Source organism: Diceros bicornis, chromosome 36, assembly GCF_020826845.1.
Source record: "Diceros bicornis minor isolate mBicDic1 chromosome 36, mDicBic1.mat.cur, whole genome shotgun sequence".
In the NCBI taxonomy this organism is placed as follows: domain Eukaryota; kingdom Metazoa; phylum Chordata; class Mammalia; order Perissodactyla; family Rhinocerotidae; genus Diceros; species Diceros bicornis.
In genome coordinates this window covers 4,993,712-5,137,890 of record NC_080775.1, presented here as the reverse complement: position 1 = coordinate 5,137,890, position 144,179 = coordinate 4,993,712, and the positions used below count along the sequence as shown (strand labels likewise).

Here is a 144,179-nt window from a genome sequence, read left to right as displayed (position 1 = left end):
TTCTTTCAAAGGACTTTTTAAATTTACATGTTACTGGCTCATATATTCTGATATCTTTTACTCTTGGCAACTTACAGATGGAATGTCGCCCTTATCTCAACCAGAGAAAACTGCTGGAGCTTTGCAAGTCCAAGGACATTGTTGTAGTTGCCTACAGTGCCCTTAGGTCCCATAGAGACCCAAATTGGTAATGAGAATATCAGAGTGAATCTATGTCGGTAACTCTATTGGTGAAGAAACTCTTTTCTTAAATTAAGTTTTACTATTATATTATGGAAAGTTTCAATCATAAAAAGTGGACACAATAGCGTATCTATCAATACATGAAAGGATAAAGAAGATGTGGTATATATACACAGTAGAATATTACTCAGCCCCGAAAAAGATGAAATCTTGCTGTTTGTGACCTTATGGATGGACTTGGGGGTATTATGCTAAGCGATATAAGTCAGATGGAGAAAGTCAAATACCATACGATTTCACTCATTAATGAAAGATTCAAACAGTAACAACAGAAAACAAACACATAAATACAGAGATTAGTTTTATGGTTACTAGAGGGGAAAGGGTGAGGGGAAACAAGAAAGGGATGACAGGGCACATATGTATCGTGACAGACAATAATTAGTCTTCTTGTTTGGGGAACATGATATGGTCAACACAGAAAATGAAGTATGTGGATGGACATCTGAAATTTAGAAAATATTATAAACCAAAATTACCTCAACAAAGAAAAATAAATATGTGCCAGCCCAGTGGCATAGCAGTTAAGTGTGCTTGCTCCACTTGGTGGCCCACGGTTTGCAGGTTCAAATCCTAGCTGTGGACCTACACACGACACATCAAGCAATGCTGTGGTGGCATCCCACATACAGAAAAGAAGAAGATCGGCAACGGATGTTAGCTCAGGGCTAATTTTCCTCACCAAAATAAATAAATAAATAATAAGAGAAAATATTTTTAAGAATAGTGTAGTGAATTCCCAGGCTTCAACCATTCCTAGGCTTCAACCATAACAAACATTCTTTCATTTTTGTTCCTTCTACACATCCACCTGCTCCAAAACCCACTTCAAATATTATTTTTAGTGTTTCAATGGTGAAATTTACACTACTACTCATGCATAAATCTTAGCTTGCCAATTTTGACAAAGTGGTGTACTATATAACCTGCGCCCACCATGATACAGAACATTTATATCTCTTGAAAAAGTGTTTTTGTGTTCCTTTCTAGTCAATTCTTCCTCACCCCAACACAACCATCTTTCTGATTTCTCTTTTCAAATTAGATTAGCATGGTATGTTCTAGTACTTCATATATCAAAGAAGTCATAGAGTATATAGTATTTTGTGTCTGGCACCTATGGCTCAGCGTAACGTCTGTGAGATTTATCCACGTGTTGCAAATATCTAGTTCAATCCATTTTACTGGTGAGTACTATTCCATTGCATGGACATAAATATCACAAATTGTCTCTTCATTCACCTGTTGTTGGAAATATTATTTGTGTCTGGTTTGGTGCTGTTACAAATGAATCTCTACACATATTCGTGCAAGTCCTCTTTAATCATACCATATTTTACCTACTTCCATCTATTATCAGAGGAATTTCTGGATAAGGACACTCTAGATTTTCATTTCCTACACTTTTCAAATATGTGTTTTTTGATTTTTGTTTTCATGGTGGAAAGGGATAGTCCATACCACTTAGAGGAGCCAATCAAATTCCAATGCCAAGAAACACAATCAAAACCCAAGTCAGGTTGCCTTTTGCTTCCAGCTGCAGTGGGTGGTGTGTGGGTGGTCCTGACCATGACCTTCAATAAGAAGAGAATCAAATAGAACTTCCAGGTACAGGCTGGATTGTCTCTCTAGAGTGAGGAATGGTGCTGTATTGAGGTCCATCTTTTTTACCATTCTGCACCCATCCATGTTCATTCAATCCTGTGCATCTCTTCTCTTGTGTGCTAAGGGGACAGCTTGAAGGGGTGCGGAGAGAGACCACTGGCCTCAGAGTCCTAAGCTTTATGGCTTTGAGGCATAGTTTTGCCACTTTCACCATTGTATGACGCTGAGCACATTTCCTCTTTCTTTTTTCATCAATTGTAGGAGTATTTCCATGCACTAAAGAACTTTTAAAACCTTGGGTTCTCTTCTTCCACTTCACTACCTGATTAACTCCTATTTTTATGTCAATATCAAACCAAATAACATTAGCTGCTTTGTTAAACTATTGGGAGAACCCAGCACAGCTGTTGACCAACATAACTCTAGGAATAGCACTGTTAGTTCATTTTTTCCTATTAAATTAAATTTGTTTGTTTATATATCACTATGCTTTCTAGATGGTTAAACCCTAAATGTAGTGACTTTTTCTGGGTTTTATTTTAGTACCTTTTACCTAGCAGAGCTCCTGGGAGGTAGGAAGCTAAATATAAGTTTATAGGTGGACCAAATTAACACGCAGAGGATTAAATTTTTTCCCCTAAATTCATCCTCATACATCTTCTGCTCCCTTAGATTAATCAGTGGTCTTCAACATATTTTGGTGTGAACCTCGTGAGAATTGTGAAAACTACACAGACTCTATCTTGTTTTAAGATGACATCTAAAAATTTCATCATGAGTTTGATATTTGCAAAAGATGACATTGGAGCATATTATTTATAATTAAATTCTCTAACACTATGGATCTGTAGATTTAGTTGATTCAATTTATGAAAATATGGAGTAGACAAATCTAAATCTTATTGTTAAACCAATCAGCAAAATAAAAAAAAAATATTTTTCAATACAACTCAATATTTTAATATTTATTTTCCTGACAACCAAATCACTTCTGGAGTATATTTTTAAGTTGAATAACAGATGGATAGGTAGATGCCAGATAGATAGATAGACAGATAGATAGACAGACAGATATATAGACAGATAGAAAGATAAGGCCTGAGTTTTCCATGAAGATGTCCCTAGGATGAAATGATGAGCTTCCTGCTTTCAAATTTCTCACCAAATTTCCTTCTGCCTTGCTTTGAATGAGCTATCCATTATGGGTTAAGTATCATCAAATTAAAACAAATATGGATGTAAATAAAAGATGCTGTATTCAAAAGGAAGAACTTTCTGAATATTAGATGTGTAGTGTCTCAAAGATCAATAAGAAAGACTTTCTTTTATAAGGAAGAGTAAACACCCTTAGAAAGAGAATGGCATTTGGAGGATGGTAGAAGCAGGTGGTGTGGTCCAACAGTTGATCAAGGAAATCATTTATTGGAGGGCAATCGAGTCTTGGACAGGACCACACAGGAGATTTCTCTTCCTTCTAACGCTTGCTTAAGTTCAAAGCAGTCAAATTATAGGGGCTGGTGGGGAAGGACAAACCTTATGAAAACTTGGTCAATACAGTAGGTGTTTTTTCCAGATTTCCCAACTGTCCCTTTGTTTGGAAAAAGGAGATTTTTTTTTCTTTTCCGTCACAAGAAATTCACTTAGAAATATTTGAGATTGATGAGTTGTGATTTTTTCTTTTGTGAAGTGGAGAGAAAAGAAGAGGAAGTGAGGAAGGAGAGGTGGAAAACCCAGGCAGAAGAGTTCTCAAGCCAGTACACCTGGAAACTGATGACAGGGAATTATTTCGTGGATGCTCTCCTTGCCTCCATTCAGCTGGAAATGCCTCAAGTTCCCAGGTAGAAGCCAGTTTACATAAAGGGGAGTTTAATGTGATTCTCTCCTTCATTACAAGTTTTTGAGTTTGAATTAACTCCTGAATACTTGAAGGCATTGATGGTCTTAACTGAAATTTCCGTTATGAAAAATTACTATTGTAATTGTCCAGTAGATTATTTTTCACGAGTTGTTTTCTGTAGCATTTAGTTTAGCAGGGGAACTAAGTTTCCAAAATCAGGAACCCAGGCCTAATTGGCCATGTAGTGGTAAAATAGAAGCTTCCTGTAGACCTCAGGCCAGTGGTTAGTCCTGAGCTCAGTCTCTGACCCAACAGAAACATAAGCGGTACTCAGGATAGAACATTAGCAAAATGGGCAGAGTTTGCATCATGGGGAATTCCCTACTATTATGCTCCTAGTGCCTGTGTCTGTTGAGCATCCACACGGGGATGACTCACCCATTTGACATGGAAGACATAGTGCCTATGATACACTAACTTCTAGGGGCTTATAAAATGTTTCATTTTTAATTATTTTTAAACTCAGGAGAAATATGATTATATTAAAATGACTATGTAATAAGAGATCCATCCTGGATTCTATGTATTTATGTCCTAACACAACAGGTAGTGTAACATTAATATTTTTATGGAGGATTGGACCCAGAAAGACAAATGTGTATAGGTGCTGTTAAAGTCATACCATGGCCTTGCTTCAACTTCTTCACCTAAGTATCCAGTGGCATTTCTCCTTAATGGGCATATCTGTTCCAAAACACAATATATTTATTTTAAATTTATCTTTTTATTCAATTTTTATCCCTAATAATTTCCATTTACTCAACCATGTGTTCTCACCAAACTGAATTGTAAATGGATCATGAAATTAATTGACTCTTATTTTAGTGACTGATGTGTCCCCAGTGGCACACACCAAGATGAGATCCTCTGGACTGCTCTGATTCTTGAGTCAAGGCTTACTCCAGGGTGGCCTTTGTGCATCAGGAGACTATGCCCTGGGGGCATCCACCTCCTCTGACTTTGACTTGTTCACAAAAATAGCATTCCAGTTGTTCAGTTCCTGCAGGAATATGTCATGATGAAGAGAAAGAAGACTCATCAAACTGACAAGTTTGAAAGAGAGTTTAGAGATGATGAGAATAAAATTTTAGTCATACAATATAGATTTACCTCCAAAAGAATGATCTCAAAATTCTCCTTCTTGTTTGTAAAGCTATATAATTTTTCAGAGAAAGTAACTTTTCTATTCCAAAAGGCTTTTAAGTGTAAATATATGATCTCCTTCATTATGCTGTGAATGTCTAGTCTCAATCATCTCTGTGGTCCTATGTCAACAGCACAGCTCTTGGCTCATAGAATTGCCCAGAATGTACTCTTGAATGAAATTGAATTGAAAAAGATGAATTTAATTGGAAAAGAAGAACATGGAAAAAAAGAGAAACAATAGCAATACTAATTATTGAATAACAAGAATTCTCATAAATTATAAATTCAGAAAACTGTACTCACATTTTGTTTGTTTGGATATGTAGATGTACGTGTTGTCTCCTGAATAAGTTAGAAGTTCCTTAATGGAGGGCCTCGTGATTGTTGAGGTTGCTCGGTATATATTTGTTTAATAAGTGCGTGTACAAAAGCAGCAAAATCCTTACCATGATCGCTCTTTATGACTAGGGACAAAAGTTACACCTGGGGCTGAAATGACCACATTTTAATGTCATTCTTACTTATAAATAAATATAAATTCTAATCTAAATCATTGTCACCTTGGCATTTATATTTCATGGGAATGTTGGGGAATTGGGCATGCAGGTGGTGTTTCACATGGACAGGGAGCCTGCATGTATGTATGTCTGAGTAGGAGGAATGTAGTAGTAGGTTTAGTTTTCAGCCCATCCTGACTGCACCCTCAGAAAAACTGTCTATTTATCAGTTTGAAGATACAGTTAATGCATTAATATCCCTCCTTCTCTTTTAGTGCTGTTGATCACCCTTATTATCCATATTCTGAAGAATATTAACCCTGAGCTATCCACCATTAGCTCTTCTAACGGTGTAGAATTTCCTGCTTCTAATGGTGTAGACAGGATTTCTATACTTGTTGGAGGTGACTCAAAGCAGCATTTCTAGTTTCAGGCTGCTGGCCTTTCTTTTTTTCATTTCTTTTTTGTTTTATTTTATGAAATAATAAATACTTCATAATAAGGATGTTTGTTTTTCCTGATTAATAAAGTAATACATACAAATTACAGAGATCTTGAAAAATAAAAGGGAAACGATAGAGAAAAAAATAACTTACAATTGGCTCATTTAAAAAATCTTGAGAGGAGTGACTTCAGAATCATGGAAGAGTGAGTTGGTCCCTTTGTGTCTCCCCTTAAGTTACAAATAAACAGACATTCAATAATCAACAGAGGATTCCCTACACAGCACAAAAGGATGCCTGAGAGACCCACATAGCCATGCATCTGAAGGTGGGTGAACAGGATCCTTAGACAGCAATGGAAATAGGTGGATGCACACATTTCCCTCCCTGGTTGTAGTGATCCAGGTTGCAGATCATCACACAGTGGTCAGTGCTACTGTAAGAGGAGGTGGGGCAGCCTGACCAGTGCACAAACTCTTTCAGAGTTGTAACCTGGTCCACAACTGCATCCACCTTGCATGGCAGCACTCCCTGTCAGAATGCTCCACAAAGTGGTGGCAGCCCATCCCATGAGATGGAGCCCCTCCGTCCCAGTGAAGTAGCTCAACCAAACTGCTCACTGGTGCAGTGCTGACTTGTATACAAAAGGAAGCACCACTTCTGCCTAGCACGGCAGCTCAGCTGGTCCCCTGCCCCCATGAGAGTGAACCACTCAGCAGCTGTAGCAAGCCCATGAAAACAGAGAGGAAACCTAACATCACAACTTCCAGCAGATGGGGTGGGATCATTAAAAAATGATCCTGTTCCCTCCACTGGTAGCAGGTGGAATCTGCAACCTGATATTACCACAAATGCACCAGCAAAGGATCAATTCTTCAAATATCATGAAGATCTATAGTAACTCTTCAGAGCAGAAGGAGAATGACAAGTCTATAGACACAAATCCTGAAGTCACAGAAGTTTAAAATCTTAATGACGGAGAATTAAAAATAGTTGTTTCAAGGAAACTCAGTGAGTTACAAGAAAACTCAGAAAGACAGATCAGTGAGCTCAGGAAGAAAATAAACAAACAGAAGGAATACTTCACAAAAAAGTTTGAAGACCTTAAAAAAGTATACAGAAATTCTGGATATGAAGAACACAATTAATGAGATAATAAATAATCTAGAAACCATAAAATATAGAGCTTCCTTTCGGAGCACAGAATAAGTGACTTAGAAGATAGAAATCTAGAAGTGAAGGAGACGGAGGAAGAGAGAAATCTAAGATATTTTAAGAAATGAAGAAATACCTTGAGAAATATCCAACTCAATTAGGAAAAGAAACATTAACATTAATGGTATTCCACAGGAAGAAGAGAGAGATAAAAGAGCATAGAGCTTGTTCGAAGGAAAAAATAGCTGATAACTCTGCAAATGTGATAATGGAATTGGATTTACAAGTACATGAAGCCAATAGAACTCCTAATTACATCAATGCCAAAACACCTTCTCCAAGGCATACAATATTAAAATCAATAAAAGACAAAGACAAAGAAAAAATATTAAGAGTGGCAAGGCTAAATAAAATAACCTACAAAGGAAATCCTATGAGGCTCTCAGCAGATTTTTCAAAAGAAACTTTACAGGCTAGGATAGACTGAAATGATATATACAAAATATTGAAAGACAAAAATCTTTCAGCCAAGAATACTCTATCCAGCAAAAATATCCTTCAAATAGGATGGAAGAATAGTAATTTTCCCAGATAAACAAAAGCTAAGGGAGTTCATGGCCATGAGACCTCCACTACAAGAAATACTCAAGAAGGCCCTCAGGCCTGAAAAAAAGAAGAGAAAGGGAATACAAGGCTTGGAGCAAGGAGAAAAATAGATAGACAAACTCAGAAAAATAATAGATCTTTACCGGAATAGGTTACCAACCAATTAAATACAAAAATCAAAGATCAAAGGAAGGAATTCACCAAAAATAAATATAACTTCATCACTGTAAACACACAGCAACAACACAAGATAGATTAAGGTATAACAAGAACAATGTAGAAGGGAAAGAGGACAGTGATTGAATTGACTTAGTATAAGGAAATAAGGGGCGATCAGATAATGGACTATCTCATACACCAGATTTTTGATACAAACCTCAAGGTAACCACTAACCAAATAATTAAAACAAAACCAGGTATGATAAACAAAGAGAAAACTAGAAGACTCATAAGACAGAACAACCAAACTGATTTGGCAGTCCTAAACAAATGGGACAATAAACAAAGGAAATGCAAAAGAACCAGAAAATAAGTGACAAAACAGCAACATTAAGCGCTCATATATCAATAATTACCCTAAATGTAAATGGATTGAACTCTCCAATCAAAACATAGAGAGTGGCAGGACGGATTAAAAAGCAATACCCAACAATATGCTGCCTCCAGGAAACACATCTCAGCTATAAAAACAAGCACAGTCTCAGAGTGAAAGGATGGAAGACAATACTCCAAGCTAACGGCAAACAAAAGAAAGCAGGTGTTGCCATACTCATATCAGACAAAGTAGACTTCAAGTGAAACAGGTCAAGAGAGACAAAGCAGGGAAATATATAATGATAAAAGGGACACTCCAACAAGAAGACATATCACTTATAAATATATCTGCACCAATGTACATAAAGGGGCACCAATGTAGGAGCAGCAATGTACATAAAGCAACTATTAACAAACCTAAAAGGAGATATTAACAACAACAAAATAATAGTAGGGGATCTTAATACCCCACTTACATCAATGGATAGATCATCCAGACAAAAAGTCAATAAAGAAATAGTGGACTTAAATGAAAAACTGGACGATATGGACCTAGTAGACATATACAGAGCACTCCATCCAAAACAAGCTGACTAGACATTCTTCTCATGTGCGCATGGAACATTCTCAAGGATAGACAATATGTTGGGAAACAAAGCAAGCCTCATTAAATTTAGGAAGATTGAAATCATAACAAGCATCTTTTCAGACCATAATGCTATGAAACTGGAAATCAACCATGAAAAAAAGAACTGGGAAAGTGACAAAAATGTGGAGATTAAAGAACATGCTACTGAACAACCAAGGGATCATTGATGAAATTAAAGGAGAAATCAAAAACTATCTGGAAACAAATGAAAAGGAAAATATGCCATACCAAATCATAAGATGCAGCAAAGGCAGGCCTGAGAGGGAATCTCATAGCGATACAAGCCCACCTTAACAAACAAGAAAAAGCTCAAATAAGCAAACTTAAATTACACCTAACAGAACTAGAAAAAGAAGAACAAACAAAGCCCAAAGTCAGCAGAATGAGAAAAATAATAAAAGTCAGAGCAGAAATAAATGAAATTGAGACCAAAAACAGTGGAGAGGATTAATGAAACAAAGAGTTGATTCTTTGACAAGATAAACAAAATTGACAAACCCTTAGCGAGACTTACAAAGAAAAAAAGAGAAAAGGCTCAAGTAAATAAAATTAGAAATGAAAGAGGAGAAATTACAACAGATACCATGCAAATACAGAGGATTCTAAGAGAATACTACGAGAAATTATATGCCAACAAATTGGACAAACTAGAGGAAATGGATAAACTTTTAGACTCATACAACCTCCCAAAACTGAACCAAGAAGAAATGCAGAATCTGAATAGACCAATCACAAGTAGAGAGATTGAAATAGTAATCAAAAACCTCCAAAAAATAAAAGTCCAGGACCAGATGGCTTCTCTGGTGAATTTTACAAAATATTCAAAGAAGATTTAACACTCATCTTTCTCAAATAATTCCAAAAAGTAGAGGAAGATGGAACTCTTCCTGAATCATTCTATGAGGCCAACATCACCATGATACCAAAGCCAGACAAAGACAATACAAAGAAGGAAAATTACAGGCTAATATAGCTGATGAAAATAGATTCAAAAGTCCTCAAGAAAATACTGGCAAACTGAATACAAAAATACATTAAAAAGATCATACACCATGATCAAGTGGGATATATACCAGGGACGCAGGGATGGTTCAACATCCACAAATCAATCAACGTGATAAACTACATCAACAAAACAAAGAATAAAAACCACCTGGTCATCTCAATAGACACAGAGAAAGCATTTGACAAGATACAATGTCCATTTATGATAAAAACTCTCAACAAAATCGGTATAGAAGGACAGTACCTCAACATAATAAAGGCTATTTATGACAAACCCATAGCCAACATCATACTCAACGGAGAAAGACTGAAAGTCATTCCTCTGAAAACAGGAATGAGGCAGGGCTGCCCACTCTCATCACTCTTATTCAACATAATACTGGAGGTTTTGGCCAGAGCAATTAGGCAAGAAAAATGAATAAAAGGAATCCAAATAGGCAACAAGGAATTTAAACTCTCACTATTTGCAGATGACTTGATTTTATATATAGAAAACCCTAAAGAATCAATTGGAAAACTATTAGAAATAATCAATAACTCCAGAAAAGTCGCAGGGTACAAAATGAATCTACAAAAATCAGTTACATATCTGTATTCTAATAACGAACTAACAGAAAGAGAGCTTAAATATAATACTATTTACAATTGCATCAAAAAGAATAAAATATCTAGGAATAAATCTTATCAAGGAAGTGAAAAACCTATACAATGAAAACTACAAGACATTACTGAAAGAAATCAATGATGACATAAAGAAGTGGAAAGACATCCCATGCACATGGATTAGAAGAATAAACATAGTTAAAATGTCTGTACTACCTAAAACAATCTACAGATTTAATGAAATCCCAATCAGAATCCCAATGACATTCTTCACGGAAACACAAAAAAGAATACTAAAATTCATATGGGGCAACAAAAGACCCCAAATAGCTAAAGCAATCCTAAGAAAAAAGAACAAAACTGGAGGCATCATAATCCCTGACTTCAAAACATACTACAAAGTAATAGTAATCAAAACAACATGGTACTGGTACAAAAACAGATGCACAGATCAATGGAACAGAATTGAAAGCCCAGAAATAAAATCACACATATACGCACAGCTAATTTTCGACAAAGGTGCTAAGAACATACAATGGAGAAAGGAAAGTGTCTTCAATAAATGGTGTTGGGAAAACTGGGCAGCCACAGGCAAAAGAATGAAAGTGGACCATCTGCTATCACCATTCACAAAAATTAACTCAAAATGGATCAAAAACCTGAGGGTGAGACCTGAAACTATAAAACTCATAGAAGAAAATATAGACCACACACTATTTGACATTGGTCATAATGTAATCTTTTCGAATCACATGCCTACACAGACTAGTGAAACTAAAGAAAAAATAAGTGGGACTTTATCAGATTGAAGAGCTTCTACAAGACAAACGAAACCAGAATCAAGATGAACAGACAACAAACCAGCTGGGAGAGAATATTTGCAAAACATATATGCGACAAGGAGCTGATCTTCATAATATATAAAGAACTTACACAACTGAACAACAAAAAAAAACAAACAACCCGGTCAAAAATGGGCAGAGGAAATGAACAGACACTTCTCCAAAGAAGATATACAGATGGTCAACAGGCACATGAAAAGATGTTCAACATCACTAATCACATCAGGGAAATATAGCCTTTAGAATGGCTATAATCACCAAGATAAAAAACAACAAACGTTGGAGAGGATGTGGAGAAAGAAGAACCCTCATACACAGCTGGTGGGAATGCAAACTGGTGCAGCCTCTATGGAAAACGGTATGGAGATTCCTTAAAAAATTAAAAATAAAGATGCCCTATGATCCAGCTATCCCACTCTTGGGAATCTATCCAACAAACCTGAAATCAACAATCCAAAGAGGCTTATGCACCCCTATGTTCATTGCAGCATAATTCACTGTAGTCAAGAAGTGGAAGCAACCCAAGTGTCTCTCAACTGATGATTGGATAAAGAATATGCAGTATATATATATATACCATGGAATACTACTCAGCTATAAAAAAAAGATAAAATCGTCCCATTTGCAGCAACACGGATGGACCTGGAGGGTATCACGTTAAGTGAAGTAAGCCAGAAAGAGAAAGACAAATACTGTATGATCTCACTAATACATGGAATATAAACCAACACATGGACAGAGAAAACTATATTGTGCTTACCAGGGGCAATGGGGGTGTGGGGTGGGCACAACAGGTGAAGGGAGACATATATATGGTGATGGACAAAGAAAAATGTACATCTCAAAATTTCACAGTGTCATAATCTATAAAACATCAATAAAAAATTTAAAAAAAGAAAAGAAAAGACAGTTTTTGAAGTTTTTGAAAGACAAAAACTTTCAGCCAAGAATACGCTATCCAACAAACTATTGTTCAGGTGGACAGAGAAATAAAATCTTTTCAGATAAACAAAAGCTGATAGATTTCATCACTTCTAGATCCGCCTTAGAAGACATGACGAAGGAAGCTCTCCTACCTGAAAAAAAGGCAAAGGTTTACAAAGGTTTGAGCAAGGAGATAAATTGACAGACAAAATTGGAAGATTCTAGCTCTCTATCAGAACAGGTTAATAAACAATTATAATGTAAAAGGTAAAGGAAAAGAAAGCATTAAATTACTATAAACATTTCAATTTAGTCACAAAGCACAAAAAAGAATAGCTTGTGACAACAATAATTCAAAAGGGGAAGGGAAAAGGGATGAAAATCTGCTTAGGCTAATGGAGGTAAGAAGCTATCAGAAAATGGACTCTCCCATCTATGAGATCTTTTATACAAACCTCATGGTCCCCACTAAACAAAAAATCAGAGCAGAGCTTTAAATCATAAATAATGAGAAAACTATCACAGAAAACCACCAAACAGAAATGACATTCAGAAAAACAAGGGAAAATCAACAATAAAAATATAGAACACCCACATAACAACAGATAAAATGACAATATTAAACCTTCATATATCAATAATCACTCTAAATGTAAATTGACTGAATTCTCCAATCAAAAGACTCAGATTGCCTGGATGGATTAAAAAAAGAAAAATACCAAACAATATGCTGCCTCCAGGAAATGCATCTCAGCTCTAAAGACAAACATAGGCTCAGAGTGAAGGGATGGAAGAGGATACTCCAAGCAAATGTCAAGCAAAATAAAGGAGATGTTGCCACACTTACATCACACAAAGCAGACTTTAAGATACAAAGACAATGAGAAACAAAGTGTGGCAGTATATAATGATAAAAGAGGCATTCAGTAAAGATGACATAACACTTATGAATATATATACACCTAAAACAGGAACAATAAAGTATATAAAGTAACTACTAATAGACCTAAAGGGAGAAATTGACAGCAACACAATAATAGTAGGGAACCTCAACAGCCCACTTACATCAATGGATAGGTAATCAAGACAGAAAGTCAACAAAGAAACAGTGGTTTAAATGAAATACTAGACCAGATGGGCTTGTTTCTATCCAAAAACAGTAGAATACACTGTTCTAAATTCTTCTCAAATGCACGTGGAACATTCTCAAAGATAGGCCATATGTGAGAAACAAGGTAAGCTTCAATAAATTTAAGGAGATTGAAATCATATCAAGCATCATTTCTAACCACAATGTAATGAAACTGGAAATCAACTACAAGAAAAAAGCTAGAAAATTGACAAATATATGAAGAATAAAAAAACATGCTACTGGACACCCGCTGGATCAATGCAGAAATCAAAGGAGAAATCAAAAAATGCCTGGAGACAAAAGAGAATACAACATCTCAATTCTTATGGGATGCAGCAAAAGTGGTACTAAGAGGGAAATTTATACTAATCCAGGCCTACCTCAACAAACAAGAAAAAACTCAAATAAGTAATCTGAAAGTACACTTAACACAACTGGAAAAAGAAGAAGAAACAAAGGCCAAAGTCAGCGGGAGGTGAGAAATGGAAAAATTAGAGCAGCAATAAAGGAAGTAGAGACTAAAATAATAATAGAAAGGATCAACGAAACTAGCAGCTGGTTCTTTGAGAAGATAAAGAATTGACAAAGCCTTCCCCAGACTCACTATGGAAAAAAGAGAGAAGGCTCCAAAAATATAAGTAAAAATGCAAGAGGAGAATTTACAATAGATACAAGGATTATAAGAGAATACTATGATAAAATATATGCCAACAAATTGGATAATCTAGAAGTGGATAAATTCTTAGACTCATACAACCTCACAAAAGTGAATCAAGAAGAAATATAGAATCTGAATAGAGCAGTTTCAAGTAAAGAGATTGAAACAGTGATCAAAAACCTCCCAAAAAAGGAAAGTCCAGGACAAGTTAGCTTCTCTGGAGAATCCTACCAAACAATCAAAGAATATTTAACACATATAATTCTCAAAATATTCCAAAAAATTAAAGAAAGTGGTATACCCCCAAATACATTCTATGAGGCCAACATTATCCTGATACCATGTCAGACAAAGACAACACATAGGAGGAAAATTGCAGGCCAATATTACTTAGGAACATTGATACAAAAATCTTTAGCAAAAAATTGGCAACTTGAATACAGTGATACATTAAAGGATCATACATCATGACCAAGCGATATTTACACCAAGAACAGAGAGATGGTTCAACAGTCACAATAAATCAATGTGATAAACCACAATAAAAAATGAGGAATGAAAATCACGTGATCATCTCAGTAGATGCAGAGAACACATTTGACAAGACCCAGCATCCATTTATGATAAAAACTCTCAAAAAATGCCATATAAGGTAAGTTCCTCAACATAATAAAGATCATATATGGTGGTGAACATGATGTAATCTATGCAGAAATAGAAGTATAATGATGTACACCTGAAATTTTTACAATGTTATAAACCAATATTACTGCAATAAACAAAAATTAAAAAAAAAGATCACATATGACAAACCTAAAGCAATATCATACTTATTGGTGAAAAATTGAAAGCCATCCCTCTGAGACAGGGAACAAGATAAGGATGCCAACTCTTACCACTCCTATTCAACATAATACTGGAAGTCTTGGCCAGAACAATCAGGTAAGAAAGAGAAATAAATGGTATCCAAATTGGAGAGGAAGAAGTAAACATTTTACTATGTGCAGAAGACATGGTTCTATATCTAGAAAACCCTAAGGGATCCACTGGAAAACGATTAGAAATCATCAACAACTACAGCACAGTTGAAGAGTATAAAGTCAACCTAGAAAAATGAGTTGCATTTCTATACACTAATAACAAACTAACAAAAAAGAGAAGTCAAGAATACAATCACATTTAAAATCACAACAAAAAGAATAAAATATCTAGGAATAAATTTAACCAAGGTGGTGAAAGACCTATACAGTGAAAACTATAAGACATTATTGAAGGAAATTGAAGACATAAAGAAGTGGAAATATATTCCATTCTCAAGGATTGGAAGAACAAAGGTAGTTAAAATGTCCATATTAGCTAAAACAATCTACAGATTCAATTCAATCCCAATGAGAATCCCAGTGACATTCTTCACAGAAATAGAACAAAGAATCCTAAAATTTATATGAAACAACAAAAAACCCAGAATAGCCAAAGTAATCCAGAGGGGGGGGGGGGGAAAGCTAGAGGCATCAAAATCCCTGACTTCAAAATATACTACAAACTCATAGTAATCAAAACAGCATGGCACTGGCACAAAAACAGACACACAAATCAATGGAACAGAATTGAAAACCCAGGAATAAAATAATAAAATGAGACATCTAAGGAGAGCCAATCTTTGACAGAGGAGCCAAGAACATACAATGGAGAAAGAAAAGTCTCTTCAAAAAATGCTGTTGGTAAAAACTGGACAGCTGCATTCAAAAGAATGAAAGTAGACCATTATCTTACACCATACACAAAAATTAACTCAAAATGGATTAAATATTTGAATGTAAGACCTGAATCCATAAAACTTCTAGAAGAAAATATAGGCAGTACACTCTTTAACATTGGTCTTACCAGCATCATTTCAAATACCATGTCTACTCAGGCAAGGGAAACAAAAGAAAAAAAATTAAAAATGGGGCTACATCAAATGGAAAATTTTCTGCAAGGCAAAGGAAACCATGAACAAAAAGAAAGACAACCCACAATGAGAGAAAATATTTTCATTCTTATATACAACAAGGGGTTAATTTCCAAAACATATAAAGAACTCGTACAACTCAACAACAACAACAAAAAAAACAAAATCAAAAAATGGGCAGAGCATATGAACAGATATTTTTCCAAAGTAGATATACAGATGGCCAATAGGCACGTGAATAGATGTTCAAAATCAGTAATTATTAGGGAAATGCAAATCAAAACTACAATGAGATATCACCTTACACCTGTCAGAATGGCTATATTTGCCAAAAAAAAAATAACAAATGTTAGAGAAGATGTGGAGAAAGGGAACCCTCATTCACTGCTGGTGGGAATGTAAACTGGTGCAGCCTCTATGGAAAATGGTATGGAGATTCCTCAAAAAATTAAAAATAGACATACTATACGATCTAGCTATCCCACTACTGGGTTTTTATCCTAAGAACATGAAATCAACGATACAGAGAGATTTATGCATCCCTATATTCGTTGCAGCATCATTCACAACAGCGAAGATGCAGGAGCAACCCAAGTGCCCATCAACTGATGAATGGATAAAGAAGGCGTGGTGTATATGTACTACTCAGTGATAAAAAAGGCAAGTTGTCCCATTAGGAACAACGTGGATGGACCTTGAGGGTATTATGTTAAGCAAAATAAGCCAGAGAATGACAAACACCTTATTTCTTCACTCATATGTGGAAGATAAATAAACACATGGACAGTGAGAACAGATTAGTGGTTACCAGAGGGAAAGGGAATGGGGGGTAGGGAGAAGAGTGTAAAGAGGTACATATATATGGTGACAGATAAAAATTAGAGTATTTTTGGTGAGCATGATGCAGTCTATACAGAAACTCATATACAATAATGTAGCCCTGAAATTATCCAATGTTATAAATCAGTACGACATCAACGAAATCATTTATAAAATTCTTGACCTTTTGTTGCATTTTCCTTCATGATTTTCCTATACAAATGTGGGGAAATGTGTTTATTTACAAAACTGAAATGACCTTCAATATACAGATTGCATACGTTTTTCTACCTACCATAAGTATTTTCCCAAGCCATCAAATATTACTAAAAAGTTATTGTATTATATTTTGCTTATTGTAAAGCAGTACATCTTACTAATTGATTTAATTTCTAAATAATTTCCCTATGCTTTGGCATTTTGAAAAGTTCCTGTATATTTTAAAGCAGATTCATTCAGCAAAAGCTTTATTAAACATCCTTCATATGCCAGAGATTGTTTTACAATAAATAAAATAGATGAGAAATAAAATAAGAAGTTTCTTGAGTTTAGAGTCCAGTGGAGGAAGAAGAGTCAAGGAAATAAGGAGTACTCAGCTGTTAGAAAAGGGTAAGTATCAGTTGGGAGATAATTCCACACAGTCTCACATTTCTCTTTATTTTTTATTTTTACTTTTGAAAATGTTATTATTTTTGAAAAATTATTTTATTGAGGATATAATGGTTCTGATATTGTGTAATTTCAGGTGTATATCATTATTTGTTAGTTGCTGTATAGTTATTTATTAGTTTCTGTATAGACTGCATTGTGCTTACCACCAATAGTCTAATGAAAATATTTGAAAATCATGTATTCAATAAAGGGATGATTTCCAAAATATATAAAGAACTTATACAACTCAACAACAAAAAACAAAAGCAAACAACTGGATCAAAAACAGATAGAGGATATGAACAGACATCTTTCAAAAGAAGATAAAGAGATGGCCAAAAGGCACATGGAAAGATGTTCAACATCACTAATTAGTAGGGAAATGCAAATCAAACCTACAATGAGATATAAGGTGTTATACCTGTCCGGGCGGAGTCAAGATGGCAGCGTAGGCAGACTCTGAACTCACCTCCTCCCGTGAACACAGCCAATTTACAACTACTCGTGGAAAAATTACCCCTGAGACAGAACTGAAAACTGGATAAGAGGAACTCCTGCAACAACGGACAATCCTAACTGGGGTAGAAGAGGCAGAGACTCCCTTCCGGAGAGGAAAAACGCCGCCTTCACAAACCGCCAGCTTCACGGCCGCCAGGAGCAGCTCACAGGTACGCACCCTCCCTGGAGGCGCGGGGTCCTGAGCAGGGGAGCGCCCCCACTGTGGGCATTTTGTGGACACAGCACAATCGACACCAGCGGCATAATATCTGACTTTGCCTGCTACTAAAACATTGGGGAGCACCCCCAGAATAACCGGTTCACAAAGAAACTAAAACTGGCTCTTAAAGGGCCCACGCACAAACTCACCTGTTCCAGAAAGCATCCTAAAATCACCAGAAAGAAAGGTGCACAGTGCTTTGGTGACAACAGACTCACCTAATAGGCCCTGAGTGCATCTCGGCGAGGGGTGAGACCTCTCCAGGGACTGTGACATTGGTGGCAGCCATTGATGTGGCCTGGTGTGAGCGTGCTGACACAGACGCCAGCCATTGGAGTTCTCCCTGAGGCCAGCTAGCCCAGGGTCTGCTCCACTCGCTAAAGCACCGATTTAATCCAGCTCAGCCAGGGCAGGCAGCCCACCCTAGAGACTGGCCCCACCCAACAACAAGCCCTCAGGCAACGTGTGGGCCTGCATAGATTGGTGACTGGATTCTCTGCAGCCTGGCAAGTGAGCCGAGTTGAGCAGGGCAGGGTGTGCACAAGGAGCGGGTGGAGAGTGTGGGGCGGTGGCAGAGTGTGTGGGGCTCCCGCCGTGGAGAGACTGGGTCCGCTTGGGGAGGTTGGGGCACACACACGGGGCAGGACTGTGTTGACTGTGTGTGTGGACCTGTGGGCAACAGGGCTTGTCAGCTGCAGAAGACTTGTGCTTCTCAAAGACCCACATAGGAGGTTTGCCCCCACCTTCCAAAGCCTGAAACAATTGGGTGTTCCTGTGCCTGAGGCCAGCCCCACCCAGCTGCAATGCTCAGAGAGCTGACAAGAGACATAATAGGCTAGAGGCTTGCAGCAATTGTAAGGCCCTGAGCCAAACAATCTGCCACACTGGGGGCCTACTAAGTTAAAAGAAATACTGCAACACAAATGTGGTATTAGAACTTACAGCCAACTGTGCTGGGGTGACCCACACCTGATAAAGAGACTGAAGGGCCCACAACAACTACAAGCAGCTGAGCATTACAACAGCTGGCCAGGAGCATAACTCAGCCTCCCTGGGCGCCTATAGGGAGAGCTAACAGGCCACAATAGAAGGACACACGTAGCCCACATAGGGGCCACCCCTGGAACATTGAGAACTGAGGGAAGCACACTGGAAGCCTCCTAAGGCATCACTTACATCAGGTCACCTATCCAAGAGCAGGAGACGTAGCTGACCTATCTAATACGTAGACACAAGCACAGGGAAAGAGGCAAAATGAGGAGGCAAAAGAATACATTCCAAGTAAGGGAACAGGACAAAACCCCAGAAAAGGAACTAAGTGAAACAGAAATGAGCAACCTACCCGACAGAGAGTTCAAACTAAGAGTGTTAAGGATGCTCACTGATCTGGGGCAAAGAATAGATGAACTCAGTGAGAATGTCAACAAAGAAATGGAAGACATAAAAAAGAACCAATCAGAAATGAAGAATACAATACTGGAAATGAAAAATTCATTAGAGGGACTCAAAAGCAGAGTAGAGGATACAGAAGAATGGATCTGTGAGCTGGATGAAAGACTAGAAGAAATTACCCAAGGTGAACAGGTAAAAGAGAAAAGAATTAAAAAGAGTGAGGACAGTCTAAGGGACCTCTGGGACAACATCAAGCGCACTAACATCCGTGTTATAGGTGTCCCGGAAGGAGAAGAGCGAGACAAGGGGCAGAGAATCTATTTCAAGAAATAATAGATGAAAACTTCCCTAACCTAAGGAAGGAAACAGACATCCAGGTACAGGAAGCACAGAGAGTCCCAAACAAGATAAACCCAAGGAGGCCCACACCAAGACACATCATAATCAAAATGTCCAGAATTAAAGATAAAGACAGAATCCTAAAAGCCGCAAGAGAATGTCAAGTTACATACAAAGGAAACCCCATAAGTCTATCAGCTGACTTCTCAGCAGAAACCTTACAGGCTAGAAGAGAATGGCACGATCTATTTAAAGTGCTAAAAGGAAAAACCTTACAGCCAAGAATACTCTACCCAGCAAGGTTATCATTCAAAATGGAAGGAGAGATCAAAATTTTTCCAGATAAGCAAAAATTAAAGGAATTTGTCACCAAGAAACCAGTGCTATAAGAAATGTTAAAGGGACTGATTTAAGGGGAAAAAAGAAGACCACAAATAGGAAAAATTATCTATTTCCATGATTAGAACATAATGGATACAAATGCACAAAAAAGAGGTTAGATATGATATCAAAAACATAAAAGGAGGAAGGAGGGAGGGGAGTTAAAGTTTAGAGCTTTCAGACAGGGGTCAAACTAAAGTGACCATCAATTCTGTATAGAAGAAGTAAGGAACAGAGAAGGACTACTAAAACACTGAGAAATAAAAAAGGTTAAAAAATGGCAGTAAGTACATACTTATCAATAGCTACTTTAAACGTCACTGGACTAAATGCTCCAATTAAAAGGCATAGGGTGGCTGACTGGATAAAAAAACAAGACCCATATATATGCTGCATACAAGAGACACACTTCAGACCTAAAGACACTCACAAACTGAAAGTGAAGGGATGGAAAAAGATACTCCACGCAAATGGCAATGAAAAGAAAGCTGGGGTAGCAGTACTCATATCAGACAAAATAGACTTTAAAACAAAAACTGTAAAAAGAGACAAAGAAGGGCATTACATAATGATCAAAGGAACAATCCAACAAGAGGATGTAACACTTGTAAATATCTACGCACCCAATGTAGGTGCACCCAAATATATAAAGCAATTATTAACAAACATAAAAACAGAAATAGACAGTAAAACAATAATAGTAGGGGACTTTAACACTCCACTTACACCAACGGATAGATCATCCAAACAGAAGATCAATAAGGAAACATTGGCCTTAAACGACACACTAGAACAGATGGACCTAGTAGATATATACAGAGCATTCTATCCAAAAACCGAAGAATACACGTTCTTTTCAAATGCACATGGAACATTCCCCAGGATTGATCACATATTAGGCCACAAAACAAGTCTCCATAAATTTAAGAAGATTGAAATAATACCAAGCATCTTTTCTGACCACGACGATATGAAACTAGAAATCAACTATAGGAAGAAAATCAGAAAAGCCACAAATACATGGAGATTAAACAAAATGCTACTGAACAACGACTGGGTTAATGAAGAAATCAAAGAAGAAATCAAAAAATACCTGGAGACAAGTGAAAATGAAAATACGACATGCCAGAATTTATGGGATACAGCAAAAGCGATTCTAAGAGGGAAGTTTATAGCAATACAGGCCTATCTCAACAAACAAGAAAAATCTCAAATAAACAATCTAACAATGCACCTAAAGGAACTGGAAAAAGAAGAACAAACAAAGCCCAAAATCAGTAGAAGAAGGGAAATAATGAAAATCAGAGCAGAAATAAATGAAATAGAGACCAAAAAAACAATAGAAAAAATTAATAAAACCAAGAGCTGGTTCTTTGAAAAGATCAACAAAATTGACAAACCTTTAGCTAGACTCACCAAGAAAAAAAGAGAGAAGGCACAAATAAGTAAAATCAGAAGTGAAAGAGGAGAGGTTACAACAGACACCTCAGAAATACAAAAGATTATAAGAGAATACTATGAAAAGCTATATGCCAACCAATTCGACAATCTGGAAGAAATGGATAAATTCTTAGAATCATACAACCTTCCAAAACTGGATCAAGAATAAGTAGAGAATTTGAATAGACCAATCACCAGTAAGGAGATCGAAACAGTAATCAAAAACCTCCCCAAAAATAAAAGTCCAGGACCAGACGGCTTCCCTGGTGAATTCTACCAAACGTTCAAAGAAGACTTAATACCTATCCTTCTCAAACTCTTCCAAAAAATTGAGGAGGGGGGGAAGCTCCCTAACTCATTCTACGAAGCTGACATTACCCTGATACCAAAACCAGACAAGAACAACACACACAAAAAAAGAAAATTACAGGCCAATATCGCTGATGAACATCGATGCAAAAATACTCAACAAAATACTAGCAAATCACATACAACAATACGTTAAAAAGATTATACACCATGATCAAGTGGGATTTATTCCAGGTATGCAGGGATGGTTTAACATTCGCAAATCAATCAACGTAATACACCACATTAATAAAATGAAGAACAAAAATCACATGATCATTTCAATAGATGCAAAGAAAGCATTTGAAAAGATATAGCATCCATTTATGATAAAAACTCTGAATAAAATGGGTATAGAAGGAAAGTACCTCAACATAATAAAGACCATATATGAGAAACCCACAGCTAATATCAATCTCAATGGTGAAAAACTGAAAGCTATCCCTCTAAGAACAGGAATCAGACAAGGATGCCCACTGTCACCACTCCTATTTAATATAGTATTGGAAGTCCTAGCCAGAGCAATCAGGCAAGAGAAAGAAATAAAAGGGATCCAAATTGGAAAGGAAGAAGTGAAACTGTCACTATTTGCAGATGACATGATTTTATATATAGAAAACCCTAAAGAATCCACCAGAAAACTTTTAGAAGTAATAAACGAATATGGTAAAGTTGCAGGATACAAAATCAACATACAAAAATCAGTTGCATTTCTGTACACTAACAACGAAGTAGCAGAAAGAGAAATTAAGAATACCATCCCATTTACAATTGCAACAAAAATAATAAAATACCTAGGAATAAACTTAACCAAAGAGGTGAAAGATCTGTACACCGAAAACTATAAAACATTGCCAAAAGAAGTTGAAGAAGACACAAAGAAATGGAAAGATATTCCGTGCTCTTGGATTGGAAGAATTAACATAGTTAAGACGTCCATACTTCCTAAAGCCATCTATAGATTCAATGCAATCTCTATCAAAATTCCAACAACATTTTTCACAGAAATAGAACAAAGAATCCTAAAATTTATATGGAACAACAAAAGACCCCGAATAGCTAAAGGAATCCCGAGAAAAAAAGAACAAAGCTGGAGGCATCACACTCCCTGATTTCAAAATATACTACAAAGCTATAGTAACCAAAACAGCATGGTACTGGCACAAAAACAGACACACAGATCAATGGAATAGAATCGAAAGCCCAGAAATAAACCCACACGTCTATGGACAGCTAATCTTTGACAAAAAAGCCAAGAACATACAATGGGGAAAAGAAAGTCTCTTCAACAAATGGTGTTGGGAAAACTGGATAGCCACATGCAAAAAAATGAAAGTAGACCCTTACCTTACACCATACACAAAAATTAATTCCAAATGGATTAAAGACTTGAATGTAAGACCTGAAATTATGAAACTTCTAGAAGAAAACATAGGCAGTACGCTCTTCGACATCGTTCTTAGCAACATCTTTTCAAATACCACATCTGACCGGGCAGGAGAAACAATAGAAAAAATAAACAAATGAGACTACATCAAACTAAAAATCTTCTGCACACCAAAGGAAACCATCAACAAAACGAAAAGACAACCTAACAATTGGGAGAAGATATTTGCAAACCATACATCTGATAAGGGCTTAATCTCCAAAATATATAAAGAACTCACGCATCTCAACAACAAAAAAACTACCAACCCAATTAAAAAATGGGCAAAAGACCTGAACAGACATTTCTCCAAAGAAGATATACAGATGGCCAACAGACACATGAAAAGATGTTCAAAATCACTAACTATCAGGGAAATGCAAATCAAAACTACAATGAGATATCACCTCACGCCCGTCAGAATGGCTATAATTAATAAGACAGGAAACAACATGTGTTGGAGAGGATGTGGAGAGAAGGGAACTCTCATACACTGCTGGTGGGAGTGCAAACTGGTGCAGCACTATGGAAAACAGTATGGAGATTCCTCAAAAAATCAAGGATAGAACTACCATATGATCCAGCTCTTCCACTGCTGGGTATTTATCCAAAGAACTTGAAAACACCAATTTGTAAAGGTACATGCACCCCTGTGTTCATTGCAGCGTTATTCACAATAGCCAAGACTTGGAAGCAACCTAAGTGCCCATCAAGGGACGAATGGATAAAGAAGCTGTGGTATATATACACAATGGAATACTGCTCAGCCATAAGAAACGATGAAATCCAGCCATTTGTGACAACATGGGTGGACATTGAGGGTATAATGCAAAGTGAAATAAGTCAGAGGGAGAAGGTCAAATACCGTATGATTTCCTTCATTAAGTAGTAGATAATAACAACAATAAATAAACAAATAGGGACAGAGATTGGATTGGTGGTTACCAGAGGGGAAGGGGGGAGGGAGGAGGGTGAAAGGGAAAATTCGGTACATGTGTGTGGTGATGGGTTGTAATTAGTATTTTGGTGGTGAACATGATGTAATCTATGCAGAAATAGAAGTACAATGATGTACACCTGAAACTTTTACAATGTTATAAACCAATGTTACTGAAATAAACAAAAAATTAAAAAAAAAAAAAGGTGTTATACCTGTCACAATTGCTATAATTGAAGAAGACAAAAAATAACTAATGTTGGAGAGGATGTGGAGAAAAGGGAACCCTCAGCTGGTGGGAAAGAAAGTCAGGCAGCCACTGTGTACAACAGTATGGAGATTTCTCAGAAATTTGAAAATAAAAATACCATACAATTCAGTATCACACTTCTGTACCCTGATAAGCAGAGGCAATGACTACCCTGCATTCCATACTCTTTTTTCAAGAAGTGTGTTCAGTAAACAGCCTTGGAATATCGAGATAATTACTCCCTCCAAAGAAAAGGAAGTCACATTTACTTTCCAGTAATTTAAGAAAATATGCCATTCCAGAGAAAGTGCAAGGATGCTTAGTGCCTGCTGTAATCCATCTAAGTTCCTTAGTTGCAGGTTTTCCTCCTGTTAGTCAACCTGCGAGTTCATGTGGGCCCTTTCACTTCACCCTGTAGAAATGGGATCAAGGACCTAGCACAGCAAGCCTTAATGTGGGAATCATTTTCACAATATATCCATGTATCTAATCATCACACTGTAAATCTTAAAATTACATAATGTTATATGACAGCTATATTTCAGTCAAGCTGGAAAAAATGCTGTTACTTTGGCTATGGTTATTGTTGTGAGGCATAAACTCTCCTTCTCTGACTCACAATTTTCATGACAACTACTCACATCCATGAAATCATGGCAAATTAATCTGTTAGCTTGCAAGTCAGGCTAAAATCTTAGGTCTTTCATGATGCTTGACAGAAATATGGAGAGAAATGAAGCGGGCATGAAAAGAGATAGCCGTAAGCAGTGGGAGCATTAAGTGTTATTTTAAATATGATGGTCAGAAACGACTTCACTGAGAAGGTGTCTCTTGAGGGTAAATTTGAATAATACAATAAAGTGAGCTATGTGGATGTTTGGGAAAGTGTTCCTGGATATGGAGCAGAAAATGTTAAGAAGAAAGAGCGTTCCTGTATTACTTAAGTGACAGCAACATAGATGATGTTTAGTAAGTGAAAGAGGTAGTACTAGAAGATAAGCTCCAGACCCACAATGGGGAGTGGGTAAGTTATGTAGGCTTTTGCAAGACTTTTTTCTATGAGAGAAATGGAGAATTATTGCAGAATTGCTACATGGGATGACATGTTTTAAAAGATCACTCTGGATATAGTTTTGAGAAGGAAAAAGGGGAAATAATCTTGTTATAGGTCTCTCTACAAAAAATTCAGACGAGAGATGATGTTGGCTTGGAAAATGGTATGAGCAGTCAAGGTGGGCATAAGCTGTTATAAATATATTTTAAAAGTAGAGTAGAGAAGAATTTCTAACATGTTGGAAATATGGTAAAAAGAAAAAAAAAGGAGTAAAAGTTGACTTCAGACATTTTGAGATAAGGAATAGGAAGAAAGGAGTTGTAATTTGCTGAGTTGGAGATTATGTGGAGGAGCAAATTTTTGTGGGAAGATGAGGAGTTTAATTTTAGACATGTATCTTTGAGAGGTCTGTTATACATCCAGGTGAACATGCTGTGTAGACCATGGCACATGCAAGTCTAGAGGTAGAGGAGAGGTCTAGACCAAAGATACATATTTGGTCTTTGTCAGAATAAAGCTGTATTTTAAAGGCAGATGATCAGAGATTAGATTAGATGAGTGAGTGAGTGTGGACAGAGAAGAGCAGAGCCATGAGGGATCTCATCATTAAGAAGTTGTTAAAAATGTGGATGAAACAGTAAAGTGGCTGAGAAGGAGGGGTAGTGAGGTATGAGGGAAAGCGGGAGATGGTTCTGTCTGGGAGGCAAACGAAGGCACTATTTCAGAGACAAGAGTCAAATGCTACAAATAGGACAAGAAAGATGAGGACAAAACATTGACCACTGGATTGGAATCTAATGATCCATATGCAGTGTAACCAGAGCGAAGGTTAGAAGAGAGAAAGGTTAGACAATAGCCTGTTGAATAAAGGGTTGTTAAATTCCTTAGAAAGAGAGAAGCACATGACTGTCCTTTTAAGGCTGACATCATTTCGATCCTATTCTCTTACCCACTTCTCCATACTCTTTCTTCGTGGTCTTAGTTTATAATTCCTTCCCAGGATATGTTGACACCCCTTGTTCATGCAGACAACTCAAGATTCTCAGTGTTCTGATGTCTCAACTACTGAGAGTTTCTACTTGTACCTAGACTACACAAGGGAACTACTCCCATGTTTACTTCTTAGAACTGCTTCATCTCTGAAATCTTAACTTTAACACATTCCACTTCAATCAGTTCTCCTACTCTGCGGTTTCTACTCCTCCTCAATCCTTCAGGTTATTGATGTATCGTGAATTGTAATCACTGACACTGTTTCTCCATTTTCATTCTTCAGTTCCCATAGAAGTTTCCATATTCAAATAAGGTTAAGTAAGAAATTAAATTGAAGTGAAATCAGAGTCCACTCAATCTCTCTATGTTTCTACTTTAAACAGATTTGCTGCTGGATGACGCCTCCTGCTTGTTTCACCTCTTATACTCTCACTGTACCAATAAAACAAGACAATTGACTCCACAACAAAGACAGTGGCTATGCTTTTATTAATGTGGATGCTTTTATCTGAAGCTGAGATACACAGCCACTGGAGATTCTTATTTGTTTGACCATTGTAAAGCCTAGGTATCCTTATGTTTTAAAGGCTTACCAAGCAGTTCTAAGTGTGGTCAAGGTCTGAAACATCTAATCTAAAGACCATCAGGTTCTAACTGTGATTTCAGTGGTCAAGGTGTTTGCCTTCCTAACACTCACTGTACTCCAAACGGCTTGTTTAGGTCACTCATGTTCACTCCACTGCCCTTGACGTGTAATTCCCTTTGGAAGAGGACTGTGACCCAATACTGGCCAATGACATATGAGAGGAACTGTGCTGAGGGTCTTCTAAGAGAATTTCCCATCACTTCTTAAAACAGGTGGCCCCTTTCCTTTGACTGGATATGTTCTGACGAGATGCAATGTCTGAAATTACCACACAGTCTTGCCCCAGCCCAAGGATGATTCCAATACACAGAAGAAGGAAGAGCCAAGAGACTATCAGAGAAGTTCTAGATCTCCCATGACTGACCCAGAGCTGACCCTTCCTTTTGATTTCATGTTGTATGGGTAACACATTTCTGTGGGTTTAATTCAATTTGATATATGTTTACTTGACCTGGTTGTATCCTAACCAAATTAGCCATAGAAGTTAATGATTTTCTCTTTACTACTCCCTGCACTGTGCACCAGCCAGGAGTTTCACAATCTGTAGAAATTGCTGAGTCATCCTCTGAGAGCTGGAGCCTCAGTGGATTCTAACAGTTTGAATGATAATATTGTGATGATTCTATTAAAATGAAAAAAAAAAAAGATGCAGAAGAGGCAGTGATCCTCAAAAGAGCTTCAGCTTCTCCTCCACTCCTCTTGACGCCACATTCAGAGCACAATTTGTTCTTCAGATAGAACCCCTCTGACACAGTACTGAGTGAAGTAGACTTTATTTCAATTTCAATGGGTTATGAATTTAATCAAACACCATAATGAAACTCCATAAATAACTCCTTTGACATCTCTGTTTTTCCCCAAAATTCCTCCCCGGGCATCAACAGTGCCTTATATCCTATCTCGACCCTTCCTCCCTTCCATTCTTCCTCCCATACAGCATCTACTATCTCCTGCCTTATCCCAAGAAATGAAGTCTGAATTTTGGTCTGCACAGCCCCTCTGCCCCACACATCACACCCATAAGACTCTGTCAAGTTCATGTGTACTCTATTTTTGTTCCCACGTAAAAACCTGACCCCACTTTCCCTCCAGAGAATTCATTAGACACAATAGTTTATTTCCTAGGGACAAATGCTGCTGACAATAGAATCTTTTTTTTTTTTTTTAAACCATGTGGATATACTCTTTTCTGAGCAAATATTTTCAGTTCTCTGTCCACTGACAGTTCTCTTGTAGGGAATGACTGAGGAGCACATCAAGCAGTTATTGACTAGTGAATATAGACAATACTTATTTATAACTCCACAGTGCTCTCTTCTTCTCCCTCTCCTACAGGACTGGGGAACCCTGACATCTCTTGACATACACTTGTCTGCTATAGTCTAATTGTATAAACTGGTCAAAGTTTGAATTGCCATCAACTCCATTAACCCAAACTTGTCAAGCAGAATCCCTTATGGACTAGCCGGTTTCTCCAGTGAAACTTGGGAGGCTGGAAAATTCTAACTGGTCATTGTATGAATACAGAAATCTCCAGCCATGGCCCTCTGTGATACATAGTCTATCCTACAAGTCAGATCCTGCCCTAGTATCCCCAAAGGATCAGCACAATTTTGATGCAAAGTAACCAATAACCATTCTATAGATAAGAGAAATAGGATAAGTTTTACCCAATCAAAGCTCTGAAAATTGTAACCTAGGAAGGGAGTCTCCATGAAAGAATAAAGCATTCAGGAGATTCATGGTTTTCAGTACAGTTTTATACATTTTTAGAAGAAAGAACATGCATTAGACATTCCCAGGATACATATTCAAAGTTTCAAAGAGGTTTTCAGTTTCAAATTCGCAGGTCAACATGACCCTGATATCCAGGAAAGGGAACTTATCATCAGGAGCACTAATATGGGTGTTACTGATACTGCTGTCATAGGAGGGGAAGTCTGCATTCTTTTCTTCAGTGAGTACGTACATTCACTTTGAGATAACGTTTAATGCACTCTTTAATGATTAAAGAATTTGTACAATGTATGTTTGAGAGGCTGTAACTCAGGCTTCTTTAGTTCTAGCCAGAACAGTCTTGAACAAGAATAGCTACCACGTGACTCACCATGTGAAACTCTCTTGTCAACACGGGGGCTCAGGCCCCTTCTGTCTTTCCTTCTAAGTGTCTGTATCCAGTGAAGGCAGAAGTCACTAAACATCCCAGGATTTCCCTCATGCTTCCACTCTCCACAAGATGCCTTTCCTTCCCACAACGCATGCAACTTCATAAAGTCCTGGCAGTCCCTGCTTGTATTTAGCACAAGTGGCACCAGCCTGTTATAGAAGGGGTGGCATTAGTGCCTGATGGCCAGGGTCATACTGTTTGTAATGAAATCTTTCAGATAGGAGATGAACTAGAGAGTGCAGCTTCTGACCAGGGTCCTGGCTTCCTCGAGGAGTCCTCAGTGGTGGTGAACTTGGTCCTCCCAGTATCTCCCTAAACCTGTACTTCCTCCAGTCCAAGCCCACACTGGAGCCAAATCCACACACAGGTCTTGTTACCTATGGGTAGCCAGGGTCAACTCCCTGGTTATTTACTCCTAAATCCCAAGGTAGACACAGGAATCTGAACTTTTATAAGAGCTTAAAAGATGAATTACATGTGGCTAGTTGTAGATTGGTATGTGAGACATCCTTTTTAAAGATTTTGAGTAGTATATGATTTTTCTTTGGAAACGTACAATAATGCCTACCCAGGATGTTTTATAAGACATTCCCAGCTTCTCTTTTTCAAGGAATTGAACAATCCTGATACAATGGGTTGTTGACTGAACATTCCCTGTTCTAACTTTTTCACAGTCACACTGCATTCTAAGTATTAGGTTCTGAATAAACATATGCAAGAAGCACTGGAATGAGTCATAAAGGATGAGTGTGGGCCGGCCCTGTGGCTTATCGGTTAAGTGCACGCGCTCGGCTACTGGTGGCCCAGGTTCGGATCCTGGGTGAGCACCAATGCACCGCTTCTCGGGCCATGCTGAGACCGTGTCCCACATACAGCAACTAGAAGGATGTGCAACTATGACATCCAACTATCTACTGGGGCTTTGGGGGGAAAAAAAAAAACGAGGAGGATTGGCAATAGATGTTAGCTCAGAGCCAGTCTTCCTCAGCAAAAAGAGGAGGATTAGCACAGATGTTAGCTCAGGGCTGATCTTCCTCACACACGCACAAAAAAAGGATGAGTGCAAGACACGTGCTCTTAGAACATGTAAGATTTCGTAAGGCTGATGGGAACAAGGGGGAGTAGAGGAGGATACGCCAAGAGGAGGCAGTAGCTGACACTAAGGCACAACTACAGAAATTCATCCTCGATCTCAGAACAGTTTTTTCTTGCCTAAAGGATTCAAAGCAACAAGACACAGAAATCAGAAGGAGAAATGTGTTCTTGATAGGGGGAAAAAGGTAGTGGAATTAGGGGTGGGGGCTCCTAGGGCATTTTGTTGCAAGTGTGATTGGGAGCAGGCATTAGTCTTTGTTTAAGAAATTCTGAATGTATATTCTTGATGGGATTTATGACAAAGTGAAGGGCGAGATATTTACGTAAATTCCTATAGTGGAATTAGTATTTAGAAATGAACAGTTTAATGATTATTTTGCATCTTGTAAATTGTCTGATGTAATTTTCAAGGACAATTTGACATTGTTATTTTTTTTTTCTTTTAACTTAGGAGTCAATGATGAGTGATGCTGCAGAGAGAACTCAAACTTCTGTAGCATGCATGTCATTTCTGCATGCTATTCCTGTAAGATATGCCCGCAGAGACCTGCAAGAATTAAAAGACAGTCAGTGCATTGATTCTAGTTTCATTTTGGAATCACTGCCCTCTGCAATCCCAGCCCCCCCCCCTTGTTGTGGTTAACGGAAATAAAGAATGTTGGAGCCTTGTCTTTTGCTCAGCTCACAGTAGGGAAAGAAGGGAAAGATAGAGTCAGGTTATCCAGGGCCGTGGACAGTGAGGGACCTCAACCATAGTCATCCTGTGACACTGAATGATGGACACTTTATACCTGTGCATGGATTCGGCACTTTTGCTTCAGATTAAGTAAGTGGGGCCCAGGGGACTGGAGAGTGGTATGCAAAGAACCTGGAAGGGTGGTCAGCAGGCCTGCTCCCATGTGCCTAGTATACGTCAGGTGATTTGGGAGGACTCATTTCAGCTTCCATTTCACCATCTCTAACTTTGCGCAAAGTGGGATGACAAGCTGTTAACACTAGGGTTTAAGAGGGAGGGATTTTTGAGGGTGGATTATCATTATTATTATTTTGGTTACTTAGTATATATGGAATTCTTACCATGTATTTTAAGTACTTTCCATGCATTATATTTAATTCCTCAACGACTCTCCTAGGTAAACTATTATTGTGTTCTTACTTCTTACACATGTAAAATCTAGGCTGTTCTTCATGCACTCATCTGCTTCCTCAGTCAGAGTCACTCTGCTCTTTGTTAGAAAGCCCTGATTGACAGTGGGCATATGAAGAAATGACAAGTAATATAACTGCTTTGTAGTAGCTTGGCTGTACGTTTCTGGGATTGGAAATATTTGCCAAAGTATTTGCCAAAAGTTTCCATCCTTGAAACTTTTTGTCATATGAGAAGCCACTATTATTAAAAGTATTAGTTTTTTAGAAAGAAAGTCTTAGGTGGTATAAATTTACAATGGAGACAGAATTATGCTTCTCACCAAATGTATTCTTCACACATCCACATGGTCAAATGCAATGCACTTAAATTGTCAGTCTCTGGTCACTGTGAGGTAGGGGTAGCTCTGAGTTTGCTTGGGAGGGAATGCCCCCGTAAGAAACAGAGACTGATATGCTCCATCTTGGTAGAGCTAATGACATGAAATATAACAGGGCCAGTTTGTTTGCAACAACATAATTATCCATTGTATCCACCATTCTAGCTTAAGCTTAGGGTATGTCATACCTATGTTATATCCAACTTTTATTACTGTTGTTAAAGACAGTAAAGGAACACAGAGCATAGAATAAACAGGTGCTGTTACATGGGATTCTATAATGATAAATCCAAGTCTCTGTCATTCTTACATAATAATGCTGTCTGAGGGACTGTGAAAAGAGGTGGCAAACTCAGACATAGAATGTGATGAGTCTCAGTAATGATGAATTTGCTCTTCCTTCTCCAGTTAAATGGAAAGTTTAATATAATCATCTCATCACCCAGGGGATGACTTATCTCCTTGAGGAATGGTACTTTACCAGGACTCAGTGTCAGTCTCTGCTGCTGCTGACAGGTCACGCATCTCAAAATAGTGGGAGCTCAAACAGCCTTGGTGAGAAGTAGCCCATGCAGTTGGCCCATGCATGGTCCTAATACCTTCCACCATTGCTGTTCCATTCAAGTGACCATTTTGTAAGTCCCATGATGTTTAGGTATGGAGGCTAAGTAGCATCTAGTGGACATGATCTCCTCTTTACCTAATTATCGAAAGCCTCTCCTGAAGACTCTGGTGGTCATAGAAATCCCCCAGGCAGAGTTGTAGGTGCTCACGGTTGGAAGTCTGGGTCAGTGTACACAGATATGTTGAGTTCCAAGCAGATACACGTAGAGTGACAATTGTGTCTGTCACAAGTAATGGACTCCAGATAGTACATATCTCATTTAGTCCTCTTCACAACCCCGTGATGATTAAATATTACTCTCCCTTTGATCAAATACGTACATTATATATTTTAAATTATTTTCAGCTTTAGTGAAAAACTGACAAATAAAATTCAAAGATATTTAAAATGTATGGCATGATTATTTGATACATGTACATATTATGAAACAATTCCTCCCATCAAATTTAACATAACCATCACTTCACATATTTGCCTTTTGTTTTTTTCTTTTTGACGAGAACATGTAAATTCTTTTCTCTTAGCCAACTTTAATTATACTATACAGTTTTATCAACTATAGTTACCATGTTATACATTGGATCTTCAGGCTTTATTTGTTTTAGACCTAAAAGATTAGATCATTTAACCAACATATCCCCTTTTCTCCACTCCCTAGCCCCTGGAACCCACTCTTCTACTTTCTGTTTCTATAAGTCAAAATTTTTTTTCAGATTGCATCTTGCAGCATTTGTCTTTCTCTGTATGACTTATTTCACTTAGTATAATACCCTCCAGCTTCATCCATGATGTTGCAGATGACAGGTTTTCCCTATTTTTAAAAGCTGAAGGCTATTGCATTGAATATATGTATATCATGTTTTCTTTATCCATTCATCCATCAGTGGTCACACAGGCTGATTTCATACTTTGGCTATTGTGAATAAAGCTGAAATGAACATGGACTTGTAGATATCTCTTCATTATAATGATTTTCTTTCCTCTAGAAAAATACCCAGAGGTGGAATTGCTGGATCATATGGTAATTATATCTTTAATTTCTTGATGTACTTCCACACCATTTACCTTAGTGGTTATACCAATTTACAGTCCCACCAATAGTACACAAGGGTTCCCTTTTCTCCACATCCTTGTCAGCATTTGTTATCTCTTGTCTTTTTCAAATTATTTTATTGGGATCATATTGGCTTATAATATTGTGTAATTTCAGGTGTACATTATTATATATCAGTTTCTGTGTAGACTGCGTCATGTTCACTACCAGTAGTCTAGATTTTACCTGTCATCATATACGTGTGCCCCTTTACCTCTCTCACCCTCTCCTCACTCTTTTCCTCCATGGTAGTCTGTTCTCCTTATCCGCATGTTTGTTTCTCTGTCACGTGTGAGTGAGATCATAAGGTGTTTGTCTTTCTCCATTTGGCTTATTTCACTTAGTATAATACCCTCAAGATCCATCAATGTTATTGCAAATGGCACAATTTTGTCTTTTGCATGGCTAAGTAGTATTCAGTTGTGTATATATACCACATCTTCTTTATCCATTCATCCATTGATGGGCATCTGGGTTGCTTCAATGTTATCTCTTGTCTTTTTGATAGTAGCCATACTAAGAGGTGTAAGGTGATATCTCATTGTGGTTTTACTTTGCATTTCCCTAATGATTAGTGATACTCAGGACCTTTTCAGGTACCCATTGGCAATTTATATTTCTTCTTTGGAAAAATGTCTATTCAAGTCCTTTGACCATTTTTAAATAAAGTTATTCATTTTTTTTTTTTGGCTATTGAGTTGTACAGGTTCCTCCTGTATTTATAATATTAATCTTTTAACAGCTATGTGGCTTGCAAATATTTTCTCCCATTCCATAGGTTGTCATTTAATGTTGTTGATGATTCCGTTTGTTGTGCAAAAGGTTTTTGGTTTCGTGTAGTCGTACCTGTTTATTTTTGCATTCATTCTTTTCGTTTTTAGTGTCTAGTCCAAAATATGATTGTCACTACCAGATTCAAGGAGCTTCCCCCTATGTTCCTTTAGGAGATTTACAGGTCTCTTTTGTTAATGGATATACCCCAGGGCTCAGGGTCTAGCACAATGTCAGGCACATGGGAGGCACTTAATAAGTGCTTGTTGAGTAAATGTTCGATGAGAGCACTTGGCGAATGAAGGATTTAAAAAAATCCAATTATGAATAACTTTAAGAGCACAGTTGGGTGGAAATTAGATGGAGGATGAATATTACGGACTCATTTCCAATTCTAAGCCAAAGTAGATGCTGTAATCTATATCCTTATCTTTATCTATATCTATATTTGTATCTATTTCTATATCTCTCCACATCTATATCTTTAGACGTTTTCTCCAAGTGTTATAAGGTTTCCTGTTAGTTACTTCCTTACAATGATTTCTTAAATGACTGAGACTTGATTTTCTGTGTTCCATGGTGAAGACCATTTCACAAATTCATTCCAGATTAGAGGAGTTTAGTCTGTGGCCCCCAAGGGCAGGTTTGTTACCAAGGCTTGTACCATCAAACAGTGGAACAGGAGACATGGAGAAACAGCTGGTGAAAATGTTATAAAGGAAATAAATTGCTTATCCCTGAGTTGGCTGGATTTCCAGCCCTCCTTTGTTCATATTTTGTACGTTCCTAAGAGCAAGGCTGGAGAAGCCACCAAAGTAGCTATTGATGTAGGTTTCCATCACATTGATGTGGCATACTGCTATGAAAATAAGGAGGAAATCAGCAAGGCCCTCCAAGACAAGATAGTGAATGATACTGTGAAGAGACGGGACATATTCTACACCACCAAGGTGCTGTGGGTAAAATGAAGAAAGGTCATGGTTGTATCAGATATGTTACTTTGAAAAAAACAACAACTTTGGTTTTGACTTGAACAGTTTATTTGCCTCCTAACATTGCAGAGGTCCACTATAGAAAAGATAGAAATCAAAAAAGGTTTACTTTGCTCTGAAATGTGTTAAGGTTGGGACCCAGTTGCTCCACCTCTCTGAAAATCAGTCAGCATTCATACATGAAACACAAATAATGACACTTTTCTTCTATATCTGTTGTATGAAATGTCTGAGCCACTATGTAGTGAGTCCAACCTTTTATCTTTCAGCAGCTTCTCTCAGGAAATATCCAAGTGAGACTGATTTATTATTTAGAAAAGGGAGCCAGAATGGGCAATACTTTTTTCAAGTCAGCATTGGGTTTACTGAAATGTATAAAATTTTCTGAGGAGGAAAACCCTGCTTCCAATGTCTAGAGAGCTGAGTTCTCTACAGAATGATTCTATGTACATCAAAAAAAGGCATAACGTGGTCGTAGAGTGTGGGCCTCTCAGCAGAACTGTCTCCAGGCATTTATTATATGGGACAGTAGGTTCTGTTTCCCCTTGCCTGACATTTCTTGACTCTCCTTCCAGAGGTGACTTTTCTAGTGCTTGAAACACTTGGGTTGCTTTTCCTGGGCCATCTAGTATTATTCACAGTTTTCTTAGAGTCACTCAAATGAATCTCAGTTCCCATTAAGGAGCCCATTTATACTAAGTCACATAAATTTAGCCCCAGCGCTTCTTATATTTAGACCACCACATTGGTTTGTTACTCCCTTCTCAATCTTTTAACTATGAGGTTTATTTTAGGTCCCCAAATGTGTGAAATCATAAGTCTTTTTTTTATTTCTTGTAGTCACTGCAGCTTTGGAATACTTTCCTTCAACCAGAATTGGTTCGACCAGCCTTGGAAAGATCACGGCAGAAACTTGGACTAGATCTCTTCATCGTTCATGTGCCAATCACTACGAAGGTCAGCTTTTGCCTTCCTTGTTATGCCCCAGAGTATTTCTTCACTGCTGTTGCACCTCTCTTCTCTCATCCTTGCTCAATTTTCTGAGTTTTTATTGGGAGAGGCAGGTTTGAGTGTGGTAGATAGAATTGCTAAATTATTTATGATTCTCCTTTATAGTTGTGCCACTTCATCAAAATTTTTTTATCCTCATCCCATGGTCTTCAGAAGGATTGAAATTCAATGATCTCACTGCCTCAACCTCAAAGAGTTGAGGACACCTTACACCTCACCACCTTACATGGCTAAGTAATATGCTTCTGTCTGTCGTCTGTTAGTGATTAGGATCCTCAAGAAAATTGAGTTACAACAGACTGCAGAGATACAATAGGAAATACACTACTCTTTAGGGGAAGATTGTCTCCCACATAGATGTCTCAGTTCCAATCAGGAGTGAGGTACCCTGGGATGGTCCCTATTATACAGCTGGGCTCCTTTGGGATTCGCTGATCCAACCTCTCATCACAGTGGACATTCACTGAGCATACCAGGTATCTTCACTATCTCTGAGTTGGGTTATCATAAACTGGAGCTAAAACACATTGCTCAGTAGAAGGGTAAGTCCTGTCATCCCAACCAGCCTGTCCCTGGGATATAAAATCAATTCCAACCATAGGATAATTCATTCTTAGTGAAGTTCAGGGATGTCTGTGGGTAGGAGGGTGGAGGTAACTGGGGGAGAAGCATTTTACTACAGTATCTCAGGTGCTTCTGATCTTCCTTCCCCCCATGTCTTCTCTTACACAACACACCTACACACATAAACACACATATACATAAACACACAAACACTCAGACTAGCTTTTGAAGGTTGTGTGACCAAGCTCCTTAGGCACCAGAGAGGTAATTCTTTAGAAAAAGGGAAAATCTCTTCTTCATCCTCTCTCCCCTCTGCATTTCAGCCTGGGGAGGAGCTTGTGCCAAAAGACACCAGTGGGGAATTATTTTAGATAATTATTTTAGTGGGCTTTCTTGACACAAGTAAGTACTGCCATTGACACCCCAGAGGCACTTGATGACAAAGTAGAAATCACTGGAAAGGGACTCAGAATAAAAGGGTTATGGCCTCATCAGTTGTCTGTCATTGGCCATGTCACTGCACTTCTCTGTTCCATGGTGTTCTCATCTGTAAAGCAAGGGAGCTGAAAGAGATGACCTCTAAGGCCTGTTCTTCATCTAAACTTCTATGGTTCTAAGTAGGGGTTTCTTTGTCCTCTGATCAGGTTGAGACTGGGAGCCCTATAAGGGAATCATCAGAACAAACTGAATAGGAGTTGGAGCTCCATCCCAGGAGATAAACAGGCCCACAGGGGGACAGAAAGCTGTGTCTGACTTAGCAGAATAGCAGAATATAGAAGAGTGAAGCCTGCCCCTATGTAGCCCTTCTCACCACCTTTATCACCATTCTAGGAAAGAGGAAGCAGGCGAACCCTCTACTAGGAAAATCTGAGAGTTTCTCTTTGCCCTTGACTCTGACATCATTTACTAAATAAATCTTAGATACTTAAGGGGAAAATAGGCACATGGAAAGGAGCAGGGAAGTGAGGGGGAACTGAAAAGCATCTTCATGTGTAATTATCAACTTGGATGTGCATGTAATAGAAACAAGGAGACAAAGCCTGTGTGCATAGCGATAAAGGACAGGATGAAATAATGTATTCAAGTAATAAAACAGGTTCAGTCAAATCGTGATATATGTGACAACATATTTCCAGTTTTTAAAACATTCAATGTCAAATGAAAGGGACAAACTACCTGAAAGGTTTACCACACATTTCCCTCCTCCTCAGGCTCTGGAGAAGTGTAAAGATGCAGGATTAACCAAGTCCATTGGAGTGTCCAATTTCAGTAACGAACAGCTGGAGGTGATCCTGACCAAGACAGGGCTCAAGCACAAGCCTGTCTGCAACCAGGTGAGCACAAAGCCCACTGGGACTTCCTTGCTTTCTGCCCTTCACATCTTCTTCCTTAATTAACAGTCCCCGAGTTTCTATCTTTACGTCAACTATGAAATGATAGTTCCTTTACTGCCAAAGGAAATGCCAAAGAAGGAACAGGTTGAGTGGCATGGGAAGAGTATTGTTTAAATTCTTCACAGGTGGGTTTGAAGTTCCTATAAGACATCCAAGTGGAGATGCTGAGTTGGCAGATGGCAATAGTGGTCTGGAGCTCAGAAAGGCGGTCAGGGCTATATTTTGGAGTTGTTCCTTTATGGATGGTACTTAAACTCAGAGAAGTGGATTTACTCTTCTGGGAAAGTTCATAGAATCAAGAGGAAGAGGGGAGGAAAGTCAATATTTAAGGATCAGGGAAAGAGGCACAGGTTAGGAGATTGATGAGGAGTTGCCAGAGAAGGAAAGAGAAAATGAGGAGAGTGTCATATTGGGAAAGCCAAAAGTAGGGATGAAAATGTGTGAGCCATAATGTGGGTCCTGCTGAGGGGAAGCCAATCCAAGTTTGCATGGAAAAAGTTATTGGATTTAATGACATGGAGCTCATGGAAACCTTCAGCAGAAGTTACAGAGAAGTGAGAGAAAAAGCCAGAGAGAGACAAAGCAAAGGAGTGGAAAGTGAGGAAATGGAGAAATCATAATGAAAAGAAATAATGTGTAAAAATAACACCCAACGCTGCCAATTTTCAAACACTGTGACATTGTAGAGTTTTATAGCCCTTCTGTAAAACAGTTTGAAAGTTAGGAAAGAGAACATTGAAATATTTATATTCTTTATCTTAGTTATTTCACTTCTAGGAATGCATTTCTAGAAAATAATTCAAAATATTTTAAAATATGTCCTTGTCTGTTCCCTTCTCCTCGTCTTTCTCCTTCTCTTCTCTCCTTCAATTTATTTCTGAAAGAAACTAAGCCTTTTTTCCTTTCATTGTTCAGATCACATGTATCTGTCATTGTGAATTCATAAATTTTAACAAATATGATATTTTCCTTACAATGTAGTTACTATCCTTGTTGGTGATCAATTTGCCACCATTTTCTTGCCTCTTCCAGTGAGCTCCTGAGTGCTTTGACATTCCTCATCATCTTTCCTACCTTATTCACTTTATAGAGTGTAACATGTTCTAGGCTCAGTTTGCATATTTTTTCCCTGACCTGGAATCAGCCCTTTTTCTAAGGAATCTTGCTTTCTTTCAGTAGGAAATGCATTTAGATACCACAACCTAGGTATATGAGTCTTGAGCCATTTTAAACACTAATAAAAAAATAAAAAGAAAATTATTTTGTCATTTCTGAAAAGCAACAGCATTTGAAGATATTTCAGAAGGTGTATGGGAAAAAATACCAATCTGAAAAATACAGTACAATGTTAATGTAGTGTTAGATATTCCTTCAAAGGACTTTTCAAATTTTCATGTTATTGGCTCATGTATTCTGATACCTTTTGGTATTGGCAACTCACACTTGGAATGTCACAGTTACCTCAACCAGAGCAACCTGCTAGAGTTCTGCAAATGCAAGGACATTTTTGTAGTTGCCTACAGTGCCCTGGTGTCCCAGAGACCCAAACTGGTAATGAGAATATCATAGTGAAATTATGTCAGGAATCTATTGATAAAGAAACCCTTTTTTAAGTTGTTTTAACATTTAAAAAATTTTTTGTGTGTGTGAAATTTTTGTTGTACATTATTGTTTGTCAGTCACCATATAAGTGCATCCCTCCACCACTTGTGCCCACCACCCACCCCCCAAGCCCCCGGTAACCACAAAACAGTTCTATCTGTGCATGTGTTGGTTTATCTTCCACATATGAGTGAAATCATGCACTGTTTGTCTTTCTCTTTCTGGCTTATTTCACTTAACATAATATCCTCCAGGTCTATCCATGTTGTTGCAAATGGGATGATTTTGTCTTTTTTATGGCTGAGTAGTATTCCACGGTATATATATGCTACATCTTCTTTATCCAATCATTAGTCAAGGGACACTTGGGTTGCTTCCATGTCTTGGCTATAGTGAACAATGCTGCGATGAACATAGGGGTGCATAAGCCTCTTTGGATTGTTGATTTCAGGTTCGTTGAATAGGTACCCAGTAATGGGATAGCTGGATCACAAGGTATTTCTGTTTTTAAATTTTTGAGGAACCCTCATACTGTTTTCCGTAGAGGCTGCACCAGTTTGCACTCCCACCAGCAGTGGATTAGGGTTCCCATTTCTCCACAGCCCCTCCAGCATTTGTTGTTTTTTTGTCTTGGTGATTATAGCCATTCTAAGGGGTGTAAGACGATATCTTAGTGTGGTTTCAATTTGCATTTCCCTGATGATTAGTGATGTTGAGCATCTTTTCATGTGCTTATTGGCCGTCTGTATATCTTTGGAGAAGTGTCTGTTCATTTCCTTTGCCCATTTTTTGATCAGGTTGCTTGTTTTTTGTTATTTGGTTGTGTGAGTTCTTTATATATTATGGAGATTAATCCCTTGTCAGATGCACGGTTTGCAAATATTTTTTTCCCAACTGGTGTGTTGCCTATTCATTTTGATCCTGGTTTCATTTGCCTTGTAGAAGCTCTTTAATCTGATGAAGTCCCACTTGTTTATTTTTTCTTTTGTTTCCCTTGTCTGAATAGACATGGAATTCAAAAACATCCCTTTATGGTTGCTGATGAGTAGTGTACTACCTATATTTTCCTCCAGGAGTTTTATAGTTTCAGGTCTCACCTTTAGGTCTTTGATCCATTTTGAGTTGATTTTTGTGTTTGGTTAAAGAAGATGGTCTACTTTCATTCTTTTGCCAGTGGCTGTCCAGTTTTCCCAGCAACATTTATTGAAGAGACTTTCCTTTCTCCACTGTATGTCCTTAGCTCCTTTGTCAAAGATTAGCTGCCCATAGATATGAGGTTTTATTTCTGGACTTTTGATTCTGTTCCATTGATCTGTGTGTCTGTTTTTGTGCAGTACCATGCTGTTTTAATTACTATCACTTTGTAGTATGTTTTGAAGTCAGGGATTATGATGCCTCCAGACTTGTTCTTCTTTTTCAGGATTGCTTCAGCTATTCAGAGTCTTTTGTTGCCCCATATGAATGTTAGTATTCTTTGTTCTATTTCTGTGAAGAATGTCCTTGGGATTCTGATTGGGATTGCATTGAATCTGAAGATTGCTTTAGGTAGTAGGGACATTTTTGCTATGTTTATTCTTCCAATCCAAGTGCATGGAATATTTTCCCATTTCTTTATGTCATCATTGATTTCACTCAATAATGTCTTATAGTTTTCATTGTATAGCTCTTCATTTCCTTGGTTAAATTTACTCCTAGATATTTTATTCTTTTTGGTGCAATTGTAAATGAGATTGTCTTCTTGAGTTCACTTTCTGTTAGTTTATTGTTGGTATATAGAAACGCAACTGATTTCTGTAAATTCATTTTGTACCCTGCCACTTGGCTATAGTTGTTGATTACTTCTAATAGTTTTCCAATGGATTCTTTAGGGTTTTCTATATATAAGATCATGTCATCTGAAAACACCAAGAGTTTCACTTCTTCATTGCCCATTTGGCTTCCTTTTATTCCTCTTTCTTGCCTAATTGCTCTGGCCAGAACCTCCAGTCCTGTGTTAAATAAGAGTGGTGAGAGTGGGAACACTTGTCGTATTCCTGTTTTCTGAGAGATGGCTTTCAGTTTTTCCACATTGAGTATGATGTTGTCTATGTGTTTGTCATATATGGCCTTTATTATGTTAAGGTGCTTTCCTTCTATACCCTTTTTGTTGAGATTTTTTATCATAAATGGATGTTGGACCTTGTCAAAAGCCTTCTCAAGTTTTAAAATTTTGTTATGGAAAATTTCAGTCATAAAAAAGTGAACACAGTAATGTAGTGATCAGTGGATAAATGCATAAAGAAGATGTGGTACATATACACACAATGGAATACTACTCAGCCGTTAAAAAGATTAAATTTGCCATTTGAGACAACATGGATGGACTTTGAGGGCATTATGCTAAGCTGTATAAGTCAGACTGAGAAAGTCAAATACCATATGATTTCACTCACGAGTGAAAGTTAAAAACAATAACAACAAAAAAATACCAAACACATATATACAGAGATTAGTTTGGTGGTTACCAGAAGGGAAAGGGGGGTGGGAGGAGAGTGAAAGATGTGACAAAGCACACGTGTATAGTGATAGGTGGTAATTAGTCTTTGGTTAGGGAATATTATATAGTCTACACAAAAATTGAAATATAATCAAGCGTTGAAATATAAACACTTGAAATTTACATAATGTTATAAACCAATGTTACATCAATATGAAAACAAATTGTGTAGTGAATTCCCAGGTAAAATCTCTAGGCTTCAACCCTCACCAACATTCTTTCATTCTTGTTTCCCCTATTTGTCCCCCTGCTCCAAACCCCACTCTAAACATTATTTTTTAAAGTGGTTTAGTGGTAAAATTAGCACAGCTTGTCATGCATAAATCTTAGCTGTCCAATTTTGACAAAAGAATGTACTATATAACCTGCACCCTATCACGATACCGAATCTTTGTATTTCCAAAAAAAGTTCTTTTGTGTTCCTTTCCAGTCAATTCTTCCTCAACCTAAGCAACCGTCTTTCTGATTTCTTTATTCAACTTAGATTAGCTTGGTGTGTTCTAGTACATCATATATAAAACAAGTCAGAGAGTATATGATCTATTCTGTCTGGTTTTTTTGGCTCTGCATAACATCTCTGAGATTTATCCGTGTTGTTATAGGTATCTAGTTCAATCCTTTCTGCTGCTGAGTAATATTCCATTTCATGGATATAAGTACCACAAGACATCTCTCCATCCACCGGTCGATGGAAATATTAGTAGTTTCCAGTTTGATACAATTATGAATGAATCTCTACACATATTCATGAAATTCTTTTTTTTTTTTTTTTTTTGTGAGGAGATCAGCCCCGAGCTAACATCCGCCAATCCTCCTCTTTTTTTGCTGAGGAAGACGGCCCTGAGCTAACATCTGTGCCTATCTTCCTCCACTTTACATGGGACGCCGCCACAGCATGGCTTACCAAGCAGTGCATCTGTGCGCGCCCGGGATCCGAACCAGCGAACCCCGGGCCGCCGCAGCGGAGCGTGCGCACTTAACCGCTTGCGCCACCGGGCCGGCCCCCATGAAATTCTTTTTTAGTCGTACCATATTGTAGCTACTTCCCTCAATTATCTGAGGAATTTGGGGGAAAGGACACTCTAGATTTTCAGTCCTACACCCTTCACGTATGTGTTTTTTGATTTTTGTTTTCAGGGAGGATAGGGATAGTCCATATGATTTGGGGACCCAAACTGTTATTCAAGACCCAATCTTGAATTCCATTGCCAAGAAACACAATAGAAACTCAGGCCAGGTCGCCCTTTGCTATCAGCTACTGCAACAGGGGTGGGGGTGGTGGTCCTGGTCAAGAGCTTCCATGAGCAGAGAATCAAAGAGAATTTCCAGGTACAGGCTGGATCGTCTCTCTAGAGTGAGGAACCAGTGCTGTACTGGGGGCCATCTGTCTTGCCTTTCAGCACCCACCCATCTTCATTCATTCCCATGTGTGTCTCCCCTGCTTGCTTTGGGGGCAGCTTGGAAGGGGGGCAAGAGAGAGCACTGGCCTCAGAGTCCTAAGTTTTATGGCAAGATGTATAGTGTCTCAAAGGTCAATCAGAAAGACTTTTCTTTTATAGGCAAGAGTAAACACTAGAAAGAGAAAGGTGTTTGGAAGTTGACATGAGCAGGTGGTATGGTCAGACAGTTGACGAAGGAATGATTTTTCTGGAGGGTGACAGATTCTTGAGGAGGCCTTCACAAGGGTTTGCTCTTCCTCCCAATGCTTTCTTAAGTTTAAGGCTGTCAAATTCTAGGGGCTGGAGGGGAATGAAAAACTTGACCACAGTTTGGTCAGGTCAACAAGTATTTTGTCAAGATTGTCCCACTATCCCTTTGGAAAAATGTGATTTCTTTTTTTATTTTCCATTGCAAGCAATTCACTTGGAAAGATTTGAGATTGATGAATTGTGAGCCTTTCTTTTGTGAAATGGAGAGAGAAGCAGAGGGAGTGAGTGAGGAGAGGTGGAGAACTGGGTCAGAAGAGTTCTCAGGCCAGTACATCTGGAAGCTGATGACAGGGAAGGCTTCCTTGCACATTCTACTTGCCTCCATCTAGCTGGAGAGTCCTCAAGTGCCCAGGTGGAAGCCAACTGCATTGAGGGAGAGTTTAATGTGATCCTTTCCTTCATTTCAACTTTTAGACTTTGAATTGACTCCAGAAGACATGAAAGCAATTGACAGTCTCAACAGAAATTTCTGATATGAAAATTACCGTTGTAAATGACCTGTAGGTTGCTTTTCACTGGTTGTTTTCTGTAGCATGCAGGTTAGCAGAGGAAGTAAGTTTCCCTAAATCAGGAAGACAGGCCTGATTTCTCCTGTAGGAGTAAAACAGGAGCTTCCTGTAGACTCGGACCAGAGGTCACTTCAGGGCTCAGTCTCTGACCCAACACAAACATGAGCGAGGCTCAGGACAGACCACAAATAAAACTGCCAAAGTTTGAATCATGGTGAATTCACTACTAATATACCACTAATCCCTGTGTCTGGTGAGATTCCACACAGTGCCAACTTACCCATTCGACACAGAAGGCACAGTGCCTGTGGCCCACTATAAAATGGGTCATTTTTCCTTCTTTTTAAAATCAGTAGAAAAAATGGCTATATTAATAATGCCTACATAATAATGAATCCATCCTGGATTCTATTCATTGTTATCCTAACACAACAGAAAATGTAACGTTAATATTTTTTATGGAGGAGGGGGCCCAGGAAGGCAAATATGTGTAGGTTCTGTGAAAGTCATACCATGTCTCTGCTTCTACTTCCTCTCCTAAATGTCCAGTGGCATTTCTCCTTAATGGGTATTGCTATTTTAAGACACCTTCTGTTTCTTCCAAATTTATCTTTCTGTTGGCCTCTTTTGTGGCCCATTATAACTCCAATTTCATAGCCATGTTATCTCACCAAACTGAATTATAGATGGATCATAAACTTAATTGACTCTTATGTTAGTGATTGATGTGACACTACCCACACCCACTAAGATAAGATCCTTTGGATTGCTCTGTTTCTTTTCTTTTCTTGTATTAACATTGGTTTATAACGTTGTATAAATTTCATGTGTACATCATACTTCTATTTGTGCTGAGATTACATCATGTTCACAACCCAAAGGCTCGTTACAATCCATCACCACACACATGTGCCTAATCATCCCTGTCACCCTCCTCCGTCCCTCCTACCCCTCTGGTAACCACCAATCCAATCTCTGTCTCTGTGTGTTTGTTTGTTGTTGTTTTTATCTTCTACTTATGAGTGAGATCACATGACATTTGACTTTCTTTCTCTGACTTATTTCGCTTAGGATAATACTCTCAATGTCCGTCTATGTTGTCACAAATGGCTGGATTTCATCGTTTCTTATGGCTGAATAGTATTCCATTGTGTATATATACCACATCTTCTTTATCCATTTGTCCCTTGATGGGCACTTAGGTTGCTTCCAAGTCTTGGCTATTGTAAATAATTCTGCAAAGATACAGGGGTGCCTGTATCTTTACTCATTGGTGTTTTCATGTTCTTTGGATAAATACCCAGCAGTGCAATAGCTGGATCATACGGTAGTTCTATCTTTATTTTTTTGAGGAATATCCATACTGTTTTCCATAGTGGCTGAACCAGTTTGCACTCCCACCAGCAGTGTATGAGAGTTCCCTTCTCTCCACATCCTCTCCAACACTTATTGTTTCCTGTCTTGTTAGTTATAGTCATTCTGATGGGCGTAAGGTGATATCTCATTGTAGTTTCGATTTGCATTTCTCTGATAGTTAATGATGTTGAACATCTTTTCATGTGCCTGTTGACCATCTGTATATCTTCTTTGGAGAATGTCTGTTCAGGTCTTTTGCCCATTTTTGAATTGGGTTGTTAGTTTTTTGTTGCTGATATGTATGAGTTCTTTATATATTTTGGAGATTAACTCCTTATCAAATATATGGTTTGCAAATATCTTCTCCCAATTTTTGGGTTGCCATTTCATTTTGTTGATGGTTTTCTTTGCTGTGCAGAAGCTTTTTAGTTTGATGTAGTCCCATTTGTTTATTTTTTCTATTGTTTCTATGGTCGGTCAGACATAGTACTTGAAAATATGTAGCAAGGATCCATGTCAAAGAGCATACTTCCTATGTTTTCTATTAGAAGTTTCATGGTTTCATGTCTTAGATTCAAGTCTTTAATCCATTTTGTGTTAATTTTTGTGTATTTTGTGAGATAATTGTCTAGTGTCATTTTTTTTGCATGTGGTTGTCCAGTTTTCCCAACACTATTTGTTGAAGAGACATTCCTTTCTCCATTGTACACTCTTGGCTCCTTTGTCAAAAATTAGCTGTCCATAGATGTGTGGGTTAATCTCAGGGCTCTCGATTCTATTCCATTGATCTGTGTGTCTGTTGTTGTGCCAGTACCATGCCGTTTTTGTTACTATATCATTGCAGCATATTTTCAAATCAGGGAGTGTGAGAACTCCAGCTTGTTCTTTTTTCTCAGGATTCCTTTGGCTATTCAGGGTCTTTTGCTGTTCCATATAAATTTTAGAATTCTTTATTCTTGGATTTCTCTGTTTCTTGAGTCAAGTCTTACTCCATGGTGACCTGTGTCCATCAGGAGACTATCCCCTGGGAGCCTCCACCTCCTTTGACTTTGACTTTTCACTTAGATAGCATGCTAGGTCCTCAGTTCCTGCAGGAGATTCTCAGGATGAAGAAAAAGAAGAGTCATCAAGCTGAGATGTTTGGAAGGGAGTTTAGAGATAAGGGGAATGAAATTACAGTTATAGAATAAAGGTTTAGTTCCAAAAGAACAATCTCAATATTATTATTCTTGTTTGTAAAACTATATAATGATTATGACAAAGTAACTTTTCCTTTCCCAAAGGATTTTAAATAAAGTCTGTGGCTGTGAATGCCTAGTCTCACTCATCTTTGTGGTCCTTTGTCAACAGCACAGCTCCTGACCCATATAGTTGTTGAGAATGCACTCTTCAATGAAATTGTGTTGAAAAGGACAAATTTAAAAAGGAAAATATGGGGGTCGGCCTGGTGGTGCAAGCGGTTAAGTGCATGTGTTCCGTTGTGGCAGCCCAGGTTTCGCCGGTTCAGATCCTGGCTGCACACAGACACACCGCTTGACAAGTGGTTCTGTGGCAGCATCCCGTATAAAGTGGAGGAAGATGGGCATGGATATTAGCCCAGGGCCAGTCTTCCTCAGCAAAAAAAAAAAAAAAGGAAGAAGAGGATTGGCAGATGTTAGCACAGGGCTGATCTTCCTCACACACACACAAAAAATAAATAATAAAATTAAAAAAAATAAAAAGGAAAATATAGACATGGAACAAAAAGTAAAACAACAGTAATACTAATGATTGAATAATGAGTAATCTCATGAATTATAAATATAGGCAACTGTAATCAAATTTTGTAGGTGCGATTATATAGTTGTACAAGTTGTCTCCTCAATAGCTTAGAAGTTCCTAAACAAGGGACCCAAGGTTGTTAAGTGTGCTCAACATATCTGTTGAATGAATGCATGAAAAAAAGCAGAAAATCCTTACTGTGATCATTCTCATTGGCTAGGGACAAAAGTTATAACTTTGGGCTGAAATGACCACAGCATTTTGGCTGTAGTTCTTACTTATAAATAAATATAAACTGTAACGTAAGTCAAACTACTTGTCACTGTGGTGTTTTTATTACATGGTAATGTGGGAATTGGGCATACAGGTAGAGTTTGCACATAGACAGGGAGCCTGCGTGTGTGTGTGTCAGGACAGAAGGAGGGACATGGTTGTAAATTTAGTTTTCAGCCAATCCTGACCACATCCTTAGAGAAACTCTCTGTTTGACGATATGAAGATATAGTTAATGCATTAACATCCCTCTTTTTCTTTCAGTGCTGTTTATCACCCTTACTATCCATATTCTGAAGAATATTGACCATGAACTATGGTCAATTATGGTAGAGAACATAAACTCTACCTGTATTTCCTGCTCCTAAGGGTGTGGTGAGGATTTTTGTACTTCGTGGGGTTGACTCAAAGCAGCGTCTCTAGTTTCAGGCTGTTCATCTTTCTATTTTTTTTCATTTCTCTCTGTTTTTCATTTTATGAAAAAATAAAGACTTGAAAATAAGGATGGTTGCTTTTCTTGATTATTAAAATAATGCATACAAATTATAGAACTTTTGGAAAATAAAAAGGGAAAAGATAGAGAATAAAAATAACAATTAACATTTAAAAATTCTTGAAATTTTGGTACACTTTCTTATTGAAATGTGGCTGTGTGTGTTTATTTACAAAGTTGAAATAGTCTTCAACATACAGATTGCGTACTTCATTTTTTACTTAATATCAGTAGTTTCCCAAGCTATCAAATATTATTAAAAATTCCAGAATTATATTTTACTTGCTGTAAAGCAGTATATCTTAACAATTTACTTAATTTCTTACTCTGCCTATGATTTGGCATTTTTATTATTTCTTCTATATTTTGCCATTGATTCATTCATTCATTCAGCAAGAACTTTATTCAACATCCTTCGTGTGCCTGAGATTGTTTCACAATAAATAAGTTAGACTAGAATTTAATTAAAATAATAAATGTCTTGAGTTTACAGTCTAGAGGAGGAAGAAAACCATGAAGGAAATAAGGAGTACAGAGCTGTTACAAATGGGTAAGGGGCTTTAGAGAGATATTTCTGCAGAGTTTCACATTTCTCTATGCCTGATAAGCAGAGGCACTGACTACTCTGCATTTCCCACTATTTTGTCAAGAAGTTGTCCATCAAACAGCCTTGGAATAAAGAGAGAGTGACTCCCTCAAAAGAAATAGAAGGCGTGTTTACTGTCCAGTAATATAAAGAAAATACCTCCCTCCAGAAAAAGCACAGTGACCCTCAGTGCCTGGTATTATCCACCTGAATTCCCTCGTCTACTTTTCCTCCTGTAATTCAACCTGCAAGTTCAGGCCTCATGTGGGCCCCTTCACTTCACCCTGTAGAAATATGGGCTCAAAGACCTAGCACAGTAAACCTCATTGTGGGAAACATTTTCACAATATATTGATGTATCAAATCTTCACATTGTAAATCTCATAATTATGCAATGTTATATGTCAATAATATTTTAATAAAGCTGGAAAAAATGTTGTTACTTTGGCTACAGCTTATGTTGTGAGTAATAAACTGTCCTTATTCTCTGACCCACAAGTTTCATGATTTCTACCAGCATCAATGAAACTATGTCAAGTTAAAATTTTAGCTTACAAGTCAGGTTCAATTATTAGATCCTTCATAATGATTTACAGAGATATGGGAGGAAATTAAGCAGGCAGGAAAGAGGTAATGGTGGGAAGTGGGAGTGTTAGGTGCTATTTTAAATAGGATGGTCAGAAAAGACTTTATTGAGAAGGTGACTCAAGCAAATATTTGAAAGAGATGAGAGAGTGATCTACGTGGATGTGTGGGAGAGTATTCCTGGACATGGAACAGAAAACACTAAGACAAAGAAGAAAGGGTGTTCCTATAATACTTAAGTCACAGCAAGTATGCTAATGCTGGTGATGTTTAGTAAGCAAGGGAGATCATAGTAGAAGATAAGGTCCAGATCCACTATAGTGGACAGGCTATGTTATGTAAGCTTCTGAAAGACTAACTTTTTTCTGAGAGAAATGGAGAAAGATTGCAGAGTAGCCAAATGAGCTGACATGTTTTGAAAGGATCAGTCTGGATGTTATGCTCAGAAGAAAAAAAAAGAAAAAAATCCTCTTTTAGGGCTCTCAATAAAACTTCAGGTGAGAGATGATGTTGGCTTGGATCAAGTATGAGCAGTCAAGGTGGTCAGAATTTGTCAGAATATGGATATATTTTAAAAGTGGAGTCAAGAACATATTGGACATAAAATAAAAAGAAAAAAATGAGTCAAAGTTATTATTATTATTTTTTTGCAGAGGTATATTAGCCCTGAACTAATGTCTGTTCCAGTCTTCCTTAAATTTATATGTGGGTTGCCACCACAGAATGGCTGACAAATAGTGTAGGTATGTGCCTGGGATCTGAACCCAGGCCGCCAAAGCAGAGTGTGCAGAACTTAACCACTACATCATGGGGCCTGCCTTGACTCCATACAATTTTAGATAAGGAATTGGAAGGAAGGAGTTGTAATTTGCTGAGTTGGAGATTATGTGGAGGAGCAAATTTTTGTGGGAAGATGAGGAGTTTAATTTTAGACACGTATGTTTGAGAGGCCTCTTAGATATCCAGGTGAACATGCTGTGTAGACCATGGGGCATGCAAGCCTAGAGATAGAGGAGACGTCTAGACCAAAGATACATATTTGGTCTTTGTCAGAATAAAGCTGTATTTTAAAGCCACAAAGGCAGATGATCAGAGATTAGATTAGATGAGTGGGTGAGTGTGGACAGAGAAGACCAGAGGCATGAGGGATCCCGTCATTAAGAAGTTGTTAAAAATGTGGATGAAACAGCAAAGTGGCTGAGAAGGAGGGATAGTGAGGTATGAGGGAAAGCGGGAGATGGTTCTGTCTGGGAGGCAAACGAAGGCACTATTTCAGAGACAAGAGTCAAATGCTACAAATAGGACAAGAAAGATGAGGACAAAACATTGACCACTGGATTGGAATCTAATGATCCGTATGCAGTGTAACCAGAGCATAGGTTAGAACAGAGAAAGGTTAGACAATAGCCCATTGAATCAAGGATTGTTGAATTCCTTAGAAAGAGAGAAGCACGTGACTGTCCTTTTAAGGCTGACATCTTGATCCTATTATCTTACCCACTTATCCATACTCTTTCTTCATGGTCTTAGTTTATAATTCCTTCCCAGGATATGTTGACGTCATCCTTGTTCATGCAGACAACTCAAGATTCTCAGTGTTCTGATGTCTCAACTACTGAGAGTTTCTACTTGTACCTACACTACATGAGGGAACTACTCCCATGTTTACTTCTTAGAACTGCTTCATCTCTGAAATCTTAACTTTAACACATTCCACTCCAATCAATTCTCTTACTCTGTGGTTTCTGCTCTTCCTCAATCCATCAGGTTATTGATGCATCATGAATCGTAATCACTGACACTGTTTCTCCATTTTCATTCTTCAGTTCCCATAGAAGTTTACATATTCAAATAAGGTTAAGTAAGAAGTTAAATTGAAGTGAAATCAGAGTCCACTCATTCTCTCTATGTTTCTACTTTAAACAGATTTGCTGCTGGATGACGCCTCCTGGTTGTTTCACCTCTTATTCTCTCCTTGTACCAGTAAAACAGGACAATTGACTCCATAACAAAGACAATGGTTCTGCTTTTATTAATGTGGACCCTTTTATCTGAAGCTGAGACTCACATCCACTGGAGATTCTTATTTGTTTGACCACTGTAAAGCCTAGGTATCCTTATGTTTTAAAGGCTTACCAAGCAATTCTAAGTGTGGTCAAGGTCTGAGACATCTAATGTAAAGACCGTCAGGTTCTGATTATGATTTCAGTGGTCAAGGTGTTTGCCTTCCCAAGACCCATTGTACTCCAAATGGTTTGTTTATGTCACTCATGTTCACTTCATTGCTCTTGACATGTAATCACCTTGGAAGAGGACTGTGACCCAATCCTGGCCAATGACACATGAGATGAAGTGTGCTGAGGGGTTTCTAAGAGAGGTTCCCTCACTTCTTAAAACACACACCCCTCTCATTGAACTGGATATGACCTCTTGGGATGTGATATCTAAAATTTCTGTGCTGTCTTCACCCAGCCCAAGGATGATGCCAATACACAGAAGAAGGAAGAGCCAAGAGAATATCAGAGAAGATTTGGGCCTCTCATGATGGACTCATAGCTGGCCTTTCTTCTTGACTTCTCCTTATGGGAGTAACACACTTCTGTGTGGCTTAAGCTAATCTGAGATACATTTTTTTGATCTGATTGTATCTTAACCAAATCAGCCATATAAGTTAATAATTTTCTCTTTACAACTTCCTGTTATGCACCAGCCAGGAATTTCACAATCCGTGGAAATTGCTGAATCATCTTCTGAGAGTAAGAGCCCCAGTGGATTCTAAGGGTTTGAAGACAGTATTGAGTGTTATTAACGTAAAAAATAATGCAGAAAAGGCAGTGATCCCCAAAAGAGCCTCAGCTTTTCCTTCAATTAAATTGATGCCACATTCAGGGCACATGTTATTCTTCAGACAGAACCCCTCTGTCACAACAATGATTGAAGTAGATTTTACTTCAAATGCCATAGGTTATGAATTTCATCAAACACCATAATTCAAACTTTATAAATATCTCCTCAAATGTCTCTGTTTTTCCCTAAAATTCCTCCCAGGGCAACAACAGTGCCTCAGATCCTCTCTCCACCCTCCCTCCCTTCCATCCCTCCTCCCACACAGCCTCTACCATCTCCTGCCTTTTCCAAAGAATTGCAGTCTGACCTTTGGCCTGCATAGCCCCTCAGCCCCCCACTCCACACCCATAAACCTCTCTCAAGTTCACGTACACTCTATTTTTGTTCCCACTAAACACCACATGAACCTACTCTCTCTCCAGAGACTTCATTAGACAAAACTGGTCACTTGCTAGGGACAAGTACTGTCAGAACATAGTTTTCTTTTTCTTTAAGCCATCAACATGCGCTTTAATGATCAAATATTTGCTATTCTCTGTACACTGTTAATTCTCTTGTAGGGAATGAATTAGGAGAAAATCAAGAAATTACATACCAGTCAAAGCGAGCATTACTCATTTATATCCCCCATGATGTCGACTATTCTTCTTCTCCAGAACTGGGAAATCCTGAGGTCTCTTGACATACAGTTTTCTTGTTCAGCCTGATTGTATAAAATGGGAAATATTTGAGTCCCCACCAATGCCATTAACCCAGACTGGTCAAGCACAAGCCCCTATGGACCAGCCAGTTTCTCCAGTAAACCACAGGAGGCTGGGGGATTCTAACCGGTCATTTGGTTTATAGGAGAAGGTATTGTTTGGGACCTGTGTGATACATCGTCTATCCTAAAAATCAGAGCCTGCCCTAATATCTCTAATGGACCAGCACACTGGAGCTCAGGCCCCTTTCAACGTTCCCTCCAAGTGTTTGGGTCTGGTCAAGGCAGAAGTCACTAGGTGTCCCAGGCTTTTCCTCCTGCTTCCAGTCTCCACAAGACACCTTTCCTTCCCACAACACACTCAACTTCTCAAAGTCTTAGCAATCCCTTCTTGTTCTTTATCTGCTGAAGTGGGACCAGCATATTATGGAGGGGTTGATATTAGTGCCTGATAGCCATAGTCCTACTGTTTGTAATGACCTTCCAGATTGGAGACAAACTAGAAGGTGTAGCTCCTGACCGAGGTCCTAGCTTGCTAAAAGAGTCCTCAGTGGTGGTGAAATTTGTTCTCCTGGAGTCTCTCTAAACCCGATCTCCTTCATTCCAAGCCCCAACTGGAGTCAGATCCACACACAGGTCTGTTACCTACGGGTATCCAGGGTCAACTCCCTGGTTATTTTCTCCTAAATCCGCAGGTTGGCACAGGAACCTGAAATTTTATAAAAACTTTAGAGGTAAAATGAATGTGGCTATTTTGTAGACTGGTATTTGAAAGACCTTTATGTAGTTAGTTTTCTTTGGAAACATCCAATAATGCCTACCAGGCATTTATTATAAGGGATTCCTTGCTTCTCCTTTTTAAGGACATTAACATCCATGAGGCAATGGGGCTGTTAACATTCTGTGTTTTAACCTTTGTCCAATTCATGTTACATTCTTAGTATTAGGTTCTGAATAACCATAAGAAGGAAGCACTGGTTTGGATGAAGTCAAATCTTATCAATTCAGAACAGGGTTCCATAGCACTAGGGTCAGGGGGTGGGTGGGGGTGCTTTGCTTGGTTGGTTCAAGCTGTGTGTCTCTGACCTTGGCACTGACAATGAGAATGGCAGAATAGTTTCCCACTATCCCCCAAAGCCACATCTGTTCTCCCTCAGAAGTTGTCATTTAGGAAACTCAGCTTATTTCCCCATCTTCATGAAAGCTAGAATCAAAACATCTCCCAATTCTATTCTATCAGAAATTATACCTAATACTCTTCTATTTTCTATTATAAGTCTTGTAGATTGGGAACTGGTATTACTTATTTATAAAGCACTTCTAAAATATCCTGTTGTCTATGTTTAATGTTGGAAACCCACTTACCAATATAGTGAACTAGGAGCAAATCTGCTCTAACCACAATATAATTTCACAGAAAATAAAGACAGCAAAAAAGGTGATACTTCTTTCTTCTCAGAAATTAATTAAAAGAAAAACAACTGTCTCTTCCCAAAGCATGGAAAACTGACCATGAGTCAGGTCTGTGAAGGAGTAGAGAAAAATAGAAATAATTTTAATATTAATCCAGACACATTCAAGATATATATTTAAAAATTACAATAAGCATAGTGTTCATCACATTGGGACCTCATCCCAACCAATACTTCCTTCCTATATTTATTCAGAAATGAACAGTAAGAATGCAGTGTGACTGGAGCAAATGTTAAAACTGGCCTACAGTTAGACACTAGCCCATTGCATCAGAGGACGCTGGATTTCTTAGACAGTAGAAACAGGCAACCCCAAATTGCAGCTAGTAACACTATAGTTCCCCTTGAGTGTGTCTAGATACTAAAATTTAACAACATTCTGATAGGACACCTGCCATTTGAATGAGTGACTTTGATGGGACAGATGGCAGGGGAGTTGAATAACCAGAGGGCAAAAGGGAAGGTCAGAATGTGGAATTCCAAATGTTATACACTTGATCTCGGTGTCATCAATTTGTGGTCTCTATAATTGAGATCAAGGGGCAAATTCTGAAACTCCCCAATTTGAGGTAGTCACTGGGGCCACCCAATTCTGGACAACCTCCTCACTGATCATGAATGATCCTTGGAACTTCTATCCTGGTGGTTCTCCATAGAGTCATTACATGTGAGTGCAGGAGATCCACTGTGAGAAGAGAGGAGCTACATATGTCCTTGAGATATATAAGGAATCCATTGAATTGTAAAACACTTTGGTTAATATTGTCATCCTAATAGTAAGTCTTTCTTTATGAACATTGTTGTCTTTCCATATTTTTGTTTCTTCTTTAATTTCTTATATAACTTTGTAATTTTGATTATATAAGTCTTTTGCTTCCTTGGTTAAGTTATTCCCAAGTATTTCACACTTTTTCATGCTCTAGTAAATAGAATTGTTTTTTTAAATTTCCTTCTCAGATGTTCTTGTTAGTGTAAAGAAATGTAATTGATATTTCTGTGTTAGTTTTGTATCCTGCGTCTTTGCTGAATTTTTTTTATTAGTTCCAACAGTTTATCATTTGATCTTTAGGGTTTTCTACATCTAAGATCATGTCATGCTGGAACAGAGATAATTTTACATTTTCCTTCCCATTTTGGATGCATATGATTTCTTTTTCTTGTCTTATTACTGTAACTGTAACTTCCAACACTATGCTGATTATGACTGGAAAAATTAGGCAAATTTTTCACATTATTGATCTTAAGGGGAAATGCTTTCAGTCTTTCAACATCGAGTATGATGTTAGTTGTGGGTTCTTCATAGATGGGCTTCGTTGTGTTGAGGAAGATTCTTTCTCTTTCTAGTTTGTTGAGTGTTTTTTTTTTTTTATCATGAAAGGTGTGGAGTTTTGTCGAGTGCTTTTTCCACATCCACTGAGGTGATCATGTGGTTTTTCCTTCATCCTGTTAATGTGATGTATTGCATTTACTAATTTTCTTGTTGAACAACCCTTACATTCCAAGAAGGAATTCTACTTGGTCATGGCGTAAAATTTTTCTAATTCTGAAACCATATGGAATATTTGTCTTTAGTTGTTTTGCTCACAGTATCTTTCTCTGGCTTTGTATCAAGGTAACACTGGCCTCATAGAATGCATTATGAAGTGTTCTCTGCTCTTCAAGTGTTTGCAAAATTTAAGAATGATTGTTGTTAATTCTGCTTTAAAGTTTTGGTGGAATTTTCTAGTGAAGCAATCTTGTTCTGGGCTTTTCTCTGTTGGGGATTTTTTGATTATTGATTCAATCTCCTTAATTGTTATAGGTCTACTCAGGTTTTCTATTTCTTCATGATTCAATCTTTGAAGGTTGTGTTTCCAGGAATTTCCCATTTCATACGGATTTATCAATTTGCTGGCATAGATTTATTCATAGTACTCTCTTTTCTATTTTTTTATTGATCTTCTGTATGCTTGTATTATCCATTATCAAATGTAAGGTATTAAAGTTTCCAGCCAGTTTTGTAGTGATGTCCATTTCTCCCTTCTATTCTGTCAATGTGGTTTTCATGCATTTTGGACCTCTGATGTTTGGTACATATATGTTAATAATTGTTCTACATTCTTGGAAGATTAATCTTTATATAATAACCATTTTTTCTCTAATCACAATTTTGGTCTTAAATTTTTTGTTTGTTTGTTTGTTTGTAACTGGTATAGCCACATCAGCTCTCCTTTGGTTACTATATACATGGGATATCTGTTACCATCTTTCCCTTTCACACTATTTGTGTCCTTAGATCTGAAGTGAATATCTCATAGAGAACATATTCTTGATCCTGTTGTTTTTTTTAATACATTCTGCCAATCTATACCTTTTTATTGGTGGAGTTTATTTACACATAAAGTAATTGCTGATAGGGAAAGATATACATTTTTTCTATGTGACTTAGGTCCTTATTTCCTCCATTACTATCTTCCTTTGTGTTTTCGTGGTTTTTGGTAGCTACATGTTTTGATTCCCTTCTCATTTTCAATTGTATATATTCTATTGTTATTTCCTTTGTGGTTATCATGGAGATTAGAGATAATATTGGAAAGTTATAATAATCTATTTTGAATTTATATCAATTTAACTGCAATGCCATGCATAAACTCTACTCCTATACAGTTCTGTTCCCCCTCACAATTATGTTATTGATGTCATTAATTTCATCTTTATACATTGTGTACATATGTACACAACTTAACTACTTTTATGAGTTCATCTTTTAAATCTTGTAGGAATGAAAAAGTAGAGTTACTAACCAAAGGTATGAAAGTACATGATTTTGTATTTGCTGATATATTTACCTTTACTAGAGCTCTTCATTTCTTCACATGGCTTTGAGTTACTGTCTAGTGTCCTTTCATTGAACCTGAATGACTCCCTTTACGTTTCTTTTAGAGCAATTCTAATAGTAATGAACTCTTTCAGCTTTTGCTTATCTGAGATTGTCTTAATTACTCCTCCGTTATAAAGGACATTTTTGCCTGATATAGAATTCTTAATTGACAGGTTTTTTTGTTTTTGTTTTTGCTTTTAGCACTTGAAATATATAATCCCAATGTCTTATGTCCCCCAAGGTTTCTCAGGAGAATCTGCTGATAATCTTATCCAAGATCCCTTGTACCTGATGAATCGTTTCCTTTGCTGCTGAAAGATAGTCTCTTGTTTGTTTTTCAATAGTTTAAATATACTGTATGTGTGTGCGGATATCTTTGAGTTTATCCTACCAATAAGTCTTTGAGTTTTTGGATTTGGTGATTGTTCATGTCTTACACCCAGTTTGGGGAGTTTTTGTTCATTATTTATTGAAATAGTTTCTCTGTCCTATTTTCTCTCACTTTTCCCTCTGGGACTCCAATAAAGTGGTGTCCTATAAGTCCTTTGGCGTTTCTTCACATTTCTTTTTGTTCTTAGCCTCTATAATTTCTATGTCTTTTTTAGTATTATCATTTTATTCTTTTATGATTTACCTGACTGCCTTTTGTCCTTTGTCAATTTCAGCATATATAAGGCAGTTGTTTTAAAACTCTGTGTCTACTAAATCCAATGCCTGTGTTTGTTCAGGAACAGTTTCTGCCAAGATTTTTTCTTCATTTTAGTCTGTAATGTTTTTCCTATATTTGGGTGTGTGTTTAATTGGGCATATTTGTTCTATGTCCTGACAATCCTTCACCTATTAGTATGGCATGCTCCTGTGTGCAGCTTTTTGAATTCCACTGAATAGATGTCTGCTTTTTGAATGTCTTAATATCCCCAAAATACACACTTCACCTTCTCCTGAGAAGTGTATGTGGTCTGTTCTATGTCTTTACTCGTAATCTCTTGCCCCTGACATCTGTACATCTATAGTCCTCTTACAGCTACAATGAACCATTCCAGCTACTTTTCAATTCAAGCTTAGAGTTAGGCAAAACAGACAGCAGTCTTTTAGGCAGCCCCCAAATACATTAGAACATTGAAAATAGTATCTTCTGTCATCACTCTGGTTTGAAAGAGGTAAGGGGGAAATGGACTGATACCTCCTACAGACCAAGCCTGCACTGTGCCAGGGAGGGAGAGGGGCAAGGGTGAGTAAAAACATGATGAAATTTCCTACCACTTTGAATCTGGCTTTCTCCTAACTGGGTGTTCACTTTGTTGCTGTACAACTTTGTTTGACTGTTTTCCAGAGTGCCTATAACGTTGTTTCAGCTAGTTTCTGGTTGTTTCCTTATGTTCCCATGGCAGAACTCAGAGCTCCCTAGTCCACCATTTTGGTGACATCACTCTATGTGTTACATTTCAATGGCTTCATAATATTCCATTGTGTCAATGCATCATAATTTCCCCTAAGTTTATTGTAATTTAAATTGTTTCCAGGTTTTTCTTTCATGAATAATGTTGAGCAGTATAATAAATTATATAAAATATTCATCAGTTTTTTTGGTAGTTACATCATGATAGTTTTCTAAATGTTATAACCGGGTGAAACTTATATGCACTCTAAAATTCTGTTTCCATACTGCACATGATGTATAAAAACTGTTAATAATTAATACTCCAATAATCACCTTGCCAAAAGGTCGTTTTTGGATTCAGGTCTTCAGGATTGCATCCTTGTTTGGATGGGATATACTTTTTATAAAGCAAAGAAAAAAAAAACAAAAATAATTTTACTGATGGGAAAAAGTATAAAGGCAAATTTTCTTTCTATTTGAAGTTTAAATTATTTATTTAGGGTCAAATTTTATTTTTTTATTGATGTTTTAATGGTTTCTAACATTGTGAAATTTTGGGTTGTACATTTTTGTTTGTCCATCACCATATATATGACTCCCTTCACCCCTTGTGCCCACACCCCACCCCCACTGCCCCTGGTAACCACAGTCCAGTTTTCTCTGTCCATGTGTTGGTTTATATTCCACATATGAGTGAGATCATACAGTGTTTGTCTTTCCCTTTCTGGCTTATTTCACTTAACATAATACCTTCCAGCTCCATCCATTTTGTAGTAGTAAGTAGACAAAATCAGAGAAATAGTAAATCTCCCCCCTCTCTGGGAGCCGCGTGGACCAGGATCGCTGATCTGATGGGGAGAGAGAGGAGTTCTCCTTACCTCTCCCCACTTCCTCCGGGGGCCCAGCACATTCCGCTCTCAGATGTGTGGCAGTGTGGATCCCTCCGCTCTAGCTTTTCACTGTCTGGGATTCCGTTGTTGGTCTGTGACTGTTGCTTTTGTTGTATCTTGTCGGGGGAAGAGTTCACGGGAAAGCTCACTCAGCCATGATGCTGATGTCACTCTAGGGTCAAATTTTTGAAAAATGTTCATTAATCATTCTTCTAAGTTGTGTGTCTGTGTGTATGTGCATTTGTGTGTGTGTGTGTATAGTTTAAGATAGTTAATTGTTTCAAATGTTGTATGATAAAGAAAGAGCTTCATCTTACCAAAACAAAAAAGAGATTAGTATCTGGAGGTTTGTAGTCTCACATATAGTCACTAATTTTTCAGCAAATCTCTTGTAATAATTTCCTAATGTACAGGGATCCTGAAGGAAAAATTTACTGTGCAAGAAATTAATGGTTTCTTTATCACTAGATAATAGTTTATTAAGATTCCTTTTTGAGAAAACCAAACTAACAAGTTAACTGTTCCCATTTCTCTTCTCATTCCACGGCTTACTGCTTTAAACTTCCTCCTCCTATAGTCAGCTTGCTAACAGTTGGACTATGGACTTGGGTGTTACCCTCCTGTTATTCATATAGCCTGTGAGGGCATACGAATAAAACAGAGTCTGCTTAGAGAGAGAAGCAACAGGCAATGGATCCCAAAGGTTGGCGTATGGAATTAAATGATGGCCACTTCATTCCTGTACTGGGATTTGGCACCTATGCAGCTGAAGAGGTAACAATAGTGGTCTTGGGTTAGAGTGTGAGTGGAAGCCGACCTGGGTTGTCAAGTCATTGAGTTCCTGTGTGACTCTGGGAGGCTCACTTGGTTCTGGTAACCAGGCTAGAACCATTCCTTATACAAAGAGACAAAGTAGTCAGTGTTCACTCTGCATCGGGGTCTCACAGTGTGGTCACCCTCAGATTATTCCGGCTTTTCCTCCAGTTTCCATCTATTTCCCAGGTTGGCAAAAGAGATGAAACTCAGCAGTCAAGAACACTGACTATTAGCTGCCTTGCTTTGAGGGTGATTACACGGGAGTGGTTTCTCTATATATTTCTTTCACTTAAAAATCGTTTCCTGCCACCAAGAAGACATGATCCAGAGAAATATTTGCGGTTCAATGTCCTAGACGTGAGCTGAATGACAAATGATGGGAGAGTGTTGCTGTTCTGTTGTGGGTTAGCCTGCTGACTAGTATGCAATGCATACTCCACCTGTAGTTTCCCTCATACTTCTCCTACTGCTTGGGAATTTATCCCAAATGGAAAATATAGTATCATTTGAGCAAATAAGCTATGGTCTTTCACTGCAAAGTTTCAATTCTCGGTCCTTGTTAATGTATTTTTGAATGAAGCAAATGGGTAGAGTTTGATCTTGGACATAAGAGGGAGAAAACAGGACAAGTCACTAGATGAATCCAGAAGTTTGCCTTCCAATTTTGTCTTTAGACTCATTGTATGACAAGAGAGTAGTACTTAAAATTTGAGTCTCACTTTCTCATTTATAAAACAGAAGGAGATATTCAAAGAGATGATTTGGAGACAGATGGCAGGGCTTGTTTACTTTGTAGTGCAAAGTGGGATGAAGGGGAGGGAAGGGTCAAGAATATCAGTGAAGCTTCATCTGCCATAAACTCCTGAATGCCCCTCCACCTAAGGAAAGAGCATGACTAGCAGAGAGCAGTTAGACCATGTTTCTAGTTCCTAGCAACATCAGTGACTAAAGAAACCTTCTTAAATACTTAAAAAGGAGTAGAATATTGTTCAGCCTTAAAACAGAAGGAAATCCTGCCATTTACAACCTCATAGATGGACCAAGAGGACCTTATACTAAGTGAAATAAGCCTGGCACAGAAAGACAAATACCGCATGATCCCACATATATCTGGAATCTATAAAACTCAAACTCATTGAATCAGAGAGTAGAGTAGTGGTCACTAGGGGCCGGGGAAGGGGCAGTGCGAAAAATGGGGAGATGTTGGTCACAGGTAGAAACTGTCAGTTACAAAATGACTAAGTTCTGGAGAACTAATGTGCAGCATGTTGACTACAGTTAATAATAATGCATTATATTCTTGAAATTAGCTAGGAGAGGAGATCTTAAGTCTTCTCACTACTCACACAAAGAAGATAACCATGTGATGTGATGGGTATTTTAATTACCTTCATTGTGGTAATCAATCCACAAGATATTTGTATATGAAAACATCACATTGTACAACATAAATACATCCGCTTTAAACTTATATATAATTTTTATTTAGTGTGTTCTGTGTGACTACACTAGTAGAGGACTATTAGAAGCTATCACCTTGTTTCCTTAGACTTTCTTCCATGTACCTTTTTCCTTTTTTCATTTTGATCAGTAACCTCACAATATAAATCATATCCATGGCTATAACTATATGCTGATTCCTATGATTTATTTCAGCAAATCAATGAACTTGGGGGTGGACTTTGGAACCTTAGATGCTAGTGATGAAGCAGTGATAGCCCAGGATTGAAGGGGTCCCTGGGATACACAACTTTTATCACTTACCAGGAAAGACCCAGGCAAACTGCCATGGGTTCATCACCACACATGCAGAACTAACCTAAGACATGAGGAAAAGTTGAGTCTTAGGAAAGTCAAAGTTGTGCCTTAGCTCTCTCTCAATCATGTGAATTTCCAGCCACTACTTTTGGTTGCTCATCTAGGTTCCTAAGAGCAAAACTGTGGAGGACATCAAATTAGGTATAGATGCTGGGTTCCGCCATATCGATTGTGCTCATGCATACGGTAATGAAAAGGAAATTGGACTGGCTATCCAAAGCAAAATCGAAGATGGCACTGTGAAGAGAGAAGACCTATTCTGCAATTCAAAGGTGCTGTGTATGTGATGTGTGTGCATGCCATCGTGTGAATGCGACTGTGTGGAGATGACAATTACATGATAGGATCAGTAGTTGTTGAGTGAAATGTGCTTATTGGTACAACTTTCTTAACACATATTAATGTGTTAAATCCGTTGTCAAAAAGAAGATGATGGCTTTCTCATCATTGCTTTGTTCAAATTCTATGATTTTAAAGTCAAGTCAATTTACTTTTCTGAGCCACAGACCATATCAGTGTGACTTTGAATGGACTAATCAGATAGAACTGATCATATTATAACATTCCGTATCACCTGGCTGACTTACTACAATTTCTTAGCATTCTGAATCTCACTTCTCACCTCCATAAATAAGAGAGAGCAATATAAGAGGCACTTTGTGTATTAAACAGGATATAGCTAAAGTGTCTTGAATTGTGCACAGCACATATTAATATGTTCAAAGCACATTTTCTCTATAATTATTTAAACAAAAGAGATGTTACTTATTCCCCACAAGGTTTAACATTTTATAGAATTAGGCTGTCTTTGTGAACTCGTTTGTAAACTTCTTCAAACAGAGTTCAGATAATGGGCATGATTATTATTTGATAACACCTTTTATATCTTGGGTCATTTCCTTCCAATGTTAGTAAATGTACTAATGATAAATCCAAACAAATAGTAGAGTGTCTATAAGTAAGTCAAATCAAAATGGAATGCAAGGGAAAAAGTTTTTTTCTCTATGGTCATCAGTTTCCAACCATTAGGAAAATGTCTAATTCTTAAGTGAAACAGGAAAAACAAAACTGAATGACATTTTTTAACTTCTGCAGCTTTGGATCACTTTCCTGCGACCAGAATTGGTCCGAACAGCCTTGGAACAGTCTCTGAAAAATCTTCAACTGGACTATGTTGATCTCTATATTATTCATTATCCAACAGCTCTGAAGGTTGGCAATTTGCATGGTCACACCTATTTCACTTCTTGTGTCAGAATGTCTATCAACTTGCATGGATGACTGGATTAAGATTATCCTTAGAATATGTAGGGGTTATTACGCTACAAAAGAATCTCCAAAATAATATTTCCTGATTAGCTTTTTTTTTTTAACTTTATTTAATTCTTTTTCCCCCCAAAGCCCCAGTAGAGAGTTGTATGTCATAGCTGCACATCATTCTAGTTGCTGTATGTGGGACTTGGCCTCAGCATGGCCAGAGAAGTCGTGCGTCAGTGCACGCCCGGGATCTGAACCCCGGGCCGCCAGTAGCGGAGAGTGCGCACTTAACAGCTAAGTCACGGGGCCGGCCCCCTGATTAGCTTTTTATGTACTTTTTTGAATCTTAATTTCCTTTCCATGCCTTCAAGAGAAAAGAGTTCAACCATCTCAAAGCTTCTGCCTCGAAAATTTGAGGAAATAAAAAAAGACACGTTCAACATGCAGTCTTGATTATGACTCTTGAATCTCTTGGGGATGTGAGAAACATAGGGTTTCACACAGCTGTGGTAAGCAATGAAATGCTCATGATGAGTTGATCTCGTCTCTCACCGTTTTAAGTTGAAAGTAGATATGATGCGAGTTCCTCTGGGTGGGTCTAAAGCTGGCAGCCTTCATAAGGTCTTCCAAGACATTGACTACACCATTGCATATCTTGACAATGGATTTTTTTAGACTGCACTTAGCCATTAATGACTGGGTTACGTAGAATTCTTGATTTTAAGTTAGACAGCTACTAAAGCTGTCCTATGCAAAAGAGTTTATTGGACTATGTAAGTGGGAAGTCCAAGCCCTGGAGAGATTAAAGGATTTGGAATAGTCTTCAGAAATATCTCGTTTTCTCTATCCCTTAACTTCGTATTACTATTGGTTTGCTTTATTTTTGTCACAGTATTTTCTGTTGGTGGCAAATATGGCCTTGGGGCTGTTCAAGGCTCATGGTCATTAACACTTGAGAGCATCACTGGATCTTCCAGCAACCATATTAATCCTTAAGAGAACCTCAAAAGACCCTGTTTGGTTCATGTGCCTTCCCTTGGACTGTTGAATGTTCAGAGGGATAAGGAACTCTGATTTCTAGCCTGGGTCAATATTGCAGTAGTTATACTAGATATAAGGCCTTGAAACTTACTGTCATTCCCAGTGCAAGGGACGTATCCTTCAAGAGGAAAATGTAGGGAGCAGACAGCGTTGTTATAATTCACTATGAGTCCCCATTATGACCTAGGAAAATAGTATTTATTAAAATTTAGAATAAGTGTGAGAGATTAGAGGAAGCCTGTCTCTTAAAGACATACCGTACAATTGCATATGAAAATCACTTAGCAAATATTAGTATCTAGAGTGTTACAATGGGTAACTCATGAAAGATTACTGTGGCAGCCCTGAATGTCCCTGGCAGCCTGGCTAAGTTGGAGAAATTATTCTGTGACATCACTAAAATGGCTGCTTCTATTCCAGCCAGGGGAGGAACTTTATCCACAAGATGAAAATGGAAAAGCAATATTTGACACAGTGGATCTCTGTGCCACGTGGGAGGTGAGTGCTTGAAGGAGAGAGCTCAAAGGAGGAAACCAAGAGAGGAGGAATCTGGTTCATTTCTTCCACTTATGAGAATGGGCTATGCACCTTGGGGTTCAGCATTCATAAATTTTAAAAGAACGGGTATGCTGTAGACGTGTGGAGGAAATTATTACTGAAATGTTTATAAAGAGGAACAGAGGAACAGAATTTGGGACAATGAGGATAGGCATCTTTTTCCTTCAGTGTGTAGTATTCTCACATTTTTCTAATGACAAGACAGCAATTCTTATTCTTGCTGTCACTACATTCTTTCCCTGTTTAACTTACTGCTTTTCCTCTTCTTGATAATTATGCCAATTGGCTTCATTGTTATTTCCTGACAGTTGTTCCTTTTAACAAATTTTTCCTGCATTTATTCTTGATCTATAGCCAATTGCACAAATGATTTTTCATCATCCCTTCCTCACCAGGCCTTGGAGAAGTGTAAGGACGCAGGATTGACCAAGTCTATCGGGGTGTCCAACTTTAACCGCAGGCAGCTGGAGAAGATCCTGAACAAGCCAGGGCTCAAGTACAAGCCCGTCTGCAACCAGGTGAGCCTCCTTGGCTTCCTCTCCTTTCTGTTCTTCATCTCCTTCTTCTTGTACTACTGCCAGATGTCTATTTGACCTCCCCTCCTGTTCATCCTACCTTTATGGAACAGAAGATTCTAGAGAGCAGAGCCTCTGGCTAGATGGGTGTGAATAGAACACATAATTATATCTCTGTTTTGTAAAGTCTTACTGAAAAAAAATGGTAAGACCTTAGTATTGAGTTGTACATAAAAATTTAGGGAAAGTAAATGAAGTGACAGAGGCCTTGAATTGTTATCAGACAGTAGAGGGAAGCAAACATTTCCCTGAGCTGGAAAGGATGTCCAGAGATGGGAAGGGTGAAAGTGATTTGGGAGGAATTGTATACAGAAAGAAAAGTCTTGAAAATGTGGAATGGGTAGTAGATAAGCCAAGTGTGAAAATAAAATAAGGTAGATATCAGGGGTTTGTGTGGGGTTTGCATGTCTGAATCTTTTGTCTTGGTATCTCTGCTTTCAGGGGTCTTTAAATAGGAAGGATAGATACAAAAAAAAATTAACTGGAGACTTTGAAAGTCTCCCAGGCTAGAGGGATGCTTTATGGTGATACTAGTGGTGGGCAAAATCAACACTCAGGAATATTTAGGAGGAACATAAAACAGAACGTGTGATTTACTCAATCTTAGTCTGTTTCTTCTCGATTTGTACCCTTAAATTAACTCTTTAGACACATTATTCTGTGTCTGTTTCTGTGCTCTTACTTTTTTTATTCTATTTTTATTTCATTATGGTAAGAACACTTAACTTGAGATCTACTCTCTTAAAATATTTTGAAGTATGCAATACAATACCATACAATATTGTTAATTATGGGGAAAATGTGGTACAATAGATCTCTAGAACTTATTCATCTTACGTAATTGAGTCTGCATGGCCATAATTAGCAACTTTTGATTTCTCCCTCCTCCAAACCCCTGGCGACTACCATTCTGGTCTCTGATTCTATGACTTTGATTATTTTATTAGATTCCTCAAATAACTGCTATCATGTAGTACTTGTCCTTCTGTGAATATCTTATTTCATTTACGATAATGTCTTTACAGTATAACTTGGAGTCAAGGAGTAAGCATCTTAGACTGGAAAATACGTCTTATAAAATTCAAGAATTTGACTTATAGTGTTAGAGCACTATTGATTTTCTGTTATAAATGTTAAAACATTCATATGATTCTAGTATTAGTTTTACTCTCAATTTTTATTATGAAAAATTTCAGACATTCAGAGAAGTTGATTATGATAGAGAACATCAATGTTTTCCTTCCTGTATTCAAAATTTTTCACATTTTGCCACATTGCCAAATATGTGTATATATGTGGATCTATCTGCATACATATATGTAATATTTTGCTGACCCTCTTCAAATTAAGCTATAGACATGACAGTTCACTCCTACAGACCTCAGAAAGCTTGTTGTCTAGTATCCAATCCATGTTCAGTCCTCCTTGTGGATTTCCCAAGTTCTATTATGGATCTTTTGTAATCGGGAGCCAATTGTGGTCCACATATTACTTCCATTCATGTTTCTTAAGCTCTCTTAATCTAGAATGGTCATTCAATCCTTTTTTACCATGACATCCTGACAGGATTTGTCAAATATTCTGGATTTATCCAATTGTTTTCTTTTGATGTTAATTAACTTATTACCCTATGCCCAGTTTCTTCAAATTAGAAGTTAGATATGAATGCCTTATTACATTAAAGTTAAACATTTTTGACAAGGAAATGTCCTTTGCATGTTGTTTCCTTCAAATGGCACTCTAGTAGGAAGACTGTCATGAAAAGTTGTCCTATTAGGAGGGATGTTACTTTTGTTCTCTTGGTTAAGCTAGTCATAGCCAGGTATTTTCTTTGTAAGTGTACATTTTCCCCTTTGAAATTACCAAGCCATCTGTTGAGTGATGATTGTCATCAGAGGAAATCATATTTCCCCCAAGTTTTCACATAATGGTTGAGTAGCCATCAATGATTTACACTGAGTCAGTAATGTCGTTGCATTTTGTAGATAATTATTTTTAATTTAAAACACTCTCTTATAATTTTTTCTCCTGACATTTTATTGTAAACAGAAAATTCCCTCATCAAGTCAGGGCAAAATACAATTATTCTTATAAGGCAGAGTAAAAGCTTAATTTCTTCCCCTTAATTATCAATGTTCAGAGAAAGCAGTTACTGCAATAATCACCATCAGTGGAACAAAGATTTTCTTCTCTCTTTGTCTCTCTTTCTCTCTCTATCATCACTATGGACTCGTGGATTTTTATTTACCCTATGTGTTATAATTCCTTCTAGTCATTATTACCATTGATGCTCAAATCTACCCAATGTCACCAGTGGGATCCCCATCACACTGGCTCTTTTGTCCTTTATAAATCCCTTACTGAGTTTTTGAAGAATTTCTTGCTTTCTGCCACAATTTGAAGTCCAAGGCTCAAACAGTTCTCTTCCTGTTCAAGATCTAGAAATAGCCATGTCTCCCTGTAGACAATGGTATTGAGTAACCAAGATGTGATCCGTAGACTTGGTTGTTCACAAGAATGTCATTTTCTTTTTTCTTATTTTACCCTTCTGTGGAGCAGGGATATAATATTTATTTTTTTTTAAAGTCACTACCTAATGTTAATAGTTCCAGTTTAAATTTAATATTAGGCAGTTTTCTATTCAGCTTTTTTCTTTTTAAACTTGCTTTTGATATAATACTTCCGTTTCATACAGTCTGACATTCTTCTATCTTGGCATTCTACAGGTGGAATGTCATCCTTATCTCAACCAGAGGAAACTGTTGGATTTCTGCAAATCAAAAGATATTATCCTAGTTGCCTATGGTGCTTTGGGAACCCAACGTCCAAAACAATGGTAATGAAGACAACTGGGAAGTTACCTAAAACACTGTTTTGATGAAGTATTTTTAATTAATCCATGCTAAGTTTTCTGGAATTAAGTCTCAACTAGCTTGGAGAGAGATGAGAGGGATGGAAGAAATATTTCCTCTTTATCATTCCATTACCCAGCCAATGCTTTTACATTATATGTGTCTGGTAATGCAAATCTCTGCATTAAAATCTACATATAAATCAAAAATAGAAAAAAAAACATAAGCTTAAGTCTTGATTTAGATATTTATTAACTAATTAACACATTTTTAGTAATAGACTCTGAGTCTCACTTACTTTATGTCTAAAATCAGATAATATTATGTAACACCCAGCTTTATCGTGAAAGAAGAAATCACAATCCGAAACATTTTTGTAAACTCCTATAGATATATTGCACACTATAAGCAATGTAAAATAAATAGTTCTCACTTTGGGAATACTCAATTTTTATCAATATCTTAGAAAAGTTAAAATAAAAAGTATCATGTTCTTTTCTTTCCTCTTCCTCCTTTCATACTCTTGTTCTTATGAAGAAGATGAGAAAAAAAAATAACCACTGAGAAGCAAAAGAGAAAAAATTCTTGAGTTTGGAAACACTGGTCTCAACTCAAACATGCATAAAAATGACCTGGAGGGCTTTGTAAACACAGATTGTAGGTGCCACACATGAGTTTCTGAATCAGGTGGTCCTGGGTGAAGCCATGGACTATGCCTTCCTAACAAGTTTCCAGATGATAGCTATGCTTCTGGTCCAGGGACCACTTTTTGAGAAGCACTGTTCTAGAGCGGACCTATTTGATCTATTAGGAAGGCTCTTAACAAACTGAATACTCAGTCTCAGATATTCAGCATTTCTGAATTTCCCTCCAGGGTAGACCAGAGCTCTCCGGTTCTCTTGGACGATCCAGTTCTTTGTGCCATGGCAAAAAAGTACAAGCGAACTCCAGCACTGATTGCCCTTCGTTACCAGCTACAGCGTGGGGTTGTGGTCCTGGCCAAGAGTATCAATGAGAAGCAGATGAAAGAGAACATGCAGGTGACGAGTGAGACTGTGGGCATAGGGATCCTAAAGAATATCCTTCATGTGTGTTCTTCTTTCTAAGCTCTCAAGACACCTTTGACCCCAGATGAGTTACCTGTGATTTCCCATACATGTACACCTTTATATATTCCCACAGGTTTTCTCCTACTGTGGCAACAGGAGAGGCAGCATGGCTGGATGGAATTAAGTTTAGACAGAACACAGAGATTATAGTGTGTGCATTAAGTCTGCAATGTACTCTGTAGCCGAGGTCAAGTGATCTCTCATTTTCTTTATTCTAAAATGAGAGAATTGGATTATGTGATTTTCTTGGTCTGTTTGAGGTGCTATAACAAAGTATCACAGACGGATGTATTATGAAAAGCAGAAATTTATTTCTCACAGTTGTAGAGGCTGGAAGCCTGAGATCAGGGTGCCAGTGTGGTTGGGTAAAGACTCTCTTCTGGGTCACAGACTTCTTGTATTCTCTCATAGTAGAAGGGGCAAGGGAGCTGTTTCAAGTCTCTTTTATGAGGGCATTAATCTCATTCAAGAGGGCTTGACCATCATGACCTCATCACCACTCAAAGCTCTGGGTTCTATTACTATCAGAGTGGGGGTTAGTGTCACACATAGGAATTTTGGGGGCACGTAAACGTCAAAACTATAGCAGGGATCTCCGGTCTCCAAATCTCTGTGGTTTTAGTTTGCATTTCCTTGTATAATAATGTAGTTTCATTTTCACGTATTTATTTTACTTGAGTTCCCACTTTTTTGAAGTGCCTGTTGAAGTCTTTGTCCATTTGTATTAAGTTGCCTGTCTTTTTATTATTTATAGTGAGATCATTTTTATAAAATTAGCTATAGCTGCATAACAAACTATCCCCAATTTAGAGGATTATGACAAAAGCCATTTATTTAGCTCATGATTCTGGGGTTTAATGATTAGCCTGGGCTCAGCTAAGCAATTCTCTTCTTGATTGGGCCCTCTCATGTATTTGCTGTTAAATGCAGGGCACCTGGCATTTCTGATTTAGGGGTTGATTTGGCTGTTGTCAGTGGTGCATAAACTCTGTTCCATATAATTTTTCATATAGTTGGCTAGACTATAGCAAACTAGCCTGTTGTTCATCTCATCACAGTGGCGTGTTCACAAGACAGTGAGTGGATACTCGCAAAGCCTTTTCATGTCTGGGCTCAGAATAGACTCACCACTGCTTCTGGCAAATTTTATTGTCGAGTGCAAGTTACAAGTCAGCCCAGATTCAAGGGGTAGAGAATTTTGCAAAACTGTTTTTGTCTTTTCATTTATTCAAAAGATCAAAAAAAATGATTTTTAATAGAATGTCAAAATGGACATATATATATATGTTTAAATGGAAATCCAAATGTTCATATTTTCCAAAAGATTTTCATTGTCATCTCTGTCATATATCAAATATCCCTCAGTCCATTTCTGGCCTCTCTCTTCTATTCAACTACTTACTTTTATGTACCATCTAATTATAGTGAAAAATAAGTCGTGCTTTTCAGAATGGTAAAACTTTTACTCCATTACTTTTTCTTCTTTAAGAATGTGTTAAGTATTCTTGACTAGTTTTTCCTTTATGTAAAATATACTATCACTTCTCAACTTCCGTGAAAAATAAGTGTGTAAGTCTTTGATACATACTGCATTGAAACTGTAGATTAATTTGGAGAAAATTGGCTTATTTACAATATCGAGACTTCCAATCCATAATTATGCTATGAGTATTTATTTATATAGGTGTTCTTTATATATTTTTAATAGATTTCATACCTTTCTCCACAAAAATATTTATGTAATCCTTCTGTTAGATTTATTCATAGATAACTAGTATGTTTGATGTCATTTTGATAATTTTTCCTAACTTTCTATTGTGAAGATTTTCAAATGTACAGAAAAGTTGAAAGATGAACACAATAAATGCCTTACTTGGATTCCTCAATTGTGAAATTGTTGACATTGTGCTTTCTATCTATCTACCTACCTACCTACCTACCTATGTATCATCTACCTACCTATCTATCTATTGTCTGTCTGTCTATCTTTCTTTCTATCTATCTATCTATCTACCTTCTCTATCTTCCAGTCTCTTGGAGCATTAGTATGGATTTAAGGATTTATTTGATTCAACATGTTATCCATTACTGACATTCTTTTTGATGCTTAAAGTGTCCCACATTTATACAGTGATATCCTCTTCAAGTCAGTACTATGTCCTTTGAACATGACATCATTAATATTGGACAGTTAATGGTTTGAATTGTCTTCAAAAAATTTTTTTCACATTCTAATTGTTCATTGAATGGGTATAGAATCCACCTGTATTCATCAAAATTACTAAATTATGTGTCGTATTTTTACAATTTATCTCTAGATTCTTCAAGATCTTCTAAGTATGTGACCTTACCTCTTTGAATAATGTCAGCTTTGTTCCCTCAGCTTTTTAAAAGTTCTCCTTACTGTCTGTGGTCTTTGAAGTTTCAATATATTATATCCAGGAATGAATTTCTATTTAATTTTTGCCTGATATTTATTACCACTTGAGTATTTTGCCAGATGTCTTTATAAACTTTTGGAAACTTTTAAGACATTTTGAATATTGCCTCTCCACCATTCAATATGATTTGCTTGGATTTTCCAGATTGGCAATCATGCAATCTAAAACTCATAAAATTATCTCTATTTCTGTGATAGGTTTTTGAATTCCAGTTAACTTCAGAGGACATGAAAGTCCTAGATGGCCTAAACCGAAATCTTCGATATCTTCCTTTACACATGTAAGTGACTTTGGAGAATACGTTTGCCTGAATTCATTTTCGGATAATGAGTGTATGAGGATTGTTAACATTCACTTCAAGACCAGGAAGACAGAGGACAATTTGAGTCAGGGGTGAGATAGGCACTTTCTGGAATCACAACTCAGACTCTCTTCAGAGCTTTGTTCACAGACACACCAACATGGTGAGTGAACTGGGATCAGCTTGGATTTGAACACACACATCCTTCACTCCTCATTCCATTATCTATCCAAGAACCTTGATATCATTGCTGAATCTATCGCTTCCACGTAGACCTCCCATTTCTACAACAATCTAGCGGACATACACTGTGGATAGCACCAGTGTAGGCTAATTCAATGTTTCCAAAACTGTGTTTATCATCTTCTTCTCCCAACTTGTCAATGCTTTATCAATTAAAGCCTTCTCCATCAGGCTTATGTCCCACACCAGAAATGCCCATCACCCCAATATGGGATCTTCATGAGATCGTGCCAAGTTTATGTCCTTCCAGATCTCTCCATTCCCTTTCATTGTATGTTTGTTCAGGACCCAAATACTGCATTTCCCTCCTCAAAGCCTGGCTTGTGGAGTCCATAGGAATTCTTGGTTTAGATTTTCTGAAATATGGAGATCGCAATGCAGAGGACAAAGTTTTCAAGAATAGAGATTTAAACCAAAGGAGGAGTCTGGAGGCAAAAATCCCATTGTTGGAGAGGAATTTAGAGCCGCCAAAAGATCTTTCTTATTCCTTCACGCTCTAAGGTTCTGGAATTTTGAGAAAAGACTTTCATTATAAATGAAGGAAAGGGAGGAATGCACATTCCTTCTACCTGTGAGAAATTTAATTCATAATAGTAATACATGTGATAACATATGTAAAGAGATTAGCACAATGGCAAGTTGTGAATACTCAAAAGTAGGTAAATATATTTTTATCCTTGCTAATATATTTATGAATATAGATACAAATGAAGAATAAGATAGGGAAATAAGGCAAAAAGAAAAGAAGAGTGGTAATCAGTCATTAATTCTTACACATATATTTTAATAGTAACCAAGCAATTTTCTACCACTTTATATTTCGGGCTATTACTGAACAGAGATCAGCCTGCTATACAGTGAGCTCCTTGCACACGGGACCCAATTCGTGACATTTGTGACATTCTTTCCATTTCGGAATCTAAATGGAAATGTGTTGTATGTGGTGGTCTGTTAGTAAATAATTAGTAAATTTAATAAATGGAAGTGAAATTGCATTCAGTTACCTGTGTCACCCTAAAGTATTTACTAGTGTCAAGCATGTGGCTGGACTTCTCCTATGCAAAATAAGGCAGAATGAGACTCTTCTTCCGCTGAGGAGTTGAAATAAGAAAGGACAGGCTATCTTGTTGCTTTATTTACAGCTGTAGCTATGGAGAGGAAGATATTTGAATTATTGAGTCTGCATCTTCTGTATATTAAGTTCTGGGAAGGGAACATCATTTCAAAAATTTAATAATTATTATTTCTTAGTTAATATAAAGTCATGTTTGTGAAAGAAAGGAAAACTTCACAACAAGTCAGTAAATAAATGTTTAACTTTAATGACAGCTTCATAGAAATCACATCTCTTTCACAGTGGAAATAGAGTGATTGAACCCATATATGTATTGTTCTATCTCATTTTAGTGCTACTGACCACCCTGAGTATCCATTTTCTGATGAATATTAACACGGAGGCCTTTTTCCTGACTTCTACCAGAAGCCCAGTGTGCAGATAATGAGTTGGGAAACTGCTCAGATGTTGGTGATCGGACACATCAGTGTGGGTTCCATCCAAGCTGCTTAGCAACTCATACTCAGCTAGACTTAAGCCCATAGGTCAGGAAGGAAATGCACTCCATTTTTGTCACTTTGTGTAAAAATTAAAGATTTTTTCCCCCTAAAGACTCTTACTTACTCCAGTCTCTCTTTTGTATTGTATGTTTTCTTTCCTTCTGACTCATTAGAGCCAAAAACTGATTTGCCTAGAGTTGCAAGTGGGGGAGTCAGAGGGGATACAATAACAGCAATTTTACAGACATTTCTGGAGTGGGATAGGTAGAGTTTTCAGTCTCTAGGGAAGTATTAGTTAGCTGGTATTTATCAGTCAGTGTTCCTTTAGCCCTTCGAGGAACAAGAGGACACACTGCATATGGTCTGGAAGGTGAGGCACGTATTGCAAGGATGACCAACAATGCATAAGCTCTCTTTCAGCAGCTCAGGGGATCATTGCTCCAGGAAATCCCAGAATGAGGCATCCCTCTGGCAGAGCTGGCCCAAGAGGTGGGAGGGGAACCAGCCTGGAAGGATGATTAGGACTCAGACACACAGAAGGTTTAGGGGGAGGAAGTTGAGTACATATCTGTTTGGGAAACTTTGTAAAATGCCTGTTTGCTTCTTCTCTTCTGCAGATAAAAAGAAGCTTTCCACAGTATTTTACCAAAGGGCCAGAGCTGAGAGTCAGGAGTAGACAGCCATGTGTGCCTAGGAAACAGTAACAAGCTTGCTGGGCTGTAGTTGGGCAGGAATTCAAAGAAACAACTGACTGATCAAATTGCTCTCAACATTAACTCTATATTTATCATATGTTCTCAGGATTAAAAATATTAATTTTGTATAATTGATGCTTTTAACTGTTTAAAACACAAAGCAAGGCCCACTAATACAAAACTCAAAATATTCCTAAGCTGTTAAATATTTTCTGTAAAGCTAATATTAATATGGTGAATACATTTAGTAATTCCAATTTTCCTAAAATTTACAACACCATTTCAAAATATATGTCTGCAAAATAGCCCAATGCCTACAATATTTGTTAACTTTTAGGAACACTCTTTCATAAAATATACACATTTATTATCTACAATTTTTAAGGATACAAACTCAATCATGTAATTGTAAGGAACTAAGTTTTATCTCAGACCACTTTGTTAAAATTGGAGACAATCATGGACCAAACAGGGACAATAAAAGAACTTTGAGACTAACAGTTGTTTGGAACCTGGGTTCAATTTCTGACACCTACACCTGCAGCTGTTGCTTCCTCTCATGACTAGATTCATCTGCCATAAACACTGGGCTTTCCAAAGCCATGCTCCTCAGCTGGGACCTAACCAACAAACTGTGTAGCCCACAGTCTTTCCGAAAATGATTCATCCTGTTTAAGTTAGAGGAGATCATATACGTTCTCAGATTTTGGTTCACATTTCTAGGACTGTAGTATAACTATGTTATTAAGACATAGTGAATAATTATTGGGATTGAATCTTTTCATTAGGCTGCAGTTGTCTGGTTTTTATTTTTTATAATGGCTCCTTGACATTTTTTAATTTATTAAAATCCATCTTCAAGAGTTACTACCCTGGGAAGATCAGTGCATATGACAAATGTAGGCAAGTAAACACCCTAGACCTGCTTCAGGCAGGAAAAGATCAGGAAAAGATGCAAAGTCTCAAGAAACTATTTTGTCTAACTAATTCAGAACTGTTCACAAAATAGAGTCAAATTTTCATAATATTGAAAAAGCTAGACTTCTGGTTTTTGGTCACGTAGACAAAGAATTTGGAAGTCAACACTTCCTTCCTCATAATGAGGAAAAGTATAAACAAACGAAGAATCAACAACTCTCCTTAGATCCATAAGACTATTGAAGTCACAAGGCAAATTGCACCCCAAAATTGGATAGACAGTTGGATACCAAGAATGATGACTTACGGGGAGCAGAAGAACAACAAAGTGAGTGGACTGACATTACTCAATTTCAAGGCTTACTAGAAAGCTACAGCCATCGGGACAGTGTGGTATTGGTGAAAGTAAATTTAAATCGATCAATGGAACAGAATAGACAAGCCAGAAATAGACCCACAAAAACAGAGTTAACTGATCTTTGACAAAAGAGCAAAGGCAATCCAATGGAGAAAGAATAGTCCTTTCAACAAACGGTGCTGGAACAACTAGGCATCCACATGTAATAAGTGAACCTAGACTCAGACCTTAATCTTTCACAAAAGGTAACTCAAAATGAACTATAGACCTAAATGTAAAATGCAAAACCATACATCACTACAGGATAGAAAATCGAGATGATTTGGGGCATGGTGATGGCTTTTTAGACACAACAGCAAATGCCCAATCCCTGTAACAAAAAAAAATTGTTAGACTTCATTAAAGTAAAATGAAATCTGCTCTGTGAAAGACCCTGTGAAGAGAATGGAACGACAAGCCACAGATTATGAGAAAGTACTTGCAAAACTCTATCTAATAACTGATCAGTATCCAAAATATACAAAGAACGCTTAAAACTCCATAGTCATAAAACAAAACAAAACAAAAATTAAAAATGAGCAAAAGATCTGAACAGACACTTCACCAGAGAAGATATACAGTTGGCAAGTAAGCATATGAAAAGTTGCTCAACATATTTGTCATTATGGAATCGCGAATCAAGAAAAAAAAAAAAAAAAAAGACATACCACTACACATCTCTTAGAAAGGCCAAAATCCAAAATAGTGACAACACCAAATGCTGTCTATGAGGTGGAACAACATTGCATTCCCTCACCACTGGTGGGAATGCAAAATGGTACCGCCATTTTAGAAGATGTATTGGCAGTTTCTTACAAAATGAAACATAAGCTTCCTATATGGTCCAGCAATTGTGCTCCTTGGTATTTACCCAAAGGAGTTAAAAAATGTATGTCCACACAAAAACCTTTGCACAGATGTTTATAACAGTTTTTAATAATTGTCGAATTATGTATATAAGTTCGTTGGATATGGATACATAATTATATCCATACAGTAGAATCTTATTCAGTGCTAAGAAAACATGTACTATCAAGCCATGAAAATACATGGAGGAATCTTAAATGCATATTACTAAGTGAAATAAGCCAGTCTTAAAAGGCTACATACTGTATGATTTCAACCATAAGACTTTCTGAAAAGCAAAACTATGAAGACAATAAAAAGATCAAGATTACCAGGAGTTTAGAGGAAGAGAGAAAGGGAAGGATAGATAAGAAGAGCACAGGGGATTTTTAGGATGATGAAACTACTCTGTATGACATGTAATGGTGGATACATGTCAAGATGCATTTTTCAATATTCATAGAGCTGTGCTAAACAGAGGAAACCTAACGTAAACCATAGACCTTAATTAATAATAATGCGCCTATATTGGCTCATAAGTTGCCACAAGTACCCCACAGTAACACAAGATGCTAATAATAGGTAAAATGAGGGATAGGAAGGAGGGGACAGACTGTATGGGAACTCTCTGTATTTTAAGTGCAATTTTCCTATAAATCCAAAAGTACTCTAAAAAGTAGTCTATTAATAAAAAGTGAAAAAGTATAGTCCAATTTTTATTCCTTCTAACAGTTTATTCCCTTTCATTAAAAAGAGTTTTTGAGCAGCTAAGAGTCAGATTTTGTGACTGTCTCATGGAACAACTGTTATAGGATCTGATGCTTAGTCAAGATGCAGACGTTGCTGATAGTTCGAGGTCTGTGAAGGTGAATTGGACAGGGGCTCAGGTCATTCTCTGGTCATCACCTACATCTTAGTGAACAAGGTTAGCAGATTGTCAGGCTTAATCACATGGGATCATGTGGGATCCTTTTGGGGAAACTGATTTCCAAGGGAGTATTTTCTTCATAAGGAAAGTGGAATCAGATGTCAAGGGACCATCCACCTCTGCGAGTTGACCTCCTTATCTCTGCAGGTTCGTGACAGCTCTCCTAGGAAGACACTTTCTGCCTGAACTGCATTTAGAGACGCCAAAATTATTTCATAACCTGCCCAGAAAAGTAACAATATCTTTCTGTACTGGCTGGCTGTAGTACATAGGTAAAGAGAAGATATTCCCTGGGCAGAAGATACTCCTCTGATCTTCCTATAGGAAGATTCAGAGATGAAGCCTGAGAGAGCATGGTCTATGAATGGGACCTATGCCTAAGGAAGACTGCAAGAGCATCCTCGTAGTTATGGAACTGAGCCAACTGGGCAAAGTTCCCCACTCCTTAATAATTTCTGCATTGTATTTTGTGGAACTGAAGCTGTCAAAAATAGTCCTTGCCAGCAAGAGCCCATGGAAATTGCAGTCTCAAACAAAAAGGGGTTCAGAAATCATGGAATCCTTTACAGATATTCAGCTAAGATGCTCCAAGTAAATGGGCAAAGAGTTATACCAATATTGTTCTATTTGGAATCAATATCAGGAAACTTGATATTCAGGAGAAATAATGCAATCATCCTGAATCTTAACCTAAGACCTTGGACCATGAGAGTAACTGCACAAGCCCATGACATGCAGGAGCAAGACTGTTTCTCAAATCAAAAACAATGAAGCAGAGAAGGGAATCTACAACCGCGAAAAAGAACCAATAGACCCAACAATTAGGAAAAAGATCACACAAGAAGGAATAAAAATAATAGAGTATTTTGAACATGAGATGAAAATAAATTGGTTTAGCACTCTCAAAGGAATTATGGAAAGAAAAACATTTATGAAGGGACAAGGAAACTAAGTAAGAAAAGAAAGATGGGAGTAAGAACAAATTCGAAAAAGTTCGTTTACGAAAAATAAATTGAATAAAGAGGAGAAAACCTCAAAATATGTAATAAACAGTAGACTAGACACAACAGCTATGAATTTTTTCTGAAATTAATGATTGCTTTTAGAACCTACTTGATTTCTCTTTATCTACCAAAGCCAAGGACAAGAATATATTCTGATGACTTCCACATAAAACAGATTACTCTGCGTTATTTTCCCAGCTAAATTTACTCTGACTGTAAAACTTTTTTGTATTTGCATTGAGTTGTTAAGCCACATTTACAAATATTTAGGCTTCACTCTGAATAACTGCCCTCAATCTTCAATTCCACGCCATTTACACATGGCTACCACTCTCGGCTCCTTCTTCTTCCTGATCCCCCTTCATGAACCTCTGCTTCTGCTCTATAGTGGAAAGCTGAATCAGGCCAATTCAGATTTACCCAGCAAATTCAGTGATTCAGTCACTTCAGGCTTAAAATTGGTATCTTTCAGGAACTTTCCAATTAACAAATATATGTGAGGGCATCACTCCTTCCATTGCTGGCTCTCTTGTTCTTATCAGAAAATATTGGCAGTCCACAAGCTCTGTTTTTTTCTCACAAGTCATGTCTGTGTTCCCCGTAGAATCCACAGAAACTTTCACATGTTATGTTCTTTTGCCCATTTTTTAATTGGGTTGTTAGTTTTTTGTTGTTGAGATGCATCAGTTCTATTCTCACCTGGAATAAGATCAAATCACTGGCATTGCTGTTGGGACACACAAAATGGGAGCCTGCAGTATTGTGTCCACCAGGAAAAACAATTAATACTCTCCAATATCATCTGAGACAAGGTATGGAGGAATAATGTTCCATATTAAAGATCTCATTGGTGAAACTGTTATAATTCAAACAATAATTCTCCATCTAATAGCCCCCTATCGCCAGTTTTAAAGGCAGAAAAAAAGGACTGGACTCACAGCTGACTATTCTAACTTAAATGTGATTGTCCTGCCAAGTCAAGTATTATTGAAGTCATCCAGGACATCCATAGGACTCCAAGTAACTACCTTGCTGGCATTGATTTGGCTACCATGTTTTACTCAACACCTGGTTTGCCCTCATGTATGAAGGCACTCAATGGACATTCTCCCAGCCTCCCATGTGTACCTCAGTAGCCCTGCCTTGTCATACAACCTTTGCTCCTAGGACTGAAACAGTTAAATACACCACGTTTTGGCATTACATGTATTATATCTTTTTGTGGGCCCTGCCTTAGTACAGGTGACCCAAGATCTTAAGTCTCTCATAAGTCATTTACAAAACAGAGGCTGGGCCATTGCCTGCCACAAGTTTCAAGGGCCTGCCAAATCAGTCAGATTTCTTGGTTAGTGTTATGTGGTCCTCTGAAGGGCAAACAATTCCTGAGACCACCAAGCAACTTTTGTTGGTTAGGCCCCCTTGAACCTGAAAACAGGCCCAACACCTCCTGCGCTTGTTCACCTTCGGAGAAAACACATATCAGTATTGTCGACTTTACCACACCAGTTTCTCAATTTGCTAGAGAGTTAATTTCCTTCCAGTGGGGGGACTGCAACAACGGGCCTTGGGATTAACACAAAAGTTGTTCAGCAGGCCTGGACCCTGGGCCCAGGTTCTGAATTTCCAGTGAGGCCCTGGCTACCACTGCTACGCCTCCTGGAGTTTATGGATCACGCATGGTCCTAAAGGCTGCCCATGGGTTTGAGACCAACAGCTGTCACAGGGCTCCTTGCAGGGGATACCTTAAAAAAAAAAACAGATACTTGAGCCTACTGGGCTCTTGGAGACAGAGTTTCTGGGCCCCATTCAGTGGCCTGAGGACTCAGATTCCTCTCTGCTGTGGGTAAGAGAAACTTCATGTGGGCAGCTGGGCCCAGACACGGAGCCTCCCTGATTAAATGGCAGTAGCTCCTTCAGGACAGGGTCAAACTCCAGGAGGATGTCTTCCCTCATGCTCAGCCCCTCACCTGTGACCATGGGGGAGGTGAAGATGTCCCGTCTACCTGCCCCCTTGTCAAAATGAGAAGCCCTTGGGACAATGACAGTGACCCCATTACACAAAATGGAGCTCACAGACAAGTGGTGGCATTCCAATTGCCTACAGCACATCCCTGATCAGCATGGAACAGAGGACTCTGCTCAGTTGGTAGGGTTGAAAGCCGTCCATTTGGGTCTCATATGATGCCCCGAAGAGAGGACTATCGGAGGTCCATGTTTTCACTTATTCATGGGCGTCTGCTAATGGGCTTGGGACATGGCCTAGAAGATGGAAAAAGCATGAATTTTTATTACAAGGGAAATTGCTTTGAGCAGCCCACATTTGGCAGCCATTGGTGCATTTTCTCCTCCCATTTGGGCTACTCATGTCTCAGCTCTCACCTGGACCCACACACCAGAGGCTCCATTAATGCCACAGCAGACAAGCTATCAAATACTCAAAGAGCTGCACTGACTAACCCTGAGTATCAGGGTCACAAATAGGCCACCACAATGCATCTATTCTGCCCCACAGCTGGACGTCTGGGTTCGTAGGACTCCCGTCCATAATGGTATCCAAGCTTTGCCTTGTGACTGTCCTTGGGCAAAACAGCCATCCATAACTATGTCCCTTGTAACTAAGGTAAACACTGGAGACTCACTCAGTGGGGAGCTCTTCCTTGTGCCCAGTTACATTACTCCATATGGCAAATAGATTATATTGCTCCCCTGCCCTCCTCAGGTGCCATGTGACATGCTCTTACATGATACGTACTCAGCAGGCTAATGCTCACTACCCCACAGGTCAAACCACTGTGGACTCTACGATACAGGCCTCAGTCTATGTTGGCACGTTTGATCACAGACTCTGATCCAGGCTCTCACCTGGCTTCCCAGCCTGTTCAAGCATGGGTACTGGAACAAAGCACATAATGGAATTTTCACCTGTCTATTGCCTTCAGTGGCAGGTTTAATTAAAAGACATAATAGCCTCCTTAAGGTATTTCTGTGGAAGTTACAATCAGGCAATGGTCTCCCTAAATGTGTTTCTCTCCTGCCTTGGGCCTTGGTCCTATTACATTCTAGACTGGTGGGCCTTAAAAGACTCCATACCAACTTTCATAAGCCACCACATCTCCCCTTATTAACTTTCAAGGGGAGGTAAAGGATTCTACGTTCACTAAGAGTCTATTTTTATATTTACCTCCTCACCCACTTCCTCCTTCTGCTTTCAAATCCTAATCATCCGTCCTCCCATGAGAGTTGGCAACATGACTGTGGTTGGGCACATCCTATCACACAGTGACAATAGAATGTCCTGAGGGATCCCTGATGGCCCTGCTGTGAGACCCTCAGGAAAAACCTATCTCTTCTCTCTGCTCCAAAAGCTTTGCCAGGGTTCACAGTATGTAAAGGCTAATTAACAAATCCTCATGCCCTCTCTGCTTCCTTGCAGGAAATAGAAATAATTGCCCCAGGGCTGACTTCAGGACCAGTGTGAACCACTAAGAGAGGAGATGTCAAACTCCACTTAGTGAATGCTGACATCCACCCTCTCAATGACACTAGAGGATACCCATGCCAGCAGGAGGCCCCACTAATAACCACTCTTCCTAGCACTAGAGGATACCCATGCCATCGCATGGACACCACTGACACTCTCTCCCTCTTACGCTAGTGCATATGCATTCCAACACAACATCTCCACTGACACCCCCTCTCTCTCCTTCCATAGAGGACACCCATCCCTGCTCTCCCATGCCACACTGTACAGCTCAAGCCCTGACCGTATCCTCCCCCTGCTGCTCTTCCCTACTGCCACATCAGTACCACCAACATACATTTCCATCTTGTTCAGATCATAACTAGGCCTTTAAACAAATCGTCACTTGGACTTTCCATGATGAATGTCTTTACCGAACCACCACACGTTCATCTACCCAGCTGATGTCTAGATCAGCAATGACTTATGTGAATATCAACACCACAGTCAATGTCCATCTGCCCTCTATCATGTATTCCTCTCACCCCATCCAGGCTTTCACTAATTGTTTACCACAATCTTCCCTAGGGGTGAAGTGCAAAACCCCTCTGGCAGACAGCACCAATTATGCACAGTCTGTGTCTGTGCTGTCCCATCTACTGTCCTCTTCCCTCAACTCTTGACTCATATGTCACGTACTTCACTTCACATCACCCTCTCTTACAGATCACTCCAGAGATGGCCTACTGGGCGTAGTGTGGAACGGATACCTCCACTTCCCCCCCTTCATAGCCCATATATTTTATGATCCCCTTTCCCATAGATCAGCTATCAATCACTTGCTTCCCCATCACTGTGGGATTTCCTCTTCTCATTAAGGACACCCCTACCCTGCCTGCATCATTCTTCCAACACCACTTGTGAGCCCTAACTATCCCAAGTATACTTGTTGGTGTGGAAGCATTGCACACACCAAAGAGGACTGACACAGCAGGCAAACTTAAAGAGCCCAAATGGTAATATCCCAGGCTTTAATCTCTCATATTACACAAACACTACAAACCCTTGGCCTCATACATAAGGCAGTATCCCTTTCACAGAATCTATGCATACAGGAATTATCTTGCACTCTCAACACATTTCTGCACAACAAGACAGTTAGAAGGATGCGAGTAAGAGTTGCTTAAAGATAGGGGACCAGAATGCTGAAAGGGAAGGTGAGATGACACTCAAGACAGTTTTGACAAATGTCACAAGACACCAAGCACTAGGTCTTACCTTGTCAGAGAATCACTTAATAAAGCCTTTGACAGTGGTACAGTGTGTCTAATGCATTGTTATGTCTGGAGAGGAATAAAATCTACAATTAATTATCCTTAGTTTCATGCTAAGTAGACTAAACTTACTCCACCAATCAATACATGGAAATCAATTTTTATTGACTATTGAAAAATTCATTAAATTTCTAAAAAATCATATCTCTGAAACAGTTTGTGTTGGAATTAAAAATTTAACATCACTAATGAAACAAACTGTCGGAAAACATACGAAAGCAATGATTGTAAAATATATTACTATACTAACACAAACTTGTTTCAAAAGACTTTATTTTTTCACTATTTCTAGTTTAGTTTTAAATATCTAGGGATATGACTCCATATTTTACTGTCATCCTGAGATTTCAATAATCTTACTAGATCTGAAAGTAAAATGATACCATCAAGGAAAGCCCAAATATTGTACAGAGTGACTTCATGGCAAGCTGAGAAGCACCAGGAATCCATCTCTCCACCTAGACAACAATTGTGTGGGTAGTCTGTCTGAAGTAAGGATTCTGGAACTCTGGGATCTCTTTGAAAGCTTGCCACATCCAGGAGAAAGCTTGCTGGTAAATAACAGTTAATATGAGGATGGAAACGAGACGTTCTGGTGTGGCTTGCTGGAGCCAGGATGGGCAATAAGGAACTTGTCTTCCATGTATGAGTGTTCTGTGTTTGATTATGGGTTGCTGCTTCTGATTGCTGAGGTGCAAACAGAAGCTGTGACGTTGATTCATACCCCACTGGCTAAAGTGGCTTCCGGAGGATTTAAAGGAGCCTTGCTTACTTTCATAGACATTCATTTTCTAGGATATGTGCTTGGTCTGGGGGGCTCAAATCAGTTTTGGGCCCCTGCAAACCACTTAGCCACGCAAAGTGGGTGCTGAGGCAGCAATTGTATGGGGTTGTTTAGCTAATCTCTCAACAAAGCCATATATCAAAAACTCACATGTGAAATTATACTCAATGTTAAAAGACTGAAAGCATTCCTCCTGAAGTTGGGAACAAGACAAGGGGCCCGTTTTCACCATTGCTATTCAACACTGTGCTAGACATTCTAGCTAGAGCCATTAGACAAGAAAAAGAAATAAAAGGCATCCACATTGATAAGGAAGATGTAAAACTGTCTCTAATCACAGATAACATGAGCCTACATATAGCAAATCCCAAAGAATCCACAAGCAAACTACTAGAGCTAATAAACAAATTTAACAGAGTTTCAGAGTACAAGATGAATGCACACAGATCAGTTGTGCTTCTATACATCAATACTGAACAATCAAAAAGGAAATTCTTTTACAGATACAGCATTTTTGTTGGTGATGACAATAAAATTTTGGGTATAGATAATGGTGATGATTCTACAACATTGTGAATACATTTAATGCCACTGGATTGTATACTTATGGATGGTCAAAATGATAAATATTATGTTATGTATATTTTACCACAATTTAAAAAATAATAATCTATAGAAAGACAATTATAGATATTATAATTACATCTACTAATTAGGTAGAGCAGAGATTTAAAAGCTATGACCCATAGACGAAGCTCATAATACAGAAACTATGTGAATTTCAACTTTCAGTATTCACAAAGAAAGTTTTATGGAACAAAACATTTAGCCCAGATTGCTGAACTTGGATGATTGATTGATTCTTAGTAGGACACTGGGATGGTTGCCTCTCTCAGAATGATTCCTATCCAAGCCACTGATCATCAAATTGACTTCTGTTTTTATGGTAAAACTTTACTTTCTACAAACTTTGTAAAATGTCCATGCCTTTTTGCCTTTATTGTAGGTTTTAGTATTTTTGCAACCTTGTGTCTCCTTAATGGACACGACTCTTACTGTTTCCAATTATCAGCATTATATAACCCATAATGTTTAATGACCTCTCTTCCATACTGTTGAACTCTGCTTTATCTTGGGTAATGTAACTCCCCTGGGAATGCTTAACGTTCCTTTGGTGTGGCCCAGATGGGATTGATAGTCCCTCCTGTACTTGGAACATTTCAGAAATGCTTGGCTTGCTCTCAGTTCCCTGCTTACAAAAACAGAGAAATACATGGCTCTATTTTAGAACCTGACTTTAACACAGAAGGAGAAAAATTACTTACATACATTTACCTTCCCTAACTTTTTAAAATAAATAAGAAATTAAGTATATTTTATTTTTGTTCATCCTGCTTTTACATTTCAACTGCTTTTTCCTAAACTTCATCTTTAGTTTTCTGTTTGTCAGTATAATTAGAAACTCATGGCTTTTCACAGAATCAACTTTTTTCAAATGACAATGCTAACTTTATTTTCACTTTGACATTGTCACAACTGGTCTAGCAGGATTTCCATAGTCGACACCTTTGTTTTTTCAGAGTTGTTTCTGGCAACCGTTGTAACCAGTGTTGATTTCCGGCAACAACACAATATTCATTTCTGTCCTGAATTTTCCCGATGCAAGATCAAAGTAGCTAATTGTGAAGAAGGCAGATTTCTTTTAGAGGGAAATAGAGTTAGGGACCAAACTCTGATCATTAGTGTTGCACATGAAATTGGTGCTGAGTAAATGTGCTGCTGGATACTCTGACTCCTTTAGGAGAAACAGAGCTGGAAACATTATTTTAAAGGTATGAGTTCATGTACTATTTCCAATTTAATGTATTATATTTCTTACAGTGTGAGGTACCATCAGCCACTAATATTTTGTTACGTCAATAGTTTCTTTATTAAGGAAGTTGTTTAAAAGAAACTAAAATAAAATGGAGGAATCAGTAGGCAAATAGAAACTCAAGTTTGAACAACATTGAGAATAAGTACTGAGGGAATTGCAGAGAGGGAGGTTGAGCCCAGGAGGCAATCTGCATCAAAGACCACAAGATATCAGGTATTTCATAATCATACAGTCCCTCGTGTGACCTACGGAACAAAGTAGCTGAGCTGGTTTTGCAAGTTCAAAGGTCTCAGATGAATTTCTAAACTCAGCAAGACAGAGAGGGAATTAGTTCTAGGCAGTGGGGCCAAGATCAGAAGTCAAAGTGTAAGAACAGGGAGAGGTCTGAACAGAGATGATCAAGTAGGTCGAGAAGGAGGCATTTTAGGACTCTAAATATATGAGACTGGCACATGCTGAGAAGTGCATTGTGATGAAAGGGAGTGGAATATGCCACCCCAAAATATGCCATGTTGGCATATTGATTATTTTGAATTAAAACTACTTAAGAAATAGTGGTGCAAGAATGACATTCAGACCCTCCTTTGTACGTCTGAAAGCAGGAAATAAATCTCCCATGTGAAATTACCCTACCTATACCAGGAGCTTAGAAGGCATCCTTATCTCCAGAGATAGGGAATTCAGGGCCGAGAAGGCTGCATAAACAGACTTTGTTACTTCCTCACTCATTTGCTGCCCCAAGCCCAAACCTCTTTGTCTTGTCAATTCTTCACAAATTTACTGTTTCCTTGTCTAAAAGGTATAAAACCTTCCTCTTTTGATCACATCTTTGAATCTCATATTATTATGGGCTCCTGTATGTATGAAATTAAATTTATTTTCCTCCTCTCAATCTGTCTTATGTCAATTTAATTCTTAGACCAGCCAAGGAACCTAGAAGAGAAGAAGGGAAAAGTTATCCATCCCTATAGTGGTCAATTGTGCAATAAAATCTGTAAGTCCACGGAATTTAAAAGTAAATTTTAAACTATTTCTTCACAAATAATACATTTTAAATTAGAAATTTTAAAAATGGGCTATTATAGATAAAAGAACAAAATCACAATAAAATAATTAATTGTTTCCAAAGCTGTGGCTCCCAAGCAAGGGAAAACAGGTACCTTTTATTTTGGAAGGTGAATGAGTATTCAAAAGGGAAGTTTCATCATCACATGTAGAGGTGGGTATTCGCTCTTGAAGGTGCAGCTTGAAAACATGTTTCCACATACATCACTTGTTATGGTAATAAGGCCTAAGCTCCTCATGGGGCAGACATCCTCACATTAAAATGAAGCAAAGGTAACCCTTGGGCACTTCTTGGCCCATCTGCGCAGGTGTCAGTCTTGTGGTGGAGTTTGGACTTGTTCAGTGTGGTTGGCGATTGCATCTCTGAGCATAACTGAAGAAGTGCTTTGGAAACCTCCTTCGAGTTGCTGGGAACAATTAGCTGGTGACACTTTGTTAAATGGCAATAGCTCCTTCAGGACAGGGACAAACTCAAGGAGGGTGACTTCCCCTATGCTCAGCCCCTCACCTGTGACCATGGAGAGGTGGAGGTGCCCCCTCTACCTGCTCCTTTGGCAAACCGAGGAACCTCTTAGGACAATGGCAGTGACACAATTATACAGAATGGAGCTCCCAGGTGAGTGGCAGCATTCCACTCACCTCTAGCGCATCCCTGACCATGATAGGACAGAGGGCTCTGCTCAGTTGACAAGGTTGAATCCAGTCAATTTGACCATTCCAGGATGCCCTGAAGAGAGACCTACCTGAGGTCGGAGTTTTTACTTATTCATGGGTGGCTGCTAATGGTCTTGTCACATGGCCTGGAAAATGGAAAAGGTATAATTTTTTGTTACATAGGAAACCAGCTTTGAACAGTCCACATTTGGCAGGTGTTGGTGGATTTTCTCCTCCCATTTGGGTTACCCATGTCTCGGCTCCCACTCTGTATGATTGGGACAAAGACAGACTAAGAGGTGAAAGAGCCAGGAGGCCTCAACCAGCAGCAACTCTGTTTAAAGAAGATATGGAGAGGGAATGAGTGCAGTCTGATTTCACTTCAATTTAATTTATTAACTTGATTTGAATGTGTAAATTTCTATTGGAACTGAAAGGATAAAACGGAACCAAAAAAACTCAATGATTACAATTCTTGATGAATCAATAACTTGATAGATTAAGGTGTAGTACGAACCACAGAGTAAGAGAACTGATCAGAGTGGAGTGTGTTAAAGTTGAAATTTCAGAGATGAAGCAGTTCTAAGAGGTAAACATGGGATTAGTTACCTCATGTACTGTAGGTACAAGTAGAAACTCTCAGGAGTTGAGCATGTCACAACACAGAGAAGCTGGAGTGTCTTCATGAACAAGGATGGTGTCAACATATCCTGGGAAATAATTATAAACTTTATAGGCATATAAACATTATAAAGACGATGAGAAGGGTGTATTGAGAAGCAAGTAAGATGGTAGGGGAAACACGATGTCAGCCTTAAGAGAACAGTCACATGTTTCTCTCTTTCTAAGGAATTTAACATCCTCAGTGCAATGGGCTAGTGTCTAAACAAACCCTGTTGTAAACTTTGCCCCAGTCACACTACATTCTGAGTATTAGGTTCTGAGTAAACATAAGAAAGATCACTGGTTGGGGTGAAGTCCTAATCTTACCAATTAAGAACATGGTTCCATAGCACTGAGGTGAGGGGGTGGGTGGGGGTGCTTTGCTTAGTTGGTGCCGTGTGTCTCCAACCTTAGCACTGACAATTCGATTGGCAGAGCAACTTCCCACTAGTTCTCCCAAAGCCACATCTGTTCTCATTCAGAGGTTGAAGTCATTTATTCATCTTCATTAAAGCTATAATCAGAAACTCCCTCTATTCTATTCTATTCTATTCGAAATTATACCTAATACTATTCTATTCTAACTCCTGCACATAGTTAACTGATATTTATTATTTATAAGGCAACCCTAAAATATCCTTTCATCTATATTGTATGTTGGAAACCCATTTATCAATATTGCTAACAAGGAGCAAATATGTTCTACTCACACTGTAATTTCACAGAAAATAAAGACAATAGAAAATTTGATCTTTCCTTCTTTTCATAAATTAATTAAAAGAACAACAACCATCTCTTCCCAAAGCATGGAAAACTGACCATGACTCAGGTCTGTGAAAGAGTAGAGAAAAATAGAAGTAATTTTAATATTAATCCAGACACATTCAATATATGTATTACAGTACTATAATAATAATAGTGTTCATCAATTTAGGACCTCATCTCAAGCAGTGCTTCCATCCTATGTTTATTCAGAAGCTCATACTCAGAATGCAGTGTTACCTGAGCAAAGGTTAGAATAGGGTTATGGTTGGACAAAAGGTCTTTGCATCAAGAGATACTGAATTTCTTAAAAAGGAGAAAGAGGTAACCCCATACTGCTATAGCAGCACTATAATTCTCCCGGAGTGAGTCTAGATATTAAAATTTAACAACTTTTTGACAGGACTCCTGCCATTTGAATGAGTACCTTCAGTGGAACAGATGTCAGAGGAGTTTAATGATCAGAGGGCTGAACAAGGAAGGAAATTCTGCAGGTGAAATTGATGTAACATCCACAATCAGAAAGGGCACGAGGGAAGGTCAGGCTGTGGAATTCCAACTCGTATATTCTTAATCTCAGTGTCATCAATCTGTGGTCTCTTTAGTTGAGATCATGGGGCAAACCCTGAAGATCCTCAATTTGAGGTAGTCACTGGGGTCACCCAAATCTGGACAACCTCCTCACAGATCATGAATGATCCTTGGAACATCTAGCCTGGTGGCTCTTAATAGGGTGATTACATGTTGGTGCAGGAGATCCACTGTGAGAACAACCAACAGCTGGTTGTTGGGATACATTAAAGAATCCATTAAATGTGTAAATCACTTTGGTTAGTATTATCATCCTAATATTGTCTTTCATTTATGAACATGATTATCTTTCCATATATTTGTGTCTTATTTAACATCTTTAAGTAACTTTTTCTAATTTTTATGGTACAAGTCTTCTGCCTCCTTGGTGTAGTTGTTCCTAAGTATTTTATTCATTTTCATGCTATTACAAATGGAATTGTTTTTATAAACTTCCCTCTCAGATTGTTCATTATTAGTGTATAGAAATGTAATTGATTTTTCTGAGTTGATTTTCTATCCCACACATTTGCTGAGATTGTTTATTAGTTCCAACAGTTTGTTGTTTGATCTTTAGAGTTTTCTACATATAAGAACATGTCATCTTGGAACAGAGATAATTTTACATTTTCTTTCCCATTTTGGATACCTATTATTTCTCTTTCTTATTACTTTAACTATAACTTCCATCTGTAGGCTGACTATAGGGGCAAAAGCAGGCAAACTTTTCATATTATTTATATTAAGGGGGAATGCTTTCTGTCTTTCACCATCAAGTATGATGCTAGTTGGGGGGTTTTCATAGATGGGCTTCGTTATGTTGAGAAAGATTCTTTCTATTTCTAGGTTGTAGAGTGTTTTTTATCACGAAAGGGTGTTGAGTTTTGTCAAGTCCTTTTTCCACATCAACTGAGATGATCATGTGGTTTTTCCTTCATCTTGTTAATGTGATTTACTGAATTTACTAATTTTTATGTGTTGAACAACACTTGCTTTCCAGGAATGAATCCCACCTGGTCATGGTGCAAAATTTGTAATATGCTACTGAATTCAGTTTCTGCTTTTTTTTTTTTTGAGAATTTTTAATTCTCAAACCATATGGAACATTTGTCTTTAGTTTATTTTCTCATACTATCTGTGTCTGGCTTTGCATCTGGGTAATACTGGCCTCATATAATGAGTTAGAAAGTGTGCCTTCCTCTTTAATTTTTTGCAAGAGTTAAGAACGATGATTTTTAATTCTGCTTTAAATGCTTGGTTGAATTCACTAGTGAAGCAGTTTGTTCCTGGGCTTTTCTTTGTGGGGAGGTTTTTGATTACTGAATCAATCTCCTTAATAATTGTAAGACTACTCAGGTTTTCTATTCCTTTGTGATTCAGTTTGTAGGATATGTGTTGTTAGGAATTTTCCATTTCATGAAGATTTCTCAAATTCTTCGCATACAGTTGTTCATAGTACTCTCTTTTCTATTTTCTTGTTGATCTTCTGTCTTGTTGTATTATCCAATATTGAAAGTGGGGTATGGAAATTTCCAACTACTTTTGTAGTGGTGTCTATTTCTCTCTTAAATTCGGTAAATGTCATTTCCGTATATTTTGGAGCTCATATGTTTGGTACATATATGTTTATAATTGTTCTATATTCTTGGTAGACTAACTTTTATCTCTATATAATAACCTTTTTTTGTCTCGTCACAATTTTTGACTTAAATTTTTTTTCTCTGTTACTCAGATAGTCACAACAGCTCTCTTTTGGTTAATATATACATGGAATATCTTTTAACACATTTCCCTTTCAAACTATCAGTGTCCTTAGATCCAAAGTGGGTCTTTGATAGAGAATATAAAATTTAATTATGTTTTTTTTAATCCATTCTGCCAATCTATACCTTTTGATTGGTGGAATTTATTTACATGTAAAGTAATTACTGATAGGGAAAGACTTATTTTTTGATTTGTTTTCTTTATGACTTAAGCCTCTTATTGTATCCATCACTACCTTCATTTGTGTTTAGATGATTTTCGGTTGTGATGTGTTTTGATTCCCTTCTAAGATTAAATTGTGTATATTCTATGGTTATTTTCTATGTGGTTATCATATGGATTACAGATAACATTGTAAAATTTTAATAATTTATTTTGAATTGGCACCAATTTAATTGCAATGACATATAAATCTCTATTCCTATACAGCTCCATTCCCCTTTCCCAAATAATGTTATTCATTTTACTAATTTCATCTTTATACATTGAGTGCATATTAATGTAGATGCATAACTATCTTATGCATTCATATTTTAAATCTTGTAGAAATGAAAAAGTAGATTTACAAACTAAAACTATGAAAGTACATGATTTTATATTTGCCAATATATTTACCTTTACTGGAAGTCTTATATTTTCATGTGGCTTTGAGTTACTGTCTAGCATCCTTTCATTGAACCTGAATGACTCCCTTTACATTCCTTATGGGACAGTTCTAATGGTAATGAACTCTTTCAGCTTTTGTTTATCTCAGATTGTCTAAATTACTCCCTCATTTTTGCAGGACAATTTTATCTGATATAGAATGTTTTTTTTGCAGGTTGTTTTTTTCTTTTAGGATTTTAAATACATCATCCCACTGCCTTAAAGCCTCCAAAGTCTCTGATGAGATATCTGTTGATAATCTCACCCAGGATCCCTTGTACCTGATGAGTCATATTTCCTTTGCTATTCAAGATAGTCTCTTGTCTTTGTTTATTAACAGTTTGAATATAATGTATGTAGGGGTGGATATTTTTTAGTTTATCTTACCTGTAATTCTTTGAGATTCTTGGATTTATTGATGAATCATGTTTTACATTCAGGTTGGGGAGTTTTTGTTCATTATCTCTTAAAACAATCTTTCTGTCCCTTTCTCTCTTCTCCTTCTGGCACTCCAATAAAGTGTATGTTAGTTAATATGATGGTGTCCTATAAGTCCTTTAGAGTCTGTTCATATTTCTTAATTTTCTTCTTTCTTTTCCTTAGGCTTCATATTTTCTATATTTTTTATATTATCATTTTATTCTTACTTGATTTCCTTTAGTTCTTTGTCAAATTTTTGCTTTAGAAATTTCACCATATATAAGACAACTGTTTTAAAACACTTTGTCTACTAAATCCAATGCCTATGGTTTTTCTAGAAAAGTTTCTGCCACATTTTTTCTTTTTAGTCAATAACGGTATTTAGTTTTTGTTTTTGTTTTTGTTTCTTTGTATTTAATTGGGAATTAGATAAAAACAGCCACTTCACCCAATCTTTGCAAATTTCTTCTGTGCCCTGACAATCCTTTACTTATTAGCTTGGCATGCTCCTCATCTTGGGATCAGCCCAACATGAAAATTGAAAGTATATCCAGTCCTTTTCTGAGCGTGCCTCTTGCCCGGCTTGTGTGTCTTTTTTAATTACCCTGAATACGCGGATGCTTTCTGAATGTCTTAATATCCCAAAAATACACACCCCAGAAGCTCCTCAGAGCTTTACGTGGTCTATTCTATGTCTTCACTCTTAATCTCTTGCCCCTGGCATCTGTTCATCTATAGTGCCCCTGCAGCGATAATGAACCATTCCAGCTAGCTTTCAGTTCAAGCTTAGAATTAGGCAAAACAGACAGCAGTCATTCAAGCAGCCCCCAAATTGGTTATCACATTGCAAATAAGATCCTCTTTGATCACTCTGGTTTGAAAGAGGTAGCTGGGGACTGGGCTGATATCTCCAGCAGACCAACCCTGCACCGTGCCAGGCAGCAGGAGAGGAAAGGAGGGGTAAAAACATGATGAAATTCCCTACCACTCTGAATACGTCTTTTTCCTAACTGGGTGTTCACTTTGTTGCTGTAGATTTTGACTGTTTTCCAGACCTCCTATAAGGTTATTTCAGCTAGTTTCTGGTTGTTTGCTTATGTTTCCTTGGGAGAACTCAGAGTTTCCTGGTCCACCATTTTGCTGACGTCACTGTATGTGTTCAATTTTAAATGGATTCATAGTAATCCATTATATCAATGCGTCATAGTTTTCCTAACTCCTCCCAAGTTTATTGTAATTTGTTTCCAGTTTTTTCTTTCTTGAATACTGTTGAGCAAGATAATCAATTTTATAAAATATTTATCAGTTTTTGTGGTAATTACATCGTGATATATTTTGTTAAGTTATGTAACTGGGTGAAAGATCTAAACAGTCTAAATTCTGTTTGCATACCTCAAATGATATCGAAAAACTCTTAATTATTAATACTCCAATAATCACCTGGCCAAAATGTCTTGTTTTGAGCACGCTTTTCAGGATTACACCCTTGTTAGGATGGGATATTCTTTCATAAAGCAAAGAAAAAAGAAACAAGGATAATTTTGCTGATAGGTAAGGTAAAATGCAAAGTTTCTGTCAGTTTGCGGTTCCAATTCTCTATTGAGGTTCAACTTATCGAAAAATGTTAATCAATCATTCCTCTAAATTGTGTGTTTGTGTGTGTGTGTGTATAGTGTAAGAGAGTTAATTGTTTCAAATGATGTAAGATTAAGAAGGGGCTTCATCTTGGGAAGAAAAAAAAAACAGAGATTAGTATTTGGAGGTTCCTAGTCTAACATATAGTCAATAATAGTTCAGCAAATATCTTGTAATAATTTATGGAATATGCATTGATCCTGAATGAAAAATGTCCTTGTGCAAGAAATTAATGATTTCTTTATCATTGTGTAATAATTCAGTAAGATTCGTCTTTGATAACACCAAACCAACAAGTTAACTGCTTCCAATTCTATTCTCACTCCACAGGTTACTACATCACCCTTGCTCCTCCCACGATCAATTTGATAACAGTTGGAGTGTGGACTTGGATATTACCTTCCTGTTATTCACATAACCTGTGAGGGCAGAAGAGTAAAACAGAGTCTACTTAGACAGAGGAGCAACAGGCAATGGATCCCAAAGGCTGGTGTGTAGAACTAAATGATGGCCACTTCATTCCTGTACTGGGATTTGGCACAGCTACAGTTGAAGAGGTAACAATAGTGGTCTTGGGGTTGAGGATTCAAAACAACATAGACCTATCATGAGTGGAAGCCGACTTGAGGTGTCAAGTCATTGAGTTCTCTGTGAGTCTTAGAGGCTCACTTGTTTCTTGCCACCAGGCTAGAAACATTCCTTATATAAAGAGACACAGTAGTAGTGTTCACTCTGCAACAGGGTCTGACCACGTGGACACCTACTGATTATTCTGAGTTTCCTCTAGTTTCCATCTATTTATCAGGTTTGCAAAAAAGATGAAACTCAGCTTTCAAGAACACTATCAGCTGCCTTGCTTTGAGGGTGATTACATGGGATTGGTTTCTCTGTTTATTTCTGCAATTCAAAAAATCTTTCCTCCCACCAAAAAGACATGATCCAAAGAAATATTTGTGGTAAAAGGTCCTGGAGATGAGGTGAGTGACAAAAGATGGGAGACAGTTGTTCTTCTGCTGTGGGGTGGCCTGCTGAGTGCCAGGCAATGAATATCGCACCTGTAGTTTCCCTCAAACTTCTCTTACTGCTTGGGAATTTATCTGGAATGGAAAATATAATATCATTTGGAGGAATAAGCTACAATGTTTCAATTCTTCATCTTTGTTATTACTGTCCATTGAAGAAAATAGGTAGAGTTGGACCTTGGATAGAAAAAGGAGCAAAGAGGACAAGTCACTAGACAGGAAGCCAGAAGTTTGCCTTCCAATTCTGTCTTTAGAGGAATTGTATGACAAGGGAGTAGTACTTAAAAGTTGAGTCTCATTATCTCATCTATAAAGAGAAGGAAATATTCAAAGAGACATTTTGGAGACAGATGACAGGACTTGTTTACTTTGTAGTAGAAAGCGGGATGAACGGGAGGGAAGGGTCAAGGATACCACTGAAGCTTCACTTTTGGTAAACCTCTGAATGCCCTTACTACTAAGGAAAGATCATGACCAGCAGAGGGCAGTTAGACCAAGTATCTAGATCCTAGCAACATCATTGAATAAAGAAACCTTCTGAAATACTTAAAAAGAAGGGGAATATTGTTTCACCTTAAAATAGAAGGAAATCATGCCATTTTCAACCACATGGATGTATGTTGAAGGCATTATACTAAGTGAAACAAGACAAAGAAAAAAAATACATGCATAATCCCACTTATATATGTAATCTAAAATTCAAACTCACAGAACCAGAGAGTAGAGGAGTGGTAACAAGGGGCTGGGAGTGGGGGCAGTGGGAAAAATGGGGAAATGTTAGTCAGAGGGTACAAATTCTCAGTTATAATATGAATAACTTTTGGAGAACTAATGTACAGCATGATGACTATAGTTAATAATAATGTAGTATTCTCTTGAGATTTGCTAAGAGTGGAGATCTTAAGTGTTCTCACCACACACACAAAGAAGTTAACTACGTGATGTGATGGGTATTTTAATTAGCTCAATTGTGGTAATCATTTCACAATGTATATGTATATGAAAACATCACATTGTACAAGTTAAATATATACCTTTAAAATTTATTCACAATTTTCATTTAGTGTGTTCTGTGTGACTATACTGGTAGAGGTATCTTAGAAGCTATCACCTTGTTTCTTGAGCCTGCATTCCATGTACCTTTTCCCTTTGGTGATTTTGCTTAGTAATCTCTCACAATATAAATCATATCCATGACTACAACTATTTTCTGAGTTCTATGACTTCTTTCAGGAAATCATTGAATCTGGGGGTGGTCTTGGGGACCTTCGATGCTAGTGATCAACTAGTGATTGCCTGGGATTGAAAGAGTTCTTCAAATGACTAACTTTTATTACTTATCAGGAAAGACCAAAGCAAACTGCTTTGGGTTCATTACCACACGTGCAGAACTAACCTAAGATATAAGAAAAAGTTGATTCTTGGGAAAGTCAACTTTATGCCTCAGCTGTCTCTCAACCATGTGGATATCCAACTACTCTCTTTGGTTGTTCATCTAGGTTCCTAAGAACAAAGCTACGGAGATCACCAAAGTAGCTATAGATGCCGGGTTCCGCCATATCGATTCTGCTTATTTTTACAAAAATGAAGAGGAGGTTGGACTGGCTATCCGAAGCAAAATTGAAGATGGCACTGTGAAGAGAGAAGATATATTCTATACTTCAAAGGTGCTGTGTATGTGGTGTGTGTGTATGTGTGCACATGTGTGAATGTGATTGTGTGGAGATGACAATTTTATGATAGGACCAGTAGTTGTTTGGTGAGTTGTGCTTATTGGTACAACTTTCTTCACACATACTCATGTATTAAATCTAGTGTCCAAAAATGATGATGACTTTCTCATCATTGCTTTGTTTAAATTTTATGATTTTAAAGTCAAGTCACTTTACATTGCTGATCCTCATACCATAACAATGAGATTTAGCACGGACTGTTGTATCAGATAGAACTGTGATCAGATTATAGCTTTCCTTGTCGTCTGGGTGACATTAAAATTTCCTAACATTTTTAATCTCACTTCTCAGCTGTATCAGAGACAGCAATGTAAGGGGCACTTTTGTGTATTAAACAACGTATAGCTGAAGTGTCTTGAATTGTGCCCAGCACATATTAATATGTTCAAAGTACATTTCCCTACAGTTACCTAAACAAAAGGGATACTGCTTATTCCTCATGGGATTGGTTGTTTGACAAAATTAGGCTATGTCCTTTAACTGCTTTGCTAACTCCATCAAACAAATTTCAGGTAATGGGCATGGTTATTATTTGATAACACTTTTTTCTCTTGGGTCATCCACCCACTGTTTGTAGAAGTACCAAAGAAAAATCCAAACTAATAATAGAATTGCTATGGATAAGTCAGATCAAAATGGAATGAAAGAAGGAGAAAAACATTTTTCTTCTGTAGTCGTATGTTTGCACCCAATATAAAAATGTCTATTTCTTAGGTGAAACAAGAGAAACAAAACTGACTAAGGTATTAATCCAATACAACTTCCATTCTTTAATCTTTGCAGCTTTGGCTCACTTTCCTTCGACCAGAGTTGGTTCAACCAGCCTTGGAAAAGTCTCTGAAAGATCTTCAACTGGACTATGTTGATCTCTATATTATTCATTCTCCAGTGGCTCTGAAGGTTGGCAATTTGTGTGGACACATATTTTACTTCTTGTGTCAGAATGTCTATCAACTTTCATGGCTGGTGAAATTAAGATTTTATTACAAGGGTGTTGGGATTATTACACTACAGAAGAATCCCAAAAATAATAATTCCTGATTGGCCTTTTAGATACTTTTTTGAATCCTTAATTTCCTTTCCATGCCTCCAAGACAAAAGTGTTTAACAGTCTCAAATCCTCTGACCCAAAAATTTGAGGAAATAAAAATAGGGATGTTTGACACGCTGTCCTGATTATGATTCCTGAGTCTCTTGGGGATGTCACAAACACAGTTTCACACAGCCATGGTGAGCAATGAAACTACCTTACACTTGCGCATAATGAGTTGATCTCCCCTCGCACCATTTCAAGTTGAAAGCAGATATGATGGTGCTCCCTCTGGGTGGGTCTAAAACTAGCAACCCTCCTAGGGACTTGTAAGACCTTGCCTACACAATTGGCTATCTTCACAGTGGAATTTTTTAGAACTGCACTTAGCCATTAATTACGGTGTTATGTAGAATTCTTAATTTTAAGTTATAGAAAGCTACTCAAGCTATCCTATGCGGAAGAGTTTGTTGGACTATGTAAATGTGAAGTGCAAGCTATGGATAGATTTAATGATTTGGAATAATCTTCAGAAATTTTTCATTTGTCCCTATCCCTTAAATTTGCATTACTATTGCCTTGCTTTATTTTTGTTGCAACATATTCCATTGGTGGCAAATATCGTCTAGGGGCTGTTCAAGGCTCATGGTCATTAACACTTGAAAGCAGCTCTGTATCATCTGGCATCCATATTATTCCTTAAGAGAACCTCATATGAGCCTGTATGGTTAATATGCCTGCCCTTGGACCATTGAATGTTCAGAGGGATAAGGAACTTTGATTGTCTAGACTGGGTCAAGATAGCAATAGCTATTCTGGTAAGAAGGCCATGTAACTCACTATCATTCCCAATGCAAGGGAGGCTTTTTGCAAAAGGAATGTATAGAGGCAGAGAAGGGTAACAAAAGTCACTAGGGGTCCCCTTTAGAACCTAGGAAAATGTAGTATTTATTAAAACATATAAGAAGCTGTGGTATATATACACAATGGAATACTACTCAGCCATAAGAAACGATGAAATCCAGCCATTTGTGACAACGTGGATGGACATTGAGGGTATAATGCAAAGTGAAATAAGTCAGAGGGAGAAGGTCAAATACCGTATGATTTCCTTCATTAAGTAGTAGATAGTAACAACAATAAACAAACACATAGGGACAGAGATTGGATTGGTGGTTACCAGAGGGGAAGGGGGGAGGGAGGAGGGTGAAAGGGATAATTCGGTACATGTGTGTGGTGATGGGTTGTAATTAGTATTTTGGTGGTGAACATGATGTAATCTATGCAGAAATAGAAGTACAATGATGTACACCTGAAATTTTTACAATGTTATAAACCAATGTTACTGCAATAAACAAAAAATTAAAAAAAAAAAACATATAATAAGTGTAAGAGATTAGAGGAAGCCTATCTCTTAAAGACATTCCTTACAACTCCATATGCAAATCACTTTGCAAATCTTAGTATCTAGAATATTATACCACCTGGTCCTAGATGTACTTGGCAGCCTGTCTAAGCATGGAAAAATTATTCTTGACCTCACTAAAATGACTGCTTCTATTCCAGCCAGGGGAGGAACTATTTCCACAAGATGAATGTGGAAAAGCAATGTATGACACAGTGGATCTCCGTGCCACATGGGAGGTGAGTGCTTGGAGGAAAGAGCACAGAGGAAGCCAGGAGAGGGGGAATCTGGTTTATGTCTTCCACTTATGAGAATGGACTATGCACCTTCAGATTCAGCAAATTTTAAAAGAGCTGATGTGCTGTAGTCATGTGGAAGAAATCATTACTGAAATGTTTACAGACAGGAACATAGGAGAAGAATTAGGGACAGCGAGGATAGGCAATTCTTTCCTTCAATGTGTAATACTCTCTCACAGTTTTCTAAGAAGACAATAATCCATATCGTTTCTGTCACTACCTTCTTCCCCTGTTTGATTTACTACTTTTTCTCTACTTGATAATCGTGCCAATTGTCTTCATTGTCGTTTCTTGAGAGTTGTTCTTTTTAACAGATTTTTCTTACATTTACTTTTGATCTATAGCCAGTTGCACAAATGGTTCTTCATCCCCCCTTCCTCCCCAGGCTATGGAGAAGTGTAAGGATGCAGGACTGACCAAGTCCATCGGGGTGTCCAACTTTAACCGCAGACAGCTGGAGAAGATCCTGAACAAGCCAGGGCTCAAGTACAAGCCCGTCTGCAACCAGGTGAGCACCCTTGGCCTCCTCTCCTTTCTGTTCTTCATCTCTTTCTTCTTGCACTACTGCCAGATCTCTATTTGGCCTCCCCTCCTATTCATCTCAAGCTTATAAAAGCAAGGATTCTAGAGTGCAGAGGCTCAGACTATATAGGAATTAATAGAACCCATAATACTATCACTGTTTTGTAAAGTCTTATTTAAAAATGTACAGAGCCTTTTTTGTAAATTGTGTGTAAGAATTTAGAGAAGGTAATGAAGTTGATGGATGGCTAGAGTCTTTACCCAGACCTTAGAGGGAAAGTGACATTTCCCCAAGCTGAAAAGGATTTCCAGATATTGAATGCATGGAAATTATTTGGAGGGACTTATATACAGGAGGGAATATCATGAAAATGGTGAATGGGCAGTAAGTAAGAAAAGAGTGAAAATAAGATGAGATAGGTGTTAGGGCTTTGTGTGGGATTTTGATGCCTGAATTCTTAATCTTAGTGTCTCTGCTTTCAGGGGTCTTTGCATAGGAATCACAGACACAAGAAAAATTAACTGGAGACTTTGAAAGTATTTCAGGTTAGAGGGATGGTTTATGGCCACACTAATGGTGGACAAATTCCATATTCAGGAGCATTTAGCAGGAACATAGAGCAGACGTTGTAATTCATTCAATCTTAGTCTGGTTCTCCTCATCAATTTCTATCCTTAAATGGACTGTTTAGACGCATTATTCTCTGTCTGGTTCTGTGCTCTTACATTTTTTTGTTCTATTTTTATTTTATTATAATAAGAACACATAATATGAGATCTATGCTCTTAAATTTTGAAGTATGCAATACAATACAATACTATATTGTTAACTGTGGTGACAATGTTATACAGCAGATATCTATAACTTAGTCATCTTACATAACTGGGACTTCATGGCCACAATTTGCACCTCCCAATTTCTCCCTTCTCCCAGCCCCTGGCGACCACCATTCTGCTCTCTGATTCAATGAGTGCGACTATCTTATATTTCTCACATAACTGGTATCGCACAGTACTTGTCCTTCTGTCAATGTCTTATTTCATTTACCTTATGTCCTCAAGGTATAACTTCGAGTCAAGGAATAAGAATCTTCAATTAGAAAATGTGGCTCATAAAATTCAAGACTTTGGCATATAATGTGATTATGAATGTTAAAACAGTCGTGTGATTCTAGCATTAGTTTTACTCTCAATTTTTATTATGAAAATTTTCAGACATGAGAGAGGTAAAGAGTATGATAGAGAACATCCATGTTTTCTCTCCTATATTCAAAAATTTTCACAATTTGTCGTGTTGCCAAATACATGTATATATGTGTGGATATATCTGCATACATGTTTGTAATATTTTGCTTACCCTCTTCAAAGTAAGCGGTAGACATGATAATTCATCCCCACAGAACTCAGAGAGCTTATTGTCTAGTATAAAATCCATATTCAATCCTCCGGATAGTTCTCCCAATCTCTTTTGTAGGTCTCCTTTTCTAATCAGGAGCCAATTGTGGTCCATGTAGTACTCTGACTCATGTTTGTTAAGCTCTTCTAACCTAGAATGGTCACTCAACACTTTTTTTACCATGACATACAGACAGGTTTTTGTCAAGTATTCTGGATTTATCTGATTGTTATCTTGTGATGTTAATTAACTTGTTTCTCTAATCCCAGTTTCTGTAAATTAGAAGTTAGATCTAAAGGCCTTATTACATTAAGATTAAATATTTTTGGCAAGAAAATGTCCGTTGCCTGCTGTGTCCCTCAAATTGCACTCCACTAGGAAGCCTGTCATGAAAAGTTGTCCTACTAGGTGGGATATTAGTTTTGTTCTCTTGGTTAAGCTAGTGGTAGCCAGGTCTTCTCTTTGTAAATGTGTATTTTCCTCCTTTAAAATTATATAGCAATCTTTTGAGTGATAATTGTCATCAGAGTAAGTCATATTGCTCCCAAGTTTTCACATAATGGTTGAGTATCCATCAATGATTTTATCCTGAATTAGTTATTTCACTGGGATTTGTAAATAATTATTTTCAATGTTAAACAATGTTTTTAATTTTCTTGCCCCAAATTTTATTGTATAAAGAACATTCCCCCATCAATTCAGGATAAAATACAATTATTCCTATAAGCAGGGTAAAAGATAAATTCCTTCTCTTTAATTATAAATCTTCCAAGAAAGCAGTTACTTTAATTATCATCATCAAAAGGAAGAGTTATATTGTTCACTCTCTCTCTCTCTCATTACTACGGACTCATGGATTTTTATTAACTCTATGTATAATAGTTGGTTTGGGTCATTATTCCCTTTGATGCTCAAATCTACCCAATGTCACTTGTGGGATCCCATCACACTGATTATTTTGTCCTTCAGACGTCCCTTCATGGATCTGTGAGGAATTTCTTACTTTCTGGCACAATTTGATGTCCAAGGATCAAACAGTTCTCTTCGTGTCCCAGATATGGAATTAGTCACATCTCCTTGTAGTGTACAATGCTGTTTAGTAAACAAGATTCCATCTGCAGAGTCACCTGTGCTCAAGAATGGCATCTTTTTTTCTTTTTTCACCCTGTTACTGAACAGAGAAATATTATTTTTTTTAAATCATTACTTGATATTGTTTCAATTTTAAATTTAATATTACACAATTTACACCAGAGTTTTTTTTTAATTTTAAACTTTCTGTTTCATTTTAATATTGCCATTTCATAAAATCTGACATGCTTATATCTTGGCATTCCACAGGTGGAATGTCATCCTTATCTCAACCAGAGCAAACTATTGGATTTCTGCAAGTCAAAAGACATTGTCCTAGTTGCCTACAGTGCTTTGGGATCTCAACGTCCAAAACAATGGTAATGAAGACAACAGGGAGATTAATTTTAACACCATTTTTGATGACATATTTTAATCATACCATACTGTTTTCTGGAGTTAACTCTCAACTTGTTTGGGGCAGAGAAGGGAACAATGGAAGAAATCCTTCCCCTTTATCATCCCATCACCCAGCCAATGCTTTTACATTATGTGTGCCTGGTGGTAGGCTAATCAATATCAAATGCTTTCATTAAAATCTATATACAATACAGAAATTGAGACAAGAGACACAAGCTTAAGTCATGATATAGATATTTGTTAACTAATTAACACATTCCTAGTAATAAGCTCTCCAATCCCCACTTACTTTATGTCTAAAATTAGGATAATAAAAAATAACTCTCAGGTTTATCATGACAGAAAAAATTATAATCTGAAACACTTTTGTAAACTTCTATAGAAATATTGCACACTATAAGTAAAGATAAAATGAATAGTTCTCATTTTGAGACTACTCAATTTTTTCAATGTCTTAGAAAAGTTAAAATAAAAAATATGCCATTCTTTTCCTTTCTCTGTCATACTGAGAATGGTCATACTTTTGTTCTTACTTTGAGGACTATGATCAGAGAAGACAAACAGCCACTGAGAAGTAGTAAGAAATAATCCATGATTTGGAAGCATTGGTCTGAAGTCAAGCATGCATGAAAATGACCTGGAGGGCTTTGTAAACTCAGATTATAGATGTCACATCTGAATTTCTGAATCGGTTGGTCTTGGGTGAAGCCATGGAATTTGCCTTCCTAACAAGTTCCCAGATGATAGTGATGCTTCTGGTCCAGGGAACACATTTTGAGAAGCAATGGTCTAGAGTGGACGTACTGAGTCTGTTTGGCAAGCCTCTTAACAAAGTGAATACTGAGTCTCACATCTTCAGCATTTCTGCTTTTCCTTCCAGGGTTGACCAGAACTCCCCGGTTCTCCTGGAAGATCCAGTTCTTTGTGCCATGGCAAAAAAGTATGAGCGAACTCCAGCACTGATTGCCCTTCGCTACCAGGTACAGCGCGGGGTTGTGGTCCTGGCCAAGAGTTACAATGAGAAGCGGATCAAAGAGAACATGCAGGTGATGAATAAGGCTGTGGGCTTGGGGCTCGTAAATGATATCCTTCACGTGTGTTCTTCTTTGTAAGGATCTCAAGGCATCTTTGGGCCCAGATGAGTTACTTGTTATTTCCCATGCATGTGTGCCTTATGTGTATTCCCATCGGTTTTCTCCTGTTGTGGCCACAGGGGAGGAAGCATGGCTGGATGGAATTCAGATTTCACAGAAAACAGAGATTTTAGTTCCACGATGAAGTCTGCACTGTACTATGCAGCTCTGTGCCAGTGACATCTCATTTTCTTCTTTCTAAAATGAGGGAATTGGATTATGCAATTTTCTTAGTCCGTTTGGGCTGATATACCAAAATACCACAGACTGGGCATCTGATGAAAAACAGACCTTTATTTCTCACAGTTCTAGTGGCTGGAAGTCTGAGATCAAGGCGCAGTGTGGTCGGGTGAAGACTCTCTTCAGGGTCTCACACTTAATGGTATCTTCACAAGGTAAAAGGGGCAAGGCAGCTCTTTCAGGTCTCTTTTACGAAGGCATTAATCTCTTTCAAGAGTGCTCCACGGTCATGACCTAATCACCACTCAAGGGCCCCACCATCTAATACCATCACAGTGAGTGTTAGGTTTCCACCAATGATTCTGGACACACGCAAACATCACACTGTAGCGGTGATTTTCAATCTCCAGGTCATTGTGGTATAGTTTGCGTGTTCTTTAATACTAACATGGTTTCATTTTCATCTATTTATTTTCCTTCAGTTTCCTCTTTTGTGAATTGTCTGTTCAAGTCTTTTCCCCTTTTTGCTAAACTGTCTGCATTTGTGTGTGTGTGTGTGTGTGTATGTGTCTGTGGTAGACCATTATTCTACCGTTGTTCTACGATTGCATAACAAATTATCCCCATTTAGAGTTTTACTACAAATGACATTTATTTAGCTCATGATTCTGTGCTTTGACAATTAGCCTGGGCTCTACTAAGCAGTTCTATTCCTGGCTGGGCTTTCTCATGTATTTGCTGTTAAATGCAGAGCAACCAGGAAGTTCTGCTTTAGGAGGTTGATTTGGCTGTTTTCAGAGTTGGGTAAACTCTGTTTCATATAATTTCTCACATAGTTGTCTATACTATAGCCAATTAACCTGTTCTTCATCTCATCACAGTGGCATGATTCCAAGGCAAGGTGTGGATGCTTGCAAAGGCTTTTCATGTCTAGGCTAAGAATAGACTAACCAATGCAAATTTTATTGTCCAGTGCAAGTTACAGTCCAGACCAGATTCAACGGGTAGAGGATCTTGAAAGTGTGCTTATGTCTTCTTATTCAAATTTGGGTCACTAATACACCCGGAATTGATTTTTTAATACAATGGTAAAATGGACCCAAATATGTATATTTTTAAATGGAAATCCAAATGTCCATATTTTCCCTCAGATTTTCATTGTCTTCTTTGTCATGTATCAAATGTCCTTCAGTCTGTTTCTGGCCTTTCTCTTCTATTCAACTACTTTCTTTTCTGTACTGTCTAATTATAGTGGAAAATAAGTCTTGCTTTTAAGAATGATAAAATATTTTATTCTTTCCTTTTTCCTCTTTAAGAGCATCTTAGCTAATGTTGACAAATTTTTCTTTTATGTAAAGTATAAAATCACTTATCAACTTTCATGAAAAATAACAGTGTTAGTCTTTGGTTCATAGTGCATTAAAACTTTAGACTAATTTGGAGAAAATGGACTTCTTCACAACATTAAGACTTCCAATCCATAATTATAATATGAGTTTTCAATGATGTAGGTGTTCTTTACATATATATTTAATAAATTTCATAACTTTCTCTACAAAGGAATTTACATAATCCTTTTGTTAGATTTACTCATACATAATTGCTAAACTACATATCCTTTGACAATGTTTACTAACTTTTTATTTTGAAGATTTTCAAATGTTCCAGAAAGTCAAAGAGTATTGAAAACAAAATTTTCACAGTCTAAGTATTCATTGATGAGATACAGAAATCCACCTGTATTCATCAAACTTACTAAATTATATGTTGTATTTTAAAATGTAATTTCTAGATTCTTCTGGATATGCTAAGTACATGACCTCATCTCTTTGAATAATGTCAGCTTTGTTCCTTCACATTTTTAAAGATCTCCTTTTTGTCTGTAGTCTTCTGCAGTTTCAGTATATTATATCTAGGGATGGAATTCTATTTAATTTTGGCCTTCTATTTATTACCACTTGAGTATTTTGCTTGATGTCTTTCAAAACTTTTAGAATCTTCTAAGACATTTTGAGAATTTCCTCTGCATGATTGAGTAGGATTTGCTTGAATTTACCAGATTGGCAATTACGCAATCTAAAAATCATAAAAATCTTTCTTCTTCTGTGATAGGTTTTTGAATTCCAGTTGACTTCAGAGGACATGAAAGTCCTAGATGGACTAAACCAAAATCTTCGATATTTTGGTTCCCAAATGTAAGTGACTTTGGGACATATGTATGCCTCGATTCATTTTCTGATGATGAATGTATGATGACTATTAAAATTTATCTCAATACCAGGAAGACAGAGGTCTGTTTGTGTCAGGGATGAGATAGGAGCTTTCTGGAATCTTATTCCAGACTCACTCCAGAGCTTTGTTCACTGACACAATGAGAGAGTGGGTGGACCTAGGACAGCTTGGACTGACACACATATGTCCTGCACTCATTGCTCCACATAACTTTCCAAGAAGCTTGATATCATTGCTGAATCTACATTATCCATGTAGGCCTCCCATTTCTACAACAATCTAATAGACATACACTGTAGATAGCACCAGTATAGCCTAATTCAACGTTTCCAAAACTGTTTTTAATCTTCTTCTCCCAACTTTCCAATTCTTTATTAGATTAAAAGCTTCTCCATTAATCTTGTGTTCCATACTAGAAATTCCCATGACCTCCTACATGGGATCTTCATGAGATCCTGCCAAATTTATGTCCTTCATAAGTTTCCAAATCTATCCCTTCACCTTTTTATTGCATGTTTGTTCATGACCCAGGTACTGCATTTCTCTTCAGAAAAGCTGGCCTTGTGGTACCCATAGGAATTTTTGGTTTTTATTTTGTGAAATATAGAGCTCTCAGTGCAGAAGACAAAGTTTTCAAGAAAAGAGATTTAAGTCAAAGGAAGACTATGGAGGCAAAAGCACCATCATTGGAGAGAATTTTCAGCCAACAAAAGATCTTTACTATTCCTTCACATTCTAAGGTTCTGGAATTATGAGAAAATACTTTCATTATAAATGAGAGAAAGGGAGGAATGCACATTCCTTCTGCCTGTGAGAATTTTAATTCATAATAGTAACACACGTGATGATGTATGGAAAGGGATCACCATAATGGAAAGTTGTGAATATTCAAAAGTTGGTAGATATATTTTTATCCTTTCTAACATATTGATTAATATTGATACAAATGAAGAATAAGATAAAGAAATAATGCAGAGAGATAGAGAGATTGGTAATCAATCAGTAATTCTCCCAATAAATTATATATTTTAATAAGAAGCCATAATTTTTATACCATTTCTATTTTGGGTTCTTACTGAATAGAGATCTCCTTACTGTACTGTATGTTCCTTGGAGATGGGATCCAATGTTTATGTGACATTCTTTCCATTTCTGAATCTAACTGGATACGTTGTATGTGGTAGGCCATTAGTAAATAATTAATAAATTAAAAATAATGGAATTAAAATTGCATTCGGTACCCTGTATCACCCTAAAGTATTTCTTAGTGCTGAGCATGTAGCTGGACATGTGCTGTTCAAAATAAGGCAGCATCAGTCTCTTCTTCGATGGAGAATTTGAACTAAGAAAGGACAGGATATCTTGTTGCTTTATTCACAGATGTAGCTAGGGAGAAGAACATATTTGAGTATGTGACTCTGCATCTTTTGTGTATTAAGTTCTAGGAAGGGAATACCATTTGAATAATTTAATTGCTGTCATTACTTTTTGAATTATAATAAATTCATATTTGTTAAAGAAAAATGGGCGGACTCAGATCTCAGTAAGGAAATAAAATGTTTAACTTGATCTTAATGACAGCTCCATAGAAATCACTTCTCTACCACTCGAAAAACAGAGTCAATGAATCCATATGTGTGTTGTTCTTTCTCTTTTTAGTTTTGCTGACCACCCTGAGTACCCATTTTCTGATGAATATTAAGGTGGAGACCTTTGCCCTGACTTCTACCAGAAGCCCCGCATGTGGATAGTGATGCGGAAAATGTCTCAGATGTTGGGGATTTGGCTTCTCAGAGTGGGTCCCATCCATGCTGCTTAGCAACTCGTACTCGGCAAGAGTTAAGTCCATAGGTCAGGAAGGAAAGACACTCTATTTTAATCACTTTCTGTAAAAAGTAAAGATTTTTCTCCCTAAAGTCTCTTACCTACTCCAGTCAATATTTTGTATATTTTCCTTCCTTCTGACTCATTAGAACCAAAAACTGATTTTCCTAGTGTTTGCCATGTGTGTGGGAGGGCGGGGGTTGGAAGGGATACAATAACAACAATTTTATACACATTTCTGGAATGAGATGAGTAGAGTTTTTAGCCTCTAGCGAAGCAGTAGTTGGCAAATATTTATCAGTCAGTGTTCCTTTAGCCCTTTGAGGAACAAGAGAACACATTGCATATGGTCTGGAAGGTGAGACACATATTGCAAGGATGACCAGCAATGCATACACTCCCTCTCAGCCACTTGAGGATCTCGGTTCCAGGAAATCCCAGAATGAGGTTTCCCAGTGGCAGGGCTGGCCCAGGAGGTGGGATGGGAACCAGCCTTTCCAGGCTGGTTTCCAGGATGATCAGGACTGAAAACACAGAAGGTTTAGGAGGAGAGAGTAGAGCACATATCTGTTTGGGAAACTTTGGAAAATGCCTCTATGCTACTGCTCTCCTGCAGATAAAAAAAGAAAAAAAAAAAAACCTTTAATAGTATTTTACCAAAGGGCCAGAGCTGAGAATCAGGTTGAGACTGCTGTGTGTACCCAGGAAACAGCAATGAGCTTTCTGGGTTGTAGTTGGGCAGGACTTCAAAGAACCAACTGACTGATCAAATCACCCTGAACATTAACTCCATATTTATCCAACTTTCTCAGGTTCAAAAACATATTAATTTGATATACTGTATCCTTTTAAATGTTTCAAACACAAAGCAAGGCATACTTACAAATACAAAACACAAAATATTCCTAAGCCATTACATATTTTCTTTAAAGCCAGTAGAATATGGTGAATACATTTAGTAATTCAAATTCTCCTAAATTTTCAAATACCATTTCAAATATATGCATGCAAAATAACGGAATGTTTACAATACTTGCTAACTTTTAGGAACATATTTTATAGATATATGCATTTGTTTTCTGTAACTTTTAGGGGTACAAACTCAATCATGTAACTGTAAGGAACAAGAATTTTATCTCAGACCACTTTGTGAAAATTTGGGACAATCATGGACCAAACAGAGACAATCACAGAACTTTGACACTGACAGTTGTTCAGGACCTGGGTACACTTGCTAACACCTATACCTGCAAATATTGCTTCCTCTCATTACCACAGTCATCTGTCACAACCACGGGGCTTTCTAAAGCCGTGCTCTTCTAGCTGGGACCTAACCAACAAGTTGTGCAATCCAAAGTCTGTCCTAAAATAATTCATCCTTTAAATTAGAGGAGGTCATATATGTTCTCGGATTTTACTTCACATTTGTATGACTGTAGCATAACTTTAAGTTATTGAGACCTAGTGAATAATTATTGGGATTGAATCTTCTCAGTAGGCTGCAACTGTACTCTTTCTATTTTTTATAATGGCTTTTTGGACACTTCTTTAGTGAATTTATTATAATTCATCTAAAGAGTTGGTCCTCTAGGAAGATCACTGTGTATGACAAAGGTAGCAAAGTAACCTCGCTAGCTCTGCTTCAGGAAGGAAAAAGATAAGGAGAAGACGCAAAGGCTCAAGAAACTATGTTGTCTAACTAATTCAGAACTATTCATAAAACAGGGTCAAATTTTAATAATATTGAAGGCTGGTCCCGTGGGTTAGCAGTTAAGTGAGCGTGCTCTGCTACTGGCAGCTCGGGTTTGGATCCCGGGTGTGCACAGATGCACCACTTCTCTGGCCATGCTGAGGCCGCGTCCCACATACAGCAACTAGAAGGGTGTGCAACTATGACATACAACTATCTACTGGGGCTTTGGGGAAAAAAAAAATGGAGGAGGATTGGCAATAGATGTTAGCTCAGAGCCAGTCTTCCTCAGCAAAAAGAGGAGGATTAGCATGGATGTTAGCTCAGGGCTGATCTTTCTCACAAACAAACAAACAAACAAAATAAATAAATAAATAAATAATATTGAGAAAGCTTGACTTCTGGTTTCTGGTCACATAGATAAAGAACTTGGAAGTCACACTTCCTTCCTCATAAGGAGAAAAATGATAAACTAAGAATGAAGAAATCTCCTTAGATCTATCAGAAAATTGAAGCCATAGGGAAAGTTGAAGACCCCAAAATTTGATAGACAGTTGCATACAGATAATCACGACTTACTGGGAGCAGGAGAATAACAAAGTGAGTGGACTGACATTACTCAATTTCAAAGCTTAATAGAAACTACAGCAATCAAGGCAGTGTGGTAAGTAGGAAAGTACAGACAAATCTATCAATGTAACAGAATAGGGACCCCAGAAATAGATCCACACAAATAGTGTTAACTCACCTTTGACAAAAGAACAAAAACAATCCAATAGAGAAAGAATAGTCTTTTCAACAAATGGTGCTGAAACAACTAGACATCCACATGCAAAAAGTGAATCTAGACTCAGACTTTATACCTATCACAAAAGTTAACACAAAATGACTTATGGACCTAAGTGTAAATTGCAAAACTATAAAACTCTATAAGATAACAGGTGAAAATCTAGATGATCTTGGGCATGGTGATGACTTTTTTAGACACAACATCAAATGCCCAATCCATGTAAGAAAAAATTTATTAGACTGTATAAAATAAAAAAAAAATCTGCTCCATGAAAGATACTATAAGGTGAATAAAAAGAAAAGCCACAGACTGGGAGAAAATATTTGCAAAACATATATCTAATAAAGAGATCATTATCCAAAATATACAGAGAACTCTTAAAACTCTAGAGTAAGAAAACAAAAAATCCAATTTAAAAATGAGCAGAATACTTCACCAAAGAAGATATACAGATGGCAAATAAACATAAGAAAAGTTTATCAATATCATTTGTCATGCTGGAATTGCAAATTTAAAAAAAAGAGAGAGACACAATTACACATGAATTAGAACAGCCAAAATCTAAAACAGTGGCAACACTGAATGCTGGTGAAGATGTGGGGTAACAGGAACTCTGTTTCATTACTGGTCAGAATGCAAAATGGTACAGCCACTTTGGAAGATAGTTTGGCTGTTTCTTACATAATGAAATATATTTTTGAGCTAGCCCTGATGCCTTGGTGGTTAGAGTTCATCACCCTCCAATTCAATGGCCTGGGTTTGGTTCCAAGCATGGAACCACACCACTCACATGGAAGAACTAGGAGGACCTACAAGTAGAATATACAACCATGTAGTGAGGCTTTGGGGAGGAGAAAATAAAAAGAGAGAGCAAAATTGGCAACAGATGTTAACTGAGGGTGAATCTTTCCTAGAAAAAAACAATGAAACATATTTTTACCATATAGTCCAGCAACTGCACTCCTTGGCATTTACCTAAATAAGTTGAAAACTTATATCTACACAAAAATGTTCACATGGATGTCTATAACAGCTTTTAATAATTGCCAAATTATGTATAGAGCTTCATTGGATATGAATACTTAATTGTATCCATACAGTAGAATCTTATTCTGTGATAAAAAAAAATGAACTATCAAGCCATGAAAAGACATGGAAGAACATTCAATGCTTATAACTAAGTGAAAAAAGCCAGTCTTAAAAGGCTACATACTGTATGATTCCAACTGTATGACATCCAGGAAAAGGAAATCTATGGAGATAGTAAAAATATCAAGGTTCCAGGGGTTTGGAGGAAGAGAGAATGGAAGGATGGATAAGTTGAGCACAGACGATTTTTAGAGTGAAAAAATCATTCTGTGTGTAGACAGTAATGTTGCATACACATGAATATGCATTTTTCAATATTCATAGAGCTGTACAACAGAGGGTAAACCCTAATGTAAACCATGGACCTTAGTTACGTATACTTTACCAATTATCCCAGAGTAACAGCCTGATGATAATAATAGGGAAACCCAGGGTTTGGCAGACAGTATGGAAACTCTGTGTACTTTATGTGCAATTTTTCTGTAAATCCAAAACTACTCTAAAAAGTAATTAATAAAAATAAAATATATGTTCCAAATGTTATGCCTTCTAAGAGTTTATTCTCCTTAATTACAAAAGAAAAACTTTTGTTTTTAAGAGGTGTTTTAAGAGCACCTCTTAAGAATCAGTTTTGGTGACCGTCCCATGGCACAACTGTTAAAGCGTCAGATACGTAGTCAAGGTGTTGGTGTTTATGATAGTTCTGAGGTCTGTGAAGGAAAAGGAACACGAGATGAGTTCATTCTCTGGTAATCACCTATATCTTAGTGAACTAGGATAGCAGGTTGCCAAGCTTAATCACATAACACTGTGTGGAGTAGTTTGGGGAAACTGGTTTTCAGAAGGATATTTCCTTCATAAGGAAAGTGGAATCAGACCTCAAGGGACCATCTACATCTGTGAGTTGACCTGCTTTTCTCTGCAGGTTTGTGGCTATTCTCCTAAGCTAGACATTTTCTGCCTGCACAGCATTTAGAGATGTCAAAATTCTTTCATAACTTGCTCAGCAAAATAATGATTTCAATCCATACTGGCCTGCAGTACTACAAAATTAAAGAGCTGATATTCTCTGGTCCTGCAGGAAAGTTCAGACATGAAGCCGGAGATGGCATGGTCTGTGAGTGGCAATTCTGCCCAGCGTAGACTGAAAGAACAGTCTTGTAGTTGTAGAACCGAGACAATTGGGCAAAATTCCTAGCTGGGTGATAATTTCTGCATTGTATTCTGTGGAATTGAAGCTTTCAAAAATAGTCCTTGCCAGTAAGAACTCGTGGAAATCAGTGTTTCAATCACAAAGGAGTTGAAAAATCATGAAATCCATTACATAGATTCAGCTAAAATGTTCCAAATAAAGGCGAAAAAGTTATACCAATATTGATCTACTTGGAATCAATGTCAAGAAATATGACTTTCAGGAGGAAGGGTGCAATAATCCTGAATCCTAATTTAAGACCTGGAACCATGAGAGTTACCACAAAACCAAAAGCCACGCTGGAACAAGACTGTTTTTCAAATCAAAAACAACAAAGCACACAAAGAAATCTTCCCCCATGGAAAAGAACCAAGAGACCAACAAACAGGAAAAAAAATTGACACAAGAAGAAATAAAAATAATGAAGTCATTTGAGCAGGACATGAAAATAATTTGGTTAGCACTCTCAAAGGAATTAAGAAAGGAGAAATATTTATGAAAGGAGAAGGAAACAAAGTAAGTAAGAAAAGACAGATGGGAGAAAGAACTAATTGGAAATCTTACAGAAAATAAAAGTATTTGGGAAAAAAAAGGAAAACCTCAATAGATGCAATTAACAGACTAAACACAACAGCTATGAATTTTTATTTAAATTAGCGATTGCTTTTATAACCTACTTGATTTCTCTTTTTCTACCAAAGCCAATGGCAAGAGTATATTCTGATGACTTCCATGTAAAAGAGATCAATCATTGCTATTTTTCCCATAAAAATTATTTTGCCTTTATAGCTTTTGTATTTGCATTCAATTGTTAAGCTATATTTACAAATATTTAGGCTTCACTCTTTAAATGACTCTTTATATAACTTTCAAGCTTCAATTCCACTCCTTTTGTACATTACTATTGCTCTTGGATCCTTCTTCTTCCTGAACCTCCTTCATGAGCCACTAGGTCTGCTCTGGAGTAGAAAGCTGAATCAGGCCAATTCAGATTTAACAGGCAAATTCAGTAATTCAGCCACTTCAGGCTTAAAATTTGTCTTTTTCAAGAACTTTACGATCCACAGAAATATATGCGAAGGCAACCGCATACTCCCTCACGCTTTCCTTTGCTGGCTTTCTTCTTCTGAACAGAAGATAATGGCAGTCCACAGGTTCTGTTTTTTCTCTCACAGGTCACTTTTGTGTTCCCCTCAGAACCCATGGGAACCTTCACTTGTCATGTTCTCCCTTGGAATAAGATCAAACATCTGACATTGTGGGGATTCATAAAATGGGAGCCCATGATAATCCGTGTGCCAGGAAAAATTGATAATGCTCTTCAAAGACGTCTGAGATACAGTATGGAGGAACTATGTTCCATTATTAAAGATGTCTTTGTTGGAATGTTATAATTCAAACAATCATTCTGCATTTGATAGCTTCTTATGGCTAGTATTGAAGGCAGACAAAATTGAATGATGACTCACAGATGAATACTGTAACTTAAATATGGTTGTCCTGCCAAATATTATAGAAGTCATCAAGGACGTCCAAAGTACTCCAGGTGTCTACCCTGCTGGCATCAATTTGGCTACCATGTTTTACTCAAAAACTGTGTCTGGTTTGCCCTCAAGTATGATGGAACTCATTCAGTGGTCTCTCATCCTCCTACGGGTACCTCAGTACCCCTACTGTGTCACACAACCTCTGCTACTAGGATTGAAACAGTTAAACAATACCTCATTTTCACATTACATAGATGATATGTTTTTGTGAGGCCTTGCTCTAGAACATGTGACCCAAAATCTTAAGTCTCTTACAAGTTTCTTACACAATAAAGTCTGAGCCATTGCCCCACATAGGATTGAAGGGTTCGCCAAATTGTTCAGATTCCATCATTAACTTTATGTGGTCCTCTGATGTAGGGACAGTTTCTGAGACCACCAGGCAACTTTTGTTGCATAGAAAACCTTGAATATGAAATCAGGCACTACACCTCCTGGGCTTGTTCGCTTTCAGAAAAAACACATGTCCTTCTTGTTGAATTAGCTGAACTAATTTTTCAAATTACTAGAGAGTCTGCTTCCTTCCAGTGAAGGGACTGCAACAGTGTGCCAGGGGATGAACACACAACATGTCCAGTGAGCCTAGTCTCTGGTCCCAGGTTCTGACTTTCCAACGAGGCCCTGAGTAACACACACTATGCTTCCTGGAGTCTAAGGACCAAGCATGGCCTTAAGGGCCAGACACGGGGTTTGAGATAAAATTGCTGTCTCAAGGCACATTTCAAGAGACACCTTAGAAAAACAGATACTTAAGCCTACTGGGCTATCTTCAAGACTGAGGTCCTGGACCCCAGTTAGTGTCCTGAGGACTCAGATTCTTCCCTGCCATGCATAAGAAATAGTTCCCACAGACAGCTGGACCCAAACACAGAGCCTCCTTGGTTACATGAATATAGCTCCTTAAAGACTGGGGAAAATTCCAGGAGGATGACTTTCCCCATGCTCAGCCTCTCACCTGCGACCATGGGGGAGTTGAAGCTGTCCCACCTGCCTGCCCCCTTGGAAAAATGAGGAGCCCACTGGGACAATGGCAGTGACACCACTGAAAATGAGAACAAAAGAATAAAGATCTTCCTTTGAGCTAAAACTTTGAGATAAGCTTTGCTAACTGTAGCTGTGCATACTCAGTATAATCAACTGTTGTTTAAAACTAACCAAATCTTTCTGTCCCTCCTTAGCATATGAGTGAGCTGTTTTCCCTAGAAAGTCAAGGTCCAGATGTCAAGATTCAGCCTTACAATGCCAAACACAGGATGGAGATGAAAACCACTAGAAAATTCCAGATAGTCAAGGGAAAAGGGATTCAGTCTTAAAGGCCAAATGCAGACTGGAGGGAAGGGGCCAACCAGCAAGACCACATGCTTCACTGCCTTACCTAAAATTTCAGCATATGCTCCGCCTCCCCCACCTAAAACCCTACCTTTTTCCCTTCCAGGAGATGGTTTTGAGTTTTAACTCCCATCTCCTTGTCTGGCTACCTTTTGATAATAAACCTCTTTTCCTTCTATAAGCCTGGCATTCCAGGTATTGGCCATCTTGTGGGACAGGTAAATGAATGTCTGCTTGTGTTTGGTATCAATTTGTTGAGCTAGCTAGGAGGATTTTTGCCCATTGCTCCATGGTCCCTGGCTGACTGAGATTTCCTGGGAAGGATTCTGTAGCTGCCTAAGTGATTTTCCTTAGAGACTGACCTCAGTACTTTCTATCTGACCCAGCACTGCTGAATCTAGGCAATTTTTCTTGTGGTAGGGAAACAGGCTTTAGATTTTTGGGTTTCTTTTTTTCTTTTGGTTCTGGTCTGGGACAAATGTCTTTTTGGTGAGTTTCTTCATGAAGACTTGCCTTATTTTATTTTTCCTTTAATTTTCTTGCCTCTGCTTCAGGGGTTTTATCCCAGGTTGCTGGATTTTTTGGGGCAGGAGCCTGATTTTGTTGAAAGGATCAGAGACATCACTCAGAGAGGACTAACTCCAGGCTCCATGTGTTTTGATACTTTTCTGTGTATGTGTAAATGTGAATGTGTAATTTGTTGGCCTCTTTTTCAGGGGTTCTGTTCCAGGTTACTGGAATTTGTTCAGGGGAGCCCTGGTTTGTTGAAAGGACTAACTCTTAGCTCCATCTGTTTTGATACTTGTGTATGCATTCGTGAATGTTTAAAATGTGTATGTGTGGGTAATGCCCTGGTGGGAAACTCAGATTCAGTTCCCAGTGGCAGCCCTCTGGGTTATGTGTTGCAAAATTGGAATGTTTTGAGTTATAAACCTATGTAAAAGAAAAAGATAAAACAGTCAAATTTGGAGTCTCAGCTTCCTCTCATCGTTTTAAGATGCTAATGAAAACTTTAAGTTAGCAAAAAATAAAAAGAAGCTGAGAAAAAAATTAAAGGACACTTTTCAACAGGTGAAAAATTTTAAGGGATTTTTTAGGAAATAAGATAGTGTGGTAAATAAAACAAATCTTGAAAGGGAGAAAAACAAAGAGGAATCAGAAAGGGAAGAGTCATGGCTCATCCTGGCAGGATGGAAATCTTTAGCTAGTTGTTAAAAAGAAAAAGGCATACATAAAATAGACATTAATGGAGTTAAAACTAAGTTTTAATAAAACACTACCTAAGGTTGGGCAGACTAATGGGATACCCTGCTGGTCCCCTAACATTAAAGAAACTCAAACAAGCTCTTTCTATTCAACCCTGTCTGGAAAAATTGTAAGAAAAAAGCGAGAAGGCAGATATCACAGTGAGAAATCTGACCAACATTTGCTTGGGGCAACAGTTTGGTTGCTAAGGTTGATAAGAATATAAAGATTCAGATGTTTGAGCTAATACTATATGAAGAGGTCGTGTCAACTTTGCTTGAATGTTTTTTTGGAGCGGGTGTTATTTCTGGCTGGTAATGCTTCCCCTATACAGTATTATAAAACTGAAACTTATTTATGGAATCCTAATGGAAACAATGATTATAGGTATAAGTATTGATAAAATTAAGATAAAATTTTGTAAGAAATAATTGGTCTTTATGTATAATGATGACATCTCTTTTTCCTGAATGTATTATAGATTATGTTGTAGGGAGAAACATTGTGTCTCACTTGGCAAATTTTCCCTGCCTGATATTGTAAGAGCATATAAATCCACCCCTCAGAGAATGTTAATTAAACATGCTAAAGGAGATCTCACTTTAAAATGGCCAAAATGGGGGAATTTCAGTTTACCCAAACTGGTGAATTTGCATAGGCAATTGAAACAAAAGCCAACCATAAAATTAAAGAATGCATAGGAAACCTACTTCAATCCCTAGAGGATTCTAAATGAAATCAGGAATATGTGACTGCCTCTTTAAAAGAAAATAATTAAATTTAAAAAAGTGCCAGCTTGGAGGGTGTCAGCTGCACCAGGGCCCTTCCTAGGGAAAATAAATGGAATCTGCTACTCCTCTCTCCTCTTCTATTGAGCTCCCCCTTGTCAACTCCCCTAAATTTCCTGAGTAAATTAATTAAATGAAAATAAGTAAACTTTTGAGATAATTTGACCTTATAATGGACGTTCATGGGAACGTCTCTTTCTGATGAGTCCACCTTAAGGGTCACTCTTCAAAGAGAGGATTCAAAAACTCTCAGGGACAATAGAATGCAGTTTGATTAATATGCATAAAACTTCTGAAAGACAAAATGATTTCCAAAACAGCTCTAAGAAGATCCTTACAACAAAAAGAAAAGAATCTTTACTAAAAATCTTTGGCCACATGAACAGGTCCATCTGCCAGAAAAACAGTTTAGACTCAACTATTCTTTGGAGTTTGGTGTCTGAGACCTGGTTAAAATGTTGAAGATCTCTGTTTGTGTCTATCTGTCTCTATATGTATTTATCTGCTTCTGGATTGTATAATATGTAAATGATCTCTATTTAATAAGCTTGAAATAAGTGTCTATATAAATTATTTCTAATTGTAATAAATACTAACCCAAATATCTTTCAAGATAATATGATATAAAATGACCTTTGGTAAATGAAAGCTTGTTTAAGTTTGTTGGTTTGTTTAAAATAAATATGTTTTCAAAGTTTACATCATTGGATATGATATCTACATGTTATCACTGTTACAAAACATGAATGTAAAACGTAATAACTTAGAACATTAGCAGATTTAGTCTGATGTCTTATGAGGATTTTGTAGGCAATCTAAATATAATTATTGGGGGTGCTGGCCCCGTGGCTTAGCGGTTAAGTGTGCGCACTCCGCTACTGGAGGCCCGGGTTCAGATCCTGGGTCTGCACTGACGCACTGCTTCTCTGGCCATGCTGAGGCCACGTCCCACATACAGCAACTAGAAGGATGTGCAGCTATGACATACAACTATCTATTGGGGCTTTGGGGAAAAAAAAGGAGGATGATTGGCAATAGATGTTAGCTCAGGGGCAGTCTTCCTCAGCAAAAAGAGGAGGATTAGCATGGATGTTAGCTCAGGGCTGATCTTCCTCAAAAAATAAATAAATAAATAAATAAATAAATAAATAAATAAATAAATATAATTATTGGGAACAAGAAAACTAAATAGTTGTGACAAAGATAAGGGATTTGGGTAGAACTTTTTAACAATAATTATGTGTAATTGTGTATGCACTTAAATCAACTTAAGATGATGACTAACTGCTTTAATGTCACATAAAGTTTTTGTGAGTAATCTAAACCTAATTGTAGTGAACAAATAATTTAGATAGGCATAAATGGGTAAGAGTTTTTGGGTGCAATAATTATATTTTACAGTATTTTTACTTAAAAAATAGCTTCTAGGGTCCAGCCGCATGGCCAAGTGGTTCAAGTTCCACATGCTCTGCTTTGACAGACTGAGTTCATGGGTTCAGATCCTGGGTGCGGACCCACTCCACTCATCAGCCATGCTATGGAGGCCTCCCACATACAAAATAGAGGAAAATTGACACAGACATTACCTCAGAGCTAATCTTCCTCAAGCAAAAAAAAAAAAAAAACAGAAAGATTGCCAATAGATGTTAGCTCAGGGCAAATCTTCCTCACCAAACAAAAAAAATAGCTTCTAAAATCTTTTCAGAGTCTTAAAAATGTTGAGTTTTGCTAAGTTAAATTAAATGATGAAATTTCTTTGAATATCTGGAACATTTTTCCGAATAAGAAAAAATATTAAAAATTGGTTACTAAGCATAGATTTGCCTATCTTTTCCTTCTTGTTTCAGAGAAATTGAAAACTGCTTGGGTTTGTTTATAAACATGATTTGTGCATGCTAATAAATTTTATTTGAGAAAGGATATATTTCTAGAAAGTGTATACAAGGAAAGTAAAATGTATGTTTTCACTAAAAAAGGTAGAAAAAAATACAGATTGTTTTGTTTGTTTTGTTAAGAAAGATAAATTTGTCCTAATTTACTTGGAAAGAAAGCATGGGGCAAATTCTAAATGTAAAAAGTAAGTAACTTTTGTGGAGGTTTGTGGAAGTAAAACCCTGAGGAGTTTTATGCATGGTCAAGTTGATTGAAATGAATTTAATTAGGTAAATAAGTTCCAATATCAAAAGTAAGCTGGTGCAAAATAGAATTTGGCTTTCTCTCTCTTAAACACATAATTTGCTTGAACTTTTGGTCTGCCCTTCATAAAGAGCTTGTAAAAAGTTTTTCTTTACCTTTGAGTAAGTCTACCTAAAAGACATAAAATCTATATTTAGGTAAAATAATTTACAAGTGTGAAAAACACTGAAGTTTTTCTATTAAAGTTTTTTTGACTGTTTCTGTTGTCACTTTGATTGAATGGAAACTAAGCATCGTTTCCCATCTGACCAGTGTTTTAAAATCTTTTGCTATTTTTGACAAACTTTCTCCCAAATTAAAGTCTTTCTTTTGACTTAAAAAGGAACTTTGAGAATTGTCGATAAGCCCTGGAACTTCTCAAAGAATTTGTTCTCTCATTCTATAAAGAGAAAAATATTGACTTAATTAGGCTTATTTGGTATGTTAAATTACATGGGAAGCATTGTCAAATAAATGATGATAAACATTCTTAGGTTGTATTGTGTTGGTAAATGTTATTAATGCATTTTTTTAAATTACATGGCATGCCAAAACTTCTAATCTGTCCCGATTGTTGCTCATAATTCTAGTTACTATCTCAAAGGGTTGTTTGTCACAGAAATTTCCATATGTCTTTGTGAATTGCCATTTTTGAGTGTTTTCTTTTTCTTTTTTTTTTTTTAATTTTTTGTTTATTGCAGTACCATTGGTTCATAACACTGTAAAAGTTTCAGGTGTGCATCATTGTATTTCTATTTCTGCATAGATTACATCATGTTCACCACCAAAATACTAATTAACAACCCATCACCACACACATGTACCGAATTGCAGACACTTGTTTTACTTGATGTTTTTGCAAATACGTTTCATCTTCAGAGAGATTCATAGAATCGCTTGCTTATTGTGACACTTACTCTAAAATGGAGGTTTCTGAAAAACGTTTAGAATATAAAACTGAACTGGAAAAGAAATTACAGAACTCTAATGAAGAAACTGATGGCTTCATAAAATGGCTAACAAAAGATCAAAAATTAATTACATAGGATTAAGTAAATTGATGAGAATGATTATGAAATGTATGACTTTTCATTTAAAATATTGCTGACTTTTTTAATGTTTTCTTTTTCCAGATTTAAGGACATCTTCTTGTCTTTTCTCTTAAGTTAACTATTACTTATAGCAATTTGTAAGCAGAAGTGAAGCATTTATCTTTTTCTCCATACTTGTTCCCTCCAGAACTTGAAAATTATCAGTGAGTAAGAATTCTTATTTTCATGGCGATATAGTTATTTGCATAAGTTCCATATGAATCTGTTCATATTATCAGGACACAATTGGAAAAAGTGGTTATATTTGACAGGAATGTCGTATGAGAGAAACATGCACAGATTCACATATGACCATACAGCTTTAAGGAACAAGGATTGACCTTATGGAACAAATAAAGCCACTTGGAACTTTGCTTAGTTGGTGCAGGCTGTGTGCCTCTGACCTTGGCACTGCAATGAGAAAGGCAGAGCAGCTTCCCACTATTTACCCCAAAGCCACAACTGTTCTCTTGCAGAGGTTGCAGTTCAGGAAACTGAAATTATTTCTTCATCTTCATTAAAGCTATAATCATAAATTCTGCCTACTCTATTCTATAAGAAATTATACCTAATACTGTTCTATTCTCACTCTTGCAGATAGTTAACTGATATTCATTATTTATAAGATAGTCCTGAAATATCCTCCTGTCTATATTTAATGTTGGAAACTGACTTATCAGTGTTGCTAACCAGTAGCAAATTTGCTCTACTCACACTATATTTCCACAGAAAATGAAGAGATTAGAGACTTTGATCTTTCTTTATCATCAAAAATTAGTTGAAAAAAACTACCATCCCTTCACAAAGCATGGAAAACTGACTGAGACTCAGGTCTGTGAAGGAGTAGAGATAAATTAATAATCATATTTTCATATTAATCAACACTTTAATAAGTATTGTGCTCACCACATTAGGAACTCTTCCCAACCAGTGCTTCCTTTCTGTGTTTATTCAGAAGCTAAAACTCAGAATGCAGATTTACTGGACCAAAGATTAAAACAGGGAAATTTCAGACAGTAGCCGACTGCATAGTGGACATTAAATTCCTTGTAAATAGTGGAGTAGCTAACCTCAAACCACTGCTAGCACCTCTATAATTCCCTTGAGTGTGGCTGGGTATTAAAGTTTAACAACATTATGACAGGACATTTGCCATTTGAATGAGTGACTTCAGTGGGAAAGATGTCAGAAGAGTTGAATTATTGGCTGATTATGGAAGAAAATTCAGCAGGTGAAATTCAAATAACATCCACAATCAAAGAGAGCACAAGAGAAGGTAGGGCTGTGAAATACAAACTAGTATATTCTTGATCCCAGTGTCATCAATTTGTGGTCTCTATGATTGAGACCCCATGAGGCAAATCCTGAAATTCCCCAGTGTGGCGTAGTCACTGGGGCCACCCTATTCTGGACAACTTCCTCACTGATCATAAATGATCCTTGGAACCTCTAACCTGGTGATTCTCAATAGGGTCATTACATGTGGGTGCAGGAGATCCAGTGTGAGAAGAGAGGAGCTACACCTGGCTGTTGGGATATATAAGGAATCCATTGAATGTGTAAATCACTTTATTTATTATTGACATCCTAAGATGAAGTCCTTCATTTATGAAAAATGATTGCCTTTTCATATATTTGCATCTTCTTTAATTTCCTTAAATAAGCTTTTTTCCCCCCCAAAGTCCCAGTGCATAGTTGTGTATCCTATTTGTAGGTCTTTCTAGGTTTTCTGTGTGGGACACCACCTCAGCATGGCTTCACGAGTGCTGCTCAGGTCCCCGCCCAGGATCTGAACTGGTGAACCCCGGGCCACCGAAGCAGAGCGTGTGAACCCAACCACTATGCCACCAGGCCAGCCCCTCCTTAAATTAATTTTTAATTTTCATTATACAAGTTTTTTTCCTCCTTGATTGAGTTATGCCTAAGTATTTTATTCTTTTTCATGCTCTAGTAAATGGAATTGTTTTTCAGATTTCCCTCTCACATTGTTCATTGTTAGTGTATAGAAATGTAGTTAATGTTTCTGTAGTGATTTTGTATCTGGCACCTTTATTGAAATTATTTACTGGTTTCTAATATTGTTGTTTAATCTTTAGGGTTTTCTACATATAAGATGATGTCATCTTGGAACAGAGATAATTTTGCTTCTTCCTTCTCTTTTGTATGCACATTATTTATTTTTGTTTTCTTATTCTTATATCTGGAACTTCCAATTCTACGTTAACTACGAGTGGCAAAGTTAGGCAAATTTTTCATATTCTTGATCATAAGGAGAATTGCTTTCAGTCTTTCACCTTCAAGTGTAATATTAGTTGTTGGTTTTACATATATAGGCATCATTATGTTGAGGAAGATTCCTTCTCTTTCTAGTTTATTGAGTGGTGTTTATTATGATAGAGTGTTGACGTTTGTGAAATGCTTTTTCCACATCAACTGATATGATCATGTGGTTTTTCTTTCATCCAATTAATTAAGTGTATTGCATTTATTAATTTATGTATGTTCAACAATTCTTGCATTCCAGGAGTAAATCCCATTTGGTCACAGTGTAAAATTTTTAGCATGCTCCTCAATTCAGTTTTCTAGTATGATATTTTGAGGAGTTTTAATTCCCAAACAATATAGAATATTTGTTTTTAGTGATATTCTCATAGTATCTTTGTCTGGCTTTGTATCAAGGTAATGCTACCCTCACAAAATGAGTTAGAATGTCTTCTCTCCTCTTCAGTTTTTTGCAGGAGTCAAAAATTATATCTATTAATTCTTTAAAGACTTGGTGGAATTCACTAGTGAAGCAGTCAGGTCCTGGGCTTTTCTTTTTTGGGAGGTTTTTAGTTACTAATTCAATATCCTTAATAGTTATATGTCTACTCAGGTTTCGTATTTCTTCATGATTCAGTCTTTTAGGTTATGTCTTTCTTGGACCTTTCCATTTCTTAAGGATTTCTCAATTTGTTGGCATACAGTAGTTCCCAGTAGTTTCTTTTCTATTTCCTTATTGATGTTCTGTCTGGTTGTTTTATTCATTATTGAAAGTGAGGTGTCGATATTTTTAACTAGCTTTATAATGGTGTCCATTTCTTCCTTCAACTCTGTCAAAGTGGTTTTCGCATATTTTGGAGCCCTGATGTTTAGTACGTACATGTTTATAATTGCTATACATTCTTGGTGAATTGACCTTTTTATCAATATATAATATCATTTTTGTCTCATCACAATTTTCATCTTAAATTTTTGTTTTTTTAATCTGTTACTGGTATACCCAGACAAGATCTCTTTTGGTTACTATACACATAGAATGTCTTTTCCCTTTAAAACTATTTGTGCCCTTAGATTCAGAGTGAGTCTCTGATAGAGAACATATACTTGATTCCATTTTTTTAATCCATTCTACCAATCTATATCTTTTGATTGGGGGAGTTTATTTACATTTAAAGTAATTAGCAATTGGGAAAGACATGAATATATTTTTTTCTATACAACTTAAGTCTCTTATTTCCTCCATTAATACTGTCACTTGTGTTTAGATATTTTTGATAGTGACATGTTTTTCTGTCTTTTACATTTTCAATTGTATACATTGTATTGTTACCTTCTTTGTGGTTAACATGGGGATTACGGGTAACATTGTGAAGTTATAGCAATCTATTCTGAATTGATACCAATTTAACTGCAATGCCATACAAAAACTCTCCTCCTATACAGCTCTTTTCCCCTCTCCCAATTAATGTTATTGATTTCACTAATTTCATCTTTATACATTGTGTACATATTGACACAAATGCATAATTATTTTATGCTTTCATTTTATAAATCTTGTAGAAATAAAAAGTAGAGTTACAAACTAAAATTATGACAGTACATGATTTTATGTTTACCCATATATTTACCTTTACTTTAGGTCTTTATATCTTCATATGGCTTTGAGTTACTGTCTAGTGTCCTTTCATTGAACTTAATGACTCCCTTTATGTTTCTCATAGGGCGATTCTAATGGTAATGAACTATTTCAGCTTTCGTTTATCTGAGATTACCTTTTTATTGCCTCATTTTTGAAGCACATTTTTACTTGATATAGATTTCTTGGTTGACAGGTGTTTTCCTTTTTTCTTTCAACACTTTAAATATGTCATCTGACTTCCGAATGTCCTCCAAGGTTTCTGATGAGAAATCTATTGATAGTCTTATCCAGGGTCCCTTGTATTTGATACTTCAGGTGTCCCTTGCTGCATCAAGATAGTCTCTTGTATTCGTTTTTCAACAGTTTGGATATAATGTATATGGGCGTGGATATCTTTGAGTTTGTAATAACTAAAATTTTTTGAGCTTCTTGAATTTGTTGATTTTTCACATCTTACATTCAGTTTGGGGAGTATTTGTTCATTATTTCTTCAAATAATCTCTCTGTACCATTCTTTCATTCTCATTCTGGGACTCTGAGAATGTGTATATAGTTCACATGATAGTGTCCTATAAGTCCTTTAGGGTCTGTTCACATTTCTTCACTATTTTCTTTCTGTTCTTTACGCTCCATAGTTTCTATATATTTTGTGACGTCATCATTTCGTTAATATATGATTTACGTTATTTCCTTTAGTTTTTTGTCAAATTTTTTCTTTAGAAATTTCAACAAATATAAGATCATTGTTTTGAAACTCTTTGTCTACTAGTTCCTATGCTTGTGCTTGTTCAGGAACAGTTTCTGCCAATTTATTTCCTTCTTTTAGATGATTGACGTATTCTTCTTTGTTTCTTTGTGTGTTTGTGTGTGTGTGTGTGTGTGTATGTGTGAGTGTGATGTGTTTAATTGGGCTTCTGAAATAAAACATCCACCTCTCCCAATCTTTGCAGATTTGTTCTCTGTCCTGACAATCCTTCACTTATTAGCTTGGCATGCTCCTAGTCTTAGGATCAGCCCATCACGAAAGCTGAAGGCCTAAACTATTGTTTACTGAGCATGCATCTTGCCTGGCCTATGTGAAGCTTTTTATATTCCCCTGGTTGCTTTTTTCCCCCACAAAGCCCCAGTGCATAGTTGTATATCCTAGTTGTACGTCTTTCTAGCTCTTCTATGTGGGATACCACCTCAGCATGGCTTCATGAGCATTGCATAGATTTATGCATGGGATCCGAAGAGGTGAACCCTGGGCTGTTGAAGCAGAGTGCGAGAACTCAACCACTATGCCGCCGGGATGGTCTCCACCTCCCACCTCTCCACTGGCTGCTTTTTGAATGGGTTAGTATCCTTCAAATTTACACCCCATCTCCTCATCAAGGCTTAAATGGTCTATTCTGTGTCTCCAACCTTATTCTCTTATCCCTGGCCTCTGTGCATCTATAACCCCCTGCAGCTGTAATGAGTCATTCTAGCTGCTTTTTGGTTCGATCTTAGAGTTAGGTGAAACAAACAGCAGTCTTTCAGGCAGTCTCTGAATACCTTAGAACATTGCAGATGAGATCTTCTACAATCATTCCGATTTGAAAGAGGTAACTGGAAACTGGACTGATGTCTCTTACAAACCAAGCCTGCACTGTGCCAGGCAGGAGTAGGGGCAAAGGTGATTAAAAACATGATGAAATTTCCTACCACTTTGAATCTGGCTTTTTCCTGAGTGTTCACTTTGTCGGTGTAGACCTTTGTTTGACTGTTTTCCAGAGCTCCTATAAGGTTATTTCAGCCGGTTTGTGGTTGCTTTCTTACATTCCCATGAGAGAACTCAGAGCTTCCTAGTTCACCATTTTGCTGATATCATTCTATGTGTTCAATTTTAAATGGATACATTGTAATCCACTGTATCAATGCGTCATAATTTCTCTAAGTCCTCCCAAGTTTATTGAAATTTATGTTGTTTCCAATTTTTTCTTCATGAATACTTTTGAGTAAGATAATAAATTATATAAAATATTCATCAGTTTTTTAGTAGTTACATCATGATAGTTTTCTAAAAGTTATATAAATGCATGAAAGATATATTCAGAGATTCTCTTTGCATGCTGCAAATGAAATCCAAAAACTCTTAACAATTAACTTTCCAAGAATCACCTTGCCAGAATGTCTTTCTGTGGCACTTTTTTTAGGATTGCCCACTTTTAGGACTGAATATTCTTTTTATAAAGCAAAGAAAAAGGAAAAAAATAATTTTGCTTATGGGAAAGATAGAAAGGCAAATTTTCTTTCAATTTCCAATTTTAATATTTTATTGAAGGTCAACTTTTTGAAAAATCTTTATTAATTATTCCTGTAAATTATGTTTGTGTGTGTGTGTTCTGTAAGATAATTAATTGTGTCAAATGATGTATGATCAAGAAGGGGCATTATCATGGCAAAGATAAAGAAGAGATTGGTATTTGGAGGTTTCTAGTCTAGCATATGGTCAATAATTGTTCAGTAAATCTCTTATAATAATTTACTAATGTATGTGGATCCTGAATAAAATTTACTTGTGCAAGAATTTAATGATTTCTTTAACACTATATTCGTTAAGCTTACTTTTTGATAAAAACAAACAAACAAGGTAACTGGTTCTAATTCTCTTCTCACTTCATGGGTTACTGCTTTAACCTTGATCCTCCTGTAATCCATTTGCTAACAGCTGGACAATGGCCCTGGATGTTATTTTCCTGTTATTCATATAACCTGTGAAGGTGGAAGAATAAAACAGAATGTGCTTAGAGGAGCATCAAGCAATGGATCCCAAATGTTGGTGTGTGGAACTAAATGATGGCTACTTCATTCCTGTACTGGGATTTGGCACCTATGCACCTGAAGAGGTAAGAATAGTGGTCTTGTGTTGAGGATTCTAAAAATATAGACCTAGCACAAGTGGAAGCTTCTCTGGTATGTCAAGTAATTGAGTTCCTGTGTGACTCTGCAGGGTGCACTTTGTTCTCATAACATGGTAGAACCATTTATTATACAAAGAGATAAATTAGCCAGTGTTCACTCTCCATCAGGGTATGATTGTGTTGTCACCCACAGATTATTCTTAGTCTTCCTCTTGGTTTCCATTTATTTCCCAAGTTGGCAAAAGAGATGAAACTCAGCAGTCAAGAGCACTGACTATCAGCTGCCTTGCCTTGAGGGTGATTGCATGGCAGTCATTTCTCTGTCTATTTCAGCAATTCAAGAAATCTTTCCTCCTACCAAGAAGACATGATCCAAGGAAATATTCATGGTAAAAGGTCCTAAAGGAGAGGTGAATGACAAAGGATGAACGAGTTATTGTTCTGCTGTGCGGTAGCCTGCTGAGTGCCAGGCAATAAATAATCCACCAGTAGTTTCCCTTGTACTTCTCCTACTGCTTGGAAATTCATCCCAAATGTAAAATATAATATCATTTGAAGGAATAAGCTACAGTCTTTCAGGACAAGGTTTCAATTCTTGGTCCTTGTTAATGTACTGTTAATTGAAGCAAATGGGTAGAGTTGGACCTTCAATATAAGAGGGAGCAAATAGAACATGTCACTAGACTGGAAGCCAGAAGTTTGACTTCCAATTTTGTCCTTAGACTATTTAGTTGTATGACAAGGGACTAGCACTTAAAAGTTGAGTCTCACTTCTTAGCTGTAAGGCAGAAGGAAATAGTCAAAGAGATGTCTTGGAGACAGATGACAGGACTTGCTTACTTTGCAGTAAAAAGTGGGACAAAGAAGAGGGACGGGTCAAGGATACCAGTGAAGCTTCAGCTTCCGTAAAACTCTGATTGCCTCTCCATCTAAGGAAAGAGCATGACCAGCAGAGGGCAGTTAGCCCAAGTATCTAGTTCATAGCAACATCATTGAATAAAGAAATCTTCTCAAATACTTACAAAGAAATGGAATATTATTAAGCCTTATAACAGAAGAAAATACTGCCATTTGCAAATCTGGAGAACATTATGCTAAGTGAAATAAGCCAGACAGAAATATAAATACTGCATGATCCAATTTATATATGGAATCTAAAAAATCAAACTCGTAGAAGCAGAGAGCAGAGGAGTGCTGACCAAGGCTGGACATGTGGTGGGAAAAATGGAGAAATGTTGGTCAAATAATGCAAGCTTTTAATTATATGATAAATAAGTTCTGGGGAACTAATGTACAGCATGATAACTATAGTTAATAAAGATGTACTATATTCTTGAGATTTGCACAGACAGGATATCTTAAGTGTTCTCACCACCCACACAAGAAACTTAACGATGTGATGTGATAGATATGTTAAATAATTTCATTGTGGTAGTCATTTCACAATGTAAACATAAATGAAAATGTCACATTGTATAAATTAAATATATAGTTGTCAAATTTATGTACAATTTTTATTTAGCATGTTTTGTGTTACTCCACTGATAGAGGACTCTTGACGCTATCAGCTTGTTTCCTTAGATTTTGTTCCCTGTACCTTTTCCCTTTGTTTATTTTTCTTTGTAACCTCTCACAATGCAAGTCGTATCCGTGACTACAACTATATACTGAGTCTTGTGAGTTCTTTCAGCAAAACGCTGACCCTGGGGGTCGTCTTGGAAACCTTCGATGCTAGCAATCAACCAGTGAATGCCTGGGGTTGAGGGGGTTCCTGGGATGCCCAACTTTTATTACTTACCAGGAAAGACCTAGGTAAACTTCCATGGGTTCATCACCGCACATACAGAACCAACCTAACATAGGAGGAAAATCTGATGCTTGGGAAGGTCAAAATTGTGCCTTAGCTCTCTCTCAATCATGTGGATATACAAATTTTACCTTTGGTTGCTCCTCTGGGTTCCTAGGAGCAAAATTTTGGAGGTCACCATTTAGCTATAAATGCTGAGTTCTGCCATATTGATTCTGCTCATTTGTAAAATAATGACAATGAGGTTGGACCTGCCATTTGAAGCAAAATTGAACATGGCGCTGTGAAGAGAGGACATATTCTACACTTCAAAGGTTCTGTGACTGTGGTGTGTGTGTATGAACACAGGTGAATGTGATGGTGGAGATGACAATTATATGATAAGACCAGTAGTTCTTTGGTGAATTGTGCTTATTGATTCAACTTTTTTCTCACGTATTCATGTATTAAATCACATGTCAAAAATGATGGCTTTCTCGTCATTCCTTTGTGCAAATTTTATGATTTTAAAGTGAAATTATTTTACTTTTCTAAGTCTCAGACCATAACAGTATGATTTAGCATGGAATATTGAATCAGACAGAACTGTGATCAGATTATTGCTTTCCTTATCATCTGGATGACTTACTAAAATTTCATAACATTCTGAATCACAATTCTCACCTCTGTCGAGAGAGAGAGCATCCATTTCACCATTTCTAACTTTGCACTAAATGGGATGACAAGCAGTTGGCTCTGGGAATTCAGGGGCTGAGTATTTTGAGGGTGGATTATCATTATTATTATTTGGGTTACTTAACAGGAATGCTTACCATGGACTTTAAATACTTTCCATGCATTATCTTTAACTCCTCAATGACTCTCACAGGTAAACTCTTACTCTTCTTATTTATTACATACGTAAAATCTAAGCGAGGCTACCCTTCCTAACACTCATTGGTTGCATCAAACAGAGTCACTCTGCTCTTTATTAGAGACTCCTGATGAGCAGTGGGCACAGGAGGAAAGGACAAGTTACATGACTACTTCATAGCAGCTTTGCTGTAGGTTTCTGGGGCTGGAAGTATTTGCCAAAGAATTTGCCAAAAGTTTCCATCATTAAAGCCTTTTGTCATATCAGAAGCCACTGTTATTCCAAGTGTTAGATATTTAGAAAGAAAGTCTTATGGAACATAATTTACAGTGGAGACATAATTGTGTATCTCACCAAATGTATTCTTCACACATCCACATGATCTAAAGCAATGCGCTTAAAGTGTCAAACCCTGGTCATGGTGAGGTAGGGGCAGCTTTGGAGTTGCTTGAGTGAGATTGCTCCCATAAATGATGAAGATCAATATGCTCCATATTGGTAGAGCTATGACATGAAATATCAATAGCTAATAATTGTCAGACAGGGCCAGATTGTTTGCAGTGACATAATTTTCTATTATAGCTTAAGCATAGGGTATGTCTTACCTATCTTATATCCAACTTTTATTACTATGTTAAAGACAGAAAAGTAACACAGAAAATAGAACAAATAGACAATATTACAGGGGATCTTTTAATGATAAATCCAACTCTCTCTAGCCCTTACTGGTAATGCTGTCTGAGGACTGTTTAAAGAGATCGGAAACACATACACAGAATGTAACCTGTCTCAGTAAAGATAAATTGCTTCTTCCATATCCAGTTAGGTGGAGAATTTAATATAGTCAACTCTCCACCTAGGGGCTGCCTTGTCTCCTCAAGGAATGGTTCTTTACCAAGTTTCAGTGTCAGTCTCTACTGCTGCTGACAGGTTACCCATCTCAAAATAGTGGGAGCTTAAACAGCCTTCGTGAGAAGTAGCCCATACAGTTGGCCCCTGTACAGTCTTAATCCCTTCCACCATGGCTATTCCATTCATGGGCCCATTGTCTAGGTACTGGAGTGGTCAGGCATGCAGGCTAAGTAGCACTCAGTGAACATGACATTTTCTTTACCTAATTATCAACAGCCACTCCTGAAGACTCTGGTCATCATAGAAACTCCCAGGCAGAGTCATAGGTGCTAGCAGTTAGAAGTCTGCATCAGTGAACATGGATATGTTGAGTGCCAAGCAGATATATGTAGAGTGACAACTGTGTCACAATAATGAACTCCATATAGTAAGTTTGTCATTAAATCTTCCTCACAAACTTATTGAAAATTAACTATTATTCTCCCTTTAATCCAATTGGCATACTTTATGTTTTACGTTTTTTTCAGCTTTTTGAGGTAAAATTAAGAAATAAAATTCTGAGATGATTAAACTGTATGACTTGATGATTTGGTACATGTATGCATTGTGAAAAGATTCCCCACATCAAGTTTAGCACATCTATCAGTTCATGTACTTACTTTTTTTTTCAGGTGTGAAATTTTAATTCTATTCTCTTAGCAAACTTCAATCATACAATACAGTGTTATCAACTATATTCACCATGTTATACATTGGATGCTCAGAACTTATTTGTTTTATAACTGAAAGTTTCTACCATTTTACCAATGTCTCCCCTTTTCCCCCAACCTCTAGTCCCTGGCAACCGCTTTTCTACTCTCTGTTCTTATGAACTCGAATTATTTTCAATTCCACCACGCAGTGTTTGTCTTCCTCTGTCTGGCTTATTTCCCTTAATTGAATACCCTCCAGCTTCATCCATGTTCTTGCTAATGACAAGCTTTCATTCTTTTCGAAAGCTGAATAATATTCAATTGTATATACATACCACATACTTTTTATCCATTCATCCACCTACAGGCACAGAGGTTGTTTTCATACTTTGACTATTTGGAATAATACTGAAATGAACATGGCAGTATACATATCTCTTTAAGAGAAAGATTTTGTTTCCTGTAGAAAAATACTCAGAAGTGGAATTGCTGGATCATATGGCAATTCTATCTTTAATTTCTTGAGGCACCTCCACACTGTTTTCCTCAGAGGCTGCATTAATTTACCTTCCCGCCAACAGTGCACAGGGGTTCCCTCTTCTCCCTATCCTTGCTAACATTTATTATCTCTTGTCTTTTTGATAATGATCTTCCTAACAGGTGAGAGGTAATATCTCATGCTTTTGCTTTGCATTTACCTAGTGATGTTGAGCACCTTTCTAGGTATCCATTGACCATTCGTATGTCTTCTTTGGAAAAATGTCTATTCAGACCTTTTGCCCATATTTAAATTGTGTTATGTATTTTCTTGCTATTGAGTTGTATGAGTTTCTTGTATATTTATAATATTAACCCCTTATCAGATGTGTGGTTTGCAAATATTTTCTCCCATTCTACAGTTTGTCATTTAATTTTGTTGATGGTTTTCTTTGCTGTTCAGAAATTTGATTTTGATGTAGTCCCACCTGTTTATTTTTGCTTTTGCTTTTGCTTTTGTGTCAAATGCAAAATATGATTGTCAAGAACAAAGTCAACGAGCTTACCACTACATTTTCTTTTAGGAAATTTAAGCAGGTCTCTTTTGTTAATGGTTAATTCCCCAGGGCTTATGAATCTAGTACAACATCAGGCACACAGGAGGAACCTTATAAATACTTGTTGCATAAATTTTGAATGAGAGCTCCTGGGAAATGAAGGATAAAAAAAAATCACAAATGACTTTAAGACTTGAGTTGGGTGGAAACTAGATGGAGGATGGGTATTATAGACTCATTTCCAATTCTGAGCCAAAATTTGATGCTGTAGTCTATATCTATATCTATCTATCTATCTATCTATCTATCTATATATATATATCTTTATAGCTATATCTATATCTACATATAAATCTATATCTATCTACATCTATATCTTTCAAAGTGTTCTCCAAGTGTTAGAAGTTTTCCTGTAGTTACTTCCTTACGGTAAATTCTTTATTGACTGAGACTTCATTTTCCATGTTCCATGGTAAATTCAGAATTCATTTCAGATTAGAGGTTATATTGGAATATATTCTATTCTCCTCCAGGGACAAGTTTGTTACCAACACTTGTACCATTAAACATGGTAACAGGAGACATGGAGAAACAGCTGGTGAAAATGCTATGAGGGAAATAGATTGCTTCTCTTTGAGTTGGGTGGATTACTAACTCTCCTTATTGCTATTTTATAGGTTCCTAAGAGCAAGACTGGAGAGAACACCAAAGTAGCTACTAATGTAGATTTCCATCATGTGGACTCAGCACACCTCTATGAAAATGAGGAGGAAATTGGCAAGTCCCTCCGAAAGAAGATGGTGGATTCTACTTTGAAGAGAGAGGACATATTCTATACCACCAAGGTGCTGTGGGGAGAGTGACAAGAGATTGCTTTCAGATCAGATATGATATTTTGAAAAAGAAAAAACACACTGGTTTTGATTTGAGTAATTTACTTATCTCCTAACATTATAGAGGATCATCATAGAAAAATAGAAAACAAAAAAGGCTTGCTTTGCTCTTAAATGTGTTAAGGGCAGGGCCCACTTGCTCAGTCTCTCTGAACATCAGTCAGCATTCATACATAAAACATGAGTAATTATACTTTTCCTCTATATCTATTGTATAGACTGATGGAGCCACTATGGAGTGTGTCCACTCCTTTTATCCTTCAGCAGATTTGCTCAGGACATATCTTAGTGAGATTGATGTATTATTCAGAAAAGGGAGCCAGAGTAGGAAATACTTTTTTCAATTCAGCATTGAGTTTACTGAAATGTCTAAAATTTTCTTAGGTGACAATCCTGCTTCCAATGTCAAGAGAGCTGACGTCTCTAGAGAATTATCCGTTGTATGTGGACATGAGTGATAATGTGGTCTTAGAGTGTGGGTCTCTCAGCAGAGCTATTTCCAGGCATTTATTATATGGGACAGTAGGTTCCATTTGCCTGATATTTCTTGACTCTCCTTCCAGAGACGACTTTTCTCATCCTTGAAACACTTGGGTTGCTTTTCCTGGGCCATCTCAGTTTTATTCACAGTTTTCCTAGAGTCATTCAATAAATCTCAGTATCCCATTAAGGAGCTCATATATACTAAGTCATGTGAATTTAGCCACACCACCTCTTATTTTTAGACCACGACAGTGGTTTGTTACCCACTTCTCAATCTTTTAACTATCAGTTTTATTTTTGGTCCCCAAATGTGGGAAATCATAAGCCATCTTTTATTTCTTTTGGTCACTGCATCTTTGGACTACTTTCCTTCGACCAGCATTGGTTCAACTAGCCCTGGAAAGATCACTGTAGAAACTTGAAGTGGACTCTATAGATGTCTTCATCCTTCATGTGCCAATCACTATAAAGGTCAACTTCTGCCTTCCTTCTTATGCCCAGGAGTATTTAATCACTGCTGTTGCACCTCCATTCTCTCATTCCAGCTTGGTTTTCTGGGGTTTTACTGAGAGAGGTAGGTTTGAGTGTAGTGAATAGAGTTGCTAAACCATCTATGAGTCTCTTTGACAGTTGTTTCACTTCACAATCAAGATTTTTTTATCCTCATGACATAGCCTTCAGAAGGATTAAAATTCAATGATCTCACTGCCTCCACCTCAAAGAGACGAAGACACCACTTAACATGTCTAAGTAATATGTTTCTGTCTGTAGTCTCTTGGTGATAAGGGTCCTCAGGAATGTTGAGTTACAACAGACTGCAGACATACAATGGGAAATTCCCACCTCTTTAGAGTAAAAGTCTCTCTCACATGAACCTCTCAGTTCCAATCAAGAGTAAGGTACAATGTGATTGTCCATATTATACAACTGGGCTCCTCTGGGCTATGCTGATGATCCAACCTCGTGTCACAGTGGATGTTCGCTGAGCACTCCTGGAATCCTCAGTACCTCTGAGTTGAGTAAGCATAAACTGCAGATAAAACGTATTGCTCAATCATAAAGGATAGTCCTGTCATCCAAACCAATCTATCCCTGGGAAACAAAATCATTTCCAACTGTAGGAGAATTCATTCTTAGTGAAGTTCAGGGGTGAGTGTGGATAGGAGGGTGGAGGTAATTGAGGGAGAGGCACTTTGCTACAGTCTCTCAGGTGCTGCTAATCTTCCTTCCTCCCATGTCTTCTCTTACACAACACACCCACCCCCACACACACACAAACACAAACACTCAGATTAGTTCCTTGAAGGTTTTGTGACCATGGTCCCTGGGCACCAGGAAGGTGATTTAAAAAAAAAAAAAAAGAACCCTCTTCTTCATCCTCTATCGTCTGTATTCCAGCCTGGGGAGGAGCTTGTGGCAAAGGATGCCAGCGGGGAAATTATTTTAGATACAGTGGACTTTCGTAACACATGGGAGGTATGTACTGCCATTAACACATGTGCTGGGTGATAAGGTAGACATCACTGGAAGGGGAGTCAGAAGAAATGAGTTTTGCTCCATCAGCTGTCTGGCCTTGGCTATATTGCCACACTTCTCTGTACCATGGTGGTCTCATTTGTAAAGGAAGGGAGCTGAATGGGATGACCTCTAAGACCTATTCTCCATCTAAACTTCTATGGATCTAAGTAGGAGTTTCTTTGCCCTCTGAACGTGTTGAGCTTGGGAGTCATATAAGGAAATCATCAGAGCAAATTCAAGAGGAGGTAGAGGTCCATCCCAGGACAGACAAACAGGCCCATGGAAGGAGGGAATGCTGTGTCCAACTTAGCAGAATGGTGGACTGTAGGAGAGCAAAACCTGCACTTATGTAGCCCTTCCCACCTCCTTTTTCATCATTCTAAGAAAGAAGAAGCAGCCAAACCCTCTACTAGCAAAACCTGAGAGTTTCTCTTTGCATTTAACTCTGACATCATTTGCTAAAGAACTATTAGACACTTAACAGCAAAATAGGCACATGGCAGGGAGCGAGGAGGTAAGGGGGGATTGAAAGGCATCTTCATGTCTATTTATCATCCTGGGTGTGCATGTAATAGAAGTAAGGAGACAAGGTCTGTGGGCATAGCAATAATGGACATTGTGAAATAATGTATTAAAGTGATAAAACAGGTTTAGTCAAATCGTGATATATATGATAACATATTTCCAGTTTTTAAAACATTCAATGTCAAATGAAAGGGCCAAACTACACCAAAAGCTTACCATACATTTTCCTCATTCTCAGCCCCTGGATAAGTGTAAAGGTGCAGGATTAAGCAAGTCAGTTGTGGTGCCCCATTTCACATACATCACAAACAGCTGGATATGATCCTGAACAAGCCAGGGTTCAAGTACAAGCCCGTTTGTAAACAGGTAAGCCTAGAGCTCACCAGGGCTTCCTTGCTTTCTGCACCTCATGCTGTCTTCCATAATTAACATTCCCCAAGTTTCTAACTTGACATAAACTGTGTAAAGATAGTTCCTTTTACTGCCATAAGAAATGACAAAGTAAGAACAGATTGAGTGGTTTGGGAAGAGAATTGGTTCAATTCTTCAGAGGTGGGTTCATGGTTCCTATGAGACATCCAAGCAGAGATGCTGAGTTGATAAATGGCAATACTGGTCTGGAGCTCAGGAAGGCAGTCAGGGCTAGATTTTGGAGTCATTGCTTTATGGTAATTAAACTCACAGAAGTGGATTTGCTCTTCTGGGAAAGTTCATAGAATGAACAGGAAGAGGGCAGGAAAGTCAACATTTAAGGGTCAGGGAAAGAGGCACTGGTTAGGAGACTGAAGAGGAGTTGCTGGACAGGGAGAGAGAAAATGAGGAGAGTGTAGTGTCAGGAAAGACAAAGAAGAGGGATGAACATGTTTGCGGGAGCCATAGGGTGGGTCCTGCTGAGTAGCAGCCAATCCAAACAGGGATGGAAACAGTTATTGGATTTAATGACATGGAGCTCATGGAAACATTGCAGGAGCAGTTACAGAGAGGAGAGAGAAAAGCCAGAGAGAAAAAGCAAAGGGGTGGAAAGGGGGGGAAATGGAGAAATCATAACAAAAAGAAATAATTTCTAAAAATAACACCCAATGCTGCCAATTTTCAAACACTGTGACATTGTAGAATTGAATAACCCCTTTGTAAAGCAGTTTGAAAGCAAGAGACCATTCAACTAACTATATTCTTTGTCTTAGTTATTTCTGTTCTAGGAATCCATTTGTAGAAAACAATTCAAAATATTTTAAAATTTTTGAATGAAATTTTTAAAATGTCCCTCCCTTTTTCCTTCTTCTACCTCTTTCTCTTTCTTTTCTCTCCCTCTATCGATTTATTACTGAAGGAAACTGGGCCTTTTTGCCTTTCACTTTTCCCACACAATTGATGTTAGTCATTGATCGCAGTGATACAGTTTGGAATGTTACTTAGTCTTTGTACCCCTGGGAATTAGAGGTTCCGTCTAAAGACTTGATAACATACATATGTCTTTGTGAATTCATGAATTTTATCAAATATGATGTTCTCCCATCCAATATAGTTACTATTCTTATTGATGATCAATTTGCCGCCATTTGATTGCGTCTTCAAGTGAGCTCCTGAGTGCTTTGACACATCTCATTGTCTTTCCTATCTCCTTCACTTTCTAGAGTGTAAGATGTTCTAGGCTTAGTTTGTAGATTTTTTGCCCAGATCTGTAATCAGCCATTTTTCTAAGGAATCTTGGTTTCCTTCAGTAGGGAATGGCATTTACAGGCCAAAATCTCCTGTATGAGTCTTTAGTCATTTTAAACACTAATAAAAATATAAGAAGAGAATTATTTGATCATTTCTGAAAACCAACAGCATTTGAAGGTATTTCAGAAGGTGCATGGGAAAAAGTACCCATCTAAAACCTATAGTATATATATTAATTTAGTATTAGATATTCCTTCAAAGGACTTCTCAAATTTACATGTTATTGGCTCATGTATTCTGATACCTTTTGGTCTTGGCAACTTCCAGGTGGAATGTCACCCTTCAACCAGAGCAAACTGCTGGAGTTCTGCAAGTCCAAGGACATTGTTGTAGTTGCCTACGGTGCTCTGAGTTCCCATAGAGACCCAAACTGGTAATGAGAATATCAGGATGAACCTATTTTAGCAACTATATTGGTGAAGAAACTCTTTTTTAAATTAATTTTTAATATTTTATTATGGAAAATTTCAACCATAAAACACTGAACATGATAGTGTAGTGATGGATGGATGAATGGATAAAGTAGATATGGTATATGTACACAATGGACTACTACTCAGTGATGAAAAAGATGAAATCTTGCCATTTGCAACAACATGGATGGGCCTTGAGGGCATTATGCTAAGCCATATGTCAGACTGCAAACACCATATGATTTCACTCATAAGAGAAAGATAAAAACTTTGGTATTTCACCAAAGTCAAACACCATATGATTTCACTCATAAGTGAAAGATAAAAACAATAACAACAGTAAAAACCAAACACATAGATACAGAGATTAGTTTGGTGGTTACCAGAGGAGAAAAGAGGAGGGAGGAGGGAGAAAAGGATGATAGGACACTTGTGTATGGTGACAGATGGTAATTAGTCTTTGGTTGGGGTACGTGATATAGTCTACAGAGAAACTGAAATGTAATGATGGACACCTGAAATTTACATAATGTTATAAACCAATGTTACCTCATTTAAAAAAAAAATAGTGTAGCGAATTCCCAGGTACCATCTCTAGGCTTCAACCATCACCGACATTCTTTCACTCTTGTTTCCTCTATATGTCCCTCTGCTTCAAAGCCCACCCTAAATATTATTTTTAAAGTGATTTAATGGTAAAATTAACACAGCTTGTTATGCACAAATCTTAGCTGTCCAATTAGGACAAAGGAATGTACTATATAACCTGCCCCTATCATGATACAGAACCTTTCTATCTCCCAAGAAAGTTCTTTTCTGTTTCTTTCAATTAAATTCTTCCTCACCCCAAGCAACCATCCTTATGATTTGTTTTTTCAACTTACATTAGCTTGTTATGTTATAGTACTTCATATATAAAAGAAGTCAGAGTATATATACTCTTCTGTGTCTGGCTTTTTTGGCTCAGCATATCTTCTGTGAGATTTATCCATGTTGTTGCATATATCTAGTTCAACCCCTTTTACTGGTGAGTAATATTCCATTGCATGGATATAAATACCTCGAATTGTCTCTCCATTCACCTGTTGATGGGAAATACTAGTTGTTTCCAGTTTGGTACAATTATGAGTGAATCTCCACACACATTCATAAAACTCTTTCTTAATCATACCATAATTTACCTGTAGGGGAAGAAGAGAAATCCTTTACTCTCTCTAGGTCTTTCTGGTTGGGCTATAGATTAAATTGACATGACACATAATAACAGGAGAAAATGAAACAAATCTTTATAACACATATACATAGGAGAAACTCAGGAATACTGAACCACTCGGCCACCTGGCCAAAGCTGCCACCCTAAATAACATCTTCAGCTAACGGCAAAGGAGGATGTTGGGGTACTGGTTTGACATTTCAGAGAGGAGGAAGACAATTTACATGGAGATGGAAATGCAAATGTTTGTTAAACAAGTTTTGCTGGGTCAAAAATGGATGTGTTGGTGTCTTTCTATCACACTTATTTTACATTATACCATAGCTATCTTATGGTATTAGCTCCTTCCTGAATCGGACCTTCTGTGTTAAATTCTTTTAGGCAGTGTGGGGGAAGGTTCAATGTTCTTTGTGTGTCTTCTGAGCCTCAGTGGTCTTCAGCTTGAAATAATTCACGTACCAGAGTGGTGTACCTTGGGGCAGCCTGTCCTGAACCCCATCACACTTACTTCCCTCAATTATCTGGGGAATTTGGGGAAAAAGACACTCTAGATTTTCCATCCTAAACCTCTCAAATATGTTTTGTTGATTTTTGTTTTCAATCCCATGCTTTTCTCCCTATGTGCTATGAGGGCATTTTGAAAGAGTGGAAAGAGAGAGCACTGTCCTCCGAGTCCTAAGTTTTATGGCCTCAAGGCCTGGTTTTGCCACTTTCATAGTTGTGTGATGCTGAGCCCATTTCATCTTTCTTTTTTTGACAGTTGTAGTAGTCCTTTCATGCACTAAAAAACTTTCAAAATCCTTTTTTCTCTTATTCAACTTTACCTAAAGAACTCCTATTTATATGTCATCATCAAACCAAATAGCATTAGCTGCTTTGTTAAACCATTGGGACACCCCACCACAGTTGTTGACAACCATAATTCTAGGAATGCCTCTGTTAGTGAGTTTTTCCTTATTAAAATAAAATTATTTCTTTATATGTCACTGTGCTTTCTAGACCATGAGATCCTAAACGTAGTGACTCCCTCTGGGTTATTTTTTACCACATTTTCCCAAGCAGAGTTCCTGGCGGTTAGGAAGCTACATGTATATAATTTTATAGGCTGACCAAACTAGCAAACAAATGAGTAAAGTTCTCCCCTACCTTCTCCCTCATACATCTCCTGGACCTTTAGGTCACTCAGTGGTCTTCAACTTATTTTGTTGTGAACCTCGTGAGAAGTGTGAAAAACTACTTAAGATCTATCTCATTTTAAGGCGACAGATAAAAATTTCATCACAAGATTAATATATGCAAAAGATGACATCGGAGCATATTATTTATATAATTATTTTCTCTAAAGCTATGAGGCTGTAGATTTAGTTCATTCAATTTATGAAGATATGTAATAGACAAATCTAAATCTCATTGATAATCCAATCAGAAAAAAATCCCATTTTATTTTTCAATGCAACTCCACATGTTAATACATACCCCTATGACAACCAAATCATTTCTGGAACATATTTTTAAGATGAATGACAGGTGAACAGGTAGATGACACATAGATAGATAGATAAGTAGATAGACAAACAGATAGAAAGATAAGGCTCTGGGTTTTCCATGAAGTTGTTCCAAGGGTGAAATAATGAGCTTCCCATTTTCATATTTCTTACCAAAGATCTGCCTGCTTTGCTGTTATGGATGCTCCATTAGGGGTTATGCATCCACAAAGAAAAACAAATAAGGATTTAAATAATAGAGACTTTATTCAAAAAGGAAGAGCTCTGTGAATATAAGATGTAAAGTATCTCAAAGATCAATTGAATCTTCTTTTATAGGGAAGAGTAAACAACCCTAGAAACAGAATGCTGTTTGGAGGTTGGCTTGAGCAGGTGGTGTGGTCGGACAGTTGATCAAGGAAAGCTTTTTCCAGGGGGTGACAGATTTTTAGAGGGGCCTTTACAAGGGATTACTCTTCCTCCCAATGCTTGCTTAAGTTAAGGCTGTCAAATTCTAAGGGCTGGTGGGGAAGGAAAAACTTGACCAAAGTTTGGACAAATCAGCAAGTATTTTGTCCAGATTGGCCAAATGTCCCTTTGTCTGGAAAAAGAGGATGTTTTTCTTTTCTGTTGCAAGCAATTCACTTCGAAAGATTTGGGATTGATGAGTTGTGAACCTTTCTTTTGTGAAGTGGAGAGAGAAGCAGAGGGAGTGGGGAAGGAGATGTTGGGAACACAGGCAGAAGAGTTCTCAGGCCAGTACACAAGGAAGCTGAGGACAAGGAGGGCTTCCCTGGACGCTCTCCTTGCCTCCGTCCAGCTGGAAAGTCTTCAAGTTCCCAAGTAGAAGCCTGCTACCTTGGTGGAGAGCATAATGAGATTCTTTCCTTCATTTCAGGTTTTTGACTTTGAATTGACTCCAAAAGACATGAAAGTAGTTGACAGCCTCAGCAGAAATTTCCAATATGAAAAATTACTATCACAGGTGACCTATAGATTGTTTTTCACAGGTTGTTTTCTGTAGCATGAAGGTTAGCAGAGGAGCTAAGTTTCCCTAAATCAGGAAGACAGGCCTGATATTTAGTGTACAAGTAAAACAGGAGCATCCTGTCGACTCAGACCAGAGGTTAGTCCAGGGCTCAGTCTCTGACCCAACAGAAACATGAGCAGGGCCCAGGACAGACCATACGTAAAATCGCCAAAGTTTGCATCATGGTAAACTCACTATTTTATGACCCTAATCTCTGTGTCTGGTGAGCTTCCACACAGTGCCATCTTACCCATTCGACACAGAAGGCACAGTGTTCATGTCTCACTATACTCTTAGGGGCCTATAAAATGTTTCATCTTTCATTCTTTTTAAAATCAGGAGAAAAAATGATTATATTAGTAATGCCTACATAATGATGAATCTAGCCTGGATTCTATTCATTTTTATTCTAAAACAACAGTAAAATGTAACAATATTTTTTATGGAGGAGGGGACGCAGGAAGGCAAATATGTGTAGGTGCTGGGAAAGTCTTACCATTTCCCTGCTTCCACTTCCTCTCCTAAGTGCCCAGTGGGGTTTCTCCTTAATGGACATTCCTGTTCCCAGACACAATCCATTTCTTCCAAATTTATGTCTTCATTG

At 37.5% G+C, this 144,179-nt stretch overlaps 2 protein-coding genes and 3 pseudogenes across 2 annotated transcripts; all 5 read left to right on the top strand.

Moving 5' to 3' along the window:
* Positions 1–191, top strand: part of LOC131398881 (aldo-keto reductase family 1 member C15-like) — a 19,801-nt pseudogene extending 19,610 nt beyond the window's left edge.
* Positions 192–25,787: 25,596 nt separating this feature from the next.
* LOC131398880 (aldo-keto reductase family 1 member C15-like) lies at positions 25,788–44,842 on the top strand (annotated as a pseudogene).
* A 14,181-nt stretch (positions 44,843–59,023) lies between these two features.
* LOC131398919 (aldo-keto reductase family 1 member C23-like protein) lies at positions 59,024–74,543 on the top strand. Its single transcript, XM_058532836.1, has 10 exons — positions 59,024–59,042; positions 60,759–60,856; positions 62,821–62,988; positions 63,812–63,928; positions 65,435–65,512; positions 65,968–66,090; positions 68,874–68,983; positions 69,874–70,039; positions 72,747–72,829; positions 74,501–74,543. Exons 2-10 carry the CDS (start codon positions 60,773–60,775, stop codon positions 74,541–74,543), a joined length of 972 nt encoding a protein of 323 aa, XP_058388819.1. The 5' UTR covers positions 59,024–59,042; positions 60,759–60,772.
* Positions 74,544–95,540: 20,997 nt separating this feature from the next.
* On the top strand, positions 95,541–109,497 carry LOC131398879 (aldo-keto reductase family 1 member C23-like protein). Its single transcript, XM_058532812.1, has 9 exons — positions 95,541–95,624; positions 97,589–97,756; positions 98,606–98,722; positions 100,419–100,496; positions 100,942–101,064; positions 103,816–103,925; positions 104,846–105,011; positions 107,391–107,473; positions 109,170–109,497. The coding sequence occupies exons 1-9, from the start codon at positions 95,541–95,543 to the stop codon at positions 109,210–109,212; spliced, it is 972 nt and encodes a 323-aa protein (XP_058388795.1). The 3' UTR covers positions 109,213–109,497.
* A 19,460-nt stretch (positions 109,498–128,957) lies between these two features.
* Positions 128,958–139,812, top strand: LOC131398878 (aldo-keto reductase family 1 member C15-like; annotated as a pseudogene).
* The last annotated feature ends 4,367 nt before the right edge of the window (positions 139,813–144,179 follow it).

Coding starts and splice junctions, on each gene's coding strand:
- LOC131398919 (XM_058532836.1), top strand. CDS start 60,773: ATGGATCCCAAAGGTTGGCGTATGGAATTAAATGATGGCCACTTCATT. Junction 63,929..65,434: donor ATTATCCAACAGCTCTGAAG/GTTGGCAATTTG, acceptor CTTCTATTCCAG/CCAGGGGAGGAACTTTATCC. Junction 70,040..72,746: donor AGATGAAAGAGAACATGCAG/GTGACGAGTGAG, acceptor TTTCTGTGATAG/GTTTTTGAATTCCAGTTAAC.
- LOC131398879 (XM_058532812.1), top strand. CDS start 95,541: ATGGATCCCAAAGGCTGGTGTGTAGAACTAAATGATGGCCACTTCATT. Junction 100,497..100,941: donor ATCTCCGTGCCACATGGGAG/GTGAGTGCTTGG, acceptor CTTCCTCCCCAG/GCTATGGAGAAGTGTAAGGA. Junction 101,065..103,815: donor ACAAGCCCGTCTGCAACCAG/GTGAGCACCCTT, acceptor GGCATTCCACAG/GTGGAATGTCATCCTTATCT.